The sequence below is a fragment of the Tachysurus vachellii genome, chromosome 3, assembly GCF_030014155.1.
Source record: "Tachysurus vachellii isolate PV-2020 chromosome 3, HZAU_Pvac_v1, whole genome shotgun sequence".
Classification (NCBI taxonomy): domain Eukaryota; kingdom Metazoa; phylum Chordata; class Actinopteri; order Siluriformes; family Bagridae; genus Tachysurus; species Tachysurus vachellii.
The window spans coordinates 1,516,776-1,660,954 of record NC_083462.1 but is presented as its reverse complement, the minus strand read 5'-3'; the positions used below and the strand labels follow the sequence as shown (position 1 = coordinate 1,660,954).

Here is a 144,179-nt window from a genome sequence, read left to right as displayed (position 1 = left end):
ACTTCTGGATGCCGAACTGCATTTTGTCAGCTTATACTTGTACATGTGTAATAAACAATAAAGTTGAATCTAAGAATCTAAAAAGAATCTGGTGCTATAAAGAGAAATTATGATCAGCTTACACACATCTTGTCTTAAAAACACAATGTTTTTTATTGATTTATTATTATTTTTTTATTTAATCTATTTATGTATTTAAATCCATTAAAATAACCTCTGACCACCTGTTAGGTGTATAATATGACTTGCATAAATAAAGGTCCCTGTATTTTTCATCGCTGTAAAATTCGGATGTTTTTTCACTAACGATCTAATGTTCTAAGTTGTTTAACATTTCCAGATGTAAATAGAAGGAAATTAAACTGATTCTGATCTGTTTTTTCTTTTTATGACTTCAGTGCATAGCAAATTTACTTTCAGAGGAAAATTCTGTACACAGGCAACTTTATTTTGTTTAGTGTTTTAAATTAATTTATGGAATTTTTATTAGAGAGTCTCTGCCTAAAAACAGTGCTCATCATGATTAATAATTATTCATTACGAATACAAATTATGAATACTAATTTGTAAGAATAAATTAACAGCAATTGAAGAGTATTTGGTGAAGTCCAGATTCTTACATATACACTATATTGGTATTTTAGCTGTATTTATGTGTTAATATAACTCCTTATGTTAAACTTCACTCTTATGGAGTTTGGTGTGTTGGAAAAGCTGCATACCAAAATGCAACACTTATCTGTACTTGTCCATAAAAAGAAACAAGACCCGCAAAAAAATATTTTTTACATATAATATAATAATAACATACAAAACAGACTGAGCTTTCAGATTTAATGCAGAAAAAAACACTGAAAACCAGGAGGACTGTGTTCATTCCGCTACAAGTGCATTAGTGAGATTAGACACTGATGGTGGTTGAGGAGGTCTGGAGTGGAGTCAATGTTCCAGTTCAACCCAAACAGTGGGGTTCAGGTCAGTTCTCTGTGCAGGACAAGCAAGTACATACTCTCCATCTTTAAAACAACCCCATACACCTGAGAAGAACCACATACACCTGTGATGGTCAGTGGCGCACATTCTTTTGGCAATATAATGTGTTTGTCAATGTCTTATGATTTGTACTTAAATGGACAGTATGGTTTCCAAGTAAATCAATACATTTCATTCATGTTCAGTTATTGCTTTATAAACTACATTCGCTGCCTCTATGTGGGAGGTGGGAGGAAAGAACAATTTTGGTACCTGACTTTTTTCACCTGAATTATAGATCACTATAAAAAAATACTTAAAAGCTTTAGTCACTTTCAAAGCTTTCAGTCGAGTAGAATAAAGGTCAATATTAATTCAAAGTGAAGCAAATACACATGGAGTGTAGAACATCCTGAACCAGAAAAAGCAACAGTTTCAAGGGGGAGGGATACATAGAGGTGGAGACAATCTTAACAAAGCATGCAAATGCAGTACAGGAATCAGCTTGTTAGCAGATTTCACCAGCCCTGATCTCATCAGCATAATGATGTCATTAAAATTCAATTTCAATTCAATTCAAGTTTATTTGTATAGCGCTTTTTACAATGGACATTGTCTCAAAGCAGCTTTACAGAACATAAACATAGAACAGAAGATAAACATAAGGAGTAATATAAAGAATTAATATAATAAAAATTCAAAATATATAGTTCACAGTGTGTATGCATGTATGTATGTATATGTATTTATCCCCAATGAGCAAGTCTGAGGTGACTCAGGTAGCAGTGGCAAGGAAAAACTCCCTTAGATTGGTAAAGGAAGAAACCTTGAGAGGAACCAGACTCAAAGGGGAACCCATCCTCATATGGGTGACACTAGATGGTGTGATGACAATATACAGTCAGACAAGTGTTGTATTGGTGTAGGGATCACATGGAGTTCAGGTCTCCTCTTAGTATCACAGGGTCCAACTGGAGCTGGTAGATCTGTAGATGTCTCAGGATTCTCACAGAGTCGGCCTCATCTCAGCGGAGGTCCAAAAACTTCATCGCACAGAAGATGATCGGAGCTGGTACAATGTCTGGGTGTCTTAGCATGGGTAGAAAAAGAGAAGAGCAGTGCAGAGGGATTAACATATCTGCTGTTCATAAAAATGTGCAATAGTGCACAATATAGTCTTGTGTAATAGTGCACAATATAATGGGATGTGTTATGTGTACGACTGACTAAAGAGATGGGTTTTTAATCTACATTTAAACTGGGAAAGTGTGTCTGAGCCCTGAACACTATCAGGAAGACTATTCCAGAGTTTGGGAGCTAAATAAGAAAACGTAGTAGACTTTTTAGTAGACTTAGATATTCTGGGAACTAGCAGAAGTCCTGAGTTTTGTGATCTCAGAGAGCGTGAAGGATTGTAACGTGTTAGAAGACTAGTTAGATACATGGGAGCTAAACCATTAAGAGCCTTGTATGTAAGTAGCAGCTGTTTGTAATCAATTCTAAACTTAACAGGTAGCCAGTGTAGAGATGATAAAATTGGGGTTATATGGTCATACTTTCTTGTCCTAGTGAGAACTCTGGCAGCTGCATTTTGGACTAACTGTAGCCTATTTATTAAAGATGCAGGACAACCACTTAGTAATGCATTACAATAGTCCAGTCTAGAGGTCATGAAAGCGTGAACTAGTTTCTCAGCATCAGATACAGACAGGATGTTTCTCAGCTTGGCAATATTTCTAAGGTGAAAGAAGGCTGTTTTTGTAGTATGGCCGATATGATTTTCAAAGGACAAGTTGCTGTCTAATAAACACCCAGGTCTTTCATTGTTGAGCTACTAGTAACAGTACATCCCTCTAAATGGAAGTTAAATTGTGAGAGTTTCTGTGCACTGGTTTTTGGACATATAAGTAATATTTCTGTCTTATCAGAGTTTAACAACAGAAAATTGCAGCTCATCCAGTCTTTTATCTCTCTAAGGTATTGAGTTAATTTGGACAATTTAGTTATTTCATCTGGTTTTGATGAGATATATAACTGTTTGTCGTCAGCATAACAGTGGAAACTAATCCCATGTCTTCTAATGATGTTCCCTAATGGAAGCATGTATATCGAGAAAAGCAGAGGTCCTAGAATTGATCCTTGAGGGACCCCATGATGACTGGTGTTAAACTGGAGGGTTCACCATCTAATTCTACAAAATGGTATCGGTCAGATAGGTAGGATCTAAACCAACTTAAAGCTTGTCCATGAATACCTGTGTAATTTTGTAAACGATCTAGGAGAATGTTGTGATCTATAGTGTCGAATGCAGCACTAAGGTCAAGTAGAACTAATAGTGACATACAGTCTTGGTCCGAAGCTAAGAACAAGTCATTTGTGACTTTCACAAGTGCAGTTTCTGTGCTATGGTGGGGCCTGAAACCTGACTGAAACTCTTCGAGGATATTGTTCTCCTGTAAGAAGGAGCTCAGTTGAACAGACACAACCTTTTTAAGTATTTTAGACATAAACAGAAGGTGTGAAATAGGTCTGTAATTTGATAGTTCATTTGGATCTAAATTAGGTTTTTTGATGAGTGGCCTAATAACTGTCAACTTGATAGACTTAGGGACATAACCTACTGTAAAGATAGCGAGGAGTTAATAATATAAAGCAGAGGCTCACCAGCTTTATTTAACACTTCTTTCAGTAATTTAGTTGGAATGGGGTCTAGCGAACAGGTTGTTGATTTAGCTGTGGTAATAAGCTTAACTAACTCTTCCTGTCCTGTACTTGCAAAGCAATGTAGTTGTGTGTCTAGAGCCTTAGGTGAGACTGGGTCACTAGTTGCTCTCATATGTTGATTGTCACCTATTTTATTCCTCATACTTTTGATTTTATCAGTGAAGAATCTCATAAAATCCTCACTACTGAACTGTGATGGAATAGTGTGAACATCAGATTTCTGGTGTTTTGTTAATCAAGCCACTGTGCCAAATAAAAACCTGGGATTGTTCTGGTTATTTTCTATGAGTTTGCTCAGGTGCTCAGCCCTGGCAGCTTTTAGAGCCTGTCTATAGTTGGACATACTTTCCTTATATGCAATTCTAAAAACCTCTAATTTAGTTTTTCTCCACTTTCGCTCGAGGTTACGGGTCTCTCTCTTGAGGGTGTGAGTATGACTATTATACCAAGGTGCAAGCGTTTTATCTCTAACCTTCTTTAATCTGATTGGGGCAACAGTGTCTAATGTGCGAGTGAATGTAGCGCCTATACTGTTAGTAAGAAGTTGAGACAGATCAGGCAGGTTATTTGTGAATCTGTCTTTAGTGGTCGGAGTAATAGTTCTACCGAGTCGATAACGTGGCGAGACACAGTTAGTCTGTTCTACAGGTAGTGAGTACATTATGAGGTAATGGTCTGTGATGTCATCACTTTGAGGAATGATATCTATATCAGTAACATCTATTCTGTGTGACATTATTGAATCTAGTGTATGATTACGACGGTGAGTTGCTCTAGTGATGTTTTGTTTAAGCCCAAGTGAGTTTAGTAAGTCCATGAATGTGAGTCCTAAAGCATCGTTTGTGTCGTCAACATGAATGTTAAAATCTCCTGCAATTAACGCTTTATCAAAGCTAACCAATAGGGCAGAATGAAAATCTGTGAATTCTCTAAGAAAGTCGGTGTAGGGCCCTGATGGTCTATACACGGTCGCTAGCGAAAGAGACGTCAGGGATTTTTTTGTGTGCATGTGCGATAGTGTAACATTAAGGACAAGCACTTCAAAAGAATTAAATCTATACTGTGTTCTCTGGGTAACAGTAAGGTAATCACTAAAAATAGTGGTGTTATAGATATATCCTGATGGTGTAGACTCATTTAGACCGATGTAGTTTAATCCAAGTTTCGGTAAGGCAGAGTGCAGTAAGGCTATTTTCTGAGATTATTTCATTTACAATAAGTGCTTTGGGTGCAAGTGATCTAATGTTCAGAAGCCCAAACTTTAGGAACTGTTTTTGTTTGTTTCTTTGGTATTTTTCTGGTCTAATTACAGTAAGATTATTTCGAGAACGTCTCAAATAATTACTTTTGAATCTCACTGCTCGGGGAACAGACACAGTTTCTATGGGGTGAGCTACAGTATGTGTGCATTTGTGTCAATGTGTTGAGGTGAAGGATGGCTATTGAAATTTAAATTTAAAGCGTAGTTTACCAGTCAGAAGGTATGCAGTGCCCTGGAGATGTAGTCCGAGAGGATCTCCGCTCCAACTCTGCTGGGGTGCAGGCCGTCAGCACGGAACAGCCTAGGACGCTCCCAGAAAACATTCCAATTATTAATAAAAGGAGTACATTTACTTCCTGGGAAGTACATTTACTTCCTGGGAATTTCTGTAATTGATTAAATTATATTGTTACACATGATTTTAAACGTCTCTCTTGATTCTGCAGAATTAAGATGAAGATTCTGTTCCTGACTCTGGTTCTTGCCTTGATGCTGATGAGCGGTGAGTGATGACTCAGCTTCAGGTCAAATTAAAATGTACAGTCAGAAGATAAGAGCTCGCTAAAATGGGCATTTGACTCTAGAATAAATGTGAAAAAGTGAAACACAAACTATATGACAAACGTAAAGTTGATGTCTTTTTTCATCACAGAAGGTTAAATAATTCATATTGACCTTAAATAGCAGGAAGGAAAGATACCAGTCATGGTGATGAAATAATGTTTATCTTCCTGGACCACTGGTGCAGATATTCAGTAGGAAGAAAATAGTGGACAATAATATCATTAAATACATTTAACTGATTTAGTGAGTTGCATAAATAGGTGAAGGAATGAAATAACAAAAAAAGAAAGCACAAAACTAGGATTGTTTGTATTTTCATGTTGTAAAGATTTTATTGTGACTTTTCATCTTCACTCTGTTACAGGTTCTTCTCTGAAATGCTATAAGTGTAACCCGGTTTGGGTGAAAAATGTTTCCTTCTTCCTGACCCCTGCAGCTGGCAAAATGCCTGTATCTCTTCTGTATCGAAGACCGGTATGTCTCCACTTATGTTTGTTATTGCACTTATAAGACTGTTGATATAAATACAACAGCTCAGCACATTTTATACTTCAAATGATTTCAACATTTAAATTAAAATACAGCAAACCCTGGATCACACGTTTATTTAAAATTGTTCCCTAGAGATTCTGTAAGGAAATATTTATTTTACCCATCTAGCTCATCTACAATCACCTTCATGTGGGGACACCCACACCAACTCTTCAAGCATCTTAATGATCTCACATTGTGCACAGGGACTTACACTGAATGCTCTTTATCTCCTTTGATTCAGGTACATCTGTGACAAAGCGATGCATCAGTATGGCAGAATGTCTCAATTTGAAGAAAAATCCTGACTACAATGTCCAGTGCTGTCGGACAGACTTCTGCAATAGGGTACCATGAACACATTTGACCTAAAAGATGATCCATAACTGTGTGTTTTTTTTAAATCATGTATTCAGGAACAGCAGTAAAATATTCACTTCACTCTCTCTGACCCTGCTTTAGTCAAATCCAGTACTGAAGAAATCAATTCTTAATAAAGATTTATCAGCAGCTATTTTTACTGTTTACTGTATTTTGACCCATGTGTATGAACTGTTACTATGTGAACACCTGACCATCACACACTCATGGACTTGGAATGTCTCATTTCAAATTTATTTTATTTGCTGTTTTAATGAGCTCCACTCCTCTGGGAGACGTTCCACTGGATGCTGAAGTCTGACTGGGGGATTTACGTTCTCAGCTACAAGAGTGTTAGTGAGATCAGACACTGATGATGTTTGAGGAGGTCTGGGTGCAGTCAGTGTTCCAGTTCAAAACAAACATGTTCAGAGGTCAGGGCTCTGTGCAGGACAAGCGAGTTCGTACTCTCCAACCTTAACACATGTCTTCAAGTTCTGATTTATTGTCAAATCTTCCACATGTACAGTACATACAGAAAATTGAAATTGCATTACTCAGTCCCTGTTGGTCCTGGCCTGGAGACAATTATGATTTAATTTCATAGTGTTTCATTTAAGGTTTTAGTGAATCGATAAAAGTAGATGTAACCTCAAACAAAGGCCCAGGGAAAATTACAAAAGAAGCATTCAACATTGACTTTTGTCAGACATTTTTGCTTGTACTCACAAGTATTAATCTCTGCTAGCTTTCTTGGTTAGTTTTGTATTTTATGTTGGCCAAATCTGAAACATCAAGTTCTGTTGTGATGTTGGACACAGGCGAGTGAGGATCCAAATGCAGTTTTTTTAGACTTTACTGAACCAAAACAAGAAACAGGCAATACAAACAAGCAGACAAACCAGAGCAGAATACAGGGCAGACAAACCAGAGCAGAATACAGGGCAGACAAACCAGAGCAGAATACAGGGCAGACAAACCAGAGCAGAATACAGGGCAGACAAACCAGAGCAGAATACAGGGCAGACAAACCAGAGCAGAATACAGGGCAGACAAACCAGAGCAGAATACAGGGCAGACAAACCAGAGCAGAATACAGGGCAGACAAACCAGAGCAGAATACAGGGCAGACAAACCAGAGCAGAATACAGGGCAGACAAACCAGAGCAGAATACAGGGCAGACAAACCAGAGCAGAATACAGGGCAGACAAACCAGAGCAGAATACAGGGCAGACAGGAGACCGGAACATCCACAACATACATACAAGCACAATGCTATAACGACCAACAAAAGGGAAGTGAACAAACAGGGTATAAATAACAGACAAGAACCAATCACAGAGCAGAACTAATTAGAGACAAAGACAACACACCTGAAGGAGAGAAGGAGTACAATTAATGTCCATGGAAACCAAAGAGTGGGCGGAGCAAACAATTAGCCACAGGGAAAGACAGCAGACAGAAACAGGACAGAAACACAGACAGACTCATTACATTATCATTATTTATACTTGTTCGAGTTTGTTATAATTTTACTGTAGACAGTCCCTATGATATTACAAAGGATTGTGAATCTTGTGGTAATGTAGAATATCATTGTGTAGCAGGTTGAAAGAAATCACATGAGTGATGTGAGGGTGTGAACTTACACATATTTCTATAAAAGAGGAAAGAAAGTAGTGGCAACAGAACTGGTACACAGACAAAGGTCAGAGACTCCTTTCTCTTTGGTACACTCTCAAACATTAAAGGTAAGCTCTTAGACTTCATATTTCTCATAGTTATCTCATAGTTATGGGGAGCTTTAAGTATTGTGTTTTAATTGTGCTAATAAACATTCTGTTGCAGTCATTTATATTTTATTGTAGTTACTCTCTAACAGCCACATTTACTTCCTGGGTATTTCTGTAATTGATTAAATTATATTGTCACACATGATTTTAAACATCTCTCTTGATCCTGCAGAATTAAGATGAAGATTCTGTTCCTGACTCTGGTTCTTGCCTTGATGCTGATGAGCGGTGAGTGATGACTCAGCTTCAGGTCAAATTAAGGGTTGAACAGGTGAACTCAGAACAGCTGAACACATTAGGTAACCTAACAGTGATGAGATGGGGTGAAGACAAGACATGTTGTGCACTCAGAAGTGTGACAGTAATATGTTCACAAAAGCCTTCAGATACTCTGGTACAGTTACCTAAAGGTGAACCCAATCTATAAAACATAACGTTAGTGTCTGTTTTAATCACAGCAGTCTATGCTATACTGTCTATGCAACTGCTATAACACAGCTGGTGTTTGAAGGTGTGATAGTTTGAACCTGATCTATATCTTCCTGGGCCAGTGGTGATGACAATGTGGACAATTAAAGCATATAAAAAATTGACTATCTGGCCGATTTGATTAATTATTGGATAGATTGGTGATAGAAAGAACAAAAGTCATTTCAGAAAGTGTATTGCAGTTGTTGGTCTCCACTCTGTTACAGGTTCTTCTCTGAAATGCAACAAGTGTTCCCCTCGTCCCTATGAACAATGTGAGCCTGTTATTGAAGAATGCAACGAGAAAGATACCTGTATCTCTACTGTACTGAACAGGCCACCCTGTATGTCTACTCTTACATTTATCATTACACTTCTAAAACTGTTCATATAATATAAATATAAATAGAATTATAAATACAGCAGCTCAGCACATTTTCTACTTCAAATGACTAAAATATTAAATATATAATAAATATTTAAATAAATACCTGTGAGAATAATTGTATAAAACAATCTTTTCTGATAATGTTGCAGACTGTCTGTAAAGAGTACATTGTTTATGCTGTGGCGCCTGGGGAGCAGTTGGGGGGGTTCGGTGCCTTGCTCAAGGGCACCTCAGTCATGGCCGGTCCGAGACTCAAACCTACAACCTTAGGGATATGTTGTGGAAGTTTTGAGGTTTGAGAGAATTAAAGCATAAAATATCACACTGATAGGCACGGGCAAGAGTAAAAAAGGTTTCACGGTTTATTGTATGTGTATAGCTTTGCAGAAGGACCCAACACTCCACGAGTAAAATCAGAGAGGAAAGGGCCCGATCATTGATAACATCAGGATTTTATAGACAGGAAAAAAATGAACCAGGACATGTAAAAGCCAAAACATCATCCACCATTGGTTTAGAAGACCAAACTAATCCCACGGGAACAACTAAGGTCTCACGGGAAAGGTCTGATAGATGCAGTGTTGAAAATAAATTATAGTCACAATAACTACCAGCCATGAGAAATATAGAAGCATAGAAGGACAGATTCGTGAGAAGCACAAACATGTCTGAAAACATGGTTCAGATACATCACTTGATTCATGATTCAAAAATGTGAAGTAGTTCCTCAAGACTGCACTGACAAAAAACTTTTGCTGAAACTATTGCGTTTCAGAATAAGAATCCACCATATAAGTCTCACACATGCGCGTGCACACACACACACACACACATACACACACACACATACACACACACAATAACCTGATTATCTGTGAGGATAGTCTCACTGTATCACACATGCACACACACACACACACACACACACAATAAACAGATTAACTGTGACGATAGACTCTCTCTATCACTCACACACACACACACACACACACACACACAAAGAAAATTATAGAGAGAAGCACAAACATGTCTGAAAACATGGTTCAGATATATCACTTGATTCATTACCCTTGTAGCTCATCAACAAACAATTTCCTGTGGCCATTAAACCACACTCAAACCTCAAGCATTATAATTATATTACATTGTGCACAGAGACTTCCACTGACTGCTGAATGACTGACTTTTTTATTTCTTTAGAGAATGTTTTCAAGCGGTGCATCAGTAGAGTAGCCTGTTCCTTATACCAGATGAATCCTAACTACAAGGTCTACTGCTGTTACTCAGACTTCTGCAATTAGGACAGAGCTGAACCAAAAACATGCTTGATCAAAAAACAATCTCTTCTCTACTGTTGTTGTTTATTGTTGTTTTTATATGTATTCAGCAATAGAAGTAGTATATTTTTCACACTCCCTGAGGCTGTTTTAGTCAAATACTGTACTGAAGAAATAAATTCTCAATAAAGGTCTTTTCAGCAACTATTTTACTTTTCAGTATAATTGAATTACAAGCCCACACTTGGCCATCGTCTGTTTCACAAGCATAACAAATTACAATGGGCATTGACTTACATTAAATTACCAGAAATTAGCATAACAGAGATGTGGTCTGAGTAGCCGAGGTGGGGGCGGGGCTCCGCAGGACGGTGGGCAGGGCACCGCAGAATACAGCATCTAATAGTCACAAACTCTACTGACGATGAGCAGTAACTAGAAACAAGCACAGAGTTCTTACACTCTTCTGTGTTGATGTAGACACACACACCACCACCGCGAGCATTACCGCACAGAGCTATCTAGGCACAAAAACCCCATGCCATGTTTTTCCCCATGCCATATCCGGCTTAAACATCTAATACAGGGATTATTGCCTGTGTTCTGTATTTCATTCTGTAATTCATTCTGTAACTAGATTTGTAAAGTTCGTCGTGACAAACTTTGATGTTGGCTTTGACGATGCAAGTATTCGCAAAGGCCGGTGCTTTTTAGAGTCGGCTGGAGATAAGGGTATGTGTGACTTTTTGAGGCAAGTGGACAGAAAGCGTGTGAAAGCTACTGGACCGCCAGGGTGCCAATACTTTTGGAGGTGAGCGGATATGAGCATGTGACGTGACCAGAATACACGTGAGGCAGTTCACTGGTGTTCACCTGCCCAAACTTCAGGACTTGGACATCTTTAGAGTGTAGAAACAGGCAAGTAACATCATTACAGCCCCCTTTCACCACGACCACAACCTGAAGATCTCTGTGCACTACAGCATCTAGACACAAAAACAGTTTTCCCCCCATGCCGTATCAGGCTTAAACAGCTAATACAGGGATTATTGCCTGTGTCCTGTATTTCATTCTGTAATTAATTATCCATCTCTAATTACTGCCTCTTTCTCAAGTACTATGTAAATATGTAAATCCTTACTATTTAAATCTTTACTGTTCTCATGTCAGATATGTATATGTGTGCTACATATCTACCTCAACAGTTCCTGAACGTCAGGTCACTCTGACCCAATGAAACAGAGATCTAGATCACAAACAGAAAAATATGCTGAATTTTTACTTTTGAATGTACAATGTTTTGAATGTACAAAATGTTTATATTTAAATGTACTACTACAGGTGGTGTAGGTGGCTCTGTGCTATAGGCCATTAGAGATTGTTCTAACATGAGATGTTTTGCCCCAGCAGAGTTTCTCTCAGTGCAAAAACCACCGATATAAGAACCAGAAACCGGGCAGGAAAAATTACCACTGACCCTTTGCACCCTGAACACACCCTCTTTCAGCTCCTCCCTTCTCTCAGGTGCTACAGAACTTTTCTTACTAAAACTGCCAGACACAGGAACAGTTTCTTTCCCCAGACAATCACCCTGATTAACACCTCACCATAATTATATTCACTGCTTCATATCTATAAGTACTGCATTATCAGGACTGTCAGTCATCACATCATCTGTATATATTACACACTACTGCTGCTGTACAGTATATTGTACTAAAGTATATTACACAATATTGTTATTTACACTCCCACACTTTATGTACATAACTGATCTGTTATATATTCTGTATTCATATTTAATACTCATAATGTCTATTGTATCACATCTGTATTGTCTTGTATAGTATAGTGTTATTTATGTCTGCATTGCCTTGTATAGTATAGTGTTATTTTTGTCTGTATTGTCTTGTTGTCAATGAATCGCCAGGTTCTCCCCTCACACAGCAAACCAGATCATCATCACCTGAATTCTAATCACCATCACCTGGCACCCCTCATTAACACACCATATAAAAGATGCTCTCATACACACACGCACATTGTCCGGTCTCGTACGCGCTAGCTGCTGCTGCATGCTGTGTCTACTAACCTGACTCTCTCTCCCTCTTTATCAGTAGTTCCCCAAGTTCATCCCTCCAAGGATCTAGATCTTGTGGTCTGCTACCAGTGATCCTGCGTGTGTGTGTTGGAGCTTCACCTGCACTGTTTCACCCTTGTGCACTTCATTCATCTGTGCTTGTCAATAAACTCTGCTATTTTACGTAATATCTGTCTCCGTTGTCTTCTGTCCCTGACAGAAGACCGGACCGACAAAAATTATGTCTTCTCAGAACTTGGACACCTACCAAGGACTGGTCGACATGCTGAGACAGGAGTTGCTCCGGGCTGCCCAGAAGGTCACAGGTACGTACCATTGTCTCATCGTGTTCCCTTAATCACTAAGGCACATACCTCTCCAGGCACTGGTCACCCCAGCATACAGCAAACTCTCTCGCTGCTGAAACATCGCTTCTGGTGGCCCAGCATGGCTCAGGACATCAGAAGGTTCATGAGGGGGTGTAAGGATTGTGCTATGGCAAAAACCCCACGACATCTTCCCAGTGGAAAACTTCACCCTCTACCCATTCCTCGTTGTCCCTGGTCGCATCTGGGAGTAGATTTTGCTACGGACCTCCCAGCTTCACAAGGTAACACCTGCATTTTTGTGGTAGTAGACTGTTTCTCCAAAATGTTAAGACTCATACCCCTTAAGGGTATGCCCACAGCCATGGAAAGTGCAGAGCTGTTATTTCAGCATGTGTTCCGATATTTCGCCTACCCGAAGATATTGTGTCTGACAGCGGTCCTCAGTTTGTTTCCAGGGTATGGAAATCATTCTTCAAACTCCTAGATGTGACCATCAGTCTCTCTTCTGGTTATCACCCGCAGTCCAACGGCCAAATCGAACAGAAGATCCAAGAGGTTGGCCGTTTTCTCCGAACCTTCTGCCATCATCACCAGAACTCTTGGAGCCAGTTTCTCCCGTGGACCGAGTACGCACAGAACTCCCTACATCAGCAAACCACCGGCCTAACCCCTTTTCAGTGCGTGCTCGGCTACCAACCTCCCATGTTCCCCTGGACAGAAGAGCCATCAGAATTTCCTTCGGTCCAGCACTGGTTCCAAGAGAGCGAGAGGGAGGGTATGAGCGAGAGGGTATGTGACTCAGCTTAGCTGCAGGGGGCTGTCAGGTGCCAGCAACAGCAGGCGGATGTTCGTCATGCCCCGACATCCAACATGAAGGTCGGGGACAGGGTCTGGCTGTCCACGAAAAATATCCGCCTACGCCTACCCTGCAAAAAGCTGAGTCCCCGGTTCATTGGTCCATTTGTTGTCATGAAGGAGGTCAATCCAGTAACCTATGAGATCCAACTCCCCTTGCACTACTGGATTCACCCAGCTTTCCACATCTCCTCTCTTAAGTTGTATCACTCACCTGTCTCTCCTTCTCCCCTCACAGGACCTGGCGAAGAAGCCCCACTCTCGTAGAGGATCACGCCGTGTACACCGTCCGGCAACTCCTGGACTTCAGTTGCCGGGGTGGCAGGTTAGAATATCTTGTCGACTGGGAGGGATTCGGCCCAGAGGAACGTTCATGGGTCCCCAAGGGCGACATCTTGGACCCCGAACTCCTCAGTGACTTCCACACTGCCCACCCCGAAAAGCCCGCACCCCGTTGTCTTCTGTCCCTGACACTTGTTATTTATATCTGTATTGTCTTGTATAGTATAGTGTTATTTATGTCTGTATTGTATAGTGTTATTTATGTCTATTGTATAGTGTAGTGTTGTTTATGTCTGTACTTTTGAGAGTCACAAACAGCCGGAACCAAATTCTTTGTGTGTGTCAACATCAACCAGATTCTGATTCTGATTCTAACAAACAGCCTGAATCTGAAATTCCCCCCCGGCTGGTCTCTGTCTCGTCTTCTGGAGTCAGATGTGTTTTTGTTGTCAGTATCTTCATGTGACCAACAGACCGACTACACAGAATGAGGTGAGCAGGTCTTCTGTCTTCTGTATGTGACACTTTATTTACAATAATAACAATAATAAAGGACAATATGTATTTCCCTCTGCTCATGAAGTAACCAAGATCAAATTGTGAAGGACATCCTTCTTCCTGATCTTAGCAAAGGTAAAGGTGTCCAGGGCAAGCCCACAGTTTGTCCATAACAAACACCATGTTCAAGCATAAGGGTGTCCATCAGTACACATGGCATCAGGACACCCTAGGTCGGAGGTCGATGATCGACTTTGTGGTTGTTTCATCTGACCTCCGGCCGTATGTCTTGGACACTCGGGTAAAGAGAGGGGCGGAGCTGTCAACTGATCACCACCTGGTGGTGAGTTGGATCCGATGGCCGGGGAGGAAGTTGGACAGACTTGGCAGACCCAAACGTACTGTGAGGGTCCGCTGGGAACGTTTGGCAGAGTCTCCGGTCAGAGAGATCTTCAACTCCCACCTCCGGCAGAGCTTCAACCAGATCCCGAGTGAGGTTGGAGACATTGAGTCTGAGTGAACCATGTTCTCCACCTCCATTGTCGACGTGCCTGTCGTGGCCCGTGGTGGACACCGGAAGTAAGGGATGCCGTCAAGCTGAAGAAGGAGTCCTATTGAGCCTGGTTGGCTCGGGGGACTCCAGAGGCAGCTGATAGGTACCGGAGGGCCAAGCGAGCTTCAGCCCGGGTGGTTGCAGAGGCAAAAACTCGGGTCTGGGAGGAGTTCGGTGAGGCCATGGAGAAGGACTATCGGTTGGCCTCGAAGAAATTCTGGCAAACCGTCCGGCGCCTCAGGAGGGGGAAGCAGTGCCCTGCTCACACTGTTTACAGTGGGAGTGGGAATCTGCTGACTTCGACGGGGGACATTCTCGGACGGTGGAAGGAGTACTTCGAGGATCTCCTCAACCCCACCGACATGTCTTCCACTGAGGAAGCAGAGGCAGAGGGCTCAGTTGAGGACTCATCGATCCCCCAAGCTGAGGTCACTGAGGTGGTTGAGAAGCTCCTCAGTGGCAAGGCACCGGGGGTGGATGAGATTCGCACTGAGTACCTCAAGTCTCTGGATGTTGTGGGGCTGTCTTGGTTGACACGCCTCTGCAACATCGCGTGGCGGCTGGGGACAGTGCCTCTGGACTGGCAGACTGGGGTGGTGGTCCCTCTGTTTAAGAAGGGGGACCGGAGGGTGTGTTCCAACTACAGGGGGATCACACTCCTCAGCCTCCCCGGAAAAGTCTATGCCAGGGTACTGGAGAGGAGAATTCGGCCGATAGTCGAACCTCGGATTCAGGAGGAACAATGCGGGTTTCGTCCCGGTCGTGGAACACTGGACCATCTCTACACCCTCACCAGGTTGCTGGAGGGTTCATGGGAGTTTGCCCAACCAGTCCACATGTGCTTTGTGGATCTGGAGAAGGCATTCGACTGTGTCCCTCGTGGTGATCTGTGGGGGGTGCTCTGGGAGTATGGGGTCCGGGACCCTCTGCTAAGGGCTGTCCGGTCCCTATATGACCGGAGCAGGAGTTTGGTTCGCATTGCCGGCAGTAAGTCAGACTTGTTCCCGGTGCATGTTGGACTCCGGCAGGGCTGCCCTTTGTCACCGGTCCTGTTCATTATTTATGTGGACAGGATTTCTAGCCACAGTTGGGGGCCGGAGGGTGTCCGGTTTGGGGACCACGGGATTTCGTCTCTGCTTTTTGCAGATGATGTTGTCCTGTTGGCTTCCTCAAATCAGGACCTCCACCGTGCACTGGGACGGTTTGCAGCCGAGTGTGAAGCGGCGGGGATGAGAATCAGCACGTCCAAGTCTGAGGCCATGGTTCTCAGCCGGAAAAGGGTGGCTTGTCCCCTTCAGGTTGGTGGAAAGCTCCTGCCTCAAGTGGAGGAGTTTAAGTATCTTGGGGTCTTGTTCACGAGTGAGGGAAGGATGGAGCGGGAGATCGACAGGCGGATCGGTGTATCTTCTGCAGTGATGCGGTCGATATACCGGTCTGTTGTGGTGAAGAAAGAGCTGAGCCGCAAGGCGAAGCTCTCTATTTACCAGTCGATCTATGTTCCTACCCTCACCTATGGTCATGAGCTTTGGGTCATGACCGAAAGGACAAGATCTCGGATACAGGCGGCCGAAATGAGTTTCCTCCGCAGGGTGGCTGGGCGCTCCCTTAGAGATAGGGTGAGGAGCTCAGTCACTCGGGAGGAGCTCAGAGTAGAGCCGCTGCTCCTCCACATCGAGAGGAGTCAGCTGAGGTGGCTCGGGCATCTGTTCCGGATGCCTCCTGGACGCCTCCCGGGGGAGGTGTTCCGGGCATGTCCAACCGGGAGGAGTCCCCGGGGAAGACCTAGGACACGCTGGAGGGACTATGTCTCTCGGCTGGCCTGGGAACGCCTCGGTATTCCCCCGGAGGAGCTGGAGGAAGTGTCTGGGGAGAGGGAAGTCTGGGTGTCCTTGCTTAGACTGCTGCCCCCGCGACCCAGCCCCGGATAAGCGGTAGAAGATGGATGGATGGATGGATGGATGGATGGATGGATGGATGGAAAATATAGAAAAAACTGTAGTTGCATTTATGAAATCAATGAACTGCCACCGAGTAAACGAAATCTTATTTCTGCAAGCAAACAAATATTTTGAACTAACCTTAACAAAAAAGACGCTGGGTCGACGGTTACTTTCAACTAAAATGTTCAGTGTCTAATTGAGTCCTCTTCGTATTTATGACCAGGGCGCTCAAGTTTTGAAGACAGGCAAGCGTGACATCTCCAACCCCCCCGAAACCCCAAATTTTTTCATTGGTTGTTGCGTTAAATCTTTTCCAGATAGTGCTATTTTTGATTGGTTATTGTGTAGCCTCTTTTTTTTTGATTGGCTGATAAGAGTCAGGCTCGACTAAGAACTCCAGGTGAGACGCGCTTGATTCCTGCCCGGTTCCATAGAGACAGCAGTGCAGACTGATACATTTTGGGCTCTGCGGCTTATTAAATATATGATAAATAATCAAAAAGTTTATCTGCGTGAGAAATATGTGTGGCAGTAGAGCGTGAGGAAAGACCGAAATGCGTGACTGTCACTCTCAATGCATGACACTTGACAGCCCTGCATGACATCAAAATTTTAACTTACTGTAACGGCTTCAGCAAACCAAAAATGCGTCTGCTTCTGGGTGTCGGATTTTGCAAGTCGGCAGTTATGACACATATTTTGAGCGACAAAAAAAAATAAACACGGTTTATTTTAATGTTACAAGAGCATCATGATCTTAGAATAATTTATTTTTTACAAAACTAAGTAACTAAAATAAAATAAATTTAAATTAAATATTTATTTTCCAAATCTACAGGGAGCCGCAGCAGAGGAATGAAAGAGCCACTTGCGGCTCCGGAGCCGCGGGTTGCCGACCCCTGTGTTAAAGGGTGTGTGTGTGTGGTTATGGATGGTGATGATGATGAGACCCATATTTGGAGTTCAAATTATTAATGATCAAATTGGAATAATAGTAATAATCATCATCATCATCATCATCATCATCATCATCATCATCATTTCAGATTTAGAGATGTATTGATAGTTTAATAAATGTTCATGTGTGTCACTGAGGACTTTAAGTGTATTATAAAATTTGTAAATATGTAAAGTAAATTGAGAAAAAATTATCTCACTAATAAACACACACACACACACACACACAGACACATGTGCCAGAAGCAGACACGTGACAAAGAACAAAAACAAAACCCAAAGTCCGGGCTGGATCATGACAGTACCCCCCCCTCGAGTCGCGGCTCCCAACAAGCTATCAAACTATATCTGAGGGGACCACGGCGAGGCACATGGCGAGGCAGATGGGGGGAGCAAGTAACACGGCGAGGCGGGTGGGGGGAGCAAGGCACACGGCGAGGCGGGTTGGGGGAGCAAGGCACACGGCGACGTCTACAGCCGAGCTGAAGGGCCGAGCACAACCCCCGACACACCGCGGCCAGACCCACGTCCAGAAAATCAAGGGGGGAGGACAGGAAAAGTAAACAAAAAATAAACAAAAATCCCCCTAGGGCAAAACATATGGGCCTGCAACACACCTCCACGGACAGGGAGCGGGGCGGCGTCCTCCACGGGAAACCAGGAAGTGAAGCGATGTCCCTCACCAGACAAGTGCGTGGCGATGTTGCAGGGCACTGAAAAAATAAAAAAACAAAACCGGGCTGTGACATTGTCCGCAAGCAGGAAGTGAGGCGGCGTCCCCCGCGGGAAAACCGGAAGCGGACCCTCACCAAAACAAACGCAGACCGATGTCACACACACAGAAAAAACAACAGTCCAGGAAAAAAATACTCCCACAGAGCCGGTTCAGGCTGACGCTGTCCTGCTGGGTCTTGGTCTGGCGGAATCCTTCTGTCAGCGATGCGGGGATAAAAACAGACCTAAGTGCAGGATAGCTAAAATAAACTGCGTTTATTAAATAAAAACACAAAACAGGGACAAAGACAAAACCAGACACGACTAGAACAACAACAACAGAAGACAAGGATTCCGCACTGCCATAGGCAATGTGGCACGGTTAAATACTATAAACAATTAATGATGAAATTTTTTTCATGCACATGCAGGTGTGCAGTGACGGGGGGAGGAGTAAACAAGGGCGGGGTATTCATTCATTCATTCATTCATTCATTTTCTACCGCTTAGCGGGGCAGACACGGCAAAATCCAGGCTGGATCATTACAGAGTCTGTGTGTCTCTCTACTAAATAGAGTATATTTATAAAATATAAATTTTAAAGTTTAGTTATATTGTAGTAGAGCGGCCTTACAGGTTCGCCTTCTACCCAAATGATGGCAATACTCGCTGTGATGTTTAGTGTAAAGTGGTGTTTATTTACAGTGTGCTCAAGTGCAAAGTCCAAAATATTTACAACTCCCCAGAAAAGAAAAGTGCAAAAGTAAAGAAAACCAAAGGAAGTCTGAAGAAAACAAAGAAAACTATATACAAGCATACAGCACCTACAATTGTGCATTTACTTGAATAGCATTTCAACTCCAATAACTCCACCCCGAACTGAACCGGGAGACTGGTTTTTAAAGGGGTAAACCCCTCCCACTGGACTCAACCATTTCTCCCAGAGGGGTTGGAATTTTTACCCGGCCATAGAATGGAGTTATAACATTATATATATCATAATAAATAATAAACATAATAACAACAACAACAACAACAATAATAATAATAATAATAATAATCACAAAAAAAAATGTCCCATCAAAATAAACTCGCCGACGTCCGGTTTTACTGCGCATGGCGCCTTAAAGCCAGCTGCTCTTCAATGCTCCCATTGGCTGCTGCCCAAACCCACCCGGAAGACCACACTCCCTCACTCTGGACTCCTCACATCCAGCACACTCCCTCACTCTGGACCCCTCACATCCAGCACACTCACTCTGGACACCTCAAATCCAGCACACTCACTCTGGACCCCTCAAATCCAGCACACACCCTCACTCTGGACCCCTCACATCCAGCACACTCACTCTTTGAACTGTTGCCATCTGGTCGACGCTACAGAGCCCTGAGCACCAGAACGACCAGTTTCTTCCCTCAGGCAATCCATCTGATGAACACTTAACATACACAGAACAAACCCTATTCTTACATTGTTTACAAGTACTCATTTATATTTCAATTTGCACATTTTTCCACTGTACATACAACTGTCTTTATTATATATGTGTTTATTTATCAATGCCATTCTGTTACACTGTGGAGCTCTTGTACTAGAACAAATTCCTCGTATGAGAAAACATACTTGGCAATAAAGACCTTTCTGATTCTGATTCTGATTCTAACAAACAGCCTGAATCTGAAATTCCCCCTCGGTTTGTCTCTGTCTTGTCTTCCGGAGTCAGATGTGTTTTTGTTGTCAGTATCTTCATGTGACCAACAGACCGACTACACAGAATGAGGTGAGCAGGTCTTCTGTCTTCTGTATGTGACACTTTATTTACAATAATAACAATAATAAAGGACAATATGTATTTCCCTCTGCTCATGAAGTAACCAAGATCAAATTGTGAAGGACTTCCTTCTTCCTGATCTCAGCAAAGGTAAAGGTTTATAAACTCGTTATAACTCTGTATAACTCTTTATAAATAAGGGTGAACGTTCTGATGTGTGATTTTGATCGTTGCTTCTTTAGATGGGTCAGAGACTTATTTCCAGAAGATCAGAAATGTTGCTTTAAAACACAGCCAGTCATCGATTCAACTGAAAAAATACAGTGTGAAGGTGGGATCTTTGGCAGTAACAGCATATAAAGATGAACCTAAGATGAAAGAGGAGTGGGAGAAGTTCTACCTCCCAGATCACATGTACATGGAGGTCATTGGTGGTGTTGAGAAGTTCTCTGGTCACCTGCCCAATGATGGTCTGGTGCTGATGGTGTGTGAGGATGGAAAGGTGTTTGCTTATAACGATAACACACTGTATCACATCAATAACAACCTGAAAGAACTATTTGTACATGGTTTCAAGTTACCAGGAATTAAAAGTTACTCCCATGGTCAAAGCTTTGAGGACATGGTAAGTTTGTGTTTAAGTTAAATTCAAAATAATTTACTGATTCAAAATCTTGTGCTAACTTTTAGTCTTTAATATAAAGTATCTGGACTTATGGAGAATCAAGTTAAGGATGTTTTTAGGAAAATGTAAGCTGTCATTCACCTAAAACCATTAGTGCAATTTAACATCAAGCCCAGATGATTTTCTCTTCTCACTTTTAATACTCTGTTGATCATCTTAGGTTTTTTTATTTATAAATTGAACATGAGGCTAAATGTTTATGTGCATGAGGCTAAAGACAGCAGATTTTTCAAGTTAAGTTACACTTTACTTTGTTGCCTGTAATCTGTTTTGTTAAGAGTTTGGAGAAAAATCTCGATTAACTTAAGGCTGTTGTATGTAATCTGATGGCTTCAACTGTAGATCATTTTTACTTCAGAATCCCTCCAAAAATCCTAAACTGCATACATGTCAAGAATATCGCTCTATTTAGGTAAAAAATATATATATTGTTTTCTCCAATTTTGGTCATCATTAAATCTTTTACATGTATGGAATTGGACGAAACCCTTAACGGCATCCAGAACTGCTTTGAAGTCTCTATCAATAAATATATATTACAAATAATAAGAATATAGTGAATTGTAAATCATACTTTTTTGGTATTAAAGCAAGTAAACAGTAGAAGTAACTTCTCAGGAGCAGGTTATACATTCAAAAATGTGCATTAATATTGGGATTAGTGAAAACTTTATTATAATGAATGTTAATGAATGTTAAATTGTGTAGAACATCGCTGATAAATGTTGCTCTGTCTGTAGATGGCAGAAGATTGGGACAAAATATGGAAATCCAAAGAAGTGAGAGAGAAGAACCTGATGGAGCAGCAGAAGTATCTGGAGAGCATGAGAGTGCTTCGTCACCAACCTGGACATCATCTTTGGGAAAAAGCAAGAAGAGGTGAATAATGCTAAAACTGAGTGGTGTTATCGAGCTCTCACCATCATCATCATCATCATCATCATCATCATTATCACCATCATCATAATCACTATCATCATCACCATCATCATCATAATCACTATCACCATAATCATCATCATCATCATCATCATCACCATCACCATCATCATCATAATCACTGTCACCATCACACATAAATGATATAGAGCATAAATAAAAGGTTAAAATCAGAAGAATAAAGATATAAAGTTAATGTTAACTGCTGCAGTTTAACTGTATGTGATGATGAACTCTAACTGCTTCTTATATATACATGTGTCTGTGTTTCTCTACAGCCGAGCCATGGTGGGAGAGATAAACCAATTCCTGTTCATCTGTAAAACAAATCCAGAATATTTCAGAATATTTGCTCTTTTTCTGCATTTTCTTTAATGTATGTGAAAGTTTGTGTGTGAGACTTCTTCTTCTTCTAAATAAAAGTGTTCATATACATAAACACAGAGAATCTTGTGTTAAAGGGTGTGTGTGTGTGTGTGTGTGTGTGTGTGTGTGTGTGTGTGTGTGTGTGTGTGTGTGTGTGTGAGTGTGTTAGGTTATGGATGGTGATGATGATGAGACCCATATTTGGAGTTATAATTATTAATGATCAAAATGGGAATAATAATAATAGTAATTTCAGATTTAGAGATGTGTAAATTGTAAATTGTAAAAAGTACAAAAAGTAAATTGAGTAAGAAAAATGATCTCACCAATAAACACACACACACACACACACACAGAGATATCCATATCGTCGCTGTCGGGCGGAAACCTCGTATGTCCAAATTTTGTCAATTTCATATTTTTTCACATATTGATGCTATTGGTCAGTCCCCACATGGGTCTGTTATTTTTACAAGTTATTAACCAATCTAAAGTCTTGAAAATAGCTTGAGCACAAATCTCATAACTCCATTGGACACTTCAACTGTCCACCTCTTCCTCACTCCGCGGGAGAGCTTCACGGCATATTTCTCCTCAAGAAGAGTCGCAACGAACCAACACGTCTTCTGAGGTAAATGTCTTCAAAACACTGGGCTCAAAGAAAAAAAAATCTTGACCCCCGCTAGTTCTGGTGCTCGTCTGAGGACAGGAATTTAGCGCAAGACAATCCACTGCAACGCGGACTAAACCCCGTGCACTGCAGATAAGGTACGGCGTTTTTTTAATTTCCTGAAAAATAACGGTTTTGGAGATAAGAGGATTCCATCTGACAGCGACGATATATTTTTTAGAAGTTTTAATAATTCATGACATCAGTAAAAAATATATAAAATTTTAACAATTGACAAATCCAGTAACAACACAGCAGTCATACAGAATTTTCACCAGAAACCTGAACAAGTTTCTATGAGTTGCAAAAGTGAGAGAACTCTCGCATGTACTCTTGCGCGAGGAGAAGGACATGCTGGCTGAGTATCACAGACGACAGAGAATGCTGACAGTGAGGATCCTTTCCTGAGCTCATACTGTCTCCAGACATTGAGGAAAGCACTGGTCAATTTTTAGAGGTTAAAAACACTGCAAACATGAACTTTTATGTTGTTCCTGGTAAGACTATGTACAAGACTTGTGTGAAGGTTTTTAAAAAAGAAACTGCTCAGTGGTAACGTAGATACACATTGGCTCACTGTCCTCTGCCTCAGCAAAAACAAAATCTCCTCCCTAATCTTCCTCATCATAAACAGAAGTGAAGCCCTACCCAGCAGAATGCCAGTCTCAGCCATGCTAATGATGAACCTACACAATCTGTTAATATTTATAAACACAGCAGTGTGATTAGTTACAACCCAGACAGTTACAACACAGTAACACAGACCAGACTAACAAAGACAACTACAGACTCGTGGCTTTTGTTTTAATTAATACTATTGTTCGACGATGAGGTCAAACGGGCAGAACAGGAAAGTCTGGAATGGCACACACGCACACTCACACACACCCTCACACAAACACACACACACATTTACATTTACATTTACATTTACAGCATTTGGCAGACGCCCTTATCCAGAGCGACGTACATAAGTGCTTAAATCTCTAGCATTGAATGTGACAAATAAAAATCTTGAATCTTGAATCATTAATGCTGGCACACTAGTTTACATACTTAAGATACCCTGAGTTAAAAACATTTGTTCAGTTACAATGAAAAAGTGTCAAAGGTTTTTTTTTTGTTGTTTTTTTTTTTAAATGCAAAAGATAAGGAAAGAAGTGCATGTGTGTGTGCACACCCTCACACAAACACAAACACACACACACACACACCCTCACACAAACACACACACACAAACACACCCTCACACAAACACACACACACATGCATGCATGCACACGTATACACAAACACCCTTTGTATGTATGTGGTAGTGTTTCCTGTCTAATGTGCTATGAGAAACAGGCCACTACTTTACTTTATCACAATAATTGAAGCTGCACTGCACAGTGACATTTGTGTAACGTGTTTTGTGACAATTTCCTTTAGTTCTCCACAAACCCAATGGGAAGCAAAGAAGAAAGGTGAGCTACTTTCATTTTCATTGTTTTATTTTTAGCTGAAGAGATGAATTGAGATTAAAACTGAAGTGTCTGTGAGCTCATGTTCATTTAGTGTTTCTCAGTGATTTCTGCTGTGTTTATTGATCTTGCACTGTGTTCATGTGTGAGTAGAAAACTGTCATCATATTAATCTGTGATTTACAACAGGGCAAAGGAATTCCTCAGTAATTCAGCTTTCGCAAGAAATGCAGTCCTCCTCTTTAACAAAGCCAATGATATAGTCAGTGCCCAGGAACAGGGAGACTTACGGAGTGATGCCAAGCTGATACTGGAAGAGGTGAGTGGAACTGCATTAACATACTGGTTTAATTGGGCTTTTAACCTCAGTGTCTACTTTGTGCTGATGATCTTAAAGCTGTAATATTGATTATGCCTCTTGACTGTGAGGTAAAATGATCACTAACACAATTTACACACATTCGTTCTGCCTATTTCAGCTCCAATTCCTGTTGAAGCAGAGTTAGCATTACTACCTTAAATTTTATTACCATCACAGCAATTTGAAGAAGAATTCATTTTATTAACAAGTGACACGTCACATTCTTTAATCTGTTTTTACCTACTTTTAATGTTTATTAAACAATTTCCTGTCGTGTTTTGTGTTCATAATCAGCAGTTTCTCTTTATTCTCTCTTCAAGTTCATGAGAAAAATCCAGTGTTGTATAAAGAAAACACTAGTACTAGAAAGCAATACTTGAGCAAAAGTACAAGTATCGTACTAGAAAAAGACTTTGGTAGAAGTGAAAGTTACCTTTTAGAATATTACTCAAGTAAAAGTCTTAAAGTATCTGATATTTACTGTACTTAAGTATCAAAAGTCATTTTCTGATATTTAATGTACTTAAGTATTTGAAGTAAAAGTAAAAAGTAAAATTTCAGTGATTTTCGGTAGGCATAAGATCAGGGGCGGTTCTAGGATTTCATCTTTAGGTGGCTTACCCCTTAGTGAGAATTTAAAACAAGAAGAGTTTTATATTATATATTATATGACTACATAGTAAGACAAAAGTTATGGTATTATTAAATGGCAAAAGTGGACACCAAAATTTTATGCATGATGTAATGATGTCGGTCTTGAATCAGATCAGTTCATGTATGTGTGCATTCTCTACAAACAGTGTGTCCAATGAATGCAGTCATTAATAAACTAATATTCACAAGACAAAGACCAAATCAATAAATGTTATTTTTATTTAATAATGAATGGATTGTTTGCATTAATATTTTGTTTGTGCTACAACTCTGGTAATAAGAATAGTGACATTTCACTGCTTTTGGTTGCCTCTTTGCGGCTTTCAGCCGATTAACGTTACAGATAAACGCCTCCAGCTCTGACTGCGCGTGCACGCTGCGCCTCCAGCTCTGACTGCGCGTGCACGCTGCGCGTCCCTGGGCTTCTCCGTACAGCGTGCGGAGCGTAATGTAATCTAGGAGCAGTGATTCACCAAACCTCCCTTATTGCAGTCGCACACATTTCTTCTGATTTTATTTTGTAGTAACGAGTAACGAAGATGTTTAGTGGAAATATAACGGAGTAAAAGTCTATATTTTATCTGGGAAATGTAGTGGAGTAAAAGTGAAAGTTGACATAAATTTAAATAGCGAAGTAAAGTACAGATACGTGACATTTCTACTTAAGTACAGCAACGAAGTATTTATACTCCGTTACATTACAACACTGGAAAAATCTCATCTTGTCGTGTTAGTGAGAAAGTGTAAAGAAATGTAAACTCACATCACTAACACTGAAGACTCCTTCACTACATCATACACACACACACACACACACACACACACACACACACACACACACACACACACACACACACACACATCATAACCATCAACAACCAGAACCCACAATTAAACAGCAGCATGATATAAAGTTGTAATAATACGTCTGATAAAACCATAAGCTCCAGGCTGCATTTTGCTGACTGCATATTTTACTAAAAACAAACAAATAAATCTAAACAACACTTTCATGCTTCAGTACCATATTAATTTTCTGTGGTGACTCACTGCCATGGTGTCACTTTACTTCACTGTCAGACAGAAGAGTGTCTGTTAGCTCACATTTACACAGTGGAGAATGTAACACTCATCCAAACTGCTTCTTATCACTGCTTTAACTCTCATAATATTCAATAATATTCTTTTATTTTTCCTCAAGATGCTACACAGCATCCTGTTCTTAGGTAACATCCATAATACAGTCTACTGCCCAGAATACATCTTTCCACATGTCCAGAAGTTAGACAAAATCAAAGAAGATTTCCCAAGGCCATTTGATCTTTTCCAAACTCACGTGGCTCAGCGAACACCTTTCTCCTACTTTCTGCAACTGGTTAGCAAACAGATTATTCATAACTTTAAATACATTTGTTTTGTTTAATGAAGTTTTATTTGAACTTTTATTACCTTCAAGTGTTCTGTGCAGTTTGTAATGTGTGTGTTTTCCTCTCAGTTCACAGTGTTACAGCCATGAAAATGAAAAGATCTGTCTGGATTATTAGGTGATTGTAAAAAATCAGGTGACAGATACCCACTGATTTCCAGTGTCATATGTATCTGTGAGTATAATAAACACAGATACTATGGCGTGTCTCTGTCCTGTGAGAGTGACAGAGAGAGAGAGAGATCATGACTTCTGTGTCTTGTCTGAATGTGTGGGATTGCAAAGTCTCCTCTGCCGTGATGTCCATGTTTCCGCAAGACACTGGAACACCACGCACAATACAACTCCCAGCTACAGTGAGGTGTGAAGCGTTTGATGTGAAGGACATGAGCAAGGTGAAACCACCCTGCGGACGCTGCAATCAGCTCTATTCGCTTCCTGGACACACAGACGGTCTAAATGAACCTGGTAACTGTGCTGAGACTGAGGCCATCAGTAATCTCCTGCAAGACCAAGAAGGTGTGTCTGAGCAGACCACCATCACTGGAGGGGTTTCTAGTGACCACGAGATTAAAGAAAGGATGACAGCTTTTTTTAATCAACACATGAATGATAATTATAATATCCTGAGGGTCTATGATTAGTGTCTATCTGAAGGATCCTGAAGCTCTGAGATTCTGTAGAGTTGAATCTGAATCTGTTTGATCCTCTCTGACTGTTATTTTAAATAGATTCATACATTTTGATAAAAAATTAATAAGAGTGAACTCCAATAAATAAAATCTAAACATGATTAATATTTGCTCTCCTGTCTGTGTCTGATTAAAAAAGCATTTTTTCCTGTTATAAAAGAGCAATTGTTAAAAACAAACTAAAAATCTCAGATATTTAAGGAAAGTTTGGAGATTAGATCATGACCATGAATATTTTTAAATATTATTCTAAAATAATAGACTGGATATTATTCTATTCTTTCCTATAAAGTGTGTTATTATTAAACTTCTGCTTTAAAATGTTTAATAAAAGGTGATATGATTTATTTTGTTACATTTAGCAGCAGTTTTACTGTTTAATATGATTCGTATTACGTATGAAGTATTTCACAATAAGAGTCTAAATAATAATTACAGGTTCCTGACAATGTTCTGCAGTACAGAAATAGCCAATAGCATATTTAAGTGAAGGGCAAGTATAGAGTTTGATACAGAAGTTTAAGGAATAAATATGTTTACATTCAGAAAACAGATGTGTTAAAGTTTCTAATTCACTGAAGATGCACAAGATCGAAACATTCATAAAGCAGTGAATCCATACACTTTTAATGCTTGACCCCAGTGAATCAGTATCAGGACGTGTTGATAGAGTCTTCTGATAGAGTCTTCGGCCAAATGCCATAAGTGGAAAAGTAGAATGTTATTGATCTGCATTATTAATCTGACGTCACTTCCTGTGTTTGAATCGTTTGTCGCGAGTTTTTGTGCCTGTCTCAGCATTTCGAAATGTTCCTGTTTTTTATTGTCTCATTTTTGGTTAATATTTTACGTTGTCACTTTCTTTTATTACATTTTTTATGTTTCTATCACAGTTAATTTTATTCTTCTTCGGGAGACGCTTGTTTGTTTCCTGTTTTCAAACATATAGAGGAGGAAACGCTCTTCGGGTCTTTTTACTATTCCAAACTGATTCAAGTCAAAGGTACGTAATCATTGATTATGGCAAACATTCAGCTTGTTCAGTGTGTGAGCTTCAGCATGTTTATTAATTCTTTCTCCATCATTTTGGGGAAGTCGTGGCCTAATGGTTAGAGAGTCTGACTCCTAACCCTAAGGTTGTGGGTTTGAGTCTCGGGCCGGGGGTAGCATACAGCAGGATATGGTCGCTAATTTGCTGGATAGCCAGGTGGTGCTCCAAAAGCAATGTGGGCTTCATAGATAATTGGAGCACTTTTGAGGACAAGGCTTGCCTGTTAGGACGGGACGGTGTCCATCCCACTCGGGAAGTTGCTGTTCTCATTTCTTGCAGCATAGCACATAGTTTAATAACAGGACTAGTTAATCTGTGACAATCCGGAGCCAGGGCCAGAGAGCAGACAGGCAGGCTAATCCGACCGTCTGTGAGTCCTGAGCTAAACAATAAAATAGGAGGTCGCGCAGTTATTCATGATGATAAGCTCGGCATCAAAGCAAGAATCTAGGCACATGTTTAACTCATTCAAAGTTCTTCATACTAACATAAGATATGTAGCCACAAAAAATAAGTCTACTGAGTCAGTTCCTCTAATTGTTATTTACAGACCTCCTGGACCATATTCTGAATTCCTCTGTGAATTTGAATATTTCATTTCAAACCTAGTTGTTTCTTTAGACAAAGCAGTAATTGTTGGAAACTTTAATATTTATTTTGATAAGTTAGAAGATCCTCTGAGAACAGCATTTGTTTCCATCTTAGATACAGTAGAGGTTAACCAGAATGTAATAGGACCCACTCATAATGGAGGTCACACTCTTGATCGCGTTCTAACCCTCGGATTAAATATAGAAAATATAGTCGTAGTCCCTCCACCAGAAGCTTTCTCTGACCATTATCTCATTTCATTTAAATTGTGCTTTGCGATAATTGTGTGTGGAAACGATATTTGCAATTTGCCACATTACTGTGTTAAACATACTGTACATTTGCAGTACTACTGCAGAGAGATTTACCAACAGTCTCCCAGAATTATCATCCATTTTATCCTTCAACAGACTGACTTATTTTCACTGATTTCTTCTTCACAATTATCAACCTGCATAATGGATCCCTTATGCACATGTTTCATTAAACAGATATTACCAGTAAACATCTGTCAGGACTCAGCCCGGACTCTGGCCATGTGCCTTTTGTTTGTTTTTCTGTCACATTCCTGCCTGCTTCTGCACACCTGTCCCTCATGTGTCTTGATTATTAGTAGTATTTAGTTAAGCCGCATTGCCTGGTGCAGCACGGAATCTACTTTTGTTTTGTCCTGTTGTCAGTCTGTGTTATGTTTCGTGTCTTTTTGTCATTAAACCCCGTTTATTTTGCTATCCTGCATTTGGGTCTGTTATCCCACAACATCCAACCCATTCTAAAAATAATAAATTCTTCCCTTACCACTGGTTATGTGCCAAAATCTTTTAAGCTAGCAGTTATCAAACCTTTGATTAAAAAACCTGACTTCGACCCAAGCCAGCTGTCCAACTATAGGCCAAAAAAAATTCCCCTTTATCTCCAACATCCTAGAAAAGGTTGTAGCTCAGCAGTTATGTTCAGACCTACATAGGAATAATATTCATGAAATATACCAGTCAGGATTTAGGCCTCATCGTAGCACAGAGACAGCACTGGTTAAAGTGGTAAATGACCCGTGCAAGTTGCTCAAGTTTGCAGACTGTGGAGTGGTAGGACGCTTTACATCCCAGGAAGCCCTCATGTCTGTGTCATCTTAGTTAGAAGACTAGTTAGATACATGGGAGCTAAACCATTAAGCTAATCTAGCTCCCATGTATCTAACTAGTCTTCTAACATGCTACAATCTGACATGCTCTCTGAGATCACAGAAATCAGGACTTCTGGTAGGTCCCAGAATATCAAAGTCTTCTATAGGTGGTAGAGCATTTTCATAATTAGCTCCAAAACTTTGAAATAGACTTTCTGATAGTGTTCGGGGCTCAGACACAATTTCCCAGTTTAGATGCAGATTAAAATCTTATCTCTTTAGTCAGGCATACACATAATACTTCCCATAATATTATTAACTCCTCACTATCTTTAGGTTACTTCTCTAAGTCTTTCAAGTTGGCAGTCATTAGGCCACTCATCAAAAACCTAACTTAGATCCAAATGAACTATCAAATTACAGACCTATTTCACATCTTTCTTTTATGTCTAAAATACTTGAAAAGGTTGTGTCTGTTCAACTGAGCTCCTTCTTACAGGAGAACAATATCCTCGAAGAGTACCAGTCAGGTTTCAGGCCCCATCATAGCAAAGAAACTGCACTTGTGAAAGTCACAAATGACTTGTTCTTAGCTTCGGACCAAGACTGTATGTTGCTATTAGTTCTACTTGACCTTAGTGCTGCATTCGACACTATAGATCACAACATTCTTTTAGATTGCTTATAAAATTACACAGGTATTCATGGACAAGCTTTAAGTTGGTTTAAATCCTACCTATCTGACCGATACCATTTTGTAGAATTGAATGGTGAATCCTCCAGTTTACTACCAGTTAATTACGGGGTCCCTCAAGGATCAGTTCTAGGACCTCTGCTTTTCTCGATATACATGCTTCCTGCTGGGTCCTGGTCTGGCGGAATCCTTCTGTCAGTGACGCGGGGGTAAAAACAGACCCAAATGCAGGACAGCTAAACGAAAACAAGGATTTAATAACAAAAACACCGAACGTAGAACAGACTAGCGACAGGACTACAACAAAAGACAACAGAGGATTCCGGGCTGCTCAAGGCAACACGGCTCAACTAAATAGTACAAATAATTAATCAGACATGAGGGTGTGCAGAGGCGGGGAGGAAAAGACAAGGGCGGGGCAGACACGTGAACACAGAACATAAACAAAAAGGCACATGGCCAAAGTCCGGGCAGAGTCCTGACAGTATAACTGAGTCGTGCGACTATCTCCGCTGTCACGGCTGGCTTTTTGGTACCGCTCGATGCAACTTTGGATTTCCTCAGGCGACGTGCGGTGTGTTACAGAAAAAATGCTTCTGTTGGTTTGTTGATGGTAAAAACAATTGAGATCTTGGTGCCAACTTTGGGGTTATTAGCGATAGTTTATCAGTATTGCAGCAAATAGTTTGTTTTGTATTTCCAAATTGCTTTTAAATCTGAATAAAGAGTGTTATTTGGTGTAATTAGTGGTTTGTTTTTTATATATTATGGTGTAGTAGAGGATATGGCAAACAGCTCATCCTGAATGAAATCCCTCATTCCATATCTAAAGCATTTTGAGTGCAATATAAATGTATCATTTTGTTATTCTTATTATATATGAACAAGCTAATTTATTTAATTTATTTAAGCTACATTTAAACAAAATTTGTTTAAAAAATGTTTTTATATTTTTTTTGTTTAAATGTAGCTTAAATAAATTGATTGCGACCACTTACCTTAAAAATTGAGTAAATTGAATGAATCATTTTTTTTAGTGTGTGTTGTAAGATCTGTAAAGTGTTATCAGTCAATAAATATCTGTTTTACTTTTCTATATTGTGTTTAAGTCATTATTTATATATTTTATAAAATACAATGTTATCTAAATACAATATGTGATGCTGAGGTATTTTTTTTTAATTAAAAATAAGCTCCAGTTCATGTTCTCTAAACAATAAAAACTGTTTAACACATGATTTTTAGTCTGATTATTTGCATTGAGCATATCGCAATATAGAGGTTGTTCTTATGTAGTTATGTACTAATTTAGCATTTTTATCTGATTATTTGCCATTGAGGCATATCACAATAGAGAGATTAGCAACCTGCGCGGTGCAGATCGATTGAGACATGAGATCAATGTAACGCGAGAGTGATAAGCTTTTGAATGGCTCTCATGGAACTTTGATGTCATAGATTGATTTGTCTGCGCAGTGCTGTGTAGCGTCTGGTACAGGTCATTTAGATTCCCAGTTTACAATTTTATTGAGGGCTACATTCCACAGTGTCACACACACACCTGGCTCCAGAATGTCTGGAGCCTACACAAAGACCAGATAACCCCATGCCGCTTCTCTGATCAAACTCATAGGGGCCCTCAACCAGAACACACACACATACAACACAATGGGACATTCCTTCTACTAATAAAACGAGTGAATAAGATGCCCCACATCCCACGGCATTAAGCCATACTCGTATGTATCTCTTCCCCAATTCTAATGATACTCTAAGATTCTTATTCTTGTAACCCTGTTGTAATGTGTTTCTTCTGTTAAGGCTTGACAAGGGTGTATTTTATTTAGGTATCAGAACACAACACTTTATTAACATCAGTTATACTTTAATTACCGACCCTGGCATGTTAATGTATACCTGTTCTAATGCTGTATGTCCTTTTAAGGTCTGATGTCAGGATGTATACAAATTATCTGTTTTTCACTTCCCTAATGCAAATGCATTTTGTTTTGTGTTTCATTTTTGTTTCTTTCTCCTTTATCAGAACACAATATCGTAGTAACATCAGTTACACTTTGATTACTGATCTGTGTATGTAATGTACCGCTGCCTTTATACCATCATTCCCCTTCATGTTTAGTATCCAAATGACCACAAAATTATCGGTTACTCATTTTTCAAACAATGGTGTATTTTATTTGAGCACGAAAGGCATTATACCGTCTTAATACACCTTGGATAAAACTTTGAAGTCATCTAAAAGTTTTATAGCTAAACTACGCCCACAGACACCTGAAACAAAGGGAGTTTTTCCCTCCGAAATCCGGGCCTTAGTATTGGCCATCTCCCCAAAGATGGGTGGAGTTCGGGACCTTTAAATTGTCACAAACACCACCAATCCGTGGTCAGACTTTTGGAACAGCTTGGAGACGACTCCATTTTCCTTCAAGGAACTTCCAGCAAGCTTCACTTCCAATAACAACAACTGCTCTGATCTTCAGGAGAACTTGGAAGAACATCTGACCCCACCCTAACTGACTCTTCAGAGATTTCTCTGGTGCATCCAGACTCTTGTGCAGCAAGCCAATGCAAGTAACCGTTTCCTTTACCAACCAATTTAGATGCGTATTTTAAGTATGAACCTTCTATTGTCTTAAGGTGAATTTAAGTTTCCGGTGACGATTTCCCAGTTAGGGTGTGATTAATTTTGAAGTCTAAGCTTGCCATTCCTTTCCTTCCTTTCTAATTTCTTCTTTTTCAGTCTCTTCCTCCCTTTCTCCAATTTCAATTCCTTTTGTGTGTTTTATTTTCATCTTTGTTTTCTCTACTTCTTTTGTTTGTTTGTGTAGTTAGTTTTATGTTGTGTTTGTCTCATTCATTAAATGCCATATTTTTGTTCCACAAGTGATTATCTCTGAGTATCGCTCACAAACTTAAGGTACCTGCAACATCTGGTCTGAACTACATGCTCTATTAAGTTAATTTAATTTAAATTACGGTATAAAGTAAAAGGGAAGTGCGTCTTTCTCGGCCAGGAAGATACCGCCTTCATAGAATTAATAAAGGTTACACGGCCTGTTCGCCGGACGAACAGACCAAATAAGTGTAACGTTAATTCCATTACCGTCAATTTCAACTTAGGTTAAAATATTTATGAGTCACTATAACACGTTATAATTACTTATAAATATTTACCTTGCTTCGCGAGCCAAAATCGCTACATATAATGGTGGAGAATGCGGGCATGTTGTTCAAACTTTGCTTTGTGAGCTAACTCAGCGTCAATTTACTTGTGTTGATTTACTGTGCGCTTGTGGTGAGATAGGTCGCAACGTAGACTCCGCTTCAGTGATCGCTATTTGATTTTATTTATTTATTTATTTTTTATTTTTATTTATGAGTCACAATTAATCGGGAAAAAAAAGAAAAGAAAAGAGAAGAATTTAAACTGCAGTCATAATATTAAAAATCCCTCGTAAAGACGAAGAAATCTCTTTACTGCACATTTTAATATCAAAATCAGCTGTGGGGACAAAGAAATCTCCCATAGTTTGATTAAAGATTGATTTGAGCATGTTCCTCTTATCGTCTTTTAAGGCCTTGTAATTGTATCGCTGTTGAAGTCATTGCGTGTTCCAACTTCGTTCAACTAGACGATAGCACTCCGTTAGGTTTAACCATCAGAGTAGCTAACTGATGCGTGCCTAATGCAAACCCAATCATAAAGATACTACTGACCAGTTGTTGATTGGCATGTAAAAGGAGTCCCAAACCTTGATCAAGTAACGAATAAGAACAGCGAAGAAACCCTGTTCTTTGTTTATTTATTTATTTGGGGGTCAGCGAAGAAAACCTGACCCACCCACTGTGTGCCGTTGAGTGGCACAAACTGTTGAATTTGTGGAAAGGAGAAACCTTCCCTCAGTTGTTAAACTGTGATTTGAGTAGTGTAACTCTTATCAGCTAACTCTTAAGACCTAATCTTACATATCAATAGCGAAGGAAACCTGTTGACTATATACTACTTCTATTGTATCTTTATTATTAAGCTTCGTCCTCTCAGTCTTACAATTTTATAGAGGTAGTGAATGAAGCCTGCTTCCTTAATTTGAACCAGTCGAAATAAGGTCGCATGACACGTAGGGTCGAGAAAAATCTTACCCCAAACGTTATCAATCACACCCACTAGTGAAGTGATTTAGGGCACCACACTTTCAGATAAACACCAGGGGACAGTTTGTTAAGTAACTAGTACCTTTACAAGTGCCCCCACTTCTAACCCCTAACTTCAGTGTGTGTGAACTGACTCTCTCTCTCTCTCTCTCTCTCTCTCTCTCTCTCTCTCTCTGCCACCTGGTTTTTGTGGTTTGTTCCTTCAATTTTATTTCATCTTATTTTAGTATCTTCGTTTATTATTGTTTGGTTATTCTTATTTTTAATTTTGTTTTTATTTGTTTCCCTTTTATTATTCATTACTACTATTATTATCAATTTTGTTGTTTTTGTTTGGTCATGTTTTGTTTTATTACTATTAGTAGTAACCTTTTTTCTGAATTTTTATTTTTGACTTTTTGTTATCCGCTTTTGTTTGTTTTTATTATTATTATTATCATTATTTGCATCTCTCTCTTTTCTCCATTCTCATTTATTTTCTTCCCACTTCCCCTCACTTATTTTAAATTAAACTTTAAACAGAGGGTGAAGCAAATTTTAAAATTCAGTTCAGCTATTTAGGTTCAACTTTGTAACTCTCCCTCTTCCAGGCCTCGTCCTGCTCTATCACCTTTGTGTTGTGAGTTGATCTGTCTATGTTCATTCTATTTAGTTGAGGCGTAAGGCCTCACTGGGAAATCATCACAGAAAACTTAGCAATTTAAAGTAGCCAAATCTTTAGATGATCCATTAGGCAAATTGAGTGGACAGCACGTTCTCGCCCATTAGCGTAGGCCTCCAATATTGTAAGAACTTGCATTGGCCCTTGTCTCAGTCTCTCTTCGCCAGTGAGCCAGCATGTCCAGACCCTCCAGCCCTGAGACACATCGGGATCAGCTAGAAACCTGGTTGAACGCCATGACGGGTATCCTTCTACCTGACACTGCTGTTGATCTGCAACACCTGAGCCGGGAACAGCTTGATGACCACCTGAGTGCGGTGATGTCCCATAATCCTACACAGGACTATAGCCACAAGGAGCTGGCCAAGATCCTCGGATTACTGACCTACCACCTCATCGCCCGGGCAAAAATGGATGAAGAAAAAAATTCTCACCACAGGAATCTGCAACAGGAATCGTTGTCATTCCAGATCCAAGCTGAGGAGGTTCATAGGAATCTGGCACAGGCTCATGACCAACTAGACCCAGTCCAGGCAGAGACTCAGAGCCAACGAGAAACAGCAGATGAAAAGGACACTCAGGAGGAACTCCGACAAGCCAAGGCCCTTTTGATAAAGAGCAGAGACTGAACTTAAGGATAGAGTTGCCAAAGCTAAGGCATACGAAAGGCATCTACAAGGTGACCCTGAAAAGGAAATACCCAACGTGGAATTTCCCTTAACCAGTGGACTCATACCCCCAAAACAAGAATCAACATTTCAAAAGGGGGGTGAGAAATCCCGACTCAAGACCTCCCCAGGGTGGGAGACTTTTCAAGAAACCTCGAGAAGCTTCGAGACTTAGCCGAAAAGCCTATACCAAGCAAAGGGGGGGAGGCAAATGATCGACGTCACCCCAGTCGACATGGCCCTCCAAGCATTGTCCCGGCTGCCAATCCCAACTAACTTCCTCGTCGCCTGAGCCTGGATTGCCACTGACACAGCACTCTGCATCTCCACAGTCATCGGGTATGCACTGAGCCTCGGCCTCGCCCTACTTCTGTTGAAAAGAATCAATGGAGTACAAAGATCCATGACCAGGTGCACAGCTGCTCTTCCCCGCGCGTTCAACCGTAACCACTGGAGAAGGGAGACCCAAACAGAATCAACGATAAGTCTCACAAACTCAACCCCATGCCTGAGGAACCCAGGGCTGAGGGAAACTAAGAGTCAACATTACCCGTCCACCACCTTTCACCTGCCTTTCGACCATCATAATCTACCTACCAGCCGACCTTCACAACTGTTGGATAACGAAGTTTCCCTTCATCAGAAACTTCGGCACCCAAAAGGGGGGATATGTAGCGTCTGGTACAGGTCATTTAGATTCCCAGTTTACAATTTTATTGAGGGCTACATTCCACAGAGTCACACACACACCTGGCTTAAGAATGTCTGGAGCCTACACAAGGACCAGATAACCCCATGCCACAGGATAAAAGGGACCCAGATGCAGGATAGACAGACACAAACGGGGTTTAATAACCAAAAGACACGAGACATAACGCAGACTGACAACAGGACAACAGAACAAAACAACAGTAGATTCCGCGCTGCACCAGGCAATACTACTAACAATCAAGACACATGAGGGACAGGTGTGCAGACAGGGAGCAGCAGACGAAGGCAGGGCAGACATGTGACAGAAGAACAAACAAAAGGCACATGGCCAGAGTCCGGGCTGAGTCCTGACAATTTGTGTAGTTAGCTTTATGTTGTGTTTGTCTCATTCATTAAACGCCATATTTTTGTTCCACAAGTGATTATCTCTGAGTATCGCTCACAAACTTAAGGTACCTGCAACATCTGGTCTGAACTACATGCTCTATTAAGTTAATTTAATTTGAATTTCGGTATAAAGTAAAAGGGAAGTGCGTCTTTCTTGGCCAGGAAGATACTGCCTTCATAGAATTAATAAAGGTTACACCAAATAAGTGTAACGTTAATACCATTACCGTCAATTTCAACTTAGGTTAAAATATTTAGGAGTCACTATAACACGTTATAATTACTTATAAATATTTACCTTGCTTTGCGAGCCAAAATCGCTACAGCTTCATGCAGTCCAATACATTTAAACAATACGCCTGTTTCATTACGTTCAGGCCGAATACAGATGCCCCTACACTCGTAATATATTCATTTATTAAAAAAAAATGTCCATGTGTGCATGTGTAAAATAAAATATGAATTATTAAAAAAAAAATTATGCATTTTTTATAAAAAATAAAATATGCATTATTTATGTCTCCCCACAGTCTTTATTTTAGCTGCTTCATAACATTTAGCCTTGATAGACCACTGACACAACCCCCAATACTAATTGATCTCCTCTCAGGGATTCAAAAGAAAACCGTTTTTTTTCCTGTTTTCACCATGTTGTGGGGTGATTGCAGTTACTTTGTTTAAATGCTATTTCCTGCGTAACTTAAACGGTATTTCAGATGAATGTTTATAATACATACGTTTATAATTGCATAACTTAATTTGACATATGTTGATATAACCAACTTAAATTTACAGCAATAAATGGAAAGTTTTACGTAATCAAAAAATGGTTAATACAAAGCACAAGCTTTTTCCTGGCATGTAATCTAATCTAATAGGCTACCAAAATACAACAAAAATAACACATAATTAAAAAGCTTTTATTTGTTGAAAATGGTCATACAAGTAGACAGACTATTAAAGCATTAAAAATACTGTACAGCTACGTTCCAGTATGTCCACCATGACTATTCTCTACAACTGGAAGAACTTTAAACAATCTGTTGATGTACTTGTTGCATGCCTTTTCTGTAAGTTCCTCAAACCAGAATTTGTCTATGGCAGCAATTAACTCAGATTTTGAGGTTGGTTTTGCTTCTTTCCGAATATAATCTTTCAAAGCATGCCACACCATCTCAATGGGATTCATATCTGGGGATTCTGGTAGAGTCTTTACCCAGTTAATACCCTCTGCGGCAATGACTCTGCTTGCAGCAGTGTGCTTTGGATCATTGTCCTGGAAAAAACGGTGGTGGAAGCAGTTTCTTTAATAATAGCGTCTTCGAAGAAAGTACGATCCATAATCCCATCAAAGATTGCGATAGGTCCTGGTCCAAGTCTGGATATTGCTCCCCAAACATGAATTCCAGAGGATGCTTTGGCTTTGGTTTAACACTAGATTTACTGACTTTTTTATTTTCTGGTCAAGTTCCTGAGGTGTGATTCCCCCCTGTTGAGATTTTCACAGTTCTTCTCCTCCTGCTTTTGTTGTGCAAACACCCCCGTCACCTGTGAGGCCTGGCACATTTGCATTTGTTCACTCAGAGTAGCTCAGATCCAAGGCAGGCCAAACCTCTGTGTGTGACATGGAAACCTTCAGAAATGCCTGCCATATCTATACAATATAGTCTGTTTTATTTATAAAAAATTGCGTGAAAACAGAATGAAGTTGCTAATACAATGACATGAATAAAATGAAAACTTGCTAACACTTCAGTCTCCAATGTATGTTTGTACACAAATGTGATAAGAATCAGAATCAGAAATGTCTTTATTGCCAAGTATGTTTTCACATATGAGAAATTTGTTGTAGTACAGTAGCTCCACAGTGTAAATAGAATGGCAATGATTAGAAATGAACACATATATAATAGACAGTTGTATGTACAGGCTTGTCATTGCCATAGTACATATGATATTTATATACAGTAACCCTTGTGCAGACCTGGGGTCTATTTGACTCATCTGGAAAGTTTAATGTGTCATAACTTGGGTTTCCTTCCAAATATTTGCCTGAAATTTATCATTATTGTTCCAAATTATGAACTTTGCAAGTAAAATGAATTTTGTCTATTTTCGTTGAACTATGTGTTCGTAAAATAAACACTTTCCTCCTCAAGTCCTCCCGAGTCAATTTGAATGCCTACATTTTGAAGGTGAATGCCTACATTTTGTACAAGGCATGCACAGGGTGGACAGGCAAAAGAAGATTGTTTCTGAGTCTTCTAGCTAAGGAACTTTGTTGCCGATTTATGCAGCACAAGGATATATTGGCATAGAGGCAGGCTGCTGCAGCTGCTGTGTGTCAGGGAGCTACCTGACTCTTCTCCCATGCGTGCCCCGCCCGCACGGAGCGGCTCGCCGGCGTACTAAATACACACACCTGACTCTCGTTTCTACCTCATCACCAACCCTATAAGATCCCCTCTCTCACGCTAACCAGCGTCCGTTATTACCAATGGTTCGGCGTGCTTCCAACACGCCGTTAGCACTCTATTCCGGACTTCGTGGGCCGCGCTCTCTAGCGCACCACCGGATATTTATCTCTGCTCACCAGGTGTTTGTAGAATTAAAACAGTTTGCCTTCACTTCGGCTTTCACCTCTGTGTTTGGCGTAACAGAATAACGGACCTAACAAAAAAAAAAAAAAAAAAAAAGGGAAATTATTTTTTCCTACCGGAATATGGAGAACCTGCCCAGCACACTCCCCGATCCGGTTCGGGATCTGGTCGCCGCCCTTCGAGCCGCCTTTCCCCCCACCGCTGCTCGTCCGGAAACCCCCACTGTCACCGGCAGTCCCATGGCACTCCCGGGAACTTTTTCGGGAGAAGCGTCAGCGTGCCGCGGCTTCCTACTCCAGGTAAATCTCTACATGGAGATGCAGCCTCAGCGCTTCCCTTCCGAGCGCTCCAAGGTGGCGTTCCTCATTTCGCTCCTGTCCGGAAGAGCGCTAGCTTGGGCTCAGGCCTTGTGGGACTCTGACAGCCCCATGATGGAGGTATACGAGCATTTCGCGGAACACCTTCACGAGGTTTTCAGTGCCGCTTCCGGGGTCCTATCCACAGCGGACCAGCTGCTTAGCTTGCGCCAGGGGAAGGATGACATCACGGCGTACAGCTTGCGTTTCCGCACCTTGGCGGCATCTAGTGGCTGGAACGAGGCGGCGCTACTGGGAGTATATCGGCGGGGTCTCTCTCCCGAGATTAAACAGGCCATGGCGGTGTTTGATGATGCTACGGGCCTGGAGGACTTCATTGGGAGATCCTTAGGACTTTCCCAGCGACTGTCCGCATGCCTCCCCAGGTCGCCCACCTCGGGGGAACAGCCTGGACTGGCGGCCACAGCTGACGCCGAACCCATGCAGCTGGGTTCTCAGAGGCTTCCCCGGTGGGGGGGAAATAGCCGCCGGGCTTCGGGCAAAGACCGGTATGGTGGGAGCCCGGGCTACTCCAGCGGCTGTTGCCCCACGTGTCATGCTCCGGCAGCGGTGAGTACGGTAGAGTTTCCGTCAGACATTTCTACTCTGTCCACACTCCCGGTGACGCTTCTAACTCCCTCTCTCTCTCTCTCTGTGGATGCGCTGGTGGACTCAGGTTCGGCAGGGAACTTCATATCCCAAGCCTGCCTCAACAGCTTGCAGCTCCCCCGGGAGAGGGGTTCCCAGGACTTAGCCGTCCAGACCATCCAGGGACGCCCACTAGGTCGGGGCTGGGTGAAGTACTGTGCGCCCATAGTGACTCTATGCGTGGGGCTGTTCCATAGAGAGGAGATAAGGTTCATGGTGCTCGACGAGTCCACTGTCAGCGTGATCCTGGGTAGGCCCTGGCTGAAACAACACGCCCCTGCATGCTCCTGGGACCCCTGCGATATCCTGCAATGGAGTAGCCACTGCCGGGAACACTGCCTCTCTCCGCTTCCATCCAGGGTCCCCAAAGCCCTGGTAGGCGCCACCAGGGTGGAGGAAGCCACGACATCCCAGCAGGCAGAGATCCCCACGGAGTACCAGGCCTTCAAGGACGTGTTCAGTGCCCAGGCAGCTACTCGTCTCCCCCCTCACCGGCGCGGGGACTGCTGAATCGACCTGCTTCCCGGGGCTAAGCTGCCGAAGGGCCGAGTCTATTCCCTTTCTGCTCCAGAACATCAGGCCATGGAGGAGTACATCCAGCAGGCGCTCCGGCAGGGGTTTATCATGAACTCATCCTCCCCGGCTGCGTCGAGCTTCTTCTTTGTGGGAAAGAAGGACGGGGGGCTACGTCCCTGCATCGATTACCGACAGCTCAACGCCCAGATCTCCCCTCTCCCTTACCCTCTCCCGCTGGTCCCAGCAGCTCTGGAGGCCCTGCGAGAGGCACGGGTGTTTTCTAAACTGGATCTCCAGAGCGCGTATAACCTGGTTCGTATCAGGAAGGGGGACGAGTGGAAGACCGCCTTCATAACGCCCTCCGGACACTACGAATACCGGGTCATGCCGTACGGCCTATCTATCGCCCCAGCTGTGTTCCAGGGGTTCATGAACGAGGTGCTCCGACCCTTCTTACAAAGGTTCGTCATGGTTTACATCGATGACATTCTGATATATTCAAGGAACCTAGAGGAACACCATCACCACGTCCGTGAGGTCCTAGGGGCACTTCGTTCCCAACAGCTCTACCTCAACCTCTCCAAGTGCGAGTTTCACTGTAAGGAGGTACAGTTTCTGGGCTACGTCATCAGCGCACGTGGTATACAGATGAACGACAGGAAAGTTAAAGCAGTGAAGAGCTGGCCCGTTCCGGAGACTATTAAGGAACTCCAACGCTTCTTGGGCTTCGCTAACTTTTACCGTCGGTTCATTCAGGGGTACAGCCTGATCACCGCTCCCCTCACTTCTCTCCTCAGGGGTAAGGCGCGGACCCTGAGGTGGACCAAGGAGGCCCAGGGGGCGTTTGAGGAGCTCCGCCAGCGCTTTTGCTCCGCTCCCGTGTTGCGTCATCCAGACCCCCGGAAGCCCTTTGTAGTGGAGGTGGACGCCTCCTCGACGGGGGTGGGGGCTGCTCTCTCTCAGCAATCAGGCACCCCACCACAGCTCCACCCGTGCGCTTTCTTCTCCCACAAGCACAAACTACGACATCGGCAACCGGGAGCTTCTGGCTATCAAGCTCGCCCTGGACGAGTGGAGGCACTGGTTGGAGGGAGCAGAGCACCCATTCACTGTGATCACAGACCACAAGAATCTTCAGTATCTGCGGGAGGCCCGGAGACTCAATGCCCGGCAGGCTCGTTGGGCCCTCTTCTTCACTCGGTTCCAGTTTCAAGTCACCTACCGAGCTGGGGCGCTCAACGGAAAGGCCGACGCCCTGTCCCGGATATTCGGGCCTGAGGAACCCAGACATCCGGACCCCATTCTCCCTCCTTCGATCGTCGTGGGGCCTATTGTCTGGGACATGGACAGCGAGATCCATGCGGCCTCCGTCAGGGAGCCCGCCCCCAGAGGGTGCCCTGAGGGAAGGGTTTTTGTTCCCACATCCTGCCGCGGGGAGCTAATCCAGTCGGTCCATGAGGGACCGGGCACGGGTCACCCAGGAGAGAGGAGGACGGTCCAGCTCCTTCAGGCTCGCTACTGGTGGCCAAGGATGGCAGAAGAGGTTACCCGCTGCGTCCAGGAGTGTTCCACCTGCGCCATGGCCAAGGTACCTCGCCACCTGCCCGTCGGCAAGTTGGTGCCGCTCCCCGTCCCTCAGCGCCCCTGGTCACACCTAGGCATCGACTTTGTGACCGACTTGCCACGGTCGGGGGGAAACACGTGTATCCTGGTAGCGGTGGATTGCTTCTCTAAGGCCTGCCGACTTGTGCCTCTAAAGGGGTTGCCCACGGCCCTCGAGACGGCCGAGGCCTTGTTTCATCACGTATTCAGGAACTTTGGTCTCCCGGAGGAGATAGTTTCGGACCGTGGGCCCCAATTCTCCTCTCGGGTTTGGCGTGCCTTCTTCCGGCTCCTGGGGGTGTCAGTAAATCTGACATCGGGTTACCACCCTCAGTCCAACGGCCAGGCGGAACGCAAGATACAGGAGCTGAACAGGTACTTGAGGACTTACTGCAGCCAAGATCAGGGAGATTGGGCACGGTTCTTACCCTGGGCGGAGTATGCTCAGAACTCGCTTCGCCAGGACTCCACGGGCCTCACCCCTTTCCAATGCGTGCTGGGGTTCCAGCCGCCCTTGTTCCCCTGGTCGGATCAGCCCAGCGACGTGCCGTCGGTGGATGCCTGGTTCCGGGAGAGCAACCGGGTCTGGGAATCGGCGCACACCCAGTTGTGTCGGGCCCTCCGCACCACCCGCCGGCACGCCGACGCGAGACGTCTGGAGTCTCCAGGTTACCGCCCCGGGGATCGAGTGTGGCTCTCTACGAAGGACCTGAAGATGAAACTGCCGTGCCGCAAGCTCAGCCCCCGGTTCATTGGGCCGTTCAGGATCGCCAGGAGGATTAGCGACGTGTCCTACCGGCTGGAGCTGCCACCGGGGTACCGCATACACCCAACCTTTCACGTGTCCCTGCTGAAGCCGTGTGTCTCGCCCATTTCTCGCCCTCCAGGTGGCCCCGTGGAGCCCGTCCAGCCGGAGGTCGTAGCTCAGCCGGGCGTCTATGCAGTGCGGGAGGTCCTTGACTCCAGGAGGCGTGGGGGTCGCCTCGAATACCTGGTGGACTGGGAAGGGTACGGCGCGGAGGATCAGTCTTGGGTAGCATGACAGGACGTGCTGGACCCGGGCCTGCTGGCAGATTTCCATACTGCCCACCCGCACCGCCCGGCGCCCAGGGCTAGGGGTCGTCCTCGTCGTAGGGTCAGGGCGTCCGGTGCCGCCCCTGGAGGGGGGGGGTGGTGTCAGGGAGCTACCTGTCTCTTCTCTCATGCGTGCCCCGCCCGCACGGAGCGGCTCGCCGGCGTACTAAATACACACACCTGACTCTCGTTTCTACCTCATCACCAACCCTATAAGATCCCCTCTCTCACGCTAACCAGCGTCTGTTATTACCAATGGTTCGGCGTGCTTCCAACACGCCGTTAGCACTCTATTCCGGAATTCGTGGGCCGCGCTCTCTAGCGCACCACCGGATATTTATCTCTGCTCACCAGGTGTTTGTAGAATTAAAACAGTTTGCCTTCACTTCGGCTTTCACCTCTGTGTTTGGCGTAACACTGTGCCAGGGACTGTACAGACAACGCAGTGCCAGGTGCAAGAGAGCTGCAACAGGAATCACAGCAGGTTTACCTGTGCAACATGTCAGAAATTCACCTGTGCAGGGACGATGGACACTGGGTCTGCAAACGCTGTAAAGTTTGAAACACTTTAAAATAAAACAGACTTATTGACTATCCATATATTGTGAATGTGTATCTTTTGTATAAATACGGCAGGCATTTCTGAAGGTTTCCATGTCACACACAAAGACTCTGTGGGTCCAGCTTGCGCAGTGAAGCACGAGCGATTTGCTACTGCACTGGGCATTCCAATGCCCTCCTCTACCCGCCGTCTGGTTCAGACAGGGCTTTCCAGTACCACAGTGCATCTTCCGTGGAGGCATGTTGGGTTCTTGTTCCGTCTCAAAATTCACTTTTGGTGTTATAATTCAGTGATGGCCAATGAAAATGAAATTACATCATTTTATTCTGTATGTGTACGAACATGTCAAAAACCATGGACCATAACTTTACTCAGCTTATGACATTTGTGTACAAACATACATTGGAGGCTGAAGTGTTAGCAAGTTTTCATTTTATTCATGTCATTATATTAGCAACTTTTCATTCTGTTTTCACACGTTTTATAAATAAAACAGACTATTTTGTATAGACCCGACAGGCATTTCTGAAGGTTTCTATGTCACACACAGAGGTTTGGCCTGCCTTGGATCTGAGCTACTCTGAGTGAACAAATGCAAATGTGCCAGGCCTCACAGGTGATGGGTGTGTTTGCACAACAAAAGCAGGAGAACAATGGAGCTGTAGGGGTGCTAGTAGGTGTGAGGTCCAGGGATCATAATGTACCACTGTAAAAATGATATAAAATAAATATCTCTAAAATAAATGATTTTAGAGATATTTCTATAAATATCTCTAAAATAAATGATTAAAGTAACTTAATAAAATCTCTTAATGTCACTTATGTTATGTTATGCCTAACTTGAACTGTGATTTCCTTTATATTTTACATTGCTATTATTTGAGTAAATGTAGACAACATACAATATAATAATAACTAGATTTGTAACGTTCGTCGCGACAAACTTGATGTTGGCTTTGACGGTGCAAATATTCGCAAAGGCCGGTGCTTTTTGTAGCGGGGCTTCACGTGACCAGAATACACCTGAGGCACTTCCCCTCATTGGGCTGAGTGTTTTGATTGATATATGACACGTCCATGTTGTGCAAAATTTATGATTTTGCTTATTCTGGGGGCGGGGCTACACGTGACGTCATGTGATGTCACCAGAATACCCGGTGGGGTGCCAATACTTTTGGCAAAAAGTGGCTACTGAGGGTTTGGACATTTCATGTCAGTACTGCAGTCATTATGGGATTCTACTTATTATTATACTGCATAGAACAGGAGAGAAGCCGTGCCTGAACTCTGCGCACGCTGCGTGTGTGACAGCTTAGAGGAATTTTAGGAATTCCCCATTCAAGTCTATGGGACGTTCCATCGTCGACTACGGGAAAACCGAAAGTTCCGGATGAACGCCGAGACAAAAACTTCGTCCGGAGTAAGGTCCTAAAGAACCTGTCCGAGTTTGGTGTAAATCGCTCGAAAACTTGCCGAGTTATAAACCTCGAAAAGTTTATAATGGAAGTCAATGGGAAAAAAGGCCACTTTGAGCTTCCGTACCGGGAATGCCGGAATTCCGATCGCTTAGAAAAGCAATAGCATAAAACTTCAGACCAGGGTCTACGACATATCCGAATTTGGTGCATTTTTTTTTTTTATAAAAAGTTGGCTAATAATAATAATAATAATAATAATAATAATAATAATAATAATAATAAATCAGATTAAATAGGAAAACAGATAATATAATAATAAGAAGAACAACATAATAATAAGAAGAACAAATGTTAATTTAAAAAACCCCATAGCCAACAGTGTTTCATACGTCTTTATAATTATATTTTATTGTGGATGTTTTCTCACAATTCTGATGTAATGTGAAGTAAAATAAAAAATCAAAAAATTTTAAATGTAAATTAATAATATAAACATATTATACAATCTTAAAAATCCTTTGTGTTTAAGACAAACAGTGTTCTTATGCACCAGAAGTGCAGAAAGCTGCGGTACGCTGTGGCACAATCCTCAGGACTTCAGGACTCAGGACTTCTGGTAGTTCCCAGAATATCTAAGTATACTAAAGGTGGTAGAGCGTTTTCTTATTTAGCTCCCAAACTCTGGAACAGTCTTCCTGATAGTGTTCGGGGCTCAGACACACTTTCCCAGTTTAAATGTAGATTAAAAACTCATCTCTTTAGTCAGACGTACACATAATACATCCCATCATATTGTGCACTATTACATCAGAGTTGCACATTTTTTATGAACAGCAGATATGTTAATCCCTCTCCACTGCTTCTCTCTTTCTACCCATCCCGAGGCATCCAGACATTGTACCAGCTTCGATCGTCTTCCGTGCAATGAAGATTTTGTACCTCCACTGAGATGAGGCCGACTCTGTGAGAATCCTGAGACATCTACAGATCTACCAGCTCCAGTTGGACTCTGTGATACTAAGAGGAGATCTGAACTCCATGTGATCCCTACACCAATACAACATTTCTTTGACTGTATATTTATAATCACACCCCCAGTGTCACCCATATGAGGATGGGTTCCCATTTGAGTCTGGTTCCTCTCAAGGTTTCTTCCTTCACCAATTCAAGGGAGTTTTTCCTTGCCACTGCTGCCTGAGTCACCTCAGACTTGCTCATTGGGGATAAATACATACACATTGCGAACTATAGATATCTAATAATAATCTTGAATTTTTATTTTTGTTAATTCTTTATAGTATTCTTTATGTTTACCTTCTGTTCTTGAATTGAATAATCTTGTGCTCTAGTACAAAGAAAGGAGACATTATTTACATTTACATTATTTACTGTCCAGTGTAACCAAAATGAGGATGAGGTTCCCTTCTGAGCCTGGTTCCTCTCAAGATTTCTTCCTCTTATCATTTCCACAGAGATTTTCCTTGCCGCCTCCAGCTTGCTTATTAGGAATAGAGATAGATATATATATATACTATTTTAAATTTTAAATTAATATTTTTAAATCAATTTTAAACTTTAATTGTATATATTAATTTATTTATTTTTATCTTTTTTTTTAATTCTTATTATTATATATATATTTATCTCTTTTTTCTCTCTTTCTTCTGTTTCCATACTTCTGTAAAGCTGCTTTGAGACAATGGGAATTGTTAAAAGTGCTGTACAAATAAATTGAATTTGAATTTAAGATTAGATTAGATTCAACTTTATTGTCCCCTCCTCGAACCGCCACCTTATTGTGGTGGAGGGGTTTGCGTGCCTGAATGATCCTAGGAGCTATGTTGTCTGGGGCTTTCTGCCCCTGGTAGGGTCTCCCAAGGCAAACAGGTCCTGGGTGACAGGCCAGACCAAGAGCGGTTCAAATACCCCTTATGAGTGATTTAATATCAAGGTCCGTGACGTCGCCCGGTATGGCGCAACCGGGGCCCCACTCTGGAGCCAGGCCCGGGGTTGGGGCTCGCATGCGAGCGCCTGGTGGCCGGGTCTTACCCCACGGGGCCCGGCCGGGCTCAGCCCGAAGGAGCGACGTGAGGCCGATCTCCTGTGGGCCCACCACCTGCAGGAGGGACCGTAAGGGGCTGGTGCAATGTGGATTGGGTGGCAGTCGAAGGCGGGGGCCTCGGCGACCCAATCCCCGGACACGAAATCTGGCTCTAGGGACATGGAATGTAACCTCGCTGGGGGGAAAGGAGCCTGAGCTGGTGCGGGAGGTTGAGAGATACCGACTAGAGATAGTTGGGCTTGCCTCCACGCACAGCTTGGGCTCTGGAACCCAACTCCTTGAGAGAGGCTGGACTCTCTACTACTCTGGAGTTGCCTGCGGTGAGAGGCGGCGGGCTGGTGTGGGCTTGCTCATAGCCCCCCAGCTCAGCAACCATGTGTTGGAGTTCACCCCGGTGAACGAGAGGGTCGTTTCCCTGTGCCTGCGGGTCGGGGATAGGTCTCTCACTGTTATTTGTGCTTACGGGCCAAATGGCAGTGTAGAGTACCCGACCTTTTTGGCGTCTCTGGAAGGTGTGCTGGAAAGTGCTCCAACTGGGGACTCCATCGTTCTACTGGGGGACTTCAACGCTCATGTGGGCAGCGACAGTGACACCTGGAGGGGCGTGATTGGGAGGAACGGCCCCCCCGACCTGAACCCGAGTGGTGTTCTGTTATTGGACTTCTGTGCTAGTCACAGTTTGTCCATAACGAACACCATGTTCAAGCATAAGGGTGTCCATCAGTACACATGGCACCAGGACACCCTAGGTCGGAGGTCGATGATCGACTTTGTGGTTGTTTCATCTGACCTCCGGCCGTATGTCTTGGACACTCGGGTGAAGAGAGGGGTGGAGCTGTCAACTGATCACCACCTGGTGGTGAGTTGGATCCGATGGTGGGGGAGGAAGTTGGACAGACTTGGCAGACCCAAACGTACTGTGAGGGTCTGCTGGGAACGTTTGACAGAGTCTCCAGTCAGAGAGAACTTCAACTCCCACCTCCGGCAGAGCTTCAACCAGATCCCGAGGGAGGTTGGAGACATTGATTCCGAGTGGACCATGTTCTCCACCTCCATTGTCGATGCAGCCGCTCGGAGCTGTGGTCGTAAGGTCTCTGGTGCCTGTCGTGGCGGCAATCCCCGAATCCGGTGGTGGACTCCGGAAGTAAGGGATGCCGTCAAGCTGAAGAAGGAGTCCTATCGAGCCTGGTTGGCTCAGGGGACTCCGGAGGCAGCTGATAGGTACCGGAGGGCCAAGCGAGCTTCAGCCCGGGTGGTTGTGGAGGCAAAAACTCGGGTCTGGGAGGAGTTCGGTGAGGCCATGGAGAAGGACTATCGGTTGGCCTCGAAGAAATTCTGGCAAACCGTCCGGCGCCTCAGGAGGGGGAAGCAGTGCCCTGCTCATGCTGTTTACAGTGGGAGTGGGAATCTGCTGACTTCGACTGGGGACATCCTCGGACGGTGGAAGGAGTACTTCGAGGTTGTCCTCAACCCCACCGACATGTCTTCCATTGAGGAAGCAGAGGCCGAGGGCTCAGTTGTGGACTCGTCGATCCCCCAGGCCGAGGTCACTGAGGTAGTTGAGAAGCTCCTCGGTGGCAAGGCACCGGGGGTGGATGAGATCTGCCCTGAGTACCTCAAGTCTCTGGATGTTGTGGGGCTGTCTTGGTTGACACGCCTCTGCAACGTCGCATGGAGGCTGGGGACAGTGCCTCTGGACTGGCAGACTGGGGTGGTGGTCCCTCTGTTTAAGAAGGGGGACCGGAGGGTGTGTTCCAACTACAGGGGGATCACACTCCTCAGCCTCCCCGGAAAAGTCTATGCCAGGGTACTGGAGAGGAGAATTCGGCCGATAGTCGAACCTCGGATTCAGGAGGAACAATGCGGGTTTCGTCCCGGTCGTGGAACACTGGACCATCTCTATACCCTCGCCAGGTTGCTGGAGGGTTCATGGGAGTTTGCCCAACCAGTCCACATGTGCTTTGTGGATCTGGAGAAGGCATTCGACTGTGTCCCTCGTGGTGACCTGTGGGGGGTGCTCTGGGAGTATGGGGTCCGGGGCCCTCTGCTAAGGGCTGTCCGGTCCCTATATGACCGGAGCAGGAGTTTGGTTCGCATTGCCGGCAGTAAGTCAGACTTGTTCCCGGTGCATGTTGGACTCCGGCAGGGCTGCCCTTTGTCACCGGTCCTGTTCATTATCTATATGGACAGGATTTCTAGGCGCAGTCGGGGGCCGGAGGGAGTCCGGTTTGGGGACCACAGGATTTCGTCTATGCTTTTTGCAGATGATGTTGTCCTGTTGGCTTCCTCAAATCAGGACCTTCGGCGTGCACTGGGACGGTTTGCAGCCGAGTGTGAAGCGGCGGGGATGAGAATCAGCACCTCCAAGTCCGAGGCCATGGTTCTCAACCGGAAAAGGGTGGCTTGCCCCCTTCAGGTTGGTGGAGAGCTCCTGCCTCAAGTGGAGGAGTTTAAGTATCTTGGGGTCTTGTTCACGAGTGAGGGAAGGATGGAGCGGGAGATTGACAGGCGGATAGGTGCATCTTCTGCAGTGATGCGGTCGATATACCGGTCTGTTGTGGTGAAGAAAGAGCTGAGTTGCAAGGCGAAGCTCTCTATTTACCGGTCGATCTATGTTCCTACCCTCACCTATGGTCATGAGCTTTGGGTCATGACCGAAAGGACAAGATCCCGGATACAGGCGGCCGAAATGAGTTTCTCCCTTAGAGACAGGGTGAGGAGCTCGGTCACCCGGGAGGAGCTCAGAGTAGAGCCGCTGCTCCTCCACATCGAGAGGAGTCAGCATGTCCAACCGGGAGGAGGCCCCGGGGAAGACCTAGGACACGCTGGAGGGACTATGTCTCTCGGCTGGCCTGGGAACGCCTCGGTATTCCCCCGGAAGAGCTGGAGGAAGTGTCTGGGGAGAGGGAAGTCTGGGCGTCCCTGCTTAGACTGCTGCCCCCGCGACCCGGCCCCGGATAAGCGGTAGAAAATGGATGGATGGATGGATGGATGGATGGATGGATGGATGGATCAACTTTATTGTCATTACACATGTACAAGTACAAGGCAGAAGTAATTTACAGATGTGTGTACTATGAACATAATATACAGATGAATGTACGTATATGTACTATGAATATAATATGCAGATGGCTATTAGTATAAACTGAATTTTACAGAATGGTATGTGCTATAAACAAATCAAATCAAATATATCAAACAAGATATATTGCTATTAATATAATATATTACTGTTACTATAAATAGAAATCAGGTGGATATATACAATGGTAAGGCAATGGTGAGCAGCAATGCAAAATGCAGGTCCGCCGAGATGTGGATCCCAAGGAACTTGAAACTGGAAACTCGCTCAACAGCCATCCCATTGATGTGGATGTTGTCATTTGTGCCTAACCCTAACCCTAACCCTAACCCTAACCCTACAGCTTTGTGTACGCTGATTTGGCTCAGTGCGCTGCAGACATCTGTGGAGGAGAGTATTATTGGAGGGTGGTCAGCCAAGGGTTTGAGCTTGGTGGCAGAATCTCTGTTGTCTCTCTCAAAACGAGCATAAAAGTCATTAAGCTCATTCAAGAAGAGGACATCAGTGGCAGCGGGGTTGGAGTGGGAGGATTTGTAATCACTGATGGCCTGGATGCCTTGCCACATGCGTCGAGGGTCAGAGTTGGAAAAATGCTCCACTATCTTCCGCTTGTAGCAGTGCTTGGCCTCTTTGATGCCCCTCTTCTGGTTAGCTCTGGATGTGCTGTAGGCCTGTGCGTCACCTGATCTGAAGGCAGTATTCCCTGCCTTCAACAGGAGGGGCACCTCCTTGTTCATCCATGGCTTCTGATTTGGGTATGTGATGATCTGTTCCTGAGTAGTAACACTGTCTATGGTGGTATTGATGTAATCCAGTACAGAGGAGGTGTAGCAATCAATGTCCGTGTGAGTGTCACTGGTGGCCTGAGAAGCAAATGTACTAAAATCTGTGTGTTGAAACCTTTCCTGGAGTGTGAAATCTGCTACTGCGGGCCATACCTTTATGGTTCTTACTGATGGCTTCACTCGATTGATGAGGGGTGCATATTTGGGTGTGAGGAACAAAGAAAGGTGATCTGACTGTCCCAGGTGGGGAAGGGGGGTCGCAACATTAGCCCTAAGCCATGTTTGTGTCTTAAGTATGTAACTTAGTGAGCCAGCATTAATGTATTCAATGTTAGAGATTTAAGCACTTATGTACGTCGCTCTGGATAAGGGCGTCTGTCACATGCTGTAAATGTAAATGTAAATGGTCTAAGGTTTTGTTCCCTCTGGTGTGACAGGAAACATGCTGGTGAAATTTGGGGAGCACTGCCTTTAAGTTTGAGTGAATAAAATCACTCGCAACAATAAACGCAGCTTAAAATAACAGTACTTAGTTTTCCAAATAGAGGACAAATATTCATGAAGGCATTTTTTAAGGGTCTGTTTTTGGTTACCTGACTTTCTAGTAAGGAATCTCTACAAATAATTCAGAGTGTTTAAGTCGGCTTGAATTTTTTAGTGCACACACTTTGTTATAAATGTTTATTTTTTGTTATATATTTACTAATTTTCTGATTATGTACAAAGCATTTTTAGTTTTGAACATAACGTCTTTCTTTTCAATGTACAATAGGGTTTGTAGAAAAACATGCTGTCAGACTAAAACAACAGATCTATTAGTTCCTCTATGTTTCTGATTAAGCAGATTCCAAACGGAGAAGTTAAGAAAAACTGTTTCTGCAGTTGCTGCACTTTATGGATCAAAATTACTAAAAAAGAAATGTTTCAGGTTATGTATATATCCCGGTTACCTAAGAAGGGAACAAGACCATTTGAAGTGGTAGCTCAGAGTTCACTGATCTCAAGGTCATGAGTTTAAATCCCAGGACCACTAATCTGCTACTGTTGGGTCCTGGAGCAAGGCCCTTAACCCTCAGTTGTATAAATGAGACAAATGAGATAAGTTGCTCTGAATAAGGGCATCTGCCAAATGCCATAAATGTAAAGTTTTTCATGTTGTAAAATGAAAAGGCTTCCCCAGCACTAAGTAATGTTTATCACATTGGACAATTGATGCAATCTCTCTGGCCTTTGAGGTACATGTATTGTATTAGATTCACCTTTGCAAGGTGTTTGTGGTTCTCTCCGCTCACATTCATAAGGGTCTATAAGCTGAAAACGGGCTTGACTTCAGGGTTTTCCTACTTCAGACCTTGTGGCCAAGCATTTCATCAGTATCGCGGCATACGTATTGTGTTTCCATAGCTTTATGAAGCAACATCGAGTTCCCTCGAAAGTAAAGGTGTCAGGTTACATATGTAACCTGGTTCCCTTTGGAGGAAATGAGCAGCCAACCCTAGGCTGGATGGATTAGGCTGGATTAGAATCTAATGTTTGAAAGAAGATAGAGAAGATAGAGATTGAAGAGGCTACACTCTGAAACAGCTAAATAACAGACAGGATGGGTGACTTTTTGTAGCACTGATCATAAAGAACATAAATGAGACTCCTAATTGTTTTTTGTTATTGCACAATTCTACTGAATTCTGGATTTAGGAGTAAATGCAGGAACATTTTACTTCAGAGAGCACTGTTCCAACAACTCACATAATATGTCAGGATTCATGTTTAATGAAATTATTCAAAATTTAAGGCAGATTGTTTTAAGACTGACATGTTCAGGTGTCCTGGATTATTACAGCAGAATAGTTTACTAAAGTTTAAGTTTAATATAGTTCCACTATATTACTCAGTATTGCTGTAAATCTTCCCACAGAATAGTTTATTCTAGACAACTATTAGAACTCATCATTAAAACAGTGGGTTGACAGAAATCTGTGAGTAAACCAATCCTTTAGCCAGACCATCTAAAGCAGGCTGTCAGGGAAGCCGGATGTCTCAACAGATAAAAGTACAGACCCAAATGCAGGATAATATAAAAGGGGTTTATTAAGGGGAAAATAACAAAGGGGAAAAAACACTAAGAGACTGGAAACAGAAAACAGGATATTTTGTGTTTTGTTGTTGTTTATATGAATGATGTTTTGTTTATATGAATGTATTTTATTTCGCTGTATTGGTGCGTTGGGTCATTTGATGTATTTTGTCACATTATAAATAGTTCATAGTTTCATTATTCATAGTTCATTTATAAAATGAAAACACAGGTGATATTCTATATAATTAGTTATTTTCTTATTTTCTTATTCAATTCTAATCAATAGAATTTTACATATAGCTGTATTATTATTATTTTTTTAAATTAATGAATTTATTTTTTGTTTCAAACTTCCCAACCATTATGCGCTCCACACTCCAGTCCAGTAGGTGGCGGTAAATGCACCTTAAGTTGGTTTGCCATCTGCCAATAAAAATCAAAAGAAGAAGAAGAGGGCGGGAGAAAAGGCGCGAAGGGCTGAACATGAGATGCTGATGGCTGCAGAAGGCAGGTGTCTGGGAAAATAGTTACAAGAAGTGATTAGAGACACATTTCAGCGACATTGGAAAACTTCTCCTTACTTCAGTGGACCGCAGAGGAGGTCGTGGGCAACCCGCGCTGCGAGGGAGTGAGTTGTGCTGTGTTTCCGAGGACGGAGCCGAGAGAGCTAAGCTAAGCTAATGTAAGTGTGGCGGGGCAGTGTAGGGCAAGAATTAACACCAATACCACTAAAACTTAGAACAGACTACGCTACCCTGTTTCTATAAACAGGGAAATTTATACCCAGAAATATAGCACACCAGTTTGTTACCACTGAACACAAGAGACGTGGATATAAATACAAAAATACTTTATTGCACCATAATTAATTAAAATGTAGAAAACTGTTGACCAAAACAATGAAAAAAAAGTACAGAAAACAAGAAACTTTGCAGCTGAGGCTTACCAGTAGGGAGCTAGCTGAACAGTGAGTATCCTAGGACACACCACTCAACACACTCACGCTCACACCACACCCACTCTAAGTGAGGGAGAAGCAGATATCAGATAGCAAAACACTCTGTGAGAGAAACACCACCACCACAGGGCCAAGACAGCTAGCTTCCCTCACTGGGGCCTTCAGCTCCTGAAATAAACAAAAAAGGGAAAAATAAGAACACAATTAGTTCAACTCATACAATCCAACAACTTGCATTAGAATAAGTTCAAACCCTAAAGGGGAACAATGGACAATTTACTGGCCACAAGGGTCCAACAGAGAGATGTGAAGACTCAACTAGGTTCAGGCTAAAAGCTCATGAACCTAGACATGCCATGAAGCAGCAAGAGGTGAAGGAGGAGAACAAAACCAAAAAGAAATAAAACCAATACAAATAAAGACAACAGGCTCAAATTAAAATCACATAGAATGCAACAAAAACAAAACTTAAAGCTGAAAAGATCTTTCAGCCAAACGACTCAAATCAACATTAAACAAATCTACTTCAGACCTTGTGGCCTAACCCGCTCTTCACCTAACCCACCAGCATAAGCGTGAAAAACAAACAAACAAGGCCAGAAAAGAATAATCAAATGCAAATGGTCACAGTCATAAAAGTAGCAGCAGAACAAACAGTGCAGTCTTAACGCCGTCTAAAGAGCGTTGGCCACGCAGTCCAGTGACGAAGGGCTCACGAGCAGATGCACTAAAAAGGACAAAAGTTAATAAAAATCAATCAAAGACACCACCCCAAAACGGCTCAAAGGACTAGATATACCTACCCGGAAGTAGATCGCTAAACCCACGGGCTCAGTTACTCACAGCTTTATCCATCAGCGGCAAACAGCAAATATGCAGGTGATCTAGAGCACACACAAACTGGAGGGAAGGACAGCCTGTACCCAACAGCAACGTTGTCCCAATCGCGACCATAACCTGGCTATAAACAGATATGCACACTGAAATAGTGCAGACACTAACAACAATGTTAGCCAAACAGCTAGCTACATACCTCCCACAAACTGCGCGCACACACCCACACACAATAATGGCTGTACGATGCGTAGCCAGATGACGTAAGCTACGCCTTAAATACACCCGGAGCGGCAGCCAATAGGCTGTCGCACCTGTCATTCAGGTGAAAACCATGTTTAATAGGGCGGTACCTAGACTGCCCCACTACATTAGCACTGCCGAGTCTGTAGTAATTACCTCAGGAGAGCTGAGAGAGCTAAGCTAAAGTTAGCACTGCCGAGTCTGTAGTAATTACCTCAGGTGAGCCGAGAGAGCTAAGCTAATGTTAGCACTGCCGAGTCTGTAGTAATTCCCTCGGGAGAGCTGAGAGAGCTAAGCTAAAGTTAGCACTGCCGAGTCTGTGGTAATTACCTCAGGTGAGCCGAGAGCTAAGCTAAAGTTAGCACTGCCGAGTCTGTGGTAATTACCTCAGGTGAGCCGAGAGCTAAGCTAAAGTTAGCACTGCCGAGTCTGTAGTAATTACCTCAGGTGAGCCGAGAGAGCTAAGCTAAAGTTAGCACTGCCGAGTCTGTAGTAATTCCCTCGGGAGAGCTGAGAGAGCTAAGCTAAAGTTAGCACTGCCGAGTCTGTGGTAATTACCTCAGGTGAGCCGAGAGCTAAGCTAAAGTTAGCACTGCCGAGTCTGTGGTAATTACCTCAGGTGAGCCGAGAGCTAAGCTAAAGTTAGCACTGCCGAGTCTGTAGTAATTACCTCAGGTGAGCCGAGAGAGCTAAGCTAAAGTTAGCACTGCCGAGTCTGTGGTAATTACCTCAGGTGAGCCGAACGGGAGGAGAGACGATGTTGCCGCCGGAGATTCAGCACTCACCTGCGTTAAGGACAACAGCTATGGGATTCTGTGTGAACATCTCCATTGCTCCTTAGACCGTGAGGACGAGAGGTTTCTTCAGACTGGTAGGATTATCGAATCTCATTTCCATCTTAATTTTGCAAGCTCACATATAAAACACTAAGACTTCACTTTGACTCGAGCTTACAACTTTAATCTAAACCATTCTTTTATATTTACTGGTAATCCTATGTTCATATTTTTCCATTTAATTAATACAAAAAGACTAAAATACATTTATTGTGTGTATCATTTCTCTTTGGTCAAACAGTACATTAGAAAGAATAATTACAAGTTAACTGGTAAGTTAAGGGGCATATTTTGAGTTATTTGATTATGATTTTTGGGAAGATAAATAATAGTTTTAAAGGAGAGTGTTAGTGATAGGGGGAAATAGACATTAATAAATAACACGGACTCACGCTGTTGTCTCAGTCAGTCTGTATTAGCTGTATGATGTCTGGCATCAACAGATTACTGAAATAACAGAACTGGGAATAAATGAATACATCAGTACATTAAATCACATTGTGTCTGAAGCCAATAATACAAATACATCACTTCTATAACATTCATAACGTAACACCTTCCGTCTGTAAAAAAACTGCAAAATGACTTCTTTCCTCATGATGATAATACAGTTCTTTTGTGTTCAACATCAATTTGTTCTTCAGTAACTTTTTACACTCTTCATGAAAGAGAAAACAATTCAGAGTCCCAACTCGATGAAACACCATTTCAACAGTTTATTATAAAGCTTTAAACTCATTATGAAATACACAAAAAAAAACACATGAACTTCATTACACATAATTCACTTTGACATTGTACAACTTTACTCTTGTGTTCCACTGAAACCACTGTGATGATCTCATTTATTTTTCTCCACCCTAATGTTTAGCATGCTAACACGCCGGTTAGCACAGGTAACATTACAGTCTTTGTTTGCATCAAACACCATGCTTTCACATATATTCACAGAAATATCCAGTCTCATGACGACCATATCACTATAACTCATGATGAAAATACACTGTTATGTATTTCATACCTGATAAAGGGGGAAAATAGACATTAATAAATGACAACACTGACTCGTGCTGTTGTCTCTGCGTCAGTTTGTATTAGCTGTGACACCCTGCAACATTCGAGCTCCACTTAGTGGACACTCCAAAAGTACACTTAAATCATAATGATTTTAACCTCTACAAGAGTCATACTTAACCCTAGACATTCACTATTTATATGAATATTTCACTTCTTTATGATTGTTTTCAGTTCCTGTTTTATAACAGGAAAGATGCTTTTCTTTTTTGTGTGTATTGTTTTTATTTAATGGAGTTCATCCTTATTCATTATTTGACAGGATTTACTGGCAAAATGTATTTAATCTATTCAGAGCTCCAGGATCCCTCGGATAGACATTAATCATAGACAACTTGGATATTATAATTATCTGCCTTCTTTTTCTTCATGTTTGTTACTCCATGTTTTGCTTAAAACAAGCTGTCATCCTTTCTCCAATCTCCTGGTCACTATAAACCTCTCAGTGATGGTGGACACATCTTTGTCTTGCAGGAGATTACTGATGGCCTCAGTCTCAGCACCGTTACCAGGTTTATGTAGAAAACCTGGGGGTCCAGGAAGCGAATAAAGCTGTTGGCAGCATCCGCAGGGTGGAAATGGTCTTTCCAGAAGTCCAAAACATCTTCTTGGTAAACACAGAGTGGTTTGGCTTTAACTGTTTCACTGCTTTAACTCTCTCATAATATTCAATAATATTCTTTTATTTTTCCTCAAGAAGCTACACAGCATCCTGTTCTTAGGTAACATCAATGCTACTGAATACATGCCACATCACATCTTTTCTGATAAGGAAATGTTAACGAGAACCAAGCAAGTTTTCCCAGAGCCATTTAAATGTTTCAGAACTCTCGCGGCTCAGCGAACACCTTTCTCCTACTTTCTGCAACTGGTTAGTAAACAGTTTATTCAAAACTTTAAATACATTTGTTTTATTTAATGAAGTTTTATTTTAACTTTTATTACCTTCAAGTTTTCTGTGCAGTTTGTAATGTCTGTGTTTTCCTCTCAGCTCCCAGTGTTACAGCGAAAGTCAGGAATCCACAGTGATAGAAATTCAGATACCCACTGATTTCCAGTGTAATGTGTCTGTGAGTATAATAACCACAGATTCTATGGCGTGTCTCTGTCCTGTGAGAGTGACAGAGAAAGAAATCTGCCTCGCTGTGTTCCTCGCTCCCCTTGAACTGTATTACAATTAGGTTTGGGAACCGAGAACCGGTTCTAATTCAGAACCGGTTCTGTTTTTTAACAGGAACCGGAACCGCGCGGAATATTTAAGTTTCGGTTCCAAACGCGGTTCCGATGCGATGACGGGCAAAGTGCTGGGAGCGGTCACTTTAAACAGCCATGTCTTACCTCATGAATATTAATTGTTTACACTGTTTACAGTCACGCAACCAAATTAACGCAGCTTACCACAGAAATCAGTCACTCGCGCTGCTGAGGTACACTTTGTGTTAAACACAGGGGCGGTTCTAGGATTTCATCTTTAGGGGGTTTTAGCCCTCAGTGAGAATTTGAAACAGGAAGAGTTTTATATTATATATTATATGACTACATAGTAAGCCAAAAGTTATGGTATTATTAAATGGCAAAAGTGGATACCAAAATTTTATGCATAATGTAATGATGCCAGTTTTTAATCAAATCAGTTCATGTATGTGTGTGCATTCTCTACAAAAAGTGTGTCTAATGAATGCAGTCATTAATAAACTAATATTCACAAAGACCAAATCAATAAATGTTATTTTTATTTAGTATTGAATGGATTGTTTGCATTAATATTTTGTTTGTGCTACAACTCTGGTAATAAGAATAGTGACATTTCACTGCTTTTGGTTGCCGTCTTTGCGGTTTAACCGCTGATTAACGTTATAGAAACGCCTCCAGCTCTGACTGCGCGTGCACGCTGCGCGTCCCTGTGCTTCTCCGTTCAAATAAAGCAGACAGCTGATGACGCACTTTTGAAAGATTACAACGCACGCGCGTAAAAGCAAAGAAAAAAATCGCTCTTGGATCAAACTGATAAATAATTTTCTTTCCAATCGAAAACATGTCCTGCATTTTACGTAATTTCTATTTTTTATTTTTGAAAGAAAAAATTATACTTATAGTTTTTGGGTGGCTGAGATCACAGACAGGGGGGCTGGAGCCACCGTACAAAAGGGCTAGAACTGCCCCTGGTTAAACATGTCTAAAAAAAAGTCTAAAGTTTGGATTCATTTCCAAAGCCATAACAATGAAGCAAATCTGCCCCCTCCGAGAGGGTTTTCTTCACAGTTGGAGATACAATAAGCCAGGAAAGGTCTCGTCTTCTCCCAGAGAAAGCAGACATGTTGATTTTTCTTCAGAAAAATTGCTAACTGTTTTGCTAAGTTGTAATTCTGGATGTTAAATTTGATGTTGGATTTATTTAAATTTAAATTGATATGAATTGAAATGCTCTGTTTAAAATATTTAAAGAGTGATTAATAAACACAAATGGAATTGTTCAAGTATTGTGCATTATTTTACATATTTCTTTTATTATGGAATCGGAATCAGAACCGGGAATCGTAAGGCAGAAATGGAACCGGTATTGGAACCGGAAAATTTCTTTTGATACCCAACGCTAATTACAATGCAGACTGACGAGGTGCACATGCGCAGTTGAAAATAAGTCTGTTAACTGCAAACAGCAAAATTAATACTTAATACCAAAAGAAATATTGCAGTAATTTAATAAGGATTTTTGTGAAAAAGAAAATAATGTATTACATTTATATTGCACTTATAACTCGTTATGACAGCAGACCAGTGAACTTGGACTCATGTGGATATAACTTTCCAATCGACTTTGTATTGACTTTGTATTGAGTTTGTATTGAGTTTACCAGACGCTTTATTTACACTCTTTGGTAATATATTTATTTCCATGGTTTCACACTTAATCACCCGCACACATAAAATGTCCACTAACGCACACAACCACACACACACAATGTCCACTAACACACACACACACCCCCCACACAAAATGTCCACTAACAAACACAAACACACCCCCACACACGCGTTGTGTTTTCATATTCAAATCATATTTGTTTCCTCTCTGTTATTTATGAATTTAGTTGCATTAGTCAGCTTTGACCTGGGGACATGCTGACTAATGTTTGACATACACCAGACAGTGGTGTATTTGATTACATTTGTTTTATTTGAATTTTTATTACCTTCAAGTTTTCTGTGCCGTTTGTAATGTGTGTGTGTTCCTCTCAGCTAACAGTGTGTTAAAGCCAAGGACATGAAACACGAATGATGGAAATTCTGCCTCGCCGTGTTCCTCGCTCTCCCCCGCCTGCCTGGCCGTGTTCCTCGCTCTCCCCCGCCTGCCTCACCGTGTTCCTCGCTCTCCCCCGCCTGCCTCACCGTGTTCCTCGCTCTCCCCCGCTTGCCTCACAGTGTTCCTCGCTCTCCCCCGCCTGCCTCACCGTGTTCCTCGCTCTCCCCCGCCTGCCTCACCGTGTTCCTCGCTCTCCCCCGCCTGCCTGGCCGCGTTCCTCGCTCTCCCCCGCCTGCCTGCCTGGCCGCGTTCCTCGCTGCCCCGCCTGCCTGCCTGGCCGCGTTCCTCGCTGCCCCGCCTGCCTGCCTGGCCGCGTTGGAGTATCATCAGGAATTGGCTTGAACTTCTTTCTGAATGGACACTAGGAGGATGTTGTTGCTTTTGTGTCTGTGCCATGTGCTTTTGTTTGTTTTATGTATCACATGTTAGCCCCGCCCTTTCCTTAATGTTCCCACTTGTGCACACCTGTTCCTTGTGTTTCAATTATGGTCACCACTATTTATGCCGTGTGTCTTACGTCTGCTTTTCACCGAGTCCTTGTATTTTGTTTTGCTGTCTCTTTGTTTGTTGTATCTGTGTACCTGTATTTTCTGTTTCCAGTCTCCTAGTGTTTTTTGCCCTTTGTTATTTTTACCTTAATAAACCCCCTTTTATATTATCCTGCATTTGGGTCTATACTTTTATCTGTTTATCTATAATATAATTATAATATCCTGGCCTTCTATAATTAGTCATATCTGAAGTTCTAAGATCCTGTAGGGTTGATTCTGAATCTGTATGATCCTGTCTGTATGAGCGATATTTTGCCAGTAAATAAATAAAAACAAAACCTATTTGTTCTCTGTTATGTGTCTGTTTAAAAAGCTCTTTAAAAAAATGCATCTTTCCTGTTATAAAAAACAAATTGATATAAAACAATCTCAGATATTTATGGACAGTTTGGAGATTAGATCATAACCGTTAATATTTTAACATTTAGCAGCAGTTTTACTAATTTGAATCTTGTGTGCTTTAACTCCCTTTATTTGAATATATTCTGGGAAGGTAAGATTCTGACTTGTGTACTAGCTGCTTAATTTACTTTGTTCTTTTTTTCTGATTTGAATTTTGTTATATTGTATAGCGTTGTTGATCTTAGAGCTTGTCTTTGCTTATTAGTTCTTTCAGCTGATTAATCAGGAGTAGTTTCCGTCTCCCTTAAGGTGTGAAGCTTCTCTGCTATGTTAGAACACGTAATTCTTTGTTTTGCTCTTCTAGCGCTGCAATATGTTGAGCATGCTCATGCTCTGAAGTAACACAAAATTTCAGGTCACAACAGATAATTTATTTGACATTTTGTTTCTGATAGAAGCACCTAGCACCTTTTTGCACTCTTCAATAAACCATACTTTGTCTGGATGAATGCCATATTTCTTTGTCAAATTCTGTTTGACTAAGTCTCACTATAGCATTCATTTGCTCTTCTAACATTGATTTGAACTCTCCACTAGTCCACAAGGGGGAGCTAATTCACCTTTTTCAGTAGTGGGGATCAGTCTTGTATTCTTTTAAAACACTTTGACTTTCTATGGGATTTCTCTTATTAGACAATCTTCTGTTAGTTTATCTAAAGTAGAGACTATTCCATGATTTATAGAGGATAAATCAAAACTCTTCCCTGATAAACAAGCTCACGGCGTAGGCAGGTGGGGGGAGCAAGGCACACGGCGAGTCAGGTGGGGGGAGCAAGGCACATGGCGAGGAAGGTGGGGGGAGCAAGGCACACGGCGAGGCAGGTGGGGGGAGCAAGGCACACGGCGATGTCCACAGCCGGGCTGAAGGGCCGAGCACAGGGGCGTAGATTACGCGGGGGACATGTCCCCCGCACTTTTTATAAAAAGTAAATTCGTCCCCCTCACTTTTTTAGTGGAGAGTTGTGTTCACCACATGTTGAGGTTTTAATGGAGCAATGTATATAAATGCAGAGTGATTTAAAATTCAAAGAGACAAGAAAGTTCAAGATAGTCTATACATGACGTTCACGGCAATCAGTCACTCACTTGTCACATCATCATCACGTGCCCCCAGTACTGTAGCTCGAGTCGCACCCGCGGTCCAGCATTCGGTTACGATGAGCTCAAAGGGGCAAAAAACGCTTCACTCCTTTTTTATAAAAATGTCAAGCAGTGTAAGTTGGCATATGGATCAGAATTGTGTTGTGTTGTTTAGTAACTCCGCCTGTTGCTCTTGTTGAATAATTATCAAGTTTTAATTTAAGTTAAGTTTAATTTAAAGGATTATAAGGAAAAATAGCTGCTTTGACAAACGTTATATAAACTCTTTTATAACGTCTTTTGTTTTAACAAGTGTGTTATCATGGGGCGATGTGGTGGCTCAGTGGTTAAGGTGTTGGGCTACTGATCGGAAGGTCATGGGTTCGAACCCCAGGTCCACCAAGCTGCCACTGCTGGGCCTCTGTGCAAGGCCCTTAACCCTCAGTTGCTCAGTTGTAAGTCACTCTGGATAAGGGTGTCTGCTAAATGCCGTAAATGTAAATGTTATCAAAACCCTTCAAATAAGAATAAAGATAATGTTGAACTGAGATTTTACAGCATGTTTAACTCTGCCAATTCTACATAATATCAAGTATGTGTCACTGTATGTACACGACAGAGACGAGGACGACGAATAGTGACATTAAAGATGTCATTTTAATAATAAGGAGCAGGTAAATCACACATACATACAACGTAGTAAAGACGATAACCGACAATGAGTGAAGACAGCGGTGATGAGTATAAATAGAGTCCGGGTGAACAGACAGGTGAAGACGGGAAACAAACATGGTGGATGACGGGGTGCAAAGGATGATGGGTAATGTAAAAAAATGTAAATAAGGTACAGAGATGTCCTTTTAAGGGTACTGTCGCAGTGGCAAGCTGTTCTATTTCTTTCTTTCTTTCTTTCTTTCTTTCTTTCTTTCTTTCTTTCTTTCTGTTTTATAATCATATATAATCATAACGCATATAAAGCATGATTAAAAATAAAACCTGTCATCTACACAAGGGTTAACTGAAAAAAAAACAGATAACACTAGACATTTCGTCCCCCCCACTTTTTAAATGATGGCTACACCCCTGGCCAAGAACAACCCCCGACACACCGCCGCCAGACCTACGTCCAGAAAATCAAAAAGGGGGAGGGCGGGAAAAAGTCCCCCCGCAGACAGGCGGCATCCTCCACAGGAAATTTTAGCAATGATGTCATTATACTCAGAAAGATGGGTTAGAAACATTGACACAGCAGAACGGGTGGGTGAATCACATTTGCTAAGCAAAGCAGATTTAAAACTGGCCTCTTCCTGAGTGATGTCAGGATTGGCACTGAAAGTTTTGATTGCCTACAATAATCGCTCTGAAAATGCTACTGGATGCTCTCCTTTCCTCATGTGCACATCAGATATCTTATCCCAGTTAATGGACATCACACCTAGGACTTCAAGCAGTGCCTGTTTCCTCTCTAACTTATTGGCAGATTTAGTTTTGACTTTCTGATTTAACGCTCCAGACAAAGTGTCAGGCAAACACACAGTTAACAGCACACATGCATCACCATCTGTAAATTTGTAAATGTCTGCATATTGCTCCAGAACTTTAAGAAAATCTAATGGATCTTGTTTGAAAGGATCAAATTTACCCATGCTTTTAATCACAGCTTCTAGCTCATTGGGATTAAATCCTCTGACCATAGTAGAGGTCATTGGTTCCTCTGCTCCTTCCTTAGTTGTCAAGTGAAATGGAGCCATGGGGAACTTAACTGTAGTCAGAGTATTGACTCCTGACTGAATGAGAATCTCTTTCTGAGTTCTCATCACTGTCTAACATTTCAGGACCCTGATTACTCCACATGCCACATACAGATGTCTTACTGCTGCTAATTTCAGTTGTGCCATTTTTTATCAGGAATTGACAAGCAACCTTTACTTCCTCTAAATCTTTGAACAATGTTTCCACACATGAACTAAGCATGCTGTTGTTAGTTCTAAGGTGTACAATTTCATTCTGCATCCTAATCTTTTCTTCTTTCCAGATTATCTCACTAGTCTGTTAATATCGTTTAGAGATTATCCCATCATCTAGTCTAGATTGCAGTTGCTCATTTTCAGCCTTTAATGCATTTAAAGTCTTTCTAGTGACTCTGTACGATGCAAGAACTGCTTGCAGTGCATTAGCAATCTGTCCTTTTTTGTTCTTGGGCATTTTAGGGTCATTTTCAAACTTTGAAATAACTAAATTCTTAATAAATGTTGCTATATAAACGTAAATCTTTATTTAAAATGAGTTCTACATAAAATGTATATATATATATATATATGGGTTTATTAAAAATAGCAACATTAAAATTCTATTTAAACAAAGGATTTATGTTTCTCCTCTGTTTCATGGTTATAACATGTCATGAAGTGTAGTTAGTAGGAAATTGCTGCCATGCCATATATAGAAAAAGAAACACTTTCAAAATTAATTTTGAAAATGTAACTACTATATGCTATAGAAGTGCTGAATGAAAAGAGTTTTGGGTATGAATACCAGATGTTATTATTCTTGCAGTTTGTGTGTTTAAGCTATAATGTGGTTTAGGTGCTGCCATATTTTTATAGTTTCAGAATCTCTGCCACTCTACCTGTGACAGTCGCTGCTGCTGAAAGGATGATAAGCTCAAACTGATTAAAAACTACCTGAGATCTACAATGGCTCAAGAACGTCTCAGTGGACTTTCAGTCATTAGCATAAATCATGTGGTCTCACAACAGCTGTCTTATGATGATATCATAGATGACTTTGCTGCTAGAAAGGCAAGGCGAGTAAGGCTGTAGAACATTTGCTATAGCGTTTGCATATAGTGCATTCAAGTTTGTGTATAGTTATTTATTTTTTGTGCAATGCTCTTATTTATAATTTTTGGAATGTTACATATGCTGTAAGAAAGGCAAGGAAAGCAAGGTCTCTGTAATATAGTTTTTTTATATAGTTTGTGTGTGTTTCCAAAATATTTTCAAAATAAAGAAAAACAGGACAAAGCTGTGCAGTTTGTTTCTGTGTAAGTTTATGAACAAAATGATCGGAACACAATTGTCTGTGATTCCAGGGGCACCAGGTGAAATCTTGCCTAGGGCAGCAAATTGGCCAGGGCCGGTCCTGCACCAGCTGCTCTATCCTCTGTCTCTCTCAATCACCACTAAAAAACAGACAGGGTGGTGGTGCAGGTCTACTGTCTTACCTTGTCTCATTAACCTTTAATCTTTTAAGATCCATGCAGTTTAAGTTACCTCTCCATAGGAGAATTCCAGGGAGATAAAGGGGCTTTTTACACCTGGTCACTTCCTGTGTTTTCTGTGATCAGATATCTATCCGACGGTAAAAAGACCAGGTCTAAATGCCCTCTGAAACGTTTTGGAGACTGATATAAATCCGACGGTACAAACCCCTTCAGGAGGTGGTCTGGGACATGTTTCAGATGAAACTGGACAAGTGTAAATGAATGTGGTTGTTCAAGCCACATACGTCATCGCTAAACTCCTCCCAAACGGAAGTACGTCACTCGCAGGTGACTCACGAGTCGTGCATCGTGCCAGAAACAAATAAATGTAAACCCTGTTTTTTGTAGCATAAACGTAGTAACGAGTTTTTTCGTCTTCTTTCTGAAAACCACACACACCAAAGTGTGTTCCATTTCAGTTACCCCGGAAATGAGGTCAAATATATTAGCATTTTGGGCGGGAGTAGAAAGATCGGGTCGATATCTGATTCGCCGAGACGCGTTTATGTGGTCTAATGTAAATGGAACAGTTTTAACAAATCAGATAGATATCGGATCAGAGACAACACATGAAGTGACCGGGTGTAAAAAGGCCCTAAAATCGCGTCAAATAATCTCTCTCTCACACACTCACACACACACACACACACACACACACACACACACACACACACACACACACCACATTTTATTTGATGTACTGATTAACAAATAAAGCATCGATGTTATTTAGGAACAAAACCGACATTTTTTCTGGGACATTTCTCTTTAAACAAACCTGAAACCGAAACTCATCCCTTGGCTGTTTGTGCGCATGCGCGGGTCTCTGTCTCGTCTTCCGGAGTCAGATGTGTTTTTGTTGTCAGTATCTTCATGTGACCAACAGACCGACTACACAGAATGAGGTGAGCAGGTCTTCTGTCTTCTGTATGTGACACTTTATTTACAATAATAACAATAATAAAGGACAATATGTATTTCCCTCTGCTCATGAAGTGACCAAGATCAAATTATGAAGGACTTCCTTCTTCCTGATCTCAGCAAAGGTAAAGGTTTATAAACTCGTTATAACTCTGTATAACTCTTTATAAATAAGGGTGAACGTTCTGATGTGTGATTTTGATCGTTTGCTTCTTTAGATGGGTCAGAGACTTATATCCAGAAGATCAGAAATGTTGCTTTAAAACACAGCCAGTCATCGATTCAACTGAAAAAATACAGTGTGAAGGTGGGATCTTTGGCAGTAACAGCATATAAAGATGAACCTAAGATGAAAGAGGAGTGGGAGAAGTTCTACCTCCCAGATCACATGTACATGGAGGTCATTGGTGTTGTTGAGAAGTTCTCTGGTCACCTGCCCAATGATGGTCTGGTGCTGATGGTATGTGAGGATGGAAAGGTGTTTGCTTATAACGATAACACACTGTATCACATCAATAACAACCTGAAAGAACTATTTGTACATGGTTTCAAGTTACCAGGAATTAAAAGTTACTACCATGGTCAAAGCTTTGAGGACATGGTAAGTTTGTGTTTACATTAAATTCAAAATAATTTACTGATTCAAAATCAGTATGCTCAAAATGTGTGCTTTAACTCTCTTCATTTGAATATATTGTCTTCTGGTAAAGTAGGTTCCTGACTTTTGTATACTATCTGCTTAACTCACTTTGTTCTAGAGTAGTGTGATTTGAATTGTTATATTCTATACCATTGTTGATTTTTATAGTGTTGGTCCTTGTTGTTCTCTCAGCTGATTAATCAGGAGTAGTTTCAGTCTACCTTAAGGTGTGAATTGGGGGCAGGGCTTACCTATTTAAATTGAAGGTGAACCAGCCTACTCTTCAGTGTGCTTTAACTCTCTTCATTTGAATATATTGTCTTCTGGTAAAGTAGGTTCCTGACTTTTGTATACTATCTGCTTAACTCACTTTGTTCTAGAGTAGTGTGATTTGAATTGTTATATTCTATACCATTGTTGATTTTTATAGTGTTGGTCCTTGTTGTTCTCTCAGCTGATTAATCAGGAGTAGTTTCAGTCTACCTTAAGGTGTGAATTGGGGGCAGGGCTTACCTATTTAAATTGAAGGTGAACGAGCCTACTCTTCAGTGTGCTTTAACTCTCTTCATTTGAATATATTGTCTTCTGGTAAAGTAGGTTCCTGACTTTTGTATACTATCTGCTTAACTCACTTTGTTCTAGAGTAGTGTGATTTGAATTGTTATATTCTATACCATTGTTGATTTTTATAGTGTTGGTCCTTGTTGTTCTCTCAGCTGATTAATCAGGAGTAGTTTCAGTCTACCTTAAGGTGTGAATTGGGGGCAGGGCTTACCTATTTAAATTGAAGGTGAACCAGCCTACTCTTCAGTGTGCTTTAACTCTCTTCATTTGAATATATTGTCTTCTGGTAAAGTAGGTTCCTGACTTTTGTATACTATCTGCTTAACTCACTTTGTTCTAGAGTAGTGTGATTTGAATTGTTATATTCTATACCATTGTTGATTTTTATAGTGTTGGTCCTTGTTGTTCTCTCAGCTGATTAATCAGGAGTAGTTTCAGTCTACCTTAAGGTGTGAATTGGGGGCAGGGCTTACCTATTTAAATTGAAGGTTTGTAAGTCTCTCTCTCTCTCTCTCTCTCTCTCATTGTAAACTTTGTGTCTAATACTGTTTTGCTATATTCTACCATACCTTAATTCTCACTCTTGACTGCAAATATGTGCCTTAAACCCATCTCTGTACTCAATTCCTACACTCGCAGACACTCTCGTCCACAGAGCAGAGGTCACAATCCCAGTAACCTCATCTACCCTCCTCTGTTGTGTAAGTCTCAAACAGTGGTGGTAGGTGGGCTCTGGAATTGCCAGTCTGCTGTGAAAAAAGCTGATTTTATCTCTGCTTTAACTTCCCATTACTCCTTTGATTTTCTTGCGCTAACAGAGACCTGGATATCCCCACAGAACACTGCTACACCAGCTGCTTTATCCTCTGCCTATGCTTTCTCTCACTCACCACGAGAAACAGGCAGGGGTGGTGGTACAGGTTTATTGCTGTCAAAGAAATGGTGCTTTACACCTCTCCTCTTGTCTCATTTAACCATCTCCTCTTTTGAATTCCATGCCATTTCAGTTACCTCTCCAATTAACCTTGTTATCATTGTTGTTTACCGCCCTCCTGGTCCCCTAGGTGACTTCCTGGAAGAAATGGACACACTGCTTAGTGCTTTCCCTTCTGATAGCTCCCCCCTGACAGTGCTTGGTGACTTCAACCTCCCCTCTGACAAGCTACATTCTTCTTCCCTCCTGTCTCTTCTCGACTCATTCACACTCACACTCAACAGCTACATCCCCACACACAAAGGAGGTAATGTGCTGGACCTGGTTTTCACCCGTCCTTCTCCAGCTACAGACGTGACTGCTACCCCACTACACGTCTCTGATCATCACCTGGTATCCTTTACCATCACTCTCCCTACCCTACCTAAAACTACCTCTCACCCCTTCGCTCTTACCCGCCGCAACCTTTACTCTGTCTCCCCTTCTTCTGTAGCTTCTGGCACTCTTTCTTCCCTTCCTGATCCTGAGTCTTTTTCCTCACTGCCTTTGGACTCGGCCACAGATACTTTCCTCTCATCTCTTTCCTCAACTATGGACTTCCTCTGCCCTATGTCCACTAAACCCAAGAAAACTTCTTGTTCTGCTCCTTGGCTTTCAGATGTGCTGCGCAACAATCGAAGAGAGCTAAGATCATCAGAGAGAAAGTGGAAGAAATCACAACTTGATGCAGATCTTGATTCTTACCGAACACTCATGGCCAAGTTCTCCTCAGATGTGACCTGCCAAGACTTCCTTCTGACTGTCTGTCTATCTCTCACAGAACAACCTCCAAGACCCCAACCAGTCTGGCTTTAAAGCAGCTCATTCCACAGAGACAGCCCTTTTAGATGTCTCTGAGAAACTACATGCTGCTAGATCAGCCAATCTCTCATCCGTCCTTATCCTCCTTGACCTTTCAGCAGCGTTTGATACGGTCAAACATAAGACTCTCTTAGCCACCCTCAGGAGTCTTGGGATTTGCGGATCAGCTTGGGAATGGTTCGCTTCCTACCTGGAAGGACGCTCATATCAGGTAACATGGAGGGGAGTGACATCTGCTCCACGCAGACTCTCCACTGGCGTCCCACAAGGCTCAGTACTTGGTCCTCTTCTTTTCTCCCTGTATACTCACTCTCTTGGGGAAGTTATTTCCTCACATGGGTTCTCTTACCACTGCTATGCTGATGATACACAACTTATCTTCTCTTTTCCACCCGCAGATGCCACAGCTTCTGACCGGATCTCTGCATGTCTGGCAGAAATTTCATCATGGATGACTGCTCATCAGTTAAAGCTTAATCCTAGCAAAACTGAGCTGCTCTTCATCCCAGGTGATTCATCCCCAGGTCATGATCTTGCTATATCCTTGCACAACAATCTGATCTCCCCTTCAGCCACAGCTCGCAACCTTGGGGTAACCATGGACAATCAACTGTCCTTTTCCTCCCATGTTGCAAATGTGACTCGCTCATGTCGGTTTCTTCTCTACAACATTAGAAGGATTCGACCATTTCTGTCCACACAGGCTGCTCAGGTACTTGTTCAGTCTCTTGTCATTTCTAGACTGGATTACTGCAATGCACTGCTGGCAGGTCTACCTATGAACGCAATCCGTCCTCTGCAAATGATCCAAAATGCAGCTGCCCGGCTTGTTTTCAACCTGCCAAAGTTCTCGCATACCACCCCGCTGCTGCGATCCCTCCACTGGCTTCCGGTAGCTGCACGCATCAGATTCAAAACACTGATGCTGGCCTACAAAGCCAAAAATGGACCAGCTCCCTCTTACCTCAAAGCCCTCATAACTCCTCGCACTGCACCCCGCACCCTCCGATCTACCAGCACTGCTCGACTGGTTCCACCATCTCTCAGGGTAAGAGGCAAGTATACTACAAGACTCTTCTCTGTACTGGCACCAAGGTGGTGGAACGAACTTCCCCTAGAGGTCCGGACAGCTGAGTCACTGGCTATTTTCAAGCGGCGGTTGAAGACCTACTTATTCAGGAAACACTTCAACTAGCACTTCTTCACTATCTTTTGCATTTTAAAAAAAAAAACAAAAAAAAACAAAAAAAAAAACACCTTTGACACTTTCATTGTAACTTTGAACAAATGTTTTAAACTCATGGTATCTTAAGTATGTAACTTAGTGAGCCAGCATTAATGTATTCAATGTTAGAGATTTAAGCACTTATGTACGTCGCTCTGGATAAGGGCGTCTGCCAAATGCTGTAAATGTAAATGTAAAAATCTTGTGCTAACTTTTTAGTTTTTAATATAAAGTATCTGGAGTTATGAAGAATCAAGTTAAGGATGTTTTTAGGAAAATGTAAGCTGTCATTCACCTAAAACCATTAGTGCAATTTAACATCAAGCCCAGATGATTTTCTCTTCTCACTTTTAATACTCTGTTGATCATCTTAGGTTTTTTTATTTATAAACTGAACATGAGGCTAAATGTTTATGTGCATGAGGCTAAAGACAGCAGATTTTTCAAGTTAAGTTACACTTTACTTTGTTGCCTGTAATCTGTTTTGTTAAGAGTTTGGAGAAAAATCTCGATTAACTTAAGGCTGTTGTATGTAATCTGATGGCTTCAACTGTAGATCATTTTTACTTCAGAATCCATCCAACAATCCTAAACTGAATACATGTCAAGAATATCGCTCTATTTAGGTAAAAAAAAATATATATTGTTTTCTCCAATTTTGGTCATCATGTATGAAATTTACATGTATGAAATTGGACGAAACCCTTAACGGCGTCCATAACTACTTTGAAGTCTCTATCAATAAATATATATTACAAATAATAAGAATATAGTGAATTGTAAATCATACTTTTTTGGTATTAAAGCAAGTAAACAGTAGAAGTAACTTCTCAGGAGCAGGTTATACATTCAAAAATGTGCATTAATATTGGGATTAGTGAAAACTTTATTATAATGAATGTTAATGAATGTTAAATTGTGTAGAACATCACTGATAAATGTTGCTCTGTCTGTAGACAGCAGAAGATTGGGACAAGATATGGAAATCCAAAGAAGTGAGAGAGAAGAACCTGATGGAGCAGCAGAAGTTTCTGGAGAGTATGAAGGATTCGTTTCTCACCAACCTGGACATCATCTTTGAGAAAAAGCAAGAAGAGGTGACTAATGCTAAAACTGAGTGGTGTTATCGAGCTCTCTCCATCATCATCATTATCATCATCACTATCATTATCATCATCACCACCATCATAATCACCATCATCACCATAATCACTATCATCACCATAATCACTATCATCACTATCATCACCATAATCACTATCATCATCATCATCATCACCATCATCACCATAATCACATAAATGATATAGAGCATAAATAAAAGGTTAAAATCAGAAGAATAAAGATATAAAGTTAATGTTAACTGCTGCAGTTTAACTGTATGTGATGATGAACTCTAACTGCTTCTTATATATACGTGTCTGTGTTTCTCTACAGCCGAGTTCTTCTGGTGGGAGAGCTAAACCAATTCCTGTTCTGTAAAACAGATCCAGAATATTTCAGAATATCGTCGCTGTCAGGCGGAATCCTCTTATCTCCAAAACCGTTATTTTTCAGGAAATTAAAAAAACGCTGTACCTTATCTGCAGTGCACAGGGTTTAGTCCGCGTTGCAGTGGATTGTCTTTCGCTAAATTCCTGTCCTCAGACGAGCACCAGAACTAGCGGGGGTCAAGATTTTTTTTTTCTTTGAGCCCAGTGTTTTGAAGACATTTACCTCAGAAGACGTGTTGATTCGTAGCGACTCTTCTTGAGGAGAAAGCTCTCCCACGGAGTGAGGAAGAGGTGGACAGTTGAAGTGTCCAATGGAGTTATGAGATTTGCGCTCAAGCTATTTTCAAGACTTTAGATTGGTTAATAACTTGTAAAAATAACAGACCCACGTGGGGACTGACCAATAGCATCCATATGTGAAAAAATATGAAATTGACCAAATTTGGACATACAAGGTTTCCGCCCGACAGCGACGATATATACACTGCAAAAAATGCATCTCTTGAAACAAGGAGGCTGCATCCAGCAGGATGAACTGATTCCAAGGCTAACTCAGTCACACACACACACACACACACGTACATTTTATTCTGTAAAAAAACAGTAATCTACTGGCAGCTGTGGTTGCCAGCATTGTACTGTTAAAACACAGTGGGTTACTGTTATCAAAATTAACAGCAAGATGCTGTTTTGTTAGCAACAGTATCCTACTGCTAAATAACAGTTGTATGCTGTTGCTAACAAAACAGCATCTTGCTATTAATTTTGATAACAGTAACCCACTGTAACAGTACAATGCTGGCCACCACAGCTGCCAGTAGATTAGTGTTTTTACAGAATTTTTTTTACAGTGTATAACTATTCTTTAACAGTAGGATACGGTTACATTAGCTACACCATACAAATGTTATTTAGCGGTATATATTTGTAATTTACAATCACAACCCAATTATTTTAAATTACAAATGCTATTAGACTTGCTATTAGACCTCAGACTTGCTCATTGGGGACAAATACACATACATACATACATACACACATACATACATACATACACACTGTGAACTGTATATATCTTGAATTTTTATTATATTAATTCTTTATACTATTCGACACTTTCAGATTGACTGTCATGGTCTTCTTTTGTACTCTTTTCCCTCGCAAATTATTCTGCCTTCCAAGCTGATCATCCACCTTTTCATCCACTGTCCTTGAGTATCACTTGGACCTTAAAGGAGTGTACAGATTATGTTATAAACTATTGTCCTTGGAGAGCTAGCATGAGAAAAGGCAATGAGAAAATTATGCAAGCCCTGACAAAATCATATAATATTCATATCTTCCAAGACAACAAACCTTGCAGTTTCAATATTTTAGCCAACAAGCCACTAATGTTATGATATGCGAACTAAACATCACAAACTCTTTCAGGCATAAAATAAAATATTTTCCTGTTTTACACAAGTACACTTTAATCAAACATTTTATACAGTGGCCAGAATGAGGCACATAAAGATGGATTTTCTCCGGATGGTAAAAAGTTGTGCCAGCCAGCCTAGAGTGTGATCCTTGTTTACTGAACATGAAGTCATGTCATTTCATATACTTACAGTACCAAGCAGAATCAATTGAGGAGTCACAGGTAAGTTACCAGTCTTCTCAAGGTTAGAAGGAGTGGCAGAAATCTATTGGTAAAGATAAGAATTAGAAATTAAAATCTCCAAAAAAAAATTGTCCCAATAATATTCCACAGTGTACATATTAAAACAAGAATAGCTTATCCAATGTATACTTCTTACCGTTTATTTACTTTTTTGTTAATATTGACTCAAAATACATATTTTCAACATTTAATATCTAACTGTCTATACAGTGCACAGAATGGGAGTCAGAATGGAACACCTAGATGCACAGTGAAAAAAGGAGATTCTTTTGGTTGTTCACTCTGTTTTGAGTTTTGAGTTGAGTTTTTGGATTGACTGAATATCTTCAATGATTGTCTGAATTACTGAGGCTGGAAGCAATGGTTTTGCTTGCAGAGCAGAGCAAGATTCCTTACAAACAGTGTTTCGTCAACATTTTCAGGACTTACATCTGGTTCCTCACAGTTCTCACCTTCATCAGTCTGTGTATCAGACTGAAAATTATCCTCCTGAATCTGCGAGCAGCTGGCTTCAGGTGTCGTGACTGATTGTCTTGTGTCTAAGTTTTCTGGACAAATGAAAGGTAAATGTTGATATAACAGCAAACGTTTTACCACACTGCATAAAAGGACATGTGACTCTTCGACCCTCTTTAATGTGTTTTTTAACATGAGAAATAAAGTCAGGTAAACTAGTACTTTTGGCACCACACAAATCAACATGACATTCTAATGAATTTGTTGTGCACATTGTGGTTTCTGACATATCTTTTATGGTGCCTGTACACATGAGATTTCAAGACCGCGTGTTTTTGAAACGTTCGATTACAGTATGCAGCAACGGAATACACAATTTGAGACATGACTGTGTATTCTCTCATGTGTTTCACGTAAGTCGCAGGGGTAGCACATGTTTCCCCACAGAAATGACAGTGAAACATAATGCAAAGGACAGCAGGAACAATATCTAACAAATTACTGATGCATTCGAGTCGCGCTCAGAAGATAAAATGGCTGACGAAAGTGCAAGATGATTTGACGTTAGATTTTTTTAAATGAACACATTCACAGTAATCTGCCCATAATTATAGCCTATAACCATTCACTATAAACTAGCATAAAATAAACCTGTCTTTCCAACTACAGGTACACGTACAGAGCTTGACAATGTAAAGTTAAACTGAGGTAAAATGGCACAAGCATATCTCTTGTATTTGAACGTTAACGTTACCCGATCACAATTTTGGAAAGTTTCAAGCCCCTAACGGCTAACGACTTGACCGAATCTTTACCGCATGCTTTTTAGAAAGCAATACCAATAAAACAGTGAGTAACATATGGTGTAATCAACCGTTAAATTGTAAAATAATACAAAAATCTAATTTGAGAGCCGAGTTTGCAGATTTTTAGTCAAATAAGCAGAATAAAAGTGAACTCTTACCTGTTAACAACACGATGGCAGATTTCAGACGGTATGTGGTGTCGCTCACAGGGAGAGTTGCGCAGGTCCGCGCTGCTTCGCTCCAGAAATGAGGACGGTCTCTGTTTTGATTGAACCGTTACCCACATATTTTCATGACTTTATTTTTAGAAATAAATTGCAACACATTATATTCAACGGATATATTTTGGGATAACTATTGCCTTCTCTGATTAAAACATTTAAAATTCCCATGTAATATTTATTCTTTAAAGTTATGACAAACATAGATAAAGGTGCAAACTACCTCGTGGTGATAATCCACGTCGCACAAATAAAAAGAAATATGATATAATACCGTTAAAATAACAGTGAAATACTGTTGTTGCTCGACCACTAACCTGAAGTGAACAAGCCTTCCCACAATGCACTGCAAAAAACGGCAATCTACTGATATTTCATAACAGCAATTTGCTGTTAAATTTCTATGTAAATTTACAGATTTTTTTTTTACAGTATACAATGTATAAAATATACAATTTACAATAATGTAACCTTAAACAAAATATTACATTCCATAACAAATATGGTTCAGAATTTCTTGAAACAAATCATTTTCTCTCTTAAACTGAACAATATGAGGTGAAAATGCACAAGTCCGTTAATTGATTCAATTGAACAGAGTACATGGAACAAACGACTCAGTTAGCCAAAGTTTGTGAATCAAATCAATCAGTTCAAAGAGTTGTTGAACTCTTTTCAGTTCAAGTTAAAAAATAATCTCTCCTTTTTGGTAGCAAAAAAATATAGAATGAGTTCGACGAACAAGAGTCTTTTTGTGTCCTCTTACCAGTTGATGATTTCTTAAAAAAGTGTAACGGTTGTATTATTCAGGCATCATACAAATTAGAGGAACACAAGATTGCAAAAGAACTGGTTTCTTTATTCCACCGGTGACATCTCTCACATACAAGTTACTCTCTGTTGTGTTGTTTCTCAAATATTAACGAGTCGACACACGGTATTGTCTCTAGATGAGGATTTTATATGTTATTGCATGACATAGAATGCAGGTGCTACCTGTAGCCATAGTGTGTAAACCTAAAAACTTCCTAACTCCCTGAAATAGAAAGACTGACACCTGCCGTAGCCAATAGGAACACAGTGCCTAATATAACAGCATATGATTGGCTCTTAGCAAAAGCCTGAGAATATTACATCCCCCTTTTTCTAGATGACAAAACATTGCTGTTCAAATAACAACAAAAACAAACTACCATGTACCCAGAATAACATTAGTGTAACAATTACCAGTGCTACAATATTGAAAGCATTGATATATACAACTATAATGAACAGTGTACATTCTTCAATTGAAAAGGGCAGCGATCCGCCTACACCCTTGTACATTCACAAATCCAGAATATCTCTGGGCTTTATCTGTCGTCCATATCTGGTTTTGTACATGGTGGGTTTGGAAAAAACATCTGCGTGCCCAGGTGTATCTGAAATGTCATTTCCAGATGTTGTACAAGGCATATCATCAGCATCACCTAAAGCCTGATTAGAGTCACTACTGTGCAGTTCTGGTGCACACAGGAGGTGACGTCTGTTTCGTCGGTATTCCTGTCCGTCAGCCGTACGCACGTGATATGATCTCTCAGCCTTTGCTGCTTTGATGATGGTAGCTGGCTTCCAGTACCCTCGTTCCTGTACTCTGACTGCCTGTCCTTCCGTGAGCTGAGGTAAGGGTCTAGCTGATCTGTCGTAATAGCTTTTCTGGTGCTGTTGTTTGTGCAGCCTTTTTGCTCTGACATCCTTACAGCTGATGACCTTTGGTAGGAGTTGCTGATTGGTATTGGGAAGGGTTGATCGGAGACGGCGACTCATTAACAGCTGAGCCGGGGACTTAAAACCATCAACTGGGCAATTGCGATATTCCAGGAGACTGAGGTACGGGTCACGTTTATCAGCCTTTGCCTTTTCCAGCAACATTTTGGCAGTGTGCACAGATTTCTCTGCCAATCCGTTACTTTGCGGATAGTATGGGCTTGTGGTGGTATGTGTGAATTCCCATGCTTTAACAAATGACTCAAACTCGCCCGAACTGTACTGAGGGCCGTTATCTGAAATGACAGTCTCTGGGATCCCATGTCGTGCGAAGGCAGCTTTCAGCTTGTGTATAACAGCAGTAGAAGTTGTGCTGTGAAGTCTGTCCAGCTCGAAATACCTGCTGTAGTAGTCAACTGTCACCAGATAGTCCTCATTGTTCCAGGTAAACAAATCAGTAGCCACTATTTGCCATGGCCTATCTGGGATTCTGTGACTGATCATGGGCTCTTTGGTGTTAGAAGGGCGATATGTGAGGCAGATTGAACATTTGCTAATGATGCTCTCTATTTCTTTTCCCATCCCAGGCCAGAACATGATGTCACGGGCTCTCTGCTTGCATTTCTCAATGCCCAGGTGACTGGCATGTACACGTGATAACATGTCTGGACGAAGACTTGTGGGCATTATAATCTTTTCACCTTTGAAGATTATTCCATGCAGGTATGAGAGCTCATCGCGGTGATTCCAAAATTCTGACACGATCATGGGGCATTTTTTCTTTTCCTCAGGCCAGCCGTTTTGTATGACTTCCTTTAGTTTCTGAAACTGAGGGTCTTTTTCTGTTTCAGTTCTAATTTCCTCCAGCTTTGAGTCACTGACAGGAAGGCTGCTGTACACAGTGTGCACCTGAATGTCCATGCCTTCAGTAAGGCTCATATCCTGGTCAAAAAGTGACTTTCTTGAGAGCGTGTCAGCTACAGGGATGTCCTTGCCTGGTCGATATACAATGGTGAAGTTGTACTTCTGTAACTGAAGGATCATTCTCTGTAGCCTTGGAGGAACTGAAGCCAGGGGTTTCCTCATTATGGACTCCAGGGGCTTGTGGTCACTCTCAATGACAATTTGGCGGCCATAGATGTATTGATGGAAACGTTTACAGCCAAATAACACAGCGAAAAGCTCCTTTTCAATTTGAGCGTAATTGATCTCACTCTCAGAGAGGGACTTAGATGCATATGCAACCGGCCTTTCATCTTGCAGCAAAACTGCCCCAAGCCCGTACTTTGAAGCGTCGACCTGTAGCCTGAGCTCTTTGACAGGATCAAAATATGCTAAGACTGGGCCTGGTTCACATGTGAGCAACTCTTTTACTTTCCTGAAAGCTTTGTCATGGTGGGCATCCCAGACAAACTCACTCGACTCCTTCAGGAGTTGACGTAATGGTGCGTTGACATCAGCAAGGCCAGGTGCAAATTTAGAGAGATAATTGACCATACCCAGCACTGTCTCGAGCTCTCCTTTGTCTTTGGGTGGCTCCATGCTTCTTACAGCAGCGACTTTTGCAGGGTCAGGTTTAACCCCTTCTGCAGTGAGTAGATGTCCAAAATAGCTCACCTCTGTCGCACAGATGACACTCTTTTCTGGGTTGAGCTTAACCCCTCTCTGTCTGGAACGCTGAAGCATTGCAAGTAGGTTCTCATCATGTTCTGCTTTAGATTTTCCAAAAATGAGAATATCATCAACAATGACCATGACCCCATTTAGGCCTTCATATGTCTCATCGATTTTCCGCTGAAACTCATCTTGGGCTGAGATCAAACCGAAGGGAAGGCGTCGAAAACGGTAACGTCCAAAGACTGTGTTAAACGTAGTCAGTTTTGACCATTCCTCGGTGAGCTTAATAGCCCAATAGCCTGATCGTGCATCAAGAATGCTAAAGTATTGAGCACCAGCTAGCTTGCATGTTAAGTCTTCAAGAGTGGGCAATGGGTAATGAGGTCGCTTAATAGCTTTGTTAAGGTCCCTCGGGTCTAGACACCCGTAATTTTCCTGTGCGTGGTTTTTCCGCTACAACCATTGAGTTAACCCATTCAGTTGGCTCTGTGACTTTACTGATAACATCCTGCTTTTCCATGCTATCAAGCTCATCTTTAAGGCGGCTGCGTAGTGCGAGAGGAATACGTCTAGGTGGGTGGACTACAGGGGTTGCGTGTGGGTCCAAATGTATGGTACACTCACCGGGAAACAGTCCAATTCCTTTGAAGACATCTGCGAATTCCTTTAAAACTGGCACTTCCAACTGTTTTTCTGATACAGAGAGTACAAGATTAATTAGACCAAAGTCTATGCAGCCCTTTAGGCCTATGACAGGAGGTGCAATTGTGTCAACCACGTAAAATGTCAGGATCATTTCAATGTCTCTGTGTTTGCATATCAGGTCACATTTGCCTTTTACCGACAAGCGCTCTCCACCGTATCCAAACAGAAGGCGAGATGTCTGCTGTAACGTGCACTGGGTACTCAACTTGGCATATTCGTGTATGGGAATGACATTGGCAGAGGATCCAGTGTCCAGTTTGAACCTGATTTTGAGTTGTTTAGGGCCTGTTTTAATGTTTACAAAAGCCTTTTCCATCTCTGAGCTTTGTCCGCCCTGTGTGACTGAATCAATAAACAGCTCATCATCACTCTCCTCAGTCTGGTCTGAGAGTCCTTTGCTTATTGCATGTACAGTTTTTTCACTGCCGGAACGACATACTTTTGCAAAGTGGTTTAATTTGCCACATAATTTGCACACTTTTCCTTTTGCAGGACACTGAGATCGATTAGTGTGAAGATTATTTCCACAATAACCGCATCCTTTTGTCTGCACTGAGGTTGCACTTCTGTGTTGCAGATTCTCACTGTATTTCTTTGTGTGCTTAGCATTATGTTGCTTTGAAACTGCCCCTGTTCGCGTGTGACGAAAAACTGAGTGCACTGCATGTTCACGTGGAGTACTCATACTATTTGAGATGGTTTTCAACTGTGCTTGAGCTAACTCGTGAGATCTAGCGATGTCTATTGCTTTTTCAAGTGTTAATTCAGAGCCTGCATTCAAAGGTTTCTCTCTCACTTTGGGTGAATGTATCCCGAAAACAATGCGATCGCGGACCATCTCGTTGCTATTTGCATAATTACAATCCTTGACAAGCAAACGCAGGTCAGTCACAAAGTGCTCGAAGGGTTCGCGGTCTCCCCGTATTTTTTCGTGAAATTTATAACGGGCAAATATGACGTTTGCTTTGTTTTCAACATATGCTGTAAAGCAGTCGTAATACGATTTTAAGACCTTTGCTTCGTCTGCAGACAGAGACCATGTATTAAAAATATCACGGCCTTTTCTCTGACCCATAGGAGAAGATAACTACATTTTTCATCCTCACCCTTCCTTTTTAGGGGTCCGCTGAACATCAGCTCCGCATGCTGCTGAAACTTGCGCCATGCTTCCGGCAGGTTTGTTGCTTCCCAGTTCATCGTGGGCATCGGGACTCCAGAAGTATCCATTTCCGTGCAATCCGTTCACTCTGACACCATGTTGTGTTGTTTCTCAAATATTAACGAGTCGACACACTGTATTGTCTCTAGATGAGGATTTTATATGTTATTGCATGACATAGAATGCAGGTGCTACCTGTAGCCATAGTGTGTAAACCTAAAAACTTCCTAACTCCCTGAAATAGAAAGACTGACACCTGCCGTAGCCAATAGGAACACAGTGCCTAATATAACAGCATATGATTGGCTCTTAGCAAAAGCCTGAGAATATTACACTCTCTTCTTCACTCAATGCACCCAGCTTTATACTACCCATCCTACCCCACCTAGTGGACCCAAACAACATCCCACTCATTACAACGGTGAATCAGATTCATGCACATTTAATCACGTCCGATACCAGACAATTCCTCTCCAGAAGAGTTAAATATGGTACATATATCCCAACAAGCTCATTTCAATATTCCAATTCCCCGTTGGATTGCATCAGATTCTCTTTCAAATAATCACTTATCGTTTTCTCACTCCGATGACAATTTCATATCACTATAATTCTTCCAGAAATTTGATTTTTTTTGCATTCAATCTTTCTCTCCACACGTGGAAACGTTCTTGTATACCACTTTGTATAGCAGCTTCGTTTAAATTTCCCCCCTCTGACTCTGATTTCTCCGCCTCTAACGCTCACAGTTGTAGCTGCGCCATCTTGTCTCTCCTCCTCCTCCTCCTCTCTCCCGCTGCCCGTGCAGCAGCGCCGTGGGCGGGGCTTAGGAAAGTGCTATTTAATGATTGGCTTATGAAAGATTGGCTCTTAGGGGATTCTTAGGAGATTGGCTCTCACTGGATTGAGAGCCGTGATTGGACAAAACAACTTTCTTTCTGATTAGTAACCTGGTTACTCGGGTTATGCAGGTCCCTCTGCATCCTTCAGGCTGTGAAGTCACTGCGGAAGGGTGTCCACTAGACATTTCCACAGATGCACTCTTAAGAGTATCAGTCCCCTCCAATGGTGATGGCGGCTCAACTGATTAAGGCTCTGGGTTGTTGATCGGAGGATCGGGGTTCAAGGCTCCGCACAGCCAAGCTGCCACCGCTGGGCCCTTGAGCAAGGCCCTCAACTCTCCCTGCTCAACCCTAGCTGCCCCTGCACTCTGACCCCAACCTCCTCAGTTGGTATGTAATGTGCTGTAATGTATATGTGGGGATAATAAAGGCTTCTATGCCCCGTTCTATCTATGATACACTGAAGGCTGTACGGAGCCCTTGCAGTAATGAGTGTACGGCCAATGAAAGTGTATTAACCAACTTAGGGTAATGCGATGTGAATGATGTTGTGGCTAAGGTTCAGTTGTATCAAGCTCAGTTACTGAACAGCTTGAGGAGTCAGCTACAAACTATTCAACACACATGCAGGAAGTGAACTTCAACAAGAAGCTTTGGGACTCGGAGTCCTTTAAAGATGCATTTGCTGCAGTTTCAACATCATATAGACAGGACAGTGTCATAAAAGACGGAAGCAGAAGAGGTTTCGGTCGGATTAGCAGTTTGTTGTCAGAAAAGAGAAAAACAAAGAGACCTCGCAATAAAAAACAAATGTTTCCATAAACCCTGATAAAGAGTTTAGAACAATTATTGTCTCATCCAAAAATCTTTGCCATGATAAATGTTGGATCTCAAAAATGCAGCAGTGGATATTTTTATGATATCATAGATGGCAAACTAATACTTTCACAACCTTTATTTTCATCTAGACCCTCTGCTTTACAGATAATCCTTTATTCGGATGAAATCCAAATTTGCAATCCACTTGGGTCTCATGCTTCAAAGAATAAGTTGCTCATGTTTTACTACACTTTGGGTAACATTAATACAAAGTACAGGTCAAAATGAGCTTACCCAGAATATTCCTTGGATAAACTTAAGTGCTGTCTGTTAAGTGTTTATATTCACACAAGCAATTTGTCTTATGATTTTTCAAATACATGAACGGACACAAACAAAAGATCACTAAAACAACAAAAAACAAGTGTTTGACCTTTCTTAAGATTCTTGAAGTTAGAGTTTTTAGGGGTGGTATTATTCTTAAAATTAGCACAACAATCAAATTGAACATGCACCAAAACTTGCACTTCATAGCTTTCACTTGTTTCTGGTAAAATCTACCTCAAAAGGAGCTAACATTTACTTGTCAAGAAAGAAGAAGACCAAATTTCTTAAATTAAGAATTATGAGCTAGTGTGCAATGTATTTTACAAGACTTTTTCTCTTTTATTACAAAAAAACATGATATTTTTAGATATTTTCTAAAAATAAGATTTTTTTTTTGCTTTCTTAGATTTTGTTTTTTTGCAGTGTGTATATATATATATATATATATATATATATATATATATATATATATTTTTTATTTTAACAATAACACAACACAGTGGTACAGTAACAAGTATCAGGTTCCAATGTAAAAAAAAAAAAGTACAATTTTGGTGATGGTGATTACGTAGGTATGAATTTAAACAAATTAGCATATCGTGACATCACTGACTGGGTCTTCAACCAGTGCCTTTGGGCACATCATTGCAAACATTTTGATGCAGGCTATATAGACCACAAACAAATTGAAATCTTTGTCAAAAACATGTTTATTGCATGAATTTCAGGTGCATTTATTTGAAGAAAAATAATGAGGTAGAATCAAGAAATAAAGAAGCCACTACATTTCCATCAAGTCAGTCGACATGGTAGAAGGGATGGGAAAAGATCTGGACACAGTTTTTCCAGCCAAGTTAAAGTGGTGTCGAGCTGTTTTAATGAATTGTTTAGATGTATTATGATGCCCGAACCCATATGACTTTGAACGGTGACGGTGAACATTTTGTTTACTGCAGCCGTAGCCATCATTACCAAGTGCGAACCGTTAACTCTGACAGTGAATGAGAGAATGAAACGAAGCGAACGCACAGGCCATAGTGTGACGTCCGCTAACCAATAGTGTAAACATAGGTGACATCACAGGTTTTTATTTAAAAGAAAGAATGTAGCCTTTGTTTGTATGTAGGCCTAAGCAATTTATATATTTACAATACTTACTAAAATCTAATTAATATTATTTTATTGCTTTTGTATTAGTTGTTTGAAGAGTAAAAAAAATAAAAAATTGGTCAGTCTTAACGCAAATTTACAACCGGCAAGTTGGTCGGAAAAAAAAAACTGAGTCTGTCCTAAATGGACAGGGTTGGTCGGGTTACAGCAAACAAGAATATTTTTAAGGATGGCCGAAATAAGTAAAATGAAAAAAGAAAAAAAAAAAAAAACATACATATACACACACACACACACACACACACACACACACACACACACATATATACACATACATATACATATACACACACAATATGATACAGCAGGGCATATCAGTAAATAACAGGGTCATTTTATAGACCAAAAATTAAAAGAATATATCAGCTACTGAACATCTTCCAGAAAGTTCCACAAAGAAGACCAAGTTAGGCAAAAAACATCTGATCTTTGATGCAAATCATAAGTTAGTTTTTCCAGAGGTAGAAGTGTGGCGACTTGACTTATCCACATATTGACTGAGGGTATCTGAGGAGTTGACCACAGTAATAATATACATTTTTTCGCTAAGTATATACAAAAGTGCAGTACACTTTCTTTGTCACAGTCAAGGCACAGACCGGTTTTACAGTTCAGAAGGTAAACATTAGGGGACAGTGCAAAAGTCTTTTCGATAATCTTCTGAATAATCTTATGGATCTCTTTCCAGTAACCTTTGATTTTATCCCAATCCCAAAACACATTCATCACTGTGCCAATGTCCGTCCTACATTTGAAACATAATTGAGAAGAGTTGGGGAACATTTTATGAAGTCAAACTGGAGTTAGATAAGTCCTGTGGATAAATTTAGAATTTTGTTCAAGAGCCGGTATTGAGACACCTTTGGGGAAAGCACCTGTACAGACAGATGACCACTCCTCATCACTAAAATTTGATCCTAAGTCCTTTTCCCATATCACCCTCACACTAAAAAATGTCACTGTTAAATTACAGTAATATACTGGCAGCTAGATTTTCCAGCATAAAGTTGTAATTTTACAGATTACCTATTGTAATTTTCAACAACAGTTTACTGTACAAATATTATGGGACTGTGCTGTAAAAAAGAGAGCTGCACAGTATAATACGGTCAGATGTTTGGTTGCATTATACTGTTATTTTAGTGTTCCTGCTGTAATTTTAATAAACTGTTTACTGTTTTTTTAATATAAACTACACTGTAGAATGTGATCTTTATATCGTAACAAAATTGTTTGCAAGAAAATTTCTCAAACAAAGGATGACAATAATAAACAGTTTTTATTAAATATAATAAAATTCAGTGCATTCTTAAATGTCAGTGTTACGACCCCGAGTTAAGTCTAGGGAGTTCTCAGAGTCAGCAACTAATGATGACCGATGTGAATGGACGGACAAGACTAACTGGTAAAGTGTGATAATTACTATGAATTGCCGACCACAGTAATGACATATGCGGACACAATGCTTGTGGTGAGTTTTTCTTTACTGTACAAAGTGGTAATTATATTTACAATAATATATACACAATTATATACAATTTGTTTGTACTTCTACAACAGAAGAAGTAGACGCTTAAATTAAGCGTCTACAAAGTACAATGAGATAAGTTAAGATTAATTGCAATGAAGACAGATAAAACTCACTGTATTCACAGTATAAATATTCTATGTTGTTGCCATTATGGCAGTATCTGCATAATTTTATTTCAATGCTGCCCTTAAATGGGTTCAAAACTGTTCTACCTTTATTTCTCAAAAACACATCTCTCTCAAAGTGACACAAGTCTCTCAAATCAACTAACCATGCTAATAGATTAGACTGTTCAGGGGTGCATTTCCCAAAACCATAGTTATTAACTAAGTTAGCAACTTTGTTGGTTGCAATGCAATTTCCCATTGCCAACCAACTAAGTTGCTAACAGGTTAGCAACTATGGTTTTGGGAAATGCACCCCAGAGTGGTCGTGCTGTGGCATGAAGCTTTACACATGGCTGGTATGACAATATAATTGTTTAAGTTTAACAGGAACAACTGCCAGTAACAGAACCATGCAGACTGTATTTTCTCATTTTATTTGTTGAAGCTTTAGAAACACAAGTGAGGATATTTCTAACAAATACAGCTGATGGGACATTGTAAATTTAGATGAAACTTCACTCTTAGAACGAATGTGTTAAAAACAACACATTAGTGTTGATTCTGGGACAACACGCTAAATGCGTTGTCCCAGAATCCACCCATCTCTGTGTTATTATTGAAACAACACATTTTGTGTTACTGATCACCGATCGAGAAACTTCCAGAGGTAACCTCTTTGCTTGCCTTTTTTCTGAACCAATGTGGTTGCATCGTCACTATTTCCGTTGCCACCAGGATTTTCCGCAGTGACACTCGTGTTTCTACTCTTTTGTTTGAAAATTGCCGCTCCAAATCCACCAAGTAAACTGACTGTGTTTAGGTCTTGTCATTCTCACGGGAGTGACGCGGAACACCACAAATAGGGAGAGGAGAGAAACGATCGGGTCTGATTGGTGAATGAATAGGGTTTGGTTTTACCCCGTGTGAGTGTGTGTTAGCAAGTTTGACTGATATAGCGTCTTGGATTGTAATGTAAATACGTGAACGCAGCATCTGAATACATGGAAATACTGTATATGCAAGTGAATCGTGAAACAAGTGAAAAGTGAAACTTAAGTGAATGTTAACTTTTTGTGACCACGCGCACAGCAACGTGACATGGGCGCGTGACTTTGATAGAGAAAATAAGATTAGATTAGATTAGATTAGATTAGATTCAATTTTATTGTCAGTACACATGTACAAGTACAAGGCAACGAAATACAGTTTAGGTCTAACCAGAGTGCAATAGTAGCAAGTGCAGGATATACAGTTTGTACAAGATTTAAATAAGCTAAATAAGGGGTAATATGGAGTGATTTATAGATGTGTGTGTACTATGAACAAATATACAGATTTACAGAAGGATATGTGCTGTAATAAAATATATGGCTATTACTATAAACAGTAATTTACAGATATGTATGTTCTGTGAATATAATATACAAATGAATATATATATATATATATACTATGAATATAATATACAGATGTCTATTACTATAAACTAAAATTTACAGAGGGTATGTGCTATAAACAAAATATATTGTTATTGCAACAAACCGAAATATACAGGAGGATATGTACTATGATCATAATATAATATGTTGCTGTTATTACGAACAGGAATTAGGTGTGTATATACAATGGTAAGGCAATGCAAAAAAGGAGAGCAAGTGTGCAAATGAGCATGATTTTTAACAGTCCATTAGTGCAATAACGAATTGTGGGGTGTGATTGAGCAAATGTACAAGTGATCAGAAGTTTTAGTTTAGACAATCCATTAGCCCAATAGCATAGTGTGAGGTGTGTGTGTGTTTCGGGGGGTGGGGGGTGGGGGGGGCTCGCAGTAGAATGAAGGACAGTAGGATCAGCGAGAGGCAGAGTTCAGTAAAGAGACAGCTCTAGGAAAAAAGCTGTTTTTTAGTCGGCTGGTCCTGTTCCGGAGGCACCTGAAACGCCTGCCGGCGGGCAGGGGTGAAAACAGTCCATGGGCAGGATGAGAGGAGTTCTTTAAGAATGCTGCGAGCTCGATACAGACAACGTTTCTTGTGGATGTCCTCCATGGCAGGAAGTGGAGTCCCTGTGATGCGCTGGGCGGTTTTCACCACCCTCTGCAATGCTCTGCGCTCTGCAACATATCGCCGAAATGTTTGCACCCCTGTTTAGTGCACATTTCAATAAACAGTTAAACAAAAGGTGAAACAAAAATATCAATAAATAATCACACGTCAGACAGACATTTAATTAGATTGCAAATTAACGTTAAATACAAATAAAGATAATAACTAATGTAGCTAGTACCCGAAGGCACAGGGAAACGACCTTCTCGTTCACCGGGCTGAACTCCAACACATGGTTGCTGAGCTGGGGGGCTATGAGCAAGCCCATATGGTGTTCAGCCCGGTGAATGAGAAGGTCGTTTCCCTGTGCCTTCGGTTCGGGGATAGGTCTCTCACTGTTATTTGTGCTTATGGGCCAAATGGCAGTGTAGAGTACCCGGTTCCTCCTGCAGGTGGTGGGCCCACAGGAGATCGGCCCCACTTCGCTCCTTCAAGCTGAGCCTGGCCTGGCTCCGTGGGGTAAGACCCGGCCACCAGGCGCTCGCATGCGAGCTCCAACCCCGGGCCTGGCTCCAGGGTGGGGCCCCGGTTGCGCCATACCGGGCGACGTCACAGACCTTGATATGCACTCTCTCATAAGGGGTATTTGAACCGCTCTTTGTCTGGCTCGTCACCCAGGACCTGTTTGCCTTGGGAGACCCTACCAGGGGCAAAAAGCCCCAGACAACATAGCTCCTAGGATCATTCAGGCACGCAAACCCCTCCACCACAATAAGGTGGCGGTTCGAGGAGGGGCTCGATGTATACAATGTTCCTCTAGACCTATTCTAATTCCATGTATATTGATATTAGTTCTCACAGCAACAGCCAATGGTTCAATAACCAAAGAGAATAACAATGGCGAGAGTGGGCAGCTCTGATGACAACCTCTGCTTATTGAAATCTGTCATACAACTTTCTGTTAGTGTTAACTTGAGCCATTGGGTTGGAGTATAAAAGTTTAACGAAACCGATAAAATTAGATCCTAGTTCGATTTTTTCAAATACTGCAAAAAGAAAAGGCCATTCCACCCTATCAAACACCTTTTCTGAGCCTTTTCTGAGCTAAAGATTTGGCTATAATTTAATTATCCACATTGAGTAAACTAATTTCGCGATAAGAACAATTCACTGGGTCTTTGTCTTTTTTTCAGAAGCAAGCTGATCACCGCCAATGACCAGGATTCAGGCATAGAATTTGAAAGTACTATTTATTGCCTGCATTAAAATTGGACAAAGCTCGGGCCAGAATTGCTTATAGAACTCTAACGGAAACCTGTCTGTGCCGGGAGCTTTACCAGATGGCATAGATTGTATAGATTGCCAAATTTCTTCCTTAATAAAAGGGGCATTTAAAAAAGCTCTAGTATCTTCCTAAATGCTTGGAAGAGAGATCTTATTTAGGAAATTCCGCAAGTCCTCACTGGAGCTGCTGGACCCAGCTGTATAAAGAGTTTTATAAAAATCAGAGAAAGCAGTGTTGATGTCCAAGGGGTCAAAGGTCATTCTGCCTTCAGATGTCTTAATTGCTTTTATGGTTCTTTCGTTCTGCTCTTTTTTAAATGATATGCCAAAAGGCGACTTGGCTTGTTTCCAAATCCGTAATAACGCGGTTTACTGAAAAATAATTATTTTTTAACATGTTCTGTATGATCTCAATTAAGTTTGGCTCTGGCTTTATTTAACAAAATTAAATTACCTTGATTCATGAGTCTTTTATGTTGTTTTTCCAGAAAATATACTTCAGCTTCCAATTCTTTCCTTTTTAGGGTTCTAAGTTTGTTCATCAGAGAAACATAAGCAATAAGGTGGCCTCGCAACGTAGCTTTGGCAGCATCCCATTTTACCGCAGGGGAAACTGGTGAATTCTGATTGTCCTGCCAATATTGATATTGGATATTCTGTTTAAAAAAAGAGTGAAAGTTAGTATTGCTTAAGAAAGAAGTGTTACATTTCCAATAGGTTGAATTCTGAATTGATATACTAATATCTATCTCTAAATAAACAGGACCATGATCAGTTAACACAATAGGGCCAACATAACAAGAACTCACACGATGTATACATTCAGACAGCCTTTAGTTGGAAGATGATGGCTGAAGCAGAGGAAGACGTTTGCGCTTTATCAAAGGCAGATCACCCGTGGCCTCAAATTAATTCTATATTTTCACTCCAAGATGTAAAAAATAATAGCTTTATAATGCAATGCATTCTGTGTGCACCAAAACAAACAGTCATCACAGCTTACAAGAATTCCAGCTCCAACCTAAAAAAACACGTAGCGGTACAGTAAGTGTCAAAATGATGCTTATTTGATGGTAATTTGGTAACTATGGGCAGTTTGACCTTAACGTAATACTACATTTCACACACTGTCTGAATGTTTTCTGTCAGGACTCCAGGACTCAGCCTGGACTCTGGCCATGTGCCTTCTGTTTATGTTCTCTGTCACATGTCTGCCCTGCCTTCGTCTGCTCCTCCCTGTCTGCACACCTGTCCCTCATGTGTCTTGATTGTTAGTAGTATTTAGTTAAGCCGTGTTGCCTGGTGCAGCGCGGAATCTACTGTTGTTTTGTCCTGTTGTTAGTTTGTGTTATGTTTCGTGTCTTTTGGTTATTAAACCCCGTTTGTGTTTGTCTATCCTGCATCTGGGTCCCTTTTATCCTGCGTCCGTGTTCATTACAGTCCCTCATATACGCTTTCGTGCAATCCTGTGAACCCTACAAACAACACGTTCATGAACAAACGTTCATTATAAGCGTCTGCATTTTCATATCCATGTTCCACAAAATAAATTGAATTGCATACTGTAAGAAGTTTTGCATTTATACGCAAATCCTGACATCTCACTTAAGTTTTTTTTTTCACTAAAGTGTAGAACATATACAAAATAAAAACGGGATTATATTTTGTTTTATCCCGACCTAAAGAATACATGTAAAATGTAACAAATGTAAGAATAAAGTAAATTAATCTTAAAAGGAAGTGCAGGTTAGCCCAGCACATCATTCATTTACATCATTAAACCATTAATCACATTATATATATATATATATATATATATATATATATATATATATATATATATATATATATATATATACTTCAACCTGTGTTTTATATTAGCAGAATAAAGAGACTTTTAAGGAGAGGTGTGTGAAAGCTCTCCAAGTAGTTTGAAAATCAGGGTTTTTGCTTCATATCAATCATATGAGAAGTAACTAGTAACTAACTACTTGAGTAGTTTTTTCATCGGATACTTTTTTACTCTTACTCAAGTAACTATTAAGATTGTTACTTTTACTCTTACTTGAGTAAATATTTCCATAAGTACTTGTACTTTTACTTGAGTACAGATTTTAGATAGTCAACCCACCTCTGCATTCAGAAGGTATGAAAAAGGTTTTTTCAAGTGTTGCGCAAAATATGTGAGGATTTACAACTAATTGAAACCTGCTGACTTATCCAAATTTCCATCAAGTATGCAATTGAAGTCACCTCCCAAAAAAACAATGTTTTTGCAATACTGATTAAATTTTAAGACCTATAAAATTAGGAGCATATACTGTATATCATATATTTGGAGCATATACATTTCCTACAGTAATATGTCTCCCAAGAATTACACCTGAAACCAACACAAATCGTCCTTCAGAGTCATATTCTACATGCTCAAGAATGAATGGGATGTTTTTATGAATAAGGATTGCAGTGCACCTACTGTTTGATGTGTATGAGAAAAAATAAATCTGACCAACCCAATCTCTTTTCAACTTCATATGTTCTTTATCAGATAAATGAGTTTCCTGTAGCAGCGAGATCGATACAGTATGTGTTCTTTTTTAAGGAATGTTAAAATTTTCTTCCTTTTAAATTACATGGCCCATGCCCTTTAGGTTTCATGTTACTAATTTAAGAGCATTTAAAGGCATATAGAAAGTGTAGAGTCATAAAAGTAACGTGCAAAGTTATACAACAGATTATGCCAGTATGAGATACCAAATGCAAACTGAAGAGTACCACAAGTAGAACATGAAACAAACCCAAAAAGCCCTCCCCCCCAAGACCCCATCCCCAAACGATGAGGCACAGATGATATCGAGAAGTCACAAAATAACACAAGGCACCTTGAAACAGCCAATAACATAGATAAACCACCAAGTTAAATGGCCGTGTCACTACCCGCTCCACTAACGAGTATTATACAAAACATAAAACCATGACATATAAAACCATTGGAATAATAGTTATTAGAATGAACAAATTTTTAAATTTGAAAAAATTAAAAAAAAACAACTACCCTTTAATATTCACCACGTATACAGTACATAACATTTAAAACCTTACAAACTTACGTGGCGGACAATAACATTTTGGGTTACCTTATAAAGTTATATCGTACATGTCCAATGGAATCGTCAGTTTATTCCTACGAAAATCAAAGTTAGACGTCCAGAGAGTCAAGGAAAACCGTAGCTGACTTGGGATCGTTGAACAGTTTAATCTTTCCGTTGTGCAGACACCTGAGTCTGGCTGGATAGGCAAATCCCCGGTATAAACCGTGGACGGCAAGAGCTTTACCCACGGTCACGAACTTGCATCGTTTCTGCAGCAGGCCAGTTGACAGATCCGAGTAGAATCGAAGCTCCAAGCCATCGTCTTCTTCAGGGCCACTTTCAGAATTTCTTCTTTAGCAGTGAACCGTAGGAACCGAACTAAAATACTTCTCGGAGCTGAATTTGAATTGTTAGATGCAAAGGTGGGAGATCTGTGGGCCCTCTCGATATCCAGTGCAGGGAAATAAACAGGCAGATCTAACCATTTAGGGATCATGTCTCACAGAAACGCTGAGAGTGAGTGAACCTGTGTCAGCCTCAGCCGACGGCGGGTGGTGAGTAGACCTCTTCCTAGTTATAAACCCGTTCAACGAAATAAAATGAGAAATCAGAGGAGAAAAATGTAAATTATTTGAAAATTTGCACGGAGCTAAGAACTCAGGCAGCCATCTCACTCTGGGTCACGTGACGCCCCCTCTGCATTTTCTTTAAATAATGTGTAATAATTTTCTTAAAATAATCTGTGAAAGTTTGTGTGAGACTTTTTCTTCTTCTTCTTCTAAATAAAAATGTGTTCATACATAAAAACACAATCTCTTTTTGTTATTTAAATGAGTTGTTAAAGGGTGTGTGTGTGTGTGTGTGTGTGTGTGTGTGTGGTTATGGATGGTGATGATGATGAGACCCATATTTGGAGTTCTAATAATAATAATAATAATTATTATTATTATTATTATTATTATTATTATTATTATTATTATTATTATTGTTGTTGTTGTTGTTGTTATTAATAATAACAACAACAACAATAATAATAATAATAATAATAATAATAATAATAATAATAATAATAATTTCAGATTTAGAGATGTGTTGATAGTTTAATAAATGTTCATGTATGTCACTGAGGGCTTTAAGTGTATTATAAAATTTGTAAATATATAAAGTAAATTGAGTAAGAAAAATGATCTCACCAATAAACACACACACACACACACACACACACACACACACACACACACACACACACACACACACACACAGATATCCATATATTTTTTTAGAAATTTTAATAATTTATGACACCAGTAAAAAAAAATTCTAACAATTCACAAATAAATCCAGTAACAACACATCAGTCATACAGAATTTTCACCAGAAACCTGAACAAGTTTCTATGAGTTGCAAAAGTGAGAGAACTCTCGCATGTACTCTTGCGTGAGGAGAAGGACATGCTGGCTGAGTATCACAGAGGACAGAGAATGCTGACAGTGAGGATCCTTTCCTGAGCTCATACTGTCTCCAGACATTGAGGAAAGCACTGGTCAATTTTTAGAGGTTAAAAACACTGCAAACATGAACTTTTATGTTGTTCCTGGTAAGACTATGTACAAGACTTGTGTGAAGGTTTTTAAAAAAGAAACTGCTCAGTGGTAAAGTAGATACACATTGGCTCACTGTCCTCTGCCTCAGCAAAAACAAAATCTCCTCCCTAATCTTCCTCATCATAAACAGAAGTGAAGCCCTACCCAGCAGAATGCCAGTCTCAGCCATGCTAATGATGAACCTACACAATCTGTTAATATTTATAAACACAGCAGTGTGATTAGTTACAACCCAGACAGTTACAACACAGTAACACAGACCAGACTAACAAAGACAACTACAGACTCGTGGCTTTTGTTTTAATTAATACTATTGTTCGACGATGAGGTCAAACGGGCAGAACAGGAAAGTCTGGAATGGCACACACGCACACTCACACACACCCTCACACAAACACACACACACATTTACATTTACATTTACATTTACAGCATTTGGCAGACGCCCTTATCCAGAGCGACGTACATAAGTGCTTAAATCTCTAGCATTGAATGTGACAAATAAAAATCTTGAATCTTGAATCATTAATGCTGGCACACTAGTTTACATACTTAAGATACCCTGAGTTAAAAACATTTGTTCAGTTACAATGAAAAAGTGTCAAAGGTTTTTTTTTGTTGTTTTTTTTTAAATGCAAAAGATAAGGAAAGAAGTGCATGTGTGTGTGCACAACCTCACACAAACACAAACACACACACAAACACACACACAAACACAAACACACACACAAACACACACACACACACCCTCACACAAACACACACACATGCATGCATGCACACGTATACACAAACACCCTTTGTATGTATGTGGTAGTGTTTCCTGTCTAATGTGCTATGAGAAACAGGCCACTACTTTACTTTACTTTATTAATTAAATTAATCAATTTCCTTTAGTTCTCCACAAACCCAATGGGAAGCAAAGAAGAAAGGTGAGTTACTTTCATTTTCATTGTTTTATTTTTAGCTGAAGAGATGAATTGAGATTAAAACTGAAGTGTCTGTGAGCTCATGTTCATTTAGTGTTTCTCAGTGATTTCTGCTGTGTTTATTGATCTTGCACTGTGTTCATGTGTGAGTAGAAAACTGTCCTCATATTAATCTGTGATTTACAACAGGGCAAAGGAATTCCTCAGTAATTCAGCTTTCGCAAGAAATGCAGTCCTCCTCTTTAACAAAGCCAATGATATAGTCAGTGCCCAGGAACAGGGAGACTTACGGAGTGATGCCAAGCTGATACTGGAACAGGTGAGTGGAACTGCATTAACATACTGGTTTAATTGGGCTTTTAACCTCAGTGTCTACTTTGTGCTGATGATCTTAGAGCTGTAATATTGATTATGCCTCTTTACTGTGAGGTAAAATGATCACTAACAATTTACACACATTCGTTCTGCCTATTTCAGCTCCACTTCCTGTTGTAGCAGAGTTAGTGTTACTACCTTAATGTTTATTACCATCACAGCAATTTGAAGAATTTAATTTATTATTAAGTGACACGTCACACTATTTAATCTGTTTTTACCTACTTTTAATGTTTATTAAATAATTTCCTGTTGTGTCTTGTGTTCATAATCAGCAGTTTCTCTTTATTCTCTCTTCAAGTTCATGAGAAAAATCCAGTGTTGTATAAAGTACTAGAAAAAGACTTTGGTAGAAGTGAAAGTTACCTTTTAGAATATTACTCAAGTAAAAGTTTTAAAGTATCTGATATTTAATGTACTTAGGTATTTGAAGTTAAAGTAAAAAGTAAAATGTCAGTGATTTTCGGTAGACATAAGATCAGGGGCGGTTCTTGGGTTTCATCTTTAGGGGTTTTAGCCCTCAGTGAGAATTTAAAACAAGAAGAGTTTTATATTATATATTATATGACTACATAGTAAGACAAAAGTTATGGGATTATTAAATGGCAAAAGTGGACACCAAAATTTTATGCATGATGTAATGATGTCAGTCTTGAATCAGATCAGTTCATGTATGTGTGCATTCTCTACAAACAGTGTGTCTAATGAATGCAGTCATTAATAAACTAATATTCACAAGACAAAGACCAAATAAATAAATGTTATTTGCATTTAATATTGAATGGATTGTTTGCATTAATATTTTGTTTGTGCTACAACTCTGGTAATAAGAATAGTGACATTTCACTGCTTTTGGTTGCCTCTTTGCGGCTTTCCGCCGATTAACGTTATAGATAAACACCTCCAGCTCTGACCGCGCGTGCACGCTGCGCCTCCAGCTCTGACTGCGCGTGCACGCTGCGCGTCCCTGTGCTTCTCCGTAGAGTGTGCGGAGCGTAATGTAATCTAGGAGCAGTGATTCACCAAACCTCCCTTATTGTAGTCACACACATTTCTTCTGATTTTATTTTGTAGTAACGAGTAACGAAGATGTTTAGTGGAAATATAACGGAGTAAAAGTCTACATTTTATCTAGGAAATGTAGTGGAGTAAAAGTGAAAGTTGACATAAGTTTAAATAGCGAAGTAAAGAACAGATACGTGACATTTATACTTAAGTACAGTAACGAAGTATTTGTACTCCGTTACATTACAACACTGGAAAAATCTCATCTTGTCGTGTTAGTGAGAAAGTGTAAAGAAATGTAAACTCACATCACTAACACTGAAGACTCCTTCACTACATCCTAAACACACACACACACATCATAACCATCAACAACCAGAACCCACAATTAAACAGCAGCATGATATAAAGTTGTAATAACACGCCTGATAAAACCATAAGCTCCAGACTGCATTTTACTGACTGCATATTTTACTAAAAACAAACAAAAAAATGTAAACAACACTTTCATGCTTCAGTCCCATATTAATTTTCTGTGGTGACTCACTGCCATGGTGTCACTTTACTTCACTGTCATACAGAAGAGTGTCTGTTAGCTCACATTTACACAGTGGAGAATGTAACACTCATCCAAACTGCTTCTTATCACTGCTTTAACTCTCATATAATATTCAATAATATTCTTTTATTTTTTCTCAAGATGCTACACAGCATCCTGTTCTTAGGTCACATCCATGCTGCAGTCTACCGCCCAAAATATATCTTTCCACATGTTCAGAAGTTAGACAAAATCAAGGAAGATTTCCCAAGACCATTTGATCTTTTCCAAACACACGCGGCTCAGCGAACACCTTTCTCCTTCTTTCTGCAACTGGTTAGTAAACAGTTTATTCATAACTTTAAATACATTTGTTTTATTTAATGAAGTTTTATTTTAACTTTTATTACCTTCAAGTTTTCTGTGCAGTTTGTAATGTGTGTGTTTTCCTCTCAGCTCACAGTGTGTTACAGCCAAGGACATGAAACACGAATGATGGAAATTCTGTCTGAAATATTAGGTGATTGTAAAAAAAAAGGTGACAGATACCCACTGATTTCCAGTGTCATATGTATCTGTGAGTATAATAAACACAGATACTATGGCGTGTCTCTGTCCTGTGAGAGTGGCAGAGAGAGAGAAATCATGACTTCTGTGTCTTGTCTCAAAGTGTGGCATCGCAAAATCTCCTTTGCTGTGATGTCCATGTTTCCGCAAGACACTGGAACACCACACACAATACAACTCCCAGCTACAGTGAGGTGTGTAGCGTTTGATGTGAAGGACATGAGCCAGGTGAAACCACCCTGCGAACGCTGCAATCAGCTCTATTCGCTTCCTGGACACACAGACGGTCTAAATGAACCTGGTAACTGTGCTGAGACTGAAGCCATCAGTAATCTCCTGCAAGACCAAGAAGGTGTGTCTGAGCAGACCACCATCACTGGAGGGGTTTCTAGTGACCAGGAGATTAAAGAAAGGATGACAGCTTTTTTTAATCAACACATGAATGATAATTATAATATCCTGAGGGTCTATGATTAGTGTCTATCTGAAGGATCCTGAAGCTCTGAGATTCTGTAGAGTTGAATCTGAATCTGTTTGATCCTCTCTGACTGTTATTTTAAATTGATTCATACATTTTGACGGAAAATTAATGAGTGAACTCCAATAAATAAAATCTAAACATGATTAATATTTGCTCTCCTGTCTGTGTCTGATTAAAAAAGCATTTTTTCCTGTTATAAAAGAGGAATTGTTAAAAACAAACTAAAAATCTCAGATATTTAAGGAAAGTTTGGAGATTAGATCATGACCATGAATATTTTTAAATATTATTCTAAAATAATAGACTGGATATTATTCTATTCTTTCCTATAAAGTGTGTTATTATTAAACTTCTGCTTTAAAATGTTTAATAAAAGGTGATATGATTTATTTTGTTAAATTTAGCAGCAGTTTTACTGTTTAATATGATTCGTATTACGTATGAAGTATTTCACAATGAGTCTAAATAATAATTACAGGTTCCTGACAATGTTCTGCAGTACAGAAACAGCCAATAGCATCTTTAAGTGAAGGGCAAGTATAGAGTTTGATACAGAAGTTTAAGGAATAAATATGTTTACATTCAGAAAACAGATGTGTTAAAGTTTCTGATTCACTGAAGATGCACAAGATCGAAACATTCATAAAGCAGTGAATCCATACACTAAGGCCACACTTTTAATGCTTGACCCCAGTGAATCAGTATCAGGACGTGTTGATAGAGTCTTCTGATAGAGTCTTCGGCCAAATGCCATAAGTGGAAAAGTAGAATGTTATTGATCTGCATTATTAATCTGACGTCACTTCCTGTGTTTGAATCGTTTGTCGCGAGTTTTTGTGCCTGTCTCAGCGTTTCGAAATGTTCCTTTTTTTTATTGTCTCATTTTTGGTTAATATTTTACGTTGTCACTTTCTTTTATTACATTTTTTATGTTTCTATCACAGTTAATTTTATTCTTCTTCGGGAGACGCTTGTTTGTTTCCTGTTTTCAAACATATAGAGGAGGAAACGCTCTTCGGGTCTTTTTACTATTCCAAACTGATTCAAGTCAAAGGTACGTAATCATTGATTATGGCAAACATTCAGCTTGTTCAGTGTGTGAGCTTCAGCATGTTTATTAATTCTTTCTCCATCATTTTGGGGAAGTCGTGGCCTAATGTTTAGAGAGTCTGACTCCTAACCCTAAGGTTGTGGGTTTGAGTCTCGGGCCGGGGGTAGCTTACAGCAGGATATGGTCGCTAATTTGCTGGATAGCCAGGTGGTGCTCCAAAAGCAATGTGGGCTTCATAGATAATTGGAGCACTTTTGAGGACAAGGCTTGCCTGTTAGGACGGGACGGTGTCCATCCCACTCGGGAAGTTGCTGTTCTCATTTCTTGCAGCATAGCATATAGTTTAATAACAGGACTAGTTAATCTGTGACAATCCGGAGCCAGGGCCAGACAGCAGACAGGCAGGCTAATCCGACCGTCTGTGAGTCGTTATCCAGGGTTCACAATATAGAGACTGTGTCTGTTTCCTGAGCTAAACAAAAAAATAATAATACTCAGAAAATAAATACTCAGAAAATTTGTTTTAGTAACCTATTAGCATAAAATAGGAGGTCGCGCAGTTATTCATGATGATAAGCTCGGCATCAAAGCAAGAATCTAGGCACATGTTTAACTCATTCAAAGTTCTTCATACTAACATAAGATATGTAGCCACAAAAAATAAGTCTACTGAGTCAGTTCCTCTAATTGTTATTTACAGACCTCCTGGACCATATTCTGAATTCCTCTGTGAATTTGAATATTTCATTTCAAACCTAGTTGTTTCTTTAGACAAAGCAGTAATTGTTGGAAACTTTAATATTTATTTTGATAAGTTAGAAGATCCTCTGAGAACAGCATTTGTTTCCATCTTAGATACAGTAGAAGTTAACCAGAATGTAATAGGACCCACTCATAATGGAGGTCACACTCTTGATCGCGTTCTAACCCTCGGATTAAATATAGAAAATATAGTCGTAGTCCCTCCACCAGAAGCTTTCTCTGACCATTATCTCATTTCATTTAAATTGTGCTTTACGATAATTGTGCGTGGAAACGATATTTGCAATTTGCCACATTACTGTGTTAAACATACTGTACATTTGCAGAGAGATTTACCAACAGTCTCCCAGAATTATCATCCATTTTATCCTTCAACAGACTTATTTTCACTGATTTCTTCTTCACAATTATCAACCTGCATAATGGATCCCTTATCCACATGTTTCATTAAACAGATATTACCAGTAAACATCTGTCAGGACTCAGCCCGGACTCTGGCCATGTGCCTTTTGTTTGTTTTTCTGTCACATTCCTGCCTGCTTCTGCACACCTGTCCCTCATGTGTCTTGATTATTAGTAGTATTTAGTTAAGCCACATTGCCTGGTGCAACGCGGAATCTACTGTTGTTTTGTCCTGTTGTCAGTCTGTGTTATGTTTCATGTCTTTTTGTCATTAAACCCCGTTTATTTTGCTATCCTGCATTTGGGTCTGTTATCCCACAACATCCAACCCATTCTAAAAATAATAAATTCTTCCCTTACCACTGGTTATGTGCCAAAATCTTTTAAGCTAGCGGTTATCAAACCTTTGATTAAAAAACCTGACTTCGACCCAAGCCAGCTGTCCAACTATAGGCCAAAAAAAATGCCCCTTTATCTCCAACATCCTAGAAAAGGTTGTAGCTCAGCAGTTATGTTCAGACCTACATAGGAATAATATTCATGAAATATACCAGTCAGGATTTAGGCCTCATCGTAGCACAGAGACAGCACTGGTTAAAGTGGTAAATGACCCGTGCAAGTTGCTCAAGTTTGCAGACTGTGGAGTGGTAGGACGCTTTACATCCCAGGAAGCCCTCATGTCTGTGTCATCTTAGTTAGAAGACTAGTTAGATACATGGGAGCTAAACCATTAAGCTAATCTAGCTCCCATGTATCTAACTAGTCTTCTAACATGCTACAATCTGACATGCTCTCTGAGATCACAGAAATCAGGACTTCTGGTAGGTCCCAGAATATCAAAGACGTGGTGGTAGAGCATTTTCATAATAGGTGGTATAGCTATAGGTGGTAGAGCATTTTCATAATTAGCTCCAAAACTTTGAAATAGACTTTCTGATAGTGTTCGGGGCTCAGACACAATTTCCCAGTTTAGATGCAGATTAAAATCTTATCTCTTTAGTCAGGCATACACATAAAACTTCCCATAATATTATTAACTCCTCACTATCTTTAGGTTACTTCTCTAAGTCTTTCAAGTTGGCAGTCATTAGGCCACTCATCAAAAACCTAACTTAGATCCAAATGAACTATCAAATTACAGACCTATTTCACATCTTCCTTTTATGTCTAAAATACTTGAAAAGGTTGTGTCTGTTCAACTGAGCTCCTTCTTACAGGAGAACAATATCCTCGAAGAGTTCCAGACAGGTTTCAGGCCCCATCATAGCAAAGAAACTGCACTTGTGAAAGTCACAAATGACTTGTTCTTAGCTTCGGACCAAGACTGTATGTTGCTATTAGTTCTACTTGACCTTAGTGCTGCATTCGACACTATAGATCACAACATCCTTTTAGATCGCTTACAAAATTACACAGGTATTCACGGACAGGCTTTAAGTTGGTTTAAATCCTACCTGTCTGATAGATACCATTTTGTAGAATTAAATGGTGAATCCTCCAGTTTACTACCAGTTAATTATGGGGTCCCTCAAGGATCAGTTCTAGGACCTCTGCTTTTCTTGATATACATGCTTCCATTAGGGAACATCATTAGAAGACATGGGATTAGTTTCCACTGCTATGCTGACGACACACAGTTATATATCTCATCAATACCAGATGAAATAGCCAAAGTGTCCAAATTAACTCAATGCCTTAGAGAGATAAAAGACTGGATGTGCTGTAATTTTCTGTTGTTAATACTTTTGATAATTGATGAGACAGAAATACTACTTATAGGTCCAAAAACCAGTACACAGAAACTCTCACAATTTAATGTCCATTTAGAGGGATTTACTGTTGCAGGACACAGAAAAAAAAAAAAAAAACTCGGGATGGTAACATGGCCCGCACACAGAAAGTGAGGCGGCGCCCCCCACAGAGAAACCAGAAGCGGAGCGGCGTCCCTCACCGGAAAAATGCAGACCGATGTGAACAAAACAGTGAAGTCTAGGGGGAAAAAAAATCCAATAACAGAAAAAAACCTCCCAATTGGCCGGTCCAAGCTGCAGCTATCCTGCTGGGTCCTGGTCTGGCGGAATCCTTCTGTCAGTGACGCGGTAGTAAAAAGAGACCCAAATGCAGGACAGCTAAATGAAAACAAGGATTTAATAACAAAAAACACCGAACATAGAACAGACTAGCGACAGGACTACAACAAAAGACAACAGAGGATTCCACGCTGCTCAATTTATTTAATTTATTTAAGCTACATTTAAACAAAAAATTTGTTTAAAAAAATGTTTTTATAATTTTTTTGTTTAAATGTAGCTTAAATAAATAGATTGCAACCACTTACCTTAAAAAATTTAGTAAATTGAATGAATCATTTTTTTCAGTGTGTGTTGTAAGATCTGTAAAGTGTTATCAGTCAATAAATATCTGTTTTAGTTTTCTATATTGTGTTTAAGTCATTATTTATATATTTTATAAAATACAATGTAATCTAAATACAATATGTGATGCTGAGGTATTTTTTTTTATTAGAAATAAGCTCCAGTTCATGTTCTCTAAACAATAAACTGTTTAACACATGATTTTTAGTCTGATTATTTGCATTGAGCATATCGCAATATAGAGGTTGTTCTTATGTAGTTATGTACTAATTTAGCATTTTTTTATCTGATTATTTGCCATTGAGGCATAGCACAATAGAGAGATTAGCAACCTGCGCGGCGCAGATCGATTGACACATGAGATCAATGTAACGTGAGAGTGATAAGCTTTTGAATGGCTCTCATGGAACTTTGATGTCATAGATTGATTTGTCTGCGCAGTGCTGTGTAGCGTCTGGTACAGGTCATTTAGATTCTCAGCTTACAATTTTATTGAGGGCTACATTCTACAGTGTCACACACACACCTGGCTCCATTATGTCTGGAGCCTACACAAAGACCAGATAACCCCATGCCGCTTCTCTGATCGAACTCATAGGGGCCCTCAACCAGAACACACACATACAACACAATGGGACATTCCTTCTACTAATAAAACGAGTGAATAAGATGCCCCACATCCCACGGCATTAAGCCATACTCGTATGTATCTCTTCCCCAATTCTAATGATACTCTAAGATTCTTATTCTTGTAACCCTGTTGTAATGTGTTTCTTCTGTTAAGGCTTGCCTGACTTAAAATTATTTGCTCCTTACTTTCCTGACAAGGGTGTATTTTATTTAGGTATCAGAACACAACACTGTATTAACATCAGTTATACTTTAATTACTGACCCTGGCATGTTAATGTATACCTGTTCTAATGCTGTATGTCCTTTTAAGGTCTGATGTCAGGATGTATACAAAATTATCTGTTTTTCACTTCCCTAATGCAAATGCATTTTGTTTTGTGTTTCATTTTTGTTTCTTTCTCCTTTATCAGAACACAATATCATAGTAACATCAGTTACACTTTGATTACTGATCTGTGTATGTAATGTACCGCTGCCTTTATACCATTATTCCCCTTCATGTTTAGTATCCAAATGACCACAAAATTATCGGTTACTCATTTTTCAAACAATGGTGTATTTTATTTGAGCATGAAAGGCATTATACCGTCTTAATACACCTTGGATAAAACTTTGAAGTCATCTAAAAGTTTTATAGCTAAACTACGCCCACAGACACCTGAAACAAAATACTCTTGTGCAGCAAGCCATTGCAAGTAACCGTTTCCTTTACCAACCAATTTAGATGCGTATTTTAAGTATGAACCTTGTATTGTCTTAAGGTGAATTTAAGTTTCTGGTGACGTTTTCCCAGTTAGGGTGTGATTAATTTTGAAGTCTAAGCTTGCCATTCCTTTCCTTCCTTTCTAATTTCTTCTTTTCCAGTCTCTTCCTCCCTTTCCCCAATTTCAATTCCTTTTGTGTGTTTTATTTTCATCTTTGTTTTCTCTACTTCTTTTGTTTGTTTGTGTAGTTAGTTTTATGTTGTGTTTGTCTCATTCATTAAATGCCATATTTTTGTTCCACAAGTGATTATCTCTGAGTATCGCTCACAAACTTAAGGTACCTGCAACATCTGGTCTGAACTACATGCTCTATTAAGTTAATTTAATTTAAATTACGGTATAAAGTAAAAGGGAAGTGTGTCTTTCTCGGCCAGGAAGATACCGCCTTCATAGAATTAATAAAGGTTACACGGCCTGTTCGCCGGACGAACGTTAATTCCATTACCGTCAATTTCAACTTAGGTTAAAATATTTATGAGTCACTATAACACGTTATAATTACTTATAAATATTTACCTTGCTTCGCGAGCCAAAATCGCTACATATAATGGTGGAGAATGCGGGCATGTTGTTCAAACTTTGCTTTGTGAGCTAACTCAGCGTCAATTTACTTGTGTTGATTTACTGTGTGCTTGTGGTGAGATAGGTCGCAACGTAGACTCCGCTTCAGTGATAGCTATTTGATTTTATTTTATTTCATTTTTTTTCTTTTTATTTATGAGTCACAATTAATTCGGGAAAAAAAAGAAAAAAGAGAAGAATTTAAACTGCAGTCATAATATTAAAAATCCCTCGTAAAGACGAAGAAATCTCTTTACTGCACATTTTAATATTATCAAAATCAGCTGTGGGGACGAAGAAATCTCCCCATAGTTTGATTAAAGATTGATTTGAGCATGTTCCTCTTATCATCTTTTAAGGCCTTGTAATTGTATCGCTGTTGAAGTCATTGCGTGTTCCAATTTTGTTCAACTAGACGATAGCACTCCGTTAGGTTTAACCATCAGAGTAGCTAACTGATGCGTGCCTAATGCAGACCCAATCATAAAGATACTACTGACCAGTTGTTGATTGGCATGTAAAAGGAGTCCCAAACCTTGATCAAGTAACGAATAAGAACAGCGAAGAAACCCTGTTCTTTGTTTATTTATTTATTTGGGGGGCAGTGAAGAAAACCTGACCCACCCACTGTGTGCCTTTGAGTGGCACAAACTGTTGAATTTGTGGAAAGGAGAAACCTTCCCTCAGTTGTTAAACTGTGATTTGAGTAGTGTAACTCTTATCAGCTAACTCTTAAGACCTAATCTTACATATCAATAGCGAAGGAAACCTGTTGACTATATACTACTTCTATTGTATCTTTATTATTAAGTTTCGTCCTCTCAGTCTTACAATTTTATAGAGGTAGTGAATGAAGCCTGCTTCCTTAATTTGAACCAGTCGAAATAAGGTCGCATGACACGTAGGGTCGAGAAAAATCTTACCCCAAACGTTATCAATCACACCCACTAGTGAAGTGATTTAGGGCACCACACTTTCAGATAAACACCAGGGGACAGTTTGTTAAGTAACTAGTACCTTTACAAGCGCCCCCACTTCTAACCCCTAACTTCAGTGTGTGTGAACTGACTCTCTCTGTCTCTCTCTCTCTCTCTCTCTCTCTCTGCCACCTGGTTTTTGTGGTTTGTTCCTTCAATTTTATTTCATCTTATTTTAGTATCTTCGTTTATTATTGTTTGGTTATTCTTATTTTTAATTTTGTTTTTATTTGTTTATTATTCATGACTACTATTATTATCAATTTTGTTGTTTTTGTTTGGTCATGTTTTGTTTTATTACTATTAGTAGTAACCTTTTTTGTTATCCGCTTTTGTTGATTTTTATTATTATTATTATCATTATTTGCATCTCTCTCTTTTCTCCCTTCTCATTTATTTTCTTCCCACTTCCCCTCACTTATTTTAAATTAAACTTTAAACAGAGGGTGAAGCAAATTTTAAAATTCAGTTCAGCTATTTAGGTTCAACTTTGTAACTCTCCCTCTTCCAGGCCTCGTCCTGCTCTATCACCTTTGTGTTGTGAGTTGATCTGTCTAGTTGAGGCGTAAGGCCTCACTGGGAAATCATCACAGAAAACTTAGCAATTTAAAGTAGCCAAATCTTTAGATGATCCATTAGGCAAATTGAGTGGACAGCACGTTCTCGCCCATTAGCGTAGGCCTCCAATATTGTAAGAACTTGCATTGGCCCTTGTCTCAGTCTCTCTTCGCCAGTGAGCCAGCATGTCCAGACCCTCCAGCCCTGAGACACACCGGGATCAGTTAGAGACCTGGTTGAACGCCATGACGGGTATCCTTCTACCCGACACTGCTGTTGATCTGCAACACCTGAGCCGGGAACAGCTTGATGACCACCTGAGTGCAGTGATGTCCCATAATCCTACACAGGACTATAGCCACAAGGAGCTGGCCAAGATCCTCGGATTACTGACCTTCCACCTCATCGCCTGGGCAAAAATGGATGAAGAAAAAAATTCTCGCCACAGGAATCTGCAACAGGAATCGATGTCATTCCAGATCCAAGCTGAGGAGGTTCATAGGAATCTGGCACAGGCTCATGACCAACTAGACCCAGTCCAGGCAGAGACTCAGAGCCAACGAGAAACAGCAGATGAAAAGGACACTCAGGAGAAACTCCAACAAGCCAAGGCCCTTTTGATAAAGAGCAGAGACTGAACTTAAGGATAGAGTTGCCAAAGCTAAGGCATACGAAAGGCTGTAGATGCCTTCAGATGTAGATGCTGTAGATTCAGGTGACCCTGAAAAGGAAATACCCAACGTGGAATTTCCCTTAACCAGTGGACTCATACCCCCAAAACAAGAATCAACATTTCAAAAGGGGGGTGAGAAATCCCGACTCAAGACCTCCCCAGGGTGGGAGACTTTTTAAGAAACCCCGCTTTCAAGTCACAGTGGGGCCCCTAAGAAATTGAACAAACATCCCTACTTTCACGCCAGACCCTGCAGGAGGCTATGACATACATGCCTACCTGCAAGACATGGACTTTCATTTACAGACTGTAGCTAACGTTACTTCATGAGACCAACTCTACCTCCTCAGGATCACCTCCAGCCACGAGGTGCAGAGCTTCCTGGATCGGCAACCAGACAAGATCAAAAAGGATTACCAGAAGCTTCGAGACTTAGCCGAAAAGCCTATACCAAGCAAAGGGGGGAGGCAAATGATCGACGTCATCCCAGTCGACATGGCCCTCCAAGCATTGTCCCGGCTGCCAATCCCAACTAACTTCCTCGTCGCCTGAGCCTGGATTGCCACTGACACAGCACTCTGCATCTCCACAGTCATCGGGTATGCACTAAGCCTCGGCCCCGGCCTCGCCCTACTTCTGTTGAAAAGAATCAATGGAGTACAAAGATCCATGACCAGGTGCACAGCTGCTCTTCCTCGCGCGTTCAACCGTAACCACTGGAGAAAGGAGACCCAACCAGAATCAACGATAAGTCTCACAAACTCAACCCCATGCCTGAGGAACCCAGGGCTGAGGGAAACTAAGAGTCAACATTACCCGACCACCACCTTTCACCTGCCTTTCGACCATCATAATCTACATAAGTGATAATCTAATACAGATGCCCCTACACTCGTAATATATTCATTTATTTAAAAAAAAAAGGCGTCACCCTCATGTCCATGTGTGCATGTGTAAAATAAAATATGAATTATTAAAAAAATAACTATGCATTTTTTTATAAAAAATAAAATATGCATTATTTATGTCTCCCCACAGTCTTTGTTTTAGCTGCTTCATAACATTTAGCCTTGATAGACCACTGACACAACCCCCAATACTAATCGATCTCCTCTCAGGGATTCAAAAGAAAACCGTTTTTTCCTGTTTTCACCATGTTGTGGGGTGACTGCAGTTACTTTGTTTAAATGCTATTTACCTGGTAACTTAAAGGGTATTTCAGATGAATGTTTACAACTTATAAAAGATGGGTTGATATTGCATAACTTAATTTGACATATGTTGATATACAGTAACCAAGTTAAATTTACAGCAATAAATGGAAAGTTTTACGTAATCAACAAATGGTTAATACAAAGCACAAGCTTTTTCCTGGCATGTAATCTAATCTAATAGGCTACCAAAATACAACAATAACACAATTAAAAAGCTTTTATTTGTTGAAAATGGTCATACAAGTAGACAGACTATTAAAGCATTAAAAATACTGTACAGCTACATTCCAGTATGTCCACCATGACTCTTCACTACAACTGGAAGAACTTTAAACAATCTGTTGATGTACTTGTTGCATGCCGTTTCTGTAAGTTCCTCAAACCAGAATTTGTCTATGGCAGCAATTAACTCAGATTTTGAGGTTGGTTTTGCTTCTTTCCGAATATAATCTTTCAAAGCATGCCACACCATCTCAATGGGATTCATATCCAGGGATTCTGGTGGAGTCTTTACCCAGTTAATACCCTCTGCGGGAATGACTCTGCTTGCAGCAGTGTGCTTCGGATCATTGTCCTGGAAAAAACGGTGGTGGACTCCGAAGGGTTCCCGAATATATGGGGAGCAGTTTCTTTAATAATAGCATCTTCGAAGAAAGTACGATCCATAATCCCATCAAAGATTGCGATAGGTCCTGGTCCAAGTCTGGATATTGCTCCCCAAACATGAACTTCCAGAGGATGCTTTGGCTTTGGTTTAACACTAGATTTACTGACTTTTTTATTTTCTGGTCAAGTTCCTGAGGTGTGATTCCCCCCTGTTGAGATTTTCACAGTTCTTCTCCTCCTGCTTTTGTTGTGCAAACACCCCCATCACCTGTGAGGCCTGGCACATTTGCATTTGTTCACTCAGAGTGAACTCAGAGGCCAAACCTCTGTGTGTGACATGGAAACCTTCAGAAATGCCTGCCGTATCTATACAATATAGTCTGTTTTATTTATAAAAAATTGCGTGAAAACAGAATGAAGTTGCTAATACAATGACATGAATAAAATGAAAACTTGCTAACACTTCAGTCTCCAATGTATGTTTGTACACAAATGTGATAAGAATCAGAATCAGAATCAGAAAGGTCTTTATTGCCAAGTATGTTTTCACATACGAGAAATTTGTTGTAGTACAGTAGCTCCACAGTGTAAATAGAATGGCAATGATTAGAAATGAACACATATAAAATAGACAGTTGTATGTACAGGCTTGTCATTGCCATAGTACATATGATATTTATATACAGTAACCCTTGTGCAGACCTGGGGTCTATTTGACTCATCTGGAAAGTTTAATGTGTCATAACTTGGGTTTCCTTCCAAATATTTGCCTGAAATTTATCATTATTGTTCCAAATTATGAACTTTGCAAGTAAAATGAATTTTGTCTATTTTCGTTGAACTATGTGTTCGTAAAATAAACACTTTCCTCCTCAAGTCCTCCCGAGTCAATTTGAATGCCTACATTTTGAAGGTGAATGCCTACATTTTGTACAAGGCATGTACAGGGTGGACAGGCAAAAGAAGATTCTCAGATTTCTGAGTCTTCTAGCTAAGGAACTTTGTTGCCGATTTATGCAGCACAAGGATATATTGGCATAGAGGCAGGCTGCTGCAGCTGCTGTGCCAGGGACTGTACAGACAACGCAGTGCCAGGTGCAAGAGAGCTGCAACAGGAATCGCAGCAGGTTTACCTGTGCAACATGTCGGAAATTCACCTGTGCAGGGACGATGGACACTGGGTCTGCAAACGCTGTAAATTTTGAAACACTTTAAAATAAAACAGACTTGTGTATCCATATATTGTGAATGTGTGTCTTTTGTATAAATACGGCAGGCATTTCTGAAGGTTTCCATGTCACACACAAAGACTCTGTGGGTCCAGCTTGCGCAGTGAAGCACAAGCGATGTGCTACTGCACTGGGCATTCCAATGCCCTCCTCTACCCGCCGTCTGGTTCAGACAGGGCTTCCCAGTACCACAGTGCATCTTCCGTGGAGGCATGTTGGGTTCTTGTTCCGTCTCAAAATTCACTTTTGGTGTTATAATTCAGTGATGGCCAATGAAAATGAAATTACATCATTTTATTCTGTATGTGTACGAACATGTCAAAAACCATGGACCATAACTTCACTCAGCTTATGACATTTGTGTACAAACATACATTGGAAACTGAAGTGTTAGCAAGTTTTCATTTTATTCATGTCATTGTATTAGCAACTTTTCATTCTGTTTTCACACGTTTTATAAATAAAACAGACTATTTTGTATAGACCCGACAGGCATTTCTGAAGGTTTCTATCTCACACACAGAGGTTTGGCCTGCCTTGGATCTGAGCTACTCTGAGTGAACAAATGCAAATGTGCCAGGCCTCACAGGTGATGGGGGTGTTTGCACAACAAAAGCAGGAGAACAATGGAGCTGTAGGGGTGCTAGTAGGTGTGAGGTCCAGGGATCATAATGTACCACTGTAAAAATGATATAAAATAAATATCTCTAAAATAAATTATTTTAGAGATATTTCTATAAATATCTCTAAAATAAATGATTAACGTAACTTAATAAAATCTCTTAATGTCACTTATGTTATGTTACGCCTAACTTGAACTGTGATTTCCTTCATATTTTACATTGCTATTATTTGAGTAAATGTAGGCAACATACAATATAATAATAACTAGATTTGTAACGTTCGTCGCGACAAACTTGATGTTGGCTTTGACGGTGCAAATATTCGCAAAGGCCGGTGCTTTTTGTAGCGGGGCTACACGTGACGCCATGTGATGTCACCAGAATACCCGGTGGGGTGCCAATACTTTTGGCGAAAAGTGGCTACTGAGGGTTTGGACATTTCATGTCAATACTGCAGTCATTATGGGATTCTACTTATTATTATACTGCATAGAACACAGGAGAGAAGCCGTGCCTGAGCTCTGCGCACGCTGCGTGTGTGAAAGCTTAGAGGAATTTTAGGAATTCCCCATTCAAGTCTATGGGACATTCCATCGTCGACTACGGGAAAACCGAAAGTTCCGTCGGAACGCCGAGTCCGGAACTTTGTCCGGAGTAACGTCCTAAAGAACCTGTCCGAGTTTGGTGTAAATCGCTCGAAAACTTGCCGAGTTATAAACCTCCAAAGTTTATAATGGAAGTCTATGGGAAAAAAGGCCACTTTGAGCTTCCGTACCGGGAATGCCGGAATTCCGATCGCTTAGAAAAGTAATAGCATAAAACTTCAGACCAGGGTCTACGACATATCCGAATTTGGTGCATTTTTTTTTATTATAAAAAGTTGGCTAATAATAATAATAATAATAATAATAATAATAATAATAATAATAATAATAATAATAAAATACGATTAAATAGGAAAACAGATAATATAATAATAAGAACAACATAATAATAAGAAGAACAAATGTTAATTTAAAAAACCCCATAGCCAACAGTGTTTCATACGTCTTTATAATTATATTTTATTGTGGATGTTTTCTCACAATTCTGATGTAATGTGAAGTAAAATAAAAAAATCTAAAATTTTTAAATGTAAATTAATAATATAAACATATTATACAATCTTAAAAATCCTTTGTGTTTAAGAGAAACAGTGTTCTTATGCACCACCTGGTGGATATTCTGTGAAGTGAAAACATTAAGGTGATTGCTAAGATAGCCCCACCCCCCACCCCCCGAACAGAAGTGCAGAAAGCTGCGGTACGCTGTGGCACGAATTGCCGAATGCCGCGGGAGAAGACGCGCGTTCTTAAAGGCCACATCTGTAGGCTACAGTTAGTCCAAAATGCAGCTTCCAGAGTTCTCACTAAGACAAGAAAGTATGATCATATAACCCCAATTTTATCATCTCTACACTGGCTACCTGTTAAGTTTAGAATTGATTACAAACTGCTGCTACTTACATACAAGGCTCTTAATGGTTTAGCTCCCATGTATCTAACTAGTCTTCTAACACGTTACAATCCTCAGGACTTCAGGACTCAAGACTTCTGGTAGTTCCCAGAATATCTAAGTCTACTAAAGATGGTAGAGCGTTTTCTTATTTAGCTCCCAAACTCTGGAATAGTCTTCCTGATAGTGTTCGGGGCTCAGACACACTTTCCCAGTTTAAATGTAGATTAAAAACTCATCTCTTTAGTCAGACGTACACATAATACATCCCATCATATTGTGCACTATTACATCAGAGTTGCACATTTTTTATGAACAGCAGATATGTTAATCCCTCTCCACTGCTTCTCTCTTTCTACCCATTGCGAGGCATCCAGACATTGTACCAGCTTCGATCGTCTTCTGTGCAATGAAGATTTTGTACCTCCACTGAGATGAGACCGACTCTGTGAGAATCCTGAGACATCTACAGATCTACCAGCTCCAGTTAGACTCTGTGATACTAAGAGGAGACCTGAACTCCATGTGATCCCTACACCAATACAACATTTCTTTGACTGTATATTTATAATCACACCCCCAGTGTCACCCATATGAGGATGGGTTCCCCTTTGAGTCTGGTTCCTCTCAAGGTTTCTTCCTTCACCAATTCAAGGGAGTTTTTCCTTGCCACTGCTGCCTGAGTCACCTCAGACTTGCTCATTGGGGATAAATACAAACACATTGCGAACTATAGATATCTAATAATAATCTTGAATTTTTATTTTTGTTAATTCTTTATATTATTCTTTATGTTTACCTTCTGTTCTTGAATTGAATAATCTTGTGCTCTAGTACAAAGAAAGGAGACATTATTTACATTTACATTATTTACTGTCCAGTGTAACCAAAATGAGGATGAGGTTCCTTTCTGAGCTTGGTTCCTCTCAAGATTTCTTCCTCTTATCATTTCCACAGAGATTTTCCTTGCCGCCTCCAGCTTGCTCATTAGGAATATATATATATATATATATATATATATATATATATATATATATATATATATATATATATATACTATTTTAAATTTTAAATTAATATTTTTAAATCAATTTTAAACTTTAATTGTATATATTAATTTATTTATTTTTATCTTTATTTTTTTATTCTTATTATTATATACATATTTATCTCTTTTTTCTCTCTTTCTTCTGTTTCCATACTTCTGTAAAGCTGCTTTGAGACAATGGGAATTGTTAAAAGTGCTGTACAAATAAACTGAATTTGAATTTAATATTAGATTAGATTCAACTTTATTGTCATTACACATGTACAAGTACAAGGTAGAAGTAATTTACAGATGTGTGTGTACTATGAACATAATATACAGATGAATGTACGTATATGTACTATGAATATAATATGCAGATGGCTATTAGTATAAACTGAAATTTACAGAATGGTATGTGCTATAAACAAATCAAATCAAATATATCAAACAAGATATATTGCTATTAATATCATATATTACTGTTACTATAAACAGAAATCAGGTAGATATATACAATGGTAAGGCAATGGTGAGCAGCAATGCAAAATGCAGGTCCGCCGAGCTGTGGATCCCCAGGAACTTGAAACTGGAAACACGCTCAACAGCCATCCCATTGATGTGGATGTTGTCATGTGTGCCTCCTGTCTCTTTCCTGAAGTCCACAATAAGCTCCTTTGTTTTGGAGGTGTTAAGGAGCAAGTTATTGTCCTTGCACCATGTGGCTAGGCACTGGATCTCCTCCCTGTAGGCAGTCTCATCATTGTTGGTGATGAGACCGATCACTGTAGTGTCATCTGCAAACTTGATGATGGAGTTAGATCCATTCACAGGCCTGCAGTCAGAGAGGTGAAGAGGGAGTAGAGGAAGGGGCTCAGCACAGCCTTGTGGTACACCAGTGTTGAGTGTGATGGTGTTGGAGCAGATGGAGCCTGATCAAACCTGCTGGGGTCTGTTGGTCAGAAAGTCCATACTCCAGTTGCAAGTTGTGGTGTTAATGCTGAGCTGAAGTCAACAAACAGCATATGTGCATAAGTGTTCTTATTGTCCAAGTGTGTGAGCACAGAGTGCAGCGCCATGGAAACTGCATCTTCTGTGCTCCTATTGCTGCGGTAGGCAAACTGGTGAGAGTCCAATGTGGGTGGCAGAGAGTCCTTCAGGTGGGCTAGGACCAGCCGCTCAAAGCACTTCATGACAATGGGTGTCAGTGCTACAGGGCGGTAGTCATTCGGGCACGATGGGCTGCAGTGTTTTTGCACTGGCACTGGCACAATAGAGGTGCATTTAAAGCAAGTGGGCAAGAGACAGGTTGAAGATGTCAGTAAAGACCCCAGCGAGATGCTCAGCACATGCCCTGAGTGCGCGTCCAGGGATGTTGTCTGGTCCAGCAGCTTTGTGTACGCTGATTCGGCTCAGTGCGTTGCAGACATCTGTGGAGGAGAGTATTATTGGAGGGTGGTCAGCCAAGGGTTTGAGCTTGGTGGCAGAATCTCTGTTGTCTCTCTCAAAACGAGCATAAAAGTCATTAAGCTCATTCAAGAAGAGGACATCAGTGGCAGCGGGGGTGGAGTGAGAGGATTTGTAATCACTGATAGCCTGGATGCCTTGCCACATGCGTCGAGGGTCAGAGTTGGAAAAATGCTCCACTATCTTCCGCTTGTAGCAGTGCTTGGCCTCTTTGATGTCCCTCTTCTGGTTAGCTCTGGATGTGCTGTAGGCCTGTGCGTCACCTGATCTGAAGGCAGTATTGCCTGCCTTCAACAGGAGGGGCACCTCCTTGTTCATCCATGGCTTCTGATTTGGGTATGTGATGATCTGTTCCTGAGTAGTAACACTGTCTATGGTGGTATTGGGTAATCCAGTACAGAGGAGGTGTAGCAATCAATGTCCGTGTGAGTGTCACTGGTGGCCTGACAAGCAAATGTACTAAAATCTGTGTGTTGAAACCTTTCCTGGAGTGTGAAATCTGCTTCTGCAGGCCATACCTTGATGGTTCTTACTGATGGCTTCACTCGATTGATGAGGGGTGCATATTTGGGTGTGAGGAACAAATAAAGGTGATCTGACTGTCCCAGGTGGGGAAGGGGGGTCGCAACATTAGCCCTAAGCCATGTTTGTGTCTTAAGTATGTAACTTAGTGAGCCAGCATTAATGTATTCAATGTTAGAGATTTAAGCACTTATGTACGTTGCTCTGGATAAGGGCATCTGTCACATGCTGTAAATGTAAATGTAAATGGTCTAAGGTTTTGTTCCCTCTGGTGTGACAGGAAACATGCTGGTGAAATTTGGGGAGCACTGCCTTTAAGTTTGAGTGATTAAAATCACTCGCAACAATAAACGCAGCTTAAAATAACTTAGTTTTCCAAATAGAGGACAAATATTCATGAAGGCATTTTTAAGGGTCTGTTTTTGGATACCTGACTTTCTAGTAAGGAATCTCTACAAATAATTCAGAGTGTGTAAGTCGGCTTGAATTTTTTAGTGCACACACTTTGTTATAAATGTTTATTTTTTGTTATATAGTTACTAATTTTCTGATTATGTACAAAGCATTTTTAGTTTTGAACATAACGTCTTTCTTTTCAATGTACAATAGGGTTTGTAGAAAAACATGCTGTCAGACTAAAACAACAGATCTATTAGTTCCTCTATGTTTCTGATTAAGCAGATTCCAAATGGAGAAGTTAAGAAAAACTGTTTCTGCAGTTGCTGCACTTTATGGATCAAAATTACTAAAAAAGAAATGTTTCAGGTTATGTATATATCCCGGTTACCTAAGAAGGGAACAAGACCATTTGAAGTGGTAGCTCAGAGTTCACTGATCTCAAGGTCATGAGTTTAAATCCCAGGACCACTAATCTGCTACTGTTGGGTCCTGGAGCAAGGCCCTTAACCCTCAGATGTATAAATGAGACAAATGAGATAAGTTGCTCTGAATAAGGGCATCTGCCAAATGCCATAAATGTAAAGTTTTTCATGTTGTAAAATGAAAAGGCTTCCCCAGCACTAAGTAATGTTTATCACATTGGACAATTGATGCAATCTCTCTGGCCTTTGAGGTACATGTATTGGATTTGCCCCTTGGCATTAGAAATCACTCCACAAGGAGTGTAGATTCACCTTTGCAAGGTGTTTGTGGTTCTCTCCGCTCACATTCATAAGGGTCTATAAGCTGAAAACGGGCTTGACTTCAGTGTTTTCCTACTTCAGACCTTGTGGCCAAGCATTTCATCGGTATCGCGGCATACTTGTTGAGTTTCCATAGCTTTATGAAGCAACATCGAGTTCCCTCGAAAGTAAAGGTGTCAGGTTACATATGTAACCTGGTTCCCTTTGGAGGAAACGAGCAGCCATACCTAGGCTGTATGGATTAGGCTGGATTAGAATCTAATGTTTGAAAGAAGATAGAGAAGATAGAGATTGATGAGGCTACACTCTGAAACAGCTAAATAACAGACAGGATGGGTGACTTTTTGTAGCACTGATCATAAAGAACATAAATGAGACTCCTAATTGTTTTTTGTTATTGCACAATTCTACTGAATTCTGGATTTAGGAGTAAATGCAGGAACATTTTACTTCAGAGAGCACTGTTCCAACAACTCACATAATATGTCAGGATTCATGTTTATTGAAATTATTCAAAATTTAAGGCAGATTGTTTTAAGACTGAAATATTCAGGTGTCCTGGATTATTACAGCAGAATAGTTTACTAAAGTTTAATATAGTCCCACTATATTACTCAGTATTGCTGTAAATCTTCCCACAGAATAGTTTATTCTAGACAACTATTAAAACTCATCATTAGAACGGTGGGTTGACAGAAATCTGTGAGTAAACCAATCCTTTAGCCAGACCATCTAAAGCAGGCTGTCAGGGAAGCCGGATGTCTCAACAGATAAAAGTACAGACCCAAATGAAGGATAATATAAAAGGGGTTTATTAAGGGGAAAATAACAAAGGGGAAAAAACACTAAGAGACTGGAAACAGAAAACAGGATATTTTGTATTTTGTTGTTGTTTATATGAATGATGTTTTGTTTATATGAATGTATTTTATTTCGGTGTATTGGTGTGTTGGGTCATTTGATGTATTTTGTCACATTATAAATAGTTCATAGTTTCATTATTCATAGTTCATTTATAAAATGAAAACACAGGTGATATTCCATGAATTAGTTATTTTTTTATTTTCTATTCAATTCTAATCAATAGAATTTAACATATAGCTGTATTATTATTTTTTTAAATTAATGAATTTATTTTTTGTTTCAAACTTCCCAACCATTATGCACTCCACACTCCAGTCCAGTAGGTGGCGGTAAATGCACCTTAAGTGGTTTGCTATCCACCAATAAAAATCAAAAGAAGAAGAAGAGGGCGGGATAGTTACAACAAGTGATTAGAGACGCGTTTCAGCGACATTGGAAAACTTCTCCTTACTTCAGTGGACCGCAGAGGAGGTCGTGGGCAACCCGCGCTGCGAGGGAGTGAGTTGTGCTGTGTTTCCGAGGACGGAGCCGAGAGAGCTAAGTTAAAGTTAGCACTGTCGAGTCTGTAGTAATTACCTCAGGAGAGCTGAGAGCTAAGTTAAAGTTAGCACTGCTGAGTCTGTGGTAATTACCTCAGGAGAGCTGAGAGCTAAGCTAAAGTTAGCACTGCTGAGTCTGTGGTAATTACCTCATGTTGCCGCCGGAGATTCAGCACTCACCTGCGTTAAGACAACAGCTATGGGATTCTGTGTGAACATCTCCATTGCTCCTTAGACCGTGAGGACGAGAGGTTTCTTCAGACTGGTAGGATTATCGAATCTCATTTCCATCTTAATTTTGCAATCTCACGTATAAAACACTAAGACTTCACTTTGACTCGAGGTTACAACTTTAATCTAAACCATTCTTTTATATTTACTGGTAATCCTATGTTCATATTTTTCCATTTAATTAATACAAAAAGACTAAAATACATTTATTGTGTGTATCATTTCTCTTTGGTCAAACAGTACATTAGAAAGAATAATTACAAGTTAACTGGTAAGTTAAGGGGCATATTTTGAGTTATTTGATTATGATTTCTGGGAAGATAAATAATAGTTTTAAAGGTGAGAGTGTTGGTGATAAAGGGGGAAATAGACATTAATAAATAACACGGACTCACGCTGTTGTCTCTGAGTCAGTCTGTATTAGCTGTATGATGTCTCTGTCATCAACAGATATTACTGAAATAACAGAACTGGGAATAAATGAATACATCAGTACATTAAATCACATTAATGTGTCTGAAGCCAATAATACAAATACATCACTTCTTCTATAACATTTGTAACGTAACACCTTCCGTCTGTGACCTCTTACAACTGCAAAATGACGTCTTTCCTCATGATGATAATACAGTTCTTTTGTGTTCAACATCAATTTGTTCTTCAGTAACTTTTTACACTCTTCATGAAAGAGAAAACAATTCAGAGTCCCAACTCGATGAAACACCATTTCAACAGTTTATTATAAAGCATTGAACTCATTATGAAATACACACAAAAAAACACATGAACTTCATTACACATAATTCACTTTGACATTGTACAACTTTACTCTTGTGTTCCACTGAAACCACTGTGATGATCTCATTTATTTTTCTCCACCCTAATGTTTAGCATGCTAACATGCCGGTTAGCACAGGTAACATTACAGTCTTTGTTTGCATCAAACACCATGCTTTCGCATTAATAAATGACAACACGGACTCGTGCTGTTGTCTCTGCGTCAGTTTGTATTAGCTGTGACACACAGCACAAATTGCATCAGCCAAACCCTGCAATCTTCGAGCTCCCCCTAGAGTACACTCCAAAAGTACACTTAAACCATATTGATTTTAACCTCTACAAGAGTCATACTTTACCCTAGACATTCACTTTTTATGAATATTTGACTTCTTTATGATGATTGTTTTATCAGTTCCTGTTTTATAACAGGAAAGATGCTTTTCTTTTTGTGTGTGTATTGTTTTTATTTAATGGAGTTCATCCTTATTCATTATCTGACAGGATTTACTGGCAAAATGTATGAATCTATTCAGAATAACAATCAGGGAGGATCAAACAGATTCAGATTCAACTCTACAGAATCATAGAGCTCCAGGATCCCTCGGATAGACATTAATCATACACCACCTGGATATTGTATTCAATTCAATTCAAGTTTATTTGTATAGCGCATTTTACAATGGACATTGTCTCAAAGCAGCTTTACAGAACGTAAACATAGAACAGAAGATAAGCATAAGGAGTAATATAGAGAATTAATATAATAAAAATTCAAAATATATATAGTTCAGTGTGTACGTGTGTATGTATGTGTTTATCCCCAATGAGCAAGTCTGAGGTGACTCAGGCAGCAGTGGCAAGGAAAAACTCCCTTAGATTGGTAAAGGAAGGAACCAGACTCAAAGGGGAACCCATTCTCATATGATTGACATGATTTTCAATGGACAAGTTGCTGTCTAATATAACACCCAGGTCTTTCACTGTCGAGCTACTAGCAACAGTACATCCCTCTAATTGGAAGTTAAATTGTGAGAGTTTCTGTGTATTGGTTTTTGGACCTATAATTAGTATTTCTGTCTTATCAGAGTTTAATAACAGAAACTTACAGCTCATCCAGTCTTTTATCTCTCTAAGGCACTGAGTTAATTTGGACAATTTAGCTATTTCATCTGGTTTTGATGAGATATATAACTGTGTGTCATCAGCATAGCAATAGAAACTAATCCCATGTCTTCTAATGATGTTCCCTAATGGAAGCATGTATATCGAGAAGAGCAGAGGTCCTAGAACTGATCCTTGAGGGACCCCATAATTAACTGGTAGTAAACTGGAGGGTTCACCATCTAATTCTACAAAATGGTATCGATCAGACAGGTAGTATCTAAACCAACTTAAAGCCTGTCCGTGAATACCTGTGTAATTTTGTAGACGATCTAGGAGAATGTTGTGATCTATAGTGTCGAATGCAGCACTAAGGTCAAGTAGGACTAACAGGGACATACAGTCTTAGTCCGAAGCTAAGAACAGGTCATTTGTGACTTTCACAAGTGCAGTTTCTGTGCTATGGTGGGGCCTGAAACCTGACTGAAACTCTTCGAGGATATTGTTCTCCTGTAAGAAGGAGCTCAGTTGAACAGACACAACCTTTTCAAGTATTTTAGACATAAACAGAAGATGTGAAATAGGTCTGTAATTTGATAGTTCATTTGGATCTAAATTAAGTTTTTTGATGAGTGGCCTAATAACTGCAAACTTGAAAGACTTAGGGACGTAACCTAAAGATAGCGAGGAGTTAATAATATTAAGAAGAGGCTCACCAGCTTTATTTAACACTTCTTTCAGTAATTTAGTTGGAATGGGGTCTAGTGAACAAGTTGTTGATTTAGCTGTAGTAATAAGTTTATCTACCTCTTCCTGTCCTGTACTTGTAAAGCACTGTAGTTGTGTCTAGAGCCTTAGGTGAGACTGGGTCACTAGAAGCTCTCATATGTTGAGTGTCACCTATTTTACTCCTGATACTTTCGATTTTATCAGTGAAGAATCTCATAAAATCCTCACTACTGAACTATGATGGAATAGTGTGTTCAGATTTCTGGTGTTTTGTTAATCTAGCCACTGTGCTAAATAAAAACCTGGGATTGTTCTGGTTATTTTCTATGAGTTTGCTCAGGTGCTCAGCCCTGGCAGCTTTTAGAGCCTGTCTATAGTTGGACATACTTTCCTTATACGCAAGTCTAAAAACCTCTAATTTAGTTTTTCTCCACTTTCGCTCTAGGTTACAGGTCTCTTTCTTGAGGGTGTGAGTATGACTATTATACCACTGTGCAAGCGTTTTATCTCTAACCTTCTGTAATCTGATTGGGGCAACAGTGTCTAATGTGCGAGTGAATGTAGCGCCTATGCTGTTAGTCATTACATCTAGATCCTCTGTGTTTAAGGGTACAGTAAGAAGTCCAGACAGATCAGGCAGGTTATTTGTGAATCTGTCTTTAGTGGTCGAAATAATAGTTCTACGGAGTCGATAACGTGGTGAGACACAGTTAGTCTGTTCTATAGGTAGTGTGTACAGTATGAGGTAATGGTCTGTGATGTCATCACTTTGAGGAATGATATCTATATCAGTGACATCTATTCTGTGTGATATTATTAAATCTAGTGTATGATTACGACAGTGAGTTGCTCTAGTGATGTTTTGTTTAAGCCCAAGTGAGTTTAGTAAGTCCATGAATGTGAGTCCTAACGCATCGTTTGTGTCGTCAACATGAATGTTAAAATCTCCTACAATTAATGCTTTATCAAAGCTAACCAATAGGTCTGACAGAAAATCTGTGAATTCTCTAAGAAAATCGGTGTAGGGCCCTGGGGGTCTATACACGTTCGCTAGCGCAAGAGACGTCTGGGATTTTTTCGTGTGCATGTGCGATAGTGTAACATTGAGGACGAGCACTTCAAAAGAATTAAATCTATACTGTGTTCTCTGTGTAACAGTAAGGTAATCACTTAAAATAGTGGTGACACCACCTCCACGACCAGTCTGACGAGGCTCATGCTTATAGGTATATCCTGATGGTGTAGATTCATTTAGACCAATGTAGTCATTTGGTTTGATCCAAGTTTCGGTAAGACAGAGTGCAGTAAGGCTATTTTCTGAGATTATTTCATTTACAATAAGTGCTTTTGGTGCAAGTGATCTAATGTTCAGAAGCCCAAACTTTAGGAACTGATTTTGTTTGTTTCTTTGGCATTTTTCTGGTCTAATTACAGTAAGATTATTTGGAGAACGTCTCACATAATTACTTTTGAATCTCACTGCTCGGGGAACAGACACAGTCTCTATGGGGAGAGGTATGTGTGCACTTGTGTCAATGTGGTGAGGGTACGGAGGGCTGTTGAAATTTAAATTTAAAGCGTAGCTTACCAGTCAGAAGGTGTGCAGTGCCCTGGAGATGTGGTCCGAGACGATCTCTGCTCGAACTCTGCTGGGGTGCAGGCTGTCGGCACGGAACAGCCTAGGACGCTCCCAGAAAACATTCCAATTATCGAAAAAGAGTAGATTCTGAGCCTGACACCATGACTGAAGCCATTCATTAAAAGCAAAAAGTCTACTGAACCTTTCAATTCTTCGCTGGTACGTTGGAAGTGGTCTGGACACGATGATCCTCGCCGTGTGCGCTGCGGTGTGAACCGTCTCCACCAGGGTCTTGAAGTCTTTCTTCAGGATCTCAGGCTGTCTTACCTTGCGAGCCTTACCTTTAGCCACGGTAGCACGGACGTGACGGACGATGGTGTCTCCGATGATCACAGTGTCGCGGGCCGTCACGCGAAGGGGGGCAAAGCGGTTCCGGGTGGGAATCTCGAAGACCGGCGGCGGTGGTGGTGGTGGGGAGCCAGGATTTGCGGTGCCTTGGCGCCGGAGTGAACGGCCCCTGGCCAGGCCACTTCCTGGGTGAGTTGGGCCTGGGCAGAGAAACAATTATAATTATCTGCCTTCTTTTTCTTCATGTTTGTTACTCATGTTTTGTTTAAAACAAGCTGTCATCCTTTCTTCAACCTCCTGGTCACTATAAACCTCTCCAGTGATGGTGGACACATCTTTTTCTTGCAGGAGATTACTGATGGCCTCAGTCTCAGCACAGTTACCAGGTTTATGTAGAAAACCTGGTGGTCCAGGAAGCGAATAAAACTGTTGGCAGCATCCGCAGGGTGGTTTCACCTGGCTCATGTCCTTCACAGCAAACGCTTCACACCTCACTGTAGCTGGGAGTTGTATTGTGTGTGGTGTTCCAGTGTCTTGTTGAAATGTGGACATCACAGCAGAATAGACTTTGCAATGCCACACTTTCAGACAAGACACAGAAGTCATGATCTCTCTCTCTGTCACCTCCACAGGACAGAGATGTGCCATAGTATCTGTGGTTATTATACTCAGATACATATGACCCTGGTAATCAGTGGGGGTATCACCTTTTTTTCAAAACCACCTAATAATACAGACTGAATTTCCTTCACTGTAGTTTCATGTACTTGGCTGAAATACACTGTGAACTGAGAGGAAAACACAGACATTACAAACTGCACAGAAAACTTGAAGGTAATAAAAGCTAAAATCAAACTTCATTAAATAAAACAAATGTATTTAAATTTATGAATAAACTGTTTACTAACCAGTTGCAGAAAGTAGGAGAAAGGTGTTCGCTGAGCCGCGTGAGTTTGGAAAAGATCAAATGGTTTTGGGAAATCTTTCTTGGTTTTGTCTAAAGTCTCCTTATTAAAGATGTATTCTGGGATGTAGACTGAAGCATTGATGTTACCTAAGAACAGGATGCTGTGTAGCATCTTGAGGAAAAATAAAAGAATATTATTCAATATTATATGAGAGTTGAAGCAGTTTGGATGTGTTACATTCTCCACTGTGTAAATGTGAGCTAACAGACACTTCTGTCTGACAGTGAAGTAAAGTGACACCATGGCAGTGAGTCACCACAGAAAATTAATATGGTACTGAAGGATGAAAGTGTTGTTTAGATTTATTTGTTTTTAATAAAATGTGAAGACAAAACTAAATCAGATTATATCTGTTAATCTGAATGTCTGAGGCCTTTCTGCAGACTGTGGGTTCCTTCCTAGGACCAGTCTATTGTCTTTGAAGGCTTAAGGCTCACTTTGAGCCCGTCTGGTCAGACTATGAGAAATTTCTGAGTCTCGAGTTTGCTCTGTTACTAGTGTTGACATGGTTTAAAAAGAGTAGTAGATTTGCAGGTCCAGTTACCTTCTCCTGCTTTAGATTTGGTTTTGCCCCTGGTCATATTGTGCTGGAGGACAAACTACATTCTGAAGTTGCCTTTCTTGAATGTTCATCTGATCGTCCTCCAAGTCTCCTCCCTTCCACCTCTTGATGCACCAGAACAGGTGAAGCTTCATCTCTTGTGCGCAGTCAGGGCCCTCAAAATCTGTCAACCTCTCAGTCCTGTGGTGTAGGTCTGATCAGATGTAATTCTGCTTTGGGGCACAACAGAGGCTTCAGAAGTCCAAAACATCTTGGTAAACACAGAGTGGTTTGGCTTTACCAGTAGGTGGCAGCTGGTAAACGTCACCCACGACGAGGACAGAGATGCCCCCAAAAGGTTTCTTGCAGCCTTTGATTTGCTGAAATTGGCAGTTAATGTAGGCAAAAAGATCCTTTGAAATCATGGAAACTTCTTTGATGATAAGAATCTCCACGTCGCGTAGAGTTTTACCGGAAATATTTAATGCTGCGGTTCCGGTAAAAGCACTCGAGCACTGTAGGAACAGAGAGATCCCCTTCCTCTCGGAGTCGAGGCAGTTGTTGCAAAATTTTGGTTGCTCCTGTATATATGCACTTGATGACGTGTGATTTGCCACAACCAGCACCACCTGATATGACGTTAAAAAAAAAACTGTTCTGGAATTTGACCCCACACACGTTTCTGACACCAAAGGCAGACGGTGTAGATTATGGCTGCCCGTGTCTCATTTAAACTTCTGAACAACTTTTGAACAAATTCAATACTGAGCTGCAGTGCCTCTAGTTGTGGCACGACTCCATCTCCATGTTCAAGAATCTGATATTCTGGAACATCATCTTGTACATTCTCCTCATCTGGATTGATGACTTCTCGTTCAGCAATGCACTCCAAACGGTCCGCTTCAATTTCAGGTGCAAAAGCTGTCCAAGCATTCTCGGGTGGTCCTTGCTGTTGCAGCTGATCGAATGCCTTATCCACTTCTTTGCTGTGTTTTTCAAACTTCTCCTTGTGTGCCTGCACTATGGCATGAACAGGCATCATGTGCCCAGTTTGTGTGGGAAGTTCCACAGATGCACATTTGTAAAACTGCTTATATGTTGGAAATCTATGAGGTTTTATAGGCATAGGCAACGCGGCATGGCTAAATACACACGACAATTAACACATAAGGAACAGGTGTGCAGAGGTGGGGAGGAAGAGACAAGGGCGGGGCAGATACGTGACACAGAACATAAACAAAAGCACATGGCCAAAGTCCGGGCTGGATCCTGACAGTGTGACGTGTCACTTGTTAATAATTTGTATTCTTCTTTAAATTGCTGTGATGGTAATAAACTTTAACGTAGTAATGCTAACTCTGTTTCAACAGGAAGCGTAGCTTAAATAGGCAGAACGAATGTGTGTAAATTGTTAGTGATCATTTTACCTCTCAGTAAAGAGGCATAATCAATATTACAGCTTTAAGATCATCAGCACAAAGTAGACACTGAGGTTAAAAGCCTAATTAAACCAGTATGTTAATACAGTTCCACTCACCTGTTCCAGTATCTGCTTGGCCTTACTCTGTAAGTCTCAATGTTCTTGGGCACTGACTAGCTGTGTGGCTTTGATAAATGGCATCAAAGCATTTCTTGCAAAAGCTGACTGACAGTTTTTTCTCTGCCCTGTTGTAATTCACAGATTAATGTGAGGACAGTTTTCTACTCACACATGAACACAGTGCAAGATCAATAAACACAGCAGAAATCACTGAGAAACACAAAATGAACATGAGCTCACAGACACTTCAGTTTTAATCTCAATTCATCTCTTCAGCTAAAAATAAAACAATGAGAATAAAAGTAGCTCACCTTTCTTCTTGGATTTTCTTTGTGTTTGTGGAGAACTAAAAGAAATTGTCACAAAACACGTTACACAAATGTCTAGTAACAGACGGTAAAAAATAGAAAATGACAGCAGTGATGAGAGAAAAATGGAATTTCTCGCACTTTCCATCTTTCTCCATCTTTCACACCAAATCACATCGGGACATTTGCATCTTTCTCCATCCTCACATTCTAAATCCACTTGCACATAACATATAACACAACAGCTCATAGTCTCAGAACTGTTTACAAAGTGAAGTCGATTTCTACACTTAAGCTTAATTATCTCATTAATTGAAGAGCTCACACAAACGCCTACCTCTCTCCAGCATATACAATGCAGACTGACGAGGTGCACATGCGCAGTTGAAAATGCCGTCTGCGTAACACCAAGAATCTCAAAATTAAAGTCTCTTAACTGCAAACAGCAAAATTAATACTTAATACCCAAAGAAATATTACAGTAATTTAATAAGGATTTTTGTGAAAAAGAAAATAATGTATTACATTTATATTGCACTTATAACTTGTTAAAACAGCAGGCCAGTGACAGCAGACCAGTGAACTTGGACTCGTGTCTCACACTGTAAAGTAGTTCCATCACCTGCAGGGATAGACTAGGACACACGGACCAGTAAGGAGCCCAGGGAGGAACCGAAGGCAGTAGGCCTCGGGGGTCAACCCGGTGGTGAAGACTTCCTCATAGAATTCCCCTTTTAGTAGCTTATCCCCACCTAACTGGTCCTTAGGTGTCATACCACTACAAATTGGGGAAAGTAAACAAAAACAATCACATAGATCCTGAATATAAACTGTAGAATGGAAATACTGGTCTCCTTCTCTCTCGCTTGCTTTCTTATGTTTGTGTAACAGATACAAGGACTGGAAATCACTTCCACCACTAAGGCAACAAGCACCGAATGTACTGAATGTAAAAATACTGAATAATAGCTTACTCTTTAAACCTGAGGTGTGAGATGTAGGGCAGACACTGAAGGAAACTCCTCACTTCACTCTCTTCATCTGAACAGTCTCTCAGCTCCACTGGTTTCTTCTGTGTTTGGAGTTTCAGCACTTCTAGGAGGACGGAGACTTTTCTTTCTGAGAGATTTATGGACCAAACAGGAAGTGACTGGTAAACTGGCAGCAATGCTGGAAGGACAGTCCTGTGTGTTTTACTCTCATACTGCTTCACATGTGAGAACAGATCCAGCAGGAATTCACTCTGTTCTTCATGGAATCCATGAATCTCTTGTCTAAAAGTGAATGTGTTGTAGCTGCACACTGATACCAGGAGTGTATAAACTCTCTCCTTTATCTGATTGACAGTTGACTGCTGCAATGATCAGATTCACCATAAACTGGACTGATACAGATAATGAATTAGACCGATTTGTAAGAAAATATGTTATGAGGAAGAATCTTCCATTTTCTGCTGATTGTGTTCTTATGCTGCTGACAAAAAAACCTGGTGATTTCCTTTTAAGCTTTCACTGTTACTCTGTGTCTTAATATCTGAACATACTATTGAACATTATATAATTTCTTAATCATACAAATGATTACATGAATTCATATAAAAGGTAAAGAAAATTTATAACAATTCTGTAATCTTTCAGCAATATGATGGGTCTTGATCCAACTGTCTAGGTACAGTGACTGTTCCTCCTGTTGTTGAATTGGCTTCCTTCTGGATCTCTTCTTTACAGTTTTAATCAGATACATTCAGATTTTTTATTTCATACAACAATTTACCCATTTCCTTTAGTTTATTTTCCATAGCTTCCTTCTTCTTTGGTTTCTGTCTTTGCTGTCTTTTATTTTGTTTTTCTCTTTTTGCTGCATTAATTTCACTTTGTTTCTTTATTGTATTGGAGGAGATTGTCACATAAGAATAACCAGGTGCACGTTGTATGGCAGTTACATGTGAGATATGGCAGTTACTTTACTCCTAAAATTTCTATCTACAAAATTTAATATTAGAGCTTAGAGACACTAACTATAGACAGCCAGGATATTATAATTATCGTCCTTTTTCATGTGTTGATTAAAACAAGCTGTCATCCTTTCTTTAATGTCCTGGTCACTAGAAACCCCTCCAGTGATGGTGGTCTGCTCACACACCTTCTTGGTCTTGCAGGAGATTACTGATGGCCTCAGTCTCAGCACAGTTACCAGCTTTATTTAGAATGTTTGTGTGTCCAGGAAGCGAATAGAGCTGATTGCAGCGTCCGCAGGGTGGTTTCACATTATACATGTCCTCCACAGCAAACGCTTCACACCTCTGTACTGGATTACATCAATACCACCATAGACAGTGTTACTACTCACTGTCACACAAGTACTGCTACTCACAAGTACTGCTACAAGCAGAAGATAGAGGAGCATTTTTCCAACTCTGACCCTCGACGCATATGGCAAGGCATCCAGGTCATCAGTGATTACAAATCCCCCCACTCCACCCCCGCTGCTACTGATGTCCTCTTCTTGAATAAGCTTAATGACGCTCAAGCTCAACCCCTCGGCTGACCACCCTCCAATCATACTCTCCTCCACAGATGTCTGCAACACACTGAGCCGGATCAGCGCACACAAAGCCGCTGGACCAGACAACATCCCTGGACTTGTACTCAGGGCATGTGCTGAGCAGCTCGCTGGGGTCTTTATGGACATCTTCAACCCTTCTCTTGCCCAAGCAGCTGTTCCCACTTGCTTTAAATGCACCTCCATTGTGCCAGTGCCAAAACACTCCAGCCCAACGTGTCCAAACGACTACCGCCCTGTAGCACTGACACCCATTGTCATGAAGTGCTTTGAGCAGCTGGTCCTGGCACACGTGAAGGACTCTCTGCCATCCACATTGGACTCTCACCAGTTTGCCTACTGCAACAATAGGCGCACAGAAGATGCAGTGTCATGTGTGCCAACGTCCACATCAATGGGATGGCTGTTGAGCGCGTTTCCAGTTTTAAGTTCCTGGGGATCCACATCTCGGCGGACCTGTCGTGGACTACCAACAACTCCAGCCTGGTCAAGAAGGCTCACCAGCACCTCTTTTTCCTGAGGACACTAAAGAAAAATCAGCTTTCCTCGGATATCCTGGTGAACTTCTACCGATGTGCAATAGAAAGCATCCTGACCAGCTGTGTTATAGTCTGGGAGCTGCTCTGTTGCAGAGCGCAGGGCATTGCAGTGGGTGGTGAAAACCGCCCAGCGCATCACAGGGACTCCACTTCCAGCCATGGAGGACATCCAGAAGAAACGCTGTGTGCGTCAAGCTCGCAGCATTCTTAAGGACTCCTCTCATCCTGCCCATAGACTGTTCTCACTTCTGCCCTCCGGCAGGCGTTTCAGATGCCTCTGGACCAGGACCAACCGACTAAAGAACAGCTTTTTTCCTAGAGTGATTTGCTCGCAGCACCTGAGAAGCCCCCTGATGAGAAGCAAAGAGTTCGCTCAGAGTTGCTCTAATCTCTCCGCCCAAGTAGCAGTGCTTCACCTTCTGAGAATATAGTTCCCTGTATGTATGCTGTTAAAAGATGCCTGTGTCTCATGACCTTTTTTGTCGCTGTGACTACAAATCACAACATATAAATAGGAAAATGTTTGCATTATTTAGTCACTTATTGGGAGCAGTATGATAGCTGGAGCCATTTACTTCCAGTCTTTGTGCTAAGCTAGGCGAGCGGTGGGTGCATCAGACAGAGTTACGGCATGCACGGAGATGAAAAAGGTATGTATGGACTTGTCTAACTCTGGGGGATACGGTGAATAAGCTAAAATCCCAAAATGTCGGCGTGTTCCTTTAAAAAATCAAAGTGTTAAAGATGGTAGTCATTGCTATAGATGGTAGATTCAATATTTTGGGTCACCATTTCTACAGTAAAACATTTTTAAAATTAATAACTTTCTATTGTAAATACTTTAATAACTCACAAAGGAAAAACACTTAAAATTGTGAATCAAATTTTACGAAAACAGTCTTCATCAAATTGAAGCTGCTAAAGTATCTTTAGGGTACTTCTTTCTGAATGCATCTTGTCAAGATGTCTATCTCTGATGAGATAATGTTGTGTTCATGGCATAATCATTTAACCTCAGGACACAGTCAAGGCAATTCACACTATGGCTTTTTACAGTTATCTGCAAACAATCTGTTAATAATCTGTTTCTGAATCATGCAAAGTTAAAAATTCACCTGAAGGTCATACTGTAAATCCTCATGAGCTTGGCTAGCTCCTCCGCTAACTTGCCAGTCTTGGTGGCCTTGTCTCTGAACAAGGTGATGAGTTTAGGCGTGTGTCTGTCCAGCTCCTTGTAGAATTGATTGCGCAGGTTAACGTTGTTGATTAGGTGGAACTCTGCAAACACCTGTACATGGACAGAATTACACAGAAATGTACAAAGATGAATTAGAAACAGAATTGTGAATGTATTTTAAGTTTTCATTTATTCAGATAGCAAAATCAAGGGCAATTCTATTAGGGATGAGTCAGAACCAAGGTCAAAATAAAGTTAATTGTCATTCTTTAATTTAAAACAGGAAGTATTGTTATCTAAAGAAAATTAAAAAAATAAACCTCTGTATACTTTGTTTACTGTGAATGGCAAAAATATGTCAAAGCGTGATGTGCTGTCAACTTTTTACATCTGCCATTTGCTTTTTTTGTGAATATTAAAATATTAAATTTAAATATTGGAAAGTCAATCCTGTTCAAAGTGGGCATGCTAAAGAGTAATGCTGATTAATTGCTCTCAACAGGGAGAACAGTAAAATAATGAAAGATTTTTTTAATTATTTATTTTTACCTGTGACTCCATAAGTAGGGCTGGCCATCTGTCCACGATGTCTCTCACCCGTGGAGCTACAAGAGATCGAACATTTCTTGGCGACGAAGGGCATAGGTTGTGTTCATGAGCTTGCCTATGACTAATTGGTTTCTCTGTCTTTTCGACTTCATGTATGATTTCTTCTCTCATTGTTTCCAGAGTGGCTGGGGTTTGATCCTTCGGTAGGTTGATGATGTAGTTGACCTCAGCTTTTCGAGCTTTCTTTATGTTTTGATGGGGGTGATCATTGTCGCGGTTGTTTCGGCTCCGCCTCCCTGTGTTGTTGGCTACTTCTGCAACCCCAGCTTTGGTCAGATTGTTATGGTAAGATGCAACCTTGTACCCTATGTGAGCTAAAGTCCCCATCCAGTCTCGGCTTGAACCTCTCTTACATTATTTCTTTCAGCTCCTCCACTGACTTTGGTCGCTCAAGTAGAGTAAGTTTCAGGGCGGTGTCTCGTGCAACATACACATGCAGCACATGTTTCTGGGCAGCAGCCATCTTTTGGTTTGTAAAAGACAAAAACCTGTTAATTTTCATGAAAAGTGAAGGTGATGCACACTACATATACATACCCACTGATCCACACAAACACTGGGACACCACTTGAACGATGGGATGTATGGAAGGCCAGCTGTTGTTGTCAGGACTCTGCCTGGACTTTGGCCATGTGCCTTTTGTTTACTTTTCATGTTCACGTGTCTGCCCCGCCCTTGTCTTTTCCGCCCCGCCTCTGCACACCTGTCCCTCATGTATTGATTATTTGTATTATTTAATTGAGCCGCGTTGCTTCGTGCAGCGCGGAATCCTATTGTCTCTTGTCTATTGTCTTTTGTACTTGTCTTCATGTTTGATTTTGTCTGTTTCGTGTTTAAGTTATTAAATTCCCTGTTTTTGTTAAGCTGTCCTGCGTTTGGGTCCGTTTTTATCCCGCGTTCGCTGACAGAAGGATTCCGCCAGACCAGGACCCAGCAGGACAGCTTCAGCCTGGACCGGCTGCTTGGGAGCATTTTTTTTTTTTGTTTTTTTTTAAATTGGATTTTTTTTTCCCCTGGACTTTGCGGGTTTTGGTGACATCGGTCCGCATTTTTCCGCGGGGGGCGCCGCTCCACTTCCTGGTTGTGGGCCGTGTCACCAGCCCGAGTTTTGTTCTGTTTTTTCGGTGTCCTGTGACATCGCCCCGCATCTGTCCGGTGGGGGGCGTCGCTTCACATCCGGTTTCCGTGGGGGACGCCGCCCCACTTCCTGTCCACGGGGGGTGTTGCAGGCCCGTGTTTTGCCCACTGGAGTTTTTTTTCTGTTCTGTGGAGGTTTTGTTTTTTCCCTGCCCTCCCTCCCCTTTTCCTGGTTCTGAGAGGTGGGTCTGGCCGTGGTGCGTCGGGGGTTGTGCTCGGCCCTCCTGTTCGGCTGTGGACGTCGCTCGGCCCTCCTGTTCGGCTGTGGACGTCGCTCGGCCCTCCTGTTCGGCTGTGGACGTCGCTCGGCCACTCTGGCTGCGCCGCCATGTGCCTTGCTCCCCCCACCTGCCTCGCCGTGTGCCTTGCTCCCCCCACCTGCCTCGCCGTGTGCCTTGCTCCCCCCACCTGCCTCGCCGTGTGCCTTGCTCCCCCCTCCTGGACCCGTCGGGACTGTCTGGACGGTTTGGCGCGTCGGGAGCCGCGCCTTGAGGGGGGGTTCTGTCAGGACTCTGCCTGGACTTTGGCCATGTGCCTTTTGTTTACTTTTCATGTTCACGTGTCTGCCCCGCCCTTGTCTTTTCCGCCCCGCCTCTGCACACCTGTCCCTCATGTATTGATTATTTGTATTATTTAATTGAGCCGCGTTGCTTCGTGCAGCGCGGAATCCTATTGTCTATTGTCTTTTGTACTTGTCTTCATGTTTGGTTTTGTCTGTTTCGTGTTTTTTAAGTTATTAAATTCCCTGTTTTTGTTAAGCTGTCCTGCGTTTGGGTCCGTTTTTATCCCGCGTTCACTGACAGTTGTAGTGGGGCAGTTTATTCATGGACCCACTGGTCCGCACAGCTCCAAGAGAATGTGTTCATGTGTGTGAATGTGTTCATCTTAGGGCTGCACGATAAATCGCACGCGATTGTCACGCGCATCTCATCAGTAAAGCCGGTTCCTGGATTAGTAGTAAATCGCCATCAGCTGCTTTCAGAAGGAGCGGCATTTACTACACAGAGCCGTAGTTTTAAAATTGCACATTCCAAATAGATTAAAACATTAAACTGTGTTCCACGTCCACACGTGCTGGCAAAAACTTTCCCGCATCAGGGCAAATTCAAGATGGCTGACTCCACTTTCCTGAGGGAGAGATAAGACCCACCCACCAGAACGTCAGTAACGTCAAGACACTATTGTATGGTTCCTAAAATTTTTGAGCGTTGTGGGAACTTAGAGCCCGGCTCCAAGTCGGCACATATCAGGGTGAATTATACTGATATACTTTTATACTATATAATTGTCACTTAAACTTAATTTACTGATAGCACTAACATTAATACGAATTAAAACAATGGGAAAGCTCCTCAGACCTGGATGAGAATGAGCAAACTTCTTTATTGTGGTCAATCAGCCAACAATTCTCTAAGAGAAATTGCCAATTTGAAAGTAACAAAAGAAATCCCAAAAACCCAAAAAGAGCATCTTCATGAAGAGCATCGGCATGCAAAAACAAAAACCCTCAGGACGGTCCTGCAAAGTAACGGGTTTTTTACACATACACCCTTGGCCCCAAAAATTCTCCTCTATATATACGCTTCCAAGCGCCTCCTTATCGGTTCCCCTCCTCACAGACCCATTTTCATATCACCTTATCATTATGTCACCTTATTTACCAGAATCATCTCATATGTTTTTGTAACGTCCTGTTCCTTACAATCCCCTTGTTTTTCCTTCACCTTTTGCCCATATGCCCATTTATGGATTTTCCTCCCCTTAGTTCCCCGGGGCCCAGGTCCGGGAGCCCAGGCCTGTGACCCTGGGTCTTCTTCGTTCGACATAACAATTATGTCTAAACAACAATTTTTGTTATTAAAAAGTGTGCTCAAAAAAGAGCTTCACTCCCTGGTCAAAGTTACATTTGCCTCTCAGTTTTCCATGCCAGACGTCCTGAAGATTAATCCTTCATTCAACTACAATTGGTAAGTTTCTCCTTTGCTATTTTCTTCTATACATGATTTTTAATAATTATAAGTCACTCTATGAGTCTGATTTATGTCAAAAGTTATGTTAAAAGAAAGCTCTTATCTATTTGTCATCTTATATTGTCACTATTGCTAAACTCTTGCTAAACTCTTGCTGCTATACTGTTGTCATTATTGTTAATCTATTGCTGCTATAATGTTACTTGTGTACAAAAAACCAATGGAGTTCTTTGATGACTCCTCTAATCTGCTAACTGCTTGAATTTTGATATGATCTCATGTTATGATCTCAGCCTGTCCTTGCTCAGGCTGGAATTGTTTACCCTTATCTCAAGCTCCCGTTCCTCTATCTCCTCTAACTCCCCTTATCTCCCCTCAGAACCTTCGCCTCGAGGTCAGCCAGCTCATCCTAGTCGCCCCATCAGGTCCGTACCTCACCATCCTCGTCCTTCTCCCTACCCAAGGCCAGTGCCCGCTGATGTCATGGAGAGCTATCGCCGCTTCCAGCTACTTCATATCACCCATGAGCTCATTACGTGTCTGGAACAGTTCTATTCTATGGCCCTGAGTCCCCTGTTTACACTCTTTCTTCTCCTGTCTGCTGAGTTACTATAATAAAGAGTGCCTCTTTTATTCACCCTCTGACTTCTGGTTAATAATATATAATATAATAATAATATAATATTATAATATAAATATGTTCTCTTAAGGCTCCAGGATTTTTCACAACAGCGTTCCACAGAAATTAGCTATAAAATATTGAGCCCTATTCAATTAAAGTGGCATAAATCTTAACAGAGCTCAACACTTTATAGTTTGGTCAACTGCATAACGACATTTGAGTGTTATGACCTTATTAGTTATGAGCTAGTACAACTGTTTGGGATTACAGTGTACATAAAATGATGCTCATTTGCACACTTGCTCTATTGTACAATAAAAAAAAAAGACATTTTAAAATGATTTATTTCTGAAACATTTATTTTTTTATTGGAAAAGTTATGTTAAACTAAAAATTCTTTATACTTCATCAATAAGTCAGCAACTATATTACAAAAAATAAACATTTATAAAAAATTCATGCTGACACTCAAAACAGTCCCTTTAAAAAATCCAGACAGACTAAACGTATACCTTCAGGATATTATATTCATCTTTATTCATGTTTTTATTAAAAGAAGCCATCATCCTTGCCTTAATCTCCTGCTCACTGTAAACACCTTCGTTGATGGTGGTCTGCTCAGACACACCTTGTTCTTGCAGGAGATTACTGATGGCTTCAGTCTCCACACAGTTGCCAGGTTGGTGTAGAAAACCTAGGGGTCCAGGAAGGGAATACAGTTGTTGGCAGCGTCCGCAGGGTGGTTTAACCTGGCTCATGTCCTCCACATCAAACGCTTTACACATCACTGTAGCAGGGAGTTGTATTTTACGTGGTGTTCCTGTGTCTTGCTGAAATGTGGACATCACAGCAGAGCAGACTTTGCGATGCCACACATTCAAGCAAGACACAGAAGTCATGATTTCTCTCTCTCTGTCACCTTCACAGGACAGAGACACGCCATAGTATCTGTGGTTATTATACTCACAGATACATATGGCACTTGAAATCAGTGGGTATCTTTTTTTTTTTTTTTTTTTTTTTTAAATCTGATAAATCAGACAATTTCTTTAATTTGTGTCTCATATCCTTGGCTTTAACACAGTGACCTGAGAGGAAAACACAGACATTAAAAACTGCACAGAAAACTTGAAGGTAATAAAAGTTCAAATAAAACTTCATTAAATAAAACAAATGTATTTAAAGTTATAAATAATCTGTTTACTAACCAGTTGCAGAAAGAAGGAGAAAGGTGTTCGCTGAGCCACGTGAGTTTGGAAAAGATCAAATGGTCTTGGGAAATCTTCCTTGATTTTGTCTAACTTCTGAACATGTGGAAAGATATATTTTGGGCGGTAGACTGCAGCATGGATGTGACCTAAGAACAGGATGCTGTGTAGCATCTTGAGGAAAAATAAAAGAATATTATTGAATATTATATGAGAGTTAAAGCAATGATAAGAAGCAGTTTGGATGAGTGTTACATTCTCCACTGTGTAAATGTGAGCTAACAGACACTCTTCTGTCTGACAGTGAAGTAAAGTGACACCATGGCAGTGAGTCACCACAGAAAATTAATATGGGACTGAAGGATGAAAGTGTTGTTTACATTTATTTGTTTTTAGTAATATGCAGTCAGTAAAATGCGTCCTGTTTGCTCTCTCTACTTAACCTGATGCTTGTGGTCTATATGGACAATGACAGTGACAATTCATTTATATAGCACAATTAATTACAACTTCCGTCAACCAATGTGCTTTCCAATACGTCATTAAAAACAGAAAAACACACAAACAAAAAAAATTATAAAATCCTACAAATATCCCATCAGCCATATGCTTTTGAAAATAAAAATGTCTTTAGCCTGGACTTAAAAATATTAAGAGAAGAGGCTTGTCTAATGGACAGTGGCAAGGCATTCCAGAGCCTGGGGGCAGCAATACAGAAAGCACAATCTCCCCTGCACTTAAGCCTTGACTTTGAGGTAAACAATAGATCCTGGTTGGAAGACTGAAGGAATCTAGTGGGTTGATAGTAACTCTTAAAATCCACTCTAAAACAAACAGAAAAACAAAACAAACAAATATTTCGAACCTTGTCACCTTTTTCACCTCTTGTGAGTTTGTAGGTATGTAATCAACACATGAAGAAAAACATGAAGAAAAAGAAGGCAGATAATTATAATATCCTGGTTGGCTGTGATTAATGTCCATCTGAAGGATCCTCAAGCTCTGAGATTCTGTAGAGTTGAATCTGTTTGATCCTCTCTGATTGTTATTCTGAATAGATTCATACATTTTGCCAGTAAATCCTCTCAGATAATGAATTAGAATGAACTCCATTATATAAAAACAAAACATGGAAAAAAAAGAAAAGCTTCTTTCCTGTTATAAAACAGGAACTGATAAAACAAACATCATAAAGAAGTGAAATATTCATAAAAAAAGTGAATGTCTAGGGTTAAGTATGACTCTTGTAGAGGTTAAATTCAATATGATTTAAGTGTACTTTTGGAGTGTCCACTAGGGGGAGCGCGAAGATTGCAGGGTGTGGCTGACGCAATTTGTGCTGTCTCACACAGCTAGTGGGCACTGGACAAATAGAGGTGAAACAGTATTTTTTTTTCTATGTGACAATTTTCAAACAAAATATATGAAATTATAATGTTCAAAGGCTGAAGTTGGTGTCACTTACTGTTTTATAGAATTTCCCCTTCTTTATGCTATTTTCTAATCCTTTTTCACAGCAACAGACGTAAAATGTCCTGCGTTGTGACACCACACTACAGTAAAGAGAAAATATACAGATATTACTGATTTCAACTGCAAATCACATATGTTAAAGTTTAAGAAGAGTTTTCTAAAAATCATCATTGAAATTCAACAGTTATTTTTCACAACTGTTTTTCAGTTCCACTCCTTACTTGCACCTTCTTTTCTCACTCACTCGCATAGAAATATTTCGTAAAATGACAGTCTTACTGCACTGTTGTTGTTTTTTTGTGATTGTTAAATTATGCAGTGCTTTAAAAGCTACATCATGATAAAATCGAATTAACTTGAGGCATTTAGTTGCATTTAAAGTGATGTCACACCACATGACATTCGTCACACCACAGGACACAATAAGGCACAGTTCACACACAAGTGGCTGTTGTTCTTTATTAACAAAAAAATTAAAAATAACCTGTCATTAACAGGACATAGAGCATAGGGCAGGACATTTTTTTCCTGCCAAGAGCCTACTGTTCTCATCTCTGGAGAGAAAAGCAATGACTTTCTGCTTTTTTGCTGCAGCAGCTTTTTTGAACAATCTTACAGAGGGTTGATGGGCAGCTTTCTTGACTTTATTCCATCGATGCTTTTGAACTCTCATCTTACTGTTGGCTTTTCTCATATGGTCCAGCTCTGCTTGAAGCTTCTTGTTTTCTTTTTGCAGCCACCGCATTTTAGCTTGTAACTTGTTTTGATGAGTTTTCCCATGGCCACTATTGCTCTGTAAATGAGCTATGGGTGCATTAGTAGATGGCAGCCTTTGAGCAGGAGGAATAGTTGTTGACAGAATTGCTGCTTGAGGACTTGGAATTGGAGAATCATGAGCAGGAGAACATGGACTAGACTACTGGCACCATCATGGGACATACTGTATCAAGTTGCTCAGGTGATGGAGGTGTTTCGTCTAAAATTGCTGCCAGGTCCTTTTTCATCTTTCGGTTTCTTGCTTTTGTATTTCTCCATACCTCATGAAGTCTGTCTCGCCTTTTGTTTCGGAAGTGAACTTATATTTCGAGGCTTAATCGCTCCTCTTGCTTTCTTTTCTTGATATCTGTTGATAAAACAACCCACTGTTACATGTACTCTAGGCAAGTTGTATTATATGAATATTAATGTGAAACATTTTTCAGATTTAAACTCCCTCACTAACTCCCTTTCCCTATATCAACTTATTTACTTTCTTTTTCTCTCCCTAAGGATCTCCTCACTCCTGGCTTCATCCTGACTTAACCTTTCCCGGTACCTTCATGTCCTTTCCTTGCTCATTCCTAAAAAAATCATAATGCACTCTGTAAACAAATATCAAAGTAGTTGATGTTCTATAAACAATAAACATGGATACAAACACATCATGCATTTAAAAATTCAAAAATAACAGCTAAGGATCTAGCAACACATTTGTATTAAGCATGTCACACCGCGGGACATGACTGTCACACCACAGGACATTAACAGCATCTTGCTATACATGACTGACCTTGGGGCTAATGCTAACTGAATAATAATATTGTTTTTAACCTTAATGTGATTTTTTTATTTTTTATTTTTAAAAAAAAAAAAAAAAAAAAAATTTTTCTTCAGTAAGAGCCGTCACACCACAGGACATCATAAATGGACACATACATTGTCTAACAAACACTGAAATCTGTAGAAATATTAAGAGATTAATACTCACCTTTTAACTTTCACAGCACTCTCCAATAACTAAGTTACTTCCTGGTTGGGGGCCTGTCTTGAAGACCCCTACAGTTGTCCATGTAACTGCTGTTAAAATACCTGAACTTCCATGTCACGCCGCAGGACGGCATTTATGTTACAAAATTTTGCTTGTTGTAAATATTCCTGTATTTTGTTTTTGTATGTAAAAACCTTTTTTCAACATAAAATACAGTAATTTGCTTCATTTACATATGATTTTTGTAAGAAAAAACACATTTTAGTGAGTATTTACACTGTTACATTAAAATCACGTCACGTCAACCACCCCTTTCTTCATGGTTTGGTTAAAACAAGCTGTAATCCTTTCTTTAATCTCCTGGGGTCTCATTTATAAAACTGTGCGTAGGATCCCTACTAAAAGTTTACGTACGCCCAAAAGCCATGATAAAGGAATCATGTGTTGAACCAGGCCAGCGTGCCACAATGTTTGTGAGGGTCATGTTGGAGTCACATATGATTTGCACATTAATAGAATGCACATGCTTTCTATTAACATAAGCAAATTCATTTTCAGATGGTGCCCTTATAGCAACATGAGCACATGTTTACCGATTAGCACCGATTACATTTCGGAAACCAGACATTGCTGCAAATTGCATTTTAATTTCGGCCTGTTCTCACACAGTGTAGACTTTTAGACCTGAACCTGCTTGGGTCTCGGGTCGGACCTCGGGTTTTTGGGTTCTAAGTGGACCCGTAAAGACCTCTACTTCACACCTCACTGTAACTGGGAGTTGTATTGTGTGTGGTGGACCAGTGTCTTGCTGAAACTTGGACATCACAGCAGAGGGGATTTTGTGATTCCACACATTCAGACAAGACACAGAAGTCATGATTTCTCTCTCTGTCACTCTCACAGGAGTGAGTGCAGTCTGGAGCTTATGGTTTTATCAGGCGTGTTATTACATCTTTATATCATGCTGCTGTTTAATTGTGGGTTCTGGTTGTTTATGGCTATGGTGTGTGTGTGTGTATGATGTGGTGAAGGAGTCTCCAGTGTTAGTGATGTGAGTTTACATTTCTTTACACTTTCTCACTAACACGAAGAAGAGATTTTCTTAAGAAACACCTCAGGCTAGGAGAGAGTGCTGTGGCTATCTTGTGGTAAAGGTGGATTTTGAATTTCAGTTCCACCGCCTGGCCTAATATCCCTTTCACCTAGGAGAAAAATAAAATTACATGATAGACCACATTGTTATTGCATAATGTCCCTCTGCTGTAAATTAACAGAATAAACAACAAAATTACAAATGAGGACTGCATTATTTTACCTCTTTCACAAGAACAGTCTCCATCCTGAAGCAACAACCCCCTCAGCAGGGTTTCTTTGGTTGGGAGGACAAGGTGAACACTAGGTGTCTGGTCAGTGGAAAGCTGCATGGTAGCCTCATCAAAAGGTTACAGAAGGTGGATAATGTCTTCAAGAAGGTCTGGATCTATGTTGGTAACATAAGAGTTCATTTTGGTGAAGCAGGATCTCATGCAGCTTACCAGACTGCAGAGCATCCCTTACAGATTGCAGCAGTGCAAGTCTGGTATTCCACCTCGTTTCTGCTGCTTGCTTAAGTGATCTGTCCAATGCTTTTTGTAATCTGAAATTCAAGAAAGAGCCGGTGTACACTACACAAAAGTAAGGTGATAAAATCTCAGTCAATTTGTTGACAGGTTTTTAAAATATTAATGTTTGTTAGAAAAAGATGAACAGCAGAATAGTTAAGTCAAAAATTGCTGAAGAAGAGCAAACTATTTAAAAATTACTACAGTTGTTTTTATGCCAATTTTATTACATTTTATAATAAACTGTATAAACTCCTATAGAAATACCTGCAAACTACACCAAACAGGCATGGCAAGATATCTGTAAAATATCTTACCCTGCTCTTTTAAAGTGTAACCAGAGTCTTCACATCTCTAAACAGGTTGATGACTGGGCTGTGCTTTGGGTTCTCCACATCCAAATGGTCAAATGTGTATTTAAGAATCAGGTTAATGTTATGGCCTGCACAGGACAGTCTGGTGTAATCCTTGAAAGCTGCGACCACATTTGAGCCTTTGTCGGTCACTACAACAATATCCTTGCTCAAGATGCCAAACTCCTATTTAAATTAGAAAAGTACAAATATAAAAGATTATTCCAAACACAAATAAATGTTACATAATTATTACTTTCTAAGTAAATTATTGTGGTACTATTCTATTAAGTGTCTTAGATGTCTTGTTAACTGTTCTGACTATCTCAAGCTTTAACATATTACTTAGACAAGCGAAGCCAAATGTACACTGTATAACATCGTTTTGCAAGTACTACATATATGTAACACAGGAGGAAACTGGGGTAAAGGACAAATACCTGAAGGATGGACTCTACAGTCATTCTGATTTTTCATGGGTTTTGATACCCAGGATCTCCCTTGTAGCCGGACCCGGTTGAACAATTTCCATCCAAGAATATAATAAATCGTTACTGTTATGTAATGCGTGTTTGTCCTTTCTTCTGCCCAAAGGTTAGGTTTCACAGCACAGTCTGGGCACTAATGAAATGGAGTATGTCGTAAATGTTATTTCAGGATTCACACGATCTTACATGAACAGATAACCACTTGACCATATGCTATTATTTTACAATTTACAAAGTAAAATGGGATTGTTAAAAATGGTTAAAAAAACAAAACAACAGTAAACAACAAAAAGGAAGCAGTGTAGCCAGGCTTATCTGTTGTAGCTCATCCATAACATGTTTCTGTACTTTCTCGTATTTGTCTTTAACATGGTGAGAAATAGTGCGTGCACTCTGTAGCACATCTTTGACATCAATGCTGCCTCCATATTTAGCTCCGACATTAATGAGCTCTTTCGCAACTTCAATGAACCCTCGTCCTTCAACAATAGTGAACGGTCGTAGATCCTGGCTGTACATACGAGCCATTACGTCTGTGAATCTCGACTTTACGGTTGAGGGCAACTTGCGCTTCATAACTATAGAAATCGTCGATTGACTTGATCGGACCTCTTTGCATGTGTGACGCTGAAGGCCACTCGTGCCTGAGGCAGAATTGTATTTTATAATGTGTCTACATGTTTTGCAGCTGGCGTATGGCGTTTTCACGCTGTTTCTCAATTCGTAAAAAATTCTTTATTTCAGACTGCGCAGAAATGGAAGTGAGCTCGACAGAGTAACTTTTTTCCCCACAGTAGTCGTTGCAGTGAGTTTCGGGTCCGACTCCATACGCAATTGATTATGCTGTCCGCATAACACCAAGAGTCTCAAAATAAAAGTCTCTTAACTGCAAACAGCAAAATTAATACTTGAAAAAGAAAATGTTACATTTATATTGCACTTATAACTCGTTACAACAGCAGACCAGTGATAGCAGACCAGTGAACTTGGACTCATGTCTCACACTGTAAAGTAGTTCCATCACCTGCAGGGATAGACTAGGACACACGGACCAGTAAGGAGCCCAGGGAGGAACCGAAGGCAGTAGGCCTCGGGGGTCAACCCAGTGGTGAAGACTTCCTCATAGAATTCCCCTTTTAGTAGCTTATCCCCACCTAACTGGTCCTTAGGTGTCATACCACTACAAATTAGGGAAAGTAAACTAAAAAAACTATACGATCACATAGATCCTGAATATAAACTGTAGTATGGAAATACTGGTCTCCTTCTTCTCTCTCGCTCGCTTTCTTATGTTTGTGTTACAGATACAAGGACTGGAAATCACTTCCACAACCAAGGCAACAAGCACCAAAGCACTGACATCTGCAGAACAATTTGTCAGGACTGGCAGACGACAACAATTCTTCCTGTCTTCATTTAACTGATGACAATCTGGACATCATATATCAAGTGGGTTTCTCTGCATTTGTCCTGGTTTAAGGTAATAAATAAAACTAAACGAGTAAAGATGGTAATTAAAGATACCCCAAAAATTCAGTCAATTTCATATAACAACTATAATGAACATTTTATATTTTACTCTAGTATTCTTGAGTAAATAAAAATAATTACAGCTGTAATAACACTTCCAGTAACAGATTTATATCTAATTTCATGGGACAATTAAATATGACAAATGGCAGTGTTGTGTTCATACAGATAAAGATGTGTGTTCTGTTTTGTGTCTAGAAGATCATCCCTGCACTCAGATCTGCCTCAACACCATGATGGGCTAATACCTTAGTGCAAGACGTCAGGGCTACAAGCTTGGATGCTGATCAGAAAAAAAGTGTTCTGCGTATTTCTCACCAGCAGAACTGGAAGTGCTTATGCAAGCATATGGAGAATATGAAGGGGAAAAAAAAAGGGGCGAAGGACAGAGAGTTAGCTTCGGAGAAAATAGCTGCTCGAGTCAATGCGTAAGTTTACATTTTAATTACTTTTATACAGTGTTGTAATTTATTACTAAGTAATCTACATACTGTAATTTAATTAAAGACTATAAAACAATTCTGTATAAAACAATAGTGGATGTAACATCAAATGTAAGTACACCAAAGTAGTAAGTAGACCAATACTTTCTAGAGATAGTAATTATTACATTAATCTAATTAGACTTGTTGAAGATGTAATTTGTAGTTAGTAATTAATAACTATTTTAGAGTAAATTCCTACTGTTATAATATCAAAGGTGAAACTGGAATAACAGAATTTTATTAAACCTATTAATTTAATTTTCATGTAGAGGTGCAACCCTGCAGGCATTAAAAGAACGTGGCAGCAGATTAAAATGAAATATAAGAACATAATTCAATCAGGGAAGCCTTGAGCATATCATAGGTGTAAAGTACGTGGCT

At 40.6% G+C, this 144,179-nt stretch overlaps 2 protein-coding genes and 1 long non-coding RNA gene across 5 annotated transcripts in view; all 3 read left to right on the top strand.

Moving 5' to 3' along the window:
- The first annotated feature begins 24,295 nt into the window (after positions 1–24,295).
- On the top strand, positions 24,296–98,747 carry LOC132842545 (uncharacterized). 2 transcript variants are annotated; one of them, XM_060865271.1, is made up of 4 exons: positions 24,296–24,445; positions 24,632–24,761; positions 26,659–26,832; positions 98,099–98,747. In XM_060865271.1, the coding sequence occupies exons 1-4, from the start codon at positions 24,426–24,428 to the stop codon at positions 98,684–98,686; spliced, it is 912 nt and encodes a 303-aa protein (XP_060721254.1). In that variant the 5' UTR covers positions 24,296–24,425; the 3' UTR covers positions 98,687–98,747. The 2 variants fall into 2 exon arrangements, with proteins under 2 accessions (XP_060721254.1, XP_060721255.1); XM_060865272.1 differs by lacking the exons at positions 24,296–24,445; positions 24,632–24,761; positions 26,659–26,832 and adding exons at positions 95,707–95,727; positions 95,914–96,043; positions 97,805–97,978.
- LOC132842549 (uncharacterized) lies at positions 67,581–74,208 on the top strand. Its single transcript, XM_060865282.1, has 5 exons — positions 67,581–67,871; positions 67,963–68,012; positions 68,106–68,488; positions 73,068–73,208; positions 73,549–74,208. The coding sequence occupies exons 1-5, from the start codon at positions 67,867–67,869 to the stop codon at positions 73,591–73,593; spliced, it is 624 nt and encodes a 207-aa protein (XP_060721265.1). The 5' UTR covers positions 67,581–67,866; the 3' UTR covers positions 73,594–74,208.
- Positions 98,748–143,368: 44,621 nt separating the features above from the next.
- The window catches only part of LOC132842527 (uncharacterized), a 5,150-nt gene continuing 4,339 nt past the window's right edge, over positions 143,369–144,179 (top strand). For both annotated transcript variants that reach the window (XR_009648041.1, XR_009648042.1), the window contains exon 1: positions 143,369–143,741. This is a non-coding gene — a long non-coding RNA (uncharacterized LOC132842527). The remainder of the gene's footprint in view (positions 143,742–144,179) is intronic.

Excerpts from the sequence above, each read along its gene's own strand:
- LOC132842545 (XM_060865271.1), top strand. The coding sequence starts at position 24,426 with ATGGGAAGCAAAGAAGAAAG. Across the intron at positions 24,446-24,631 it reads ATGGGAAGCAAAGAAGAAAG|GGCAAAGGAATTCCTCAGTA; the intron begins GTGAGCTACTTT and ends GATTTACAACAG. Across the intron at positions 26,833-98,098 it reads TCTCCTACTTTCTGCAACTG|CTCACAGTGTGTTACAGCCA; the intron begins GTTAGCAAACAG and ends TTTTCCTCTCAG.
- LOC132842549 (XM_060865282.1), top strand. Across the intron at positions 68,013-68,105 it reads TCTTCCTGATCTCAGCAAAG|ATGGGTCAGAGACTTATATC; the intron begins GTAAAGGTTTAT and ends TTGCTTCTTTAG. Across the intron at positions 68,489-73,067 it reads GTCAAAGCTTTGAGGACATG|ACAGCAGAAGATTGGGACAA; the intron begins GTAAGTTTGTGT and ends CTCTGTCTGTAG.